This window comes from Crinia signifera, chromosome 19 (assembly GCF_055691185.1).
Source record: "Crinia signifera chromosome 19, ASM5569118v1, whole genome shotgun sequence".
NCBI classification, from domain to species: domain Eukaryota; kingdom Metazoa; phylum Chordata; class Amphibia; order Anura; family Myobatrachidae; genus Crinia; species Crinia signifera.
The window spans coordinates 66,657,006-66,801,184 of NC_139226.1; the positions used below are offsets into that span (position 1 = coordinate 66,657,006).

At 44.4% G+C, this 144,179-nt stretch overlaps 2 protein-coding genes across 3 annotated transcripts in view; both read right to left on the reverse strand.

Annotated features, from left to right (window-relative positions):
- The window catches only part of LOC146042633 (NXPE family member 4-like), a 142,663-nt gene extending 127,686 nt beyond the window's left edge, over positions 1-14,977 (reverse strand). Inside the window, exons 1-2 of the mRNA XM_083162717.1 lie at positions 14,868-14,977; positions 14,656-14,747 (exon numbers count right to left, since the gene is read on the reverse strand). Coding sequence (XP_083018843.1) covers positions 14,656-14,742 — 87 coding nt within the window. The 5' untranslated portion in view covers positions 14,743-14,747; positions 14,868-14,977. The remainder of the gene's footprint in view (positions 1-14,655; positions 14,748-14,867) is intronic.
- A 21,627-nt stretch (positions 14,978-36,604) lies between these two features.
- On the reverse strand, positions 36,605-111,658 carry LOC146042634 (NXPE family member 4-like). 2 transcript variants are annotated; one of them, XR_014463951.1, is made up of 5 exons: positions 111,031-111,658; positions 93,623-93,684; positions 55,395-55,613; positions 36,882-38,547; positions 36,605-36,792 (listed from the first exon to the last, which is right to left on the reverse strand). XR_014463951.1 is itself a non-coding variant. In XM_083162721.1 (4 exons), the coding sequence occupies exons 1-4, from the start codon at positions 111,648-111,650 to the stop codon at positions 38,009-38,011; spliced, it is 1,440 nt and encodes a 479-aa protein (XP_083018847.1). In that variant the 5' UTR covers positions 111,651-111,658; the 3' UTR covers positions 36,605-38,008. The 2 variants fall into 2 exon arrangements, 1 of the variants encoding a protein (XP_083018847.1); XM_083162721.1 differs by having other exon boundaries at positions 36,605-38,547.
- Between the last annotated feature and the right edge of the window lie 32,521 nt (positions 111,659-144,179).

The following is a 144,179-nucleotide window of genomic DNA, read 5'->3' on the forward strand; positions in this document are numbered from 1 at the left end:
CTACTGTACAAGCATAAGACAGATACTGTAGATACACATCACATGTTGGTATTTAAAAAAATAAAGCTACAACATAGTAAATAAATATATATATATATATATATATATATATATATATATATATATATATATATATATATATATATGGGATGCAGTTGAAATCCCGACGCCGGAATCCCGACCGCCGGAATACGGACACTTTCTCCCTCATTGACACCCATAGAGGGAGAATAAATTAGTGTGCCGAGAGTAGCGAGGCACCGGGCCCGCTGCGTGGTAAGCGTAGCGAGCCCACAAGGGGGGGGGGGGGGGGCGATCCATGTCCCCCCCTTGTCGGTATTTCGGTGGTGGGGATTTTGAATGCCGATATTCCGACCGCCGGGATTTCGTATATATATATATATACATATATATATATATATATACATACGATAAAGAGAGATAAAGTAAGGGTGTGAGGGAGAGACAGAGAGTGAGAGAGGGTGTGAGGGAGAGACAGGGAGAGAGGGTGTAGGAGAGGGGAGATGAAAGGGACAGGGGAGAGAAAAATATGAAAGCAGGGCGATAGAAACAGACAAAAGAGACGGGCGAGCGAAATAGAGATGGGGGGAGAAAAAGATGAAAGCTGAGAGGGGTAATGATAAATGGGGTTGAGAGAAAAGAGGGGAAAGGGGTGAGACAGAGGTGGAATGAGAGGCTGTGTGAGATAGATAGAGGGAGGGAAGGCAAGGATGGAGGGGGTTAGTTAGGGGAGAGAGGGTGGAGTGCAGGAGTTTATAATCCCCCTCCTCCACCCCCCAGTACAAGAGGGTGGCAGTGGAAAGTCTCACACTCACCAGCAGCTACTGGAGTCAGATCTCCTGGTCAGCGGCAACCCCGGAGTCTCAAGGGCTGCAACACTGCCAGGTTCTCCAGGGCAGCGGCAGCGCAGGGATCTCCAGTCTCAAGTGCGCAGCACAGGCAGTTGTGTGTCTTTTGCAGCGCCTGGTCTCCTACTCACACAACTGAGGGAATGGAGACACAAGACATTGTCACAGTCGCTGCCCCCGCTGAACCATTTAGCATAAAACATTTCTAAAAAAAGCTAATTAAAGAGGGTGCAAGGGATAGATAGCCTGCTGGTCTTTCAGGTTTTCAATGTCGCACCTGTCGGGTCCTGGTGGCCTTTGATACAGAATCGGTATTGACGGCCACCGGATCGAAGCATGTGTGCACCCCTTAGGAGTAAAGGAAATTATCAGAACCAGTTTGGAATAAATATAATGTAACCATTTGGAGAATAATGTAGTGCAGTTATCTACAGTTGGTTTATTAATACAGGTCAGTAAAGTGAATTTACAAACCACAAAAAATATGATCTCACTCTGTATTTAAATTTGTTTGCAAATCAATATTTCATTGCCTCGATTGCAAGGAGGAGAGGGAGAAAATTAAATGTGTCACATTAAGGTGTAGCATTCTGCACTATTGAGTCACCTCCTGCATTAACTTCAGTTTTACACATCGATCATAAAATACAGCTGGTTTTACAGGAACTTCATTTCTATCCTATATAATTAATGATGGTGATAATCATAAAAGTCTTTGTTAAACATTGTTGTACATTCCGTATATTTATGCTGAAACGACCCATTTTGTGTCATCTCTTCTGGGCAGACCTATTCCTTTCAAAGTAATTCTATGTTGTTCACCTAACATAGCTAGCACGCCTGGTGCATTTTATGGTTGAAATAAATAACCCATAGAAGATATTACCCAAAATGTCTGGACCAACCCTGCAGTATGCTTATTGTGCTCTCTACTTTAAGGCCAGTATTCAGTGCTCCCGATTCACCGTTTTTTTTTCGGCGAATCGGGCTGTTTTCACTCCTTGCAGTGAATCATTTTAACTGAAATGTGATTCACCCTATTCAATGTTCACTGTTCACCGAAAGCAAACAGTCAATGCCGGCCAGTTCTCCGTTTCATGCTCGCTGCAATTGGCTGGTGTATTTCAATGGGGGTTTTCACTGGGATTCGTCGAGAGTGTATTCAATGCTAGGAGGGCGAATTGCTTTCTCCCTGATTTTTGCAATGATTCACCGTTTTGCATTCAACATCTTTTTAAGGTGAACTGGAAAGTGATCTTTTAACATAAAGGTTTTTATTTTATTTTTTGGGGTGTCAAAAAATCTGAATTTTTTCTGTGAAGGGGCATACTATTTTTATTCATGTGCTTGCACATGAACATATATATATATATATTTTTTTTACACATTCGCCAGCAGGGGGCCGGGAGGCAGTAGGCGCTCATTAGATATTCATATATTCACTGCACACTGGTCCCGGCTTCTTATGAGCGGGACCAGTGAAGCGGCTCCCTACCCCGACCCCTGCCAGCTCTCGGGGGGGGGCAGCTTTCGTCATGGCTACAGAGGTACCATTCTACCCACCGCCAATTTCTATATCGATCCGCTGTATAATCATAATTCTGTCTTTACTGAACTGTAAAATATAGAAATTGGCGGTGAGTAGAATGGTACCTCTGTAGCCATGATTTTTTGATTATTAAGCATTGTAGGAGCTTTGAGTAGTGTAACACAGGTGATGTGAGGTTATTATCACTGAGGGTATAAGAATGGGACAGTGGTGGCAAGTATCCAGATGCTGTATGATGCAGGAAGTGTATGCAGAGCCATGACTAAGGGCCTCCATAGGTCCGAAACGTCGGCAGTGGCAGTGGCAAAGTAATCCTTTGTATTGCACCTTTATGTCTTGAAAAAGGAAGTAAACCTTCCGAAACGTTGACCCACAGCATCGTGTCGTGTCGATTATTTGCTGAGTCCGTGAGAGTGCCATAACCTGCCATGCTACATACCTGCTTCTCTGGCACCCCGGCATTTGTTCTGAGGATTTGACCGAGTGCCTGCACACTCCTGCTATATATATACATATATATATATATATATATATATATATATATATATATATATATATATATATATGATGCAGTTGAAATCCCGACGCCGGAATCCCGACACTTTCTCGCTCCGCGACACCCATAGAGGGAGAATAAATGAGTGTGCCGAGTGTAGCGAGGCACCGGGCCGGCAGCGCTGCAATCATAGCGAGCCCACAAGAAGGGGGGGGGGCGATCCATGTGCCCCCCTTGTCGGGATTTTGGGCGTCGGGATTCCGGCGTCGGGATTTTGAAAATATATATATATATGACAAAACTGATAGCCAGCAACATCACTTTCAAAATATCAAAAAATATTTATGGCATATTTTTAAAGTGCATAGTGACAAAAAGACAAAAAGAGGAGTCCAGCAATAAGCATATTCAGATTCTTAGCGGTAATAGACTTAGAATAAATAAACCCGGTCCTCCTCCAACAAAGATCATCTCACAACAGGTGTTTGGGTGCCAAACAGCACCTTAGTCATGTGCAAGAGACCCAGTAATCTGTGCAGATATTTATGTCAGAGGGGAAGACCACCGATTGGCCAAAAAACGTGGGCTAGACAAAAAGACGGCAAAGTCTGGAAACCGGAAGTACCGCTACACGTCGGTTTTTTTTATATATTTTTTATATTATCAAAGGATAATACCAAAGACAAGAACTAACTGCAAAAAAGTTTGGTTTTAATGTTTTTATGTATATGTCAATAAATGTATTTTACATGAAAGAAAAATCTTAGTGTGTACAAATTGGATAAATAACGATTGGGAAAAACAGAAATTAGTTAAACTCTAAATTTATGTAAGGGCGCCATATAACACTATTGTAGGGTGATTTGGCTTGTGGGGGTTCTACTAGTAGAGGACCAAGTGTTATAGGGGACTGAGAGTCAGCATTTAGTGCAATTCTAGAGATTTTGTGATATATATATATATATATATAGACATTGTAGGGGCTCTGAACACACTAAATTAACTGATAATAAATAGTGGAGATTTGGTTCATGAATTGATCAATGCATTTAAGCCTGCAGCCCCCGTCAAGGGACCCCACCTTTCTGCAGGTCCTAGCACTATCGCTCAATATGGCTACAATACACATAGCTATCACATCAATGTTTGAATCCAGGCATGCTATCTGGTCTAAAGCTCACAGCAGACTGTGCTTTTATAGGTGAGCAGTTACCAACACACCTGTCACTAATCATCTAGGGAACTGGTTAACATAAGCTATGCATTATGGGTTAAAACAGGGTGCATGAGAGAATGTGACCACAATAAGACTAATTAAAAAAATTAATCTAATAAACAATATATACACTAAACATCGGCACTCACCTAGTGCCGATGTTTAGTGTATATATTGTGATATATATATATATATAACCCCCAAACAAAGAACAATGCCATTTTAAGCTTTATGAAAGTACTGGACGTGCAAGTATCGGTGAGCCAACAATAGCTGGAGCCACATTGTAACAACTTGTCAAAGGAGGAGTGGGGGGCACTGCAAAATTTGAGCCGTTACCGACACATTGTGCTGAGGGCTGCAGATAAGGGGGAGGTATTGTTGTTATGGATGTCTAAAAATATAGTGCTGAAATCTATAGGCAGTTAGCGGATACTGATGTCTATGAGAGTTTAAGTAAAGTTCCTCCTGACATGTTTAAAATAGAGGTGGATGCGGTGCTGGACAGTGCTTATAACAGAGGAATGTTGGAAAGAGATACTAAATTGTACTTACCTGTTGATCTTCCCGGGGTTCCTCTGCTATACAGTCTCCCCAAGATCCCCTATTCGACAATATTTCAAAATATTGTGATTTTTTCCTACAGCCTTGTGTACAGGCTGGAGTGACATAATTGGGTTGTGTCCTTAAGTGGATCTTAAGGACACAACCCAATTATTATTGTTGTTACAAGAAATGGGTGAAGTGCCTGATGGCACCTGGTTGTGTAACTTGGATATCTCCAGTTTTTACGCAAATATTCCGCATATGGAGGGATTGTCAGCCATTAGGACACTACTATTGGATAATTCAGAATACACAGGACCAAATCTTGACTTTTTCATGAAACGGTTATACCTTGTCCTACATAGAAATTATTTATATTTTAATGGTCGCTACTACCTGCAAAAGGCAGGAGTAGTGATGGGATCCCATGTTGCTCCTACGTATGCAAATGCATTTACGGATGTCACTGAAAAATCCTTTTTCTTTACACGAGAGGTCAAGGAAAAGGTATATTTCTATAGGAGGTATATCGATGACTACATTCTCTTTTGGAGGGGCAGTTATAGTGAATTTGTTGAATTGATGGAGGAAATTAACAATAGAGAAAGCGCCATAAAGTTCACATACTCCTTGAGCCTAGAAACCGTGACATTAATGTAAATATTTCTGTGATGGAGAGGAAAATTAAAATGTCCATATTTGTGAAAGAAACAGACAGAAATACATTGCTTAGGGTGGATAGTTGCCATCCTAAAGCGACCATCCACAGTCTCCCTTACTCGCAACTTTTGCGGGTTAAGAGAATTACGAGTGATGAAACAGAGTTAATAGACAGCCTTGACACGATGGAAAGTAAATTTAGAGAAAGGGGCTATACAAAAAACTTCATACAAGAAGCCAGAACCAGAGTAGAAAATACCACCAGGGATTCTACCTTAAGATCTAAAACAGATAGTAGACAAAAGGAAGTAGTCAGGTGGGTGCAGAATTACAATGCAGCACATAATGCTATTGAACATTGAACTAGAGAGCTCTGGCCCATTATACAACAGGAAAGAAAACAAAAAAGCCTCAGAAATAGCAGAGTTATGCTGTGCTATAGGCAAGTAAAAATATCAGAGACTGGGTGGTCAAATCAGATGTTACGGAGCACATGCAGGTATCAATAGGGTTACAAAGTAAGAGAAATGGTTGTTTCTCGTGTTTGGGTTGTACGACCTGCAACCATATGATAATGGGCAGGTTTTTTACACACACACACACAGGTAAAAAATTTGAGTTCAGACACCCGCTTTCCTGCAGTAGTACCTTTGTAATTTACATGATTAAATGTCCATGTGGACTATGCTATGTAGAGAAACCTATAAGAACTGTCAAGGAGAGGATGGCACTGTATAGGATGGCAACACGGGCAGCTCTGAGTGGTAAAACATTAGAGCAATCGGCTGCCAGGCACTATGCAGAGGCCAAACACTCCATGGCAACATTTAAACACATGGTTATAGAAACAAAAAATTATTAAGGTTGGAATCAAAGTTGATACACTTGCTTGACACCGTTAGACCCAGGGGGTTAAATTAACAATTGAACCTAAATGTTAGCTTATGATAATGAGTATTATTAAGGTGCGTACACATGTACAGATTTTCTGTCTGATCTATCTGGTGGGAACAAAAACCTGGAAATGTATGGGAGCAACTGACAATCAAAAAAATTGTTCCCAAACACTTGAAAACAGACAGTAATCAGTCAGACAAATTGTTTAATCGTTCCGATATAACAAATTTATCAAAGCATTTATTTTTTTCTGTTTTCCTGCATTTGGGAGGAAATTTTGGATTGTCATATGCTCCCATACATTTCCAGGTTTTTGTTCCCACAAGATAGATCAGACAGAAAATCTGTACGTGTGTACGCACCTTCAGATGTACAGGACCAATGTAATAAGACTTTTGCCATGCCGAGATTTGTTTACTATTTTGTATCATATTTCGGTACTTGTTTCCTAGCACGGCGCCATTGCATCTCATACCATAAGTCATACAATGCGATGTTAGCCGATGTTATACAATTTTAAATTGTATAACATCGAATTGTATACCATTGTATGGTATATACAATGATATACGATTTTAAATTGTATAAGCACGCTAATGGGTGTTTTCAATGTTAAATGTGCCCCCTATAAGATAAATATTTGTATAAGCACCGTAATAGGTGCTTACAATGTTAAAAGCACCCCCACGCCACCCGTACTATGAAACGCCAACCCGAAGCGTGGCGAACGCAGCGAGCCCGCGAGGGGCGGTGGTACGCGTCCTCTGACCTTTTCATACCCCCACTATCCACGTCGGCGTGGATTTTATTTTATATAGTGTGGCGAGAGCAGCAAGCCACCAAGCCCGAAGCGCCGCGAGCGCAGCGAGCCTCGCGAAGTAATGTAAAGTAATGCGCATCCCCTCGCGGGTCTCGCTGCGCATATATATACATATATACATATACATATACACAGAGGGAAGGACCAGCACTCTCCACAATAAATCACTCAGGTGCTGCGTGCCTTTGCCAAAATACACACAACGCAAGAATCCTATCTTACAAGGATATGCACGTCACTGCAGCTGTCTTCAAAGCATGTGAAGTTTATTTAGCCTCGACGGACCGTTTTGGGGGACAACATAGATCTGACGTCAGCGGTTCCCACTCACCAACGCCATCACCATAGCAGCCCGGCCAGCGACCATAGTAACGGTGCGCAGGGAGGATGCCCGCGGCTCTCACAACGCTGTGCCCCTAGCAACCCGGCACAGGTTGCAGCACTGAGGCTGAGGGAGCAAAATTTACAAAAGTTAATGAAATGGATTGACTTTCATGTTGCTCTTCCCTGGACCCTTTCATTAACTTTTGTTTGTAGGCTTATGTTTCTGAACAGTACAGCCACCTTGGGATTAAATTAGTCTATAATTGTATTTATCTTTCAATATGTTTTCTATGTTGTTGGTGTAGTATATATTTATGTACATATCTTAATGGCTTTATGTGACTTATGTGATTGTCTGTGGGGGGTACCGGAAGGTGAGAGCTCTGGGGACCCCACATATGAAGCACATGTGAGTGTGTTGGGTCCAATGATGTAGCATCAGTATTGATGGGTGTGAGCCGTCGGTGTTGGGGCTGCTTGGTCGGGCGATTATACACTCTGTCTATTTAACATTGTTTTTATCTGTAATATGCCTGTATATGATGTGTACATTTCGCTCCCTCAGCCTTCCCTCTCGCCGCAGTGCTGCAACCTGTGCAGGGGAATGGCGTCGGCGTTGTGAAAGCCGCGGGCTTCCTCCCTGCGCACCATTACTATGGTCGTCTGGCTGGGCCAGGTTGCTATGGTGATGGCGTCGGTGAGTGGGAGCCACTGACGTCAGATCTATGCGCCAGATCCGGGAGGCGGGTAGCACGGAGGCGTGGGGCGGCTGAGAGTGGGCAGAATGGTGGCAAACTTTGTACTATTTCAATGGTGAGTGTCACACTATGGGTGAGATTTAATGGGATGAGAGATTCAGAGAGATTCAGAAAGTGAGAGATTTGGTGAGAAACTGCAAAACCAGTTTGATTTTGAAGTGTAAATGATTGCCGCTTAAAAAAAACTGGAGATTTCTCACCAAAATTCTCACTTTCTGAATATCTCATCCCATTAAATCTCACCCTATGTATGTGTATATATGTTTGTAAGTCTCTTGATAAAGGGGTTGTCCCCCCAAATGGCCCGTCGAGGCTAAATAAACTTCACATGCTCAGAAGAGAGCTGCAGTGACGTGCATATACTTGGAAGATAGGATTCTTGCATTTTGTGTATATATATATATATATATATATATATATATACACCCCCTGATGAAGTCCGTAGCTGTGACGAAACGCGTTGGGCGTGGTTACTGGTTCCCGACGTGGTGACGTCCTGGTCTGGTCCATGCTGTTATCTGTGGAAGCTCCCGGCTGGCTGCTGTGTACCTGCTGTGCTCCGCCTGCAACTGATCACTGCCTGCAGCTTATCATCGGCGCCTGGTCCGGCTATACCGCCTAGTCCACATGGCAAGTTATTCTTTTTAACCCCGTGTATGTCAGCATTTATTCAAGTAAAAATATATTGATTTATTGCTGATTGGTGCGCTTCATTTCTTTCTTTTTTACAAGCATCCCCCAATGGGATTCGTGGTTGTATCCTTTTAGTGGAGCTGCACACACTTATGGGACATTCGAACCTACCCTTATTTGAGAGACTTTTGGACTTTTGCGCTGGGCATCTCCTTTCCTATATATATATATATATATATATATATATATATATATATATATATATATATATATATATAAACACACAATTGTGGTATGGCGCCTAAATTGTGTTAGTTTAAAGTCCATAAATGGTGTTTATCCAAATTGACAATCAATGAAACTGCTGTTTTTCTCCAGATATTGTTTTATTGTTTCTTAGAAGTTCACAGGAAACAGGTAAAAAACTCCTGACGCGTTTCGTCTAGCAAGACTTCATCAGGGGAATACAATATACATCGTTCTGAGTGTGTGTTTATTAATTAACACGTAGAAAAAAGATTTTTTTAAGGTGCTTTGGTCACCTAAGTGCATGAGACCATTAAAAATAATTGAAGACTAATTGTCTTCCCCAGTGGTATAATATCCAACAGAATCCCAAGAGAAGGTGTGGTGAATTCTCCTTTGCAGCTGCCTTCCCCAGTTGAAGTAGGACACACCAGAGAGAGACGATAATCCCAGCCCAAGTGCAAAGGAGAATTCACCACACCTTCTCTTGGGATTCTGTTGGATATTATACCACTGGGGAAGACAATTAGTCTTCAATTATTTTTAATGGTCTCATGCACTTAGGTGACCAAAGCACCTTAAAAAAATCTTTTTTCTACGTGTTAATTAATAAACACACACTCAGAACGATGTATATTGTATTCCCCTGATGAAGTCTTGCTAGACGAAACGCGTCGGGAGTTCTTTACCTGTTTCCTGTGAACTTCTAAGAAACAATAAAACAATATCTGGAGAAAAACAGCAGTTTCATTGATTGTCAATTTGGATAAACACCATTTATGGACTTTAAACTAACACAATTTAGGCGCCATACCACAATTGTGTGTTTAGATTGTTGTATTTGTCCCCTAACCCTCTAGGGACACTGTGGTAAGGCTGCCAATAGTCTAATTCTTTCTGTATCTAGCGCGATTGGATTATTGGTCTGTATATATATATATATATATATATATATATATGTAGAAAAAAACCAGAGAGGGCACAAATGAGCTAGTATGAAAGTACAAATTTACTATAATAAAAAGCTCACATATATGTAAGTTAGAATATGCAGATATGCAATCGTATAAAAACCAGCAAGACAGAAGTCCACAGTCAGAGACTCAGCGGCACGGCGGGTCGACTACAGCGGATGGAATCGGAGGACCCGGCAGACGTCACAACGTCAGAGGATAATCAGAGTCAACCAAGGACCGCCCCAACGCGTTTCGTCAGCTTGTGACTTCATCAGGAGGCGTGTCATGCATCACAAATGGTAGAGCTTATATACCCGAATGGTGCACAGATCGTATAAATCATCACTGATTGCTTAAAGGTATATTACCGGCAAGTACATTAACGGAATAGATACAATAGCAAAATACAGACAAAAAAATACATTATGTAATACAAGAAATACAATAAAAGTACATTTACATCATAATATAACAATACATATATAATAAGAAAACACAGGAAAATACATAAAATATATCGGGCAGAATGAATGATATCAACACAGCATTGCACGACACGTACATCACAACAGGACTAAGCATGGACTAAGGGGTGTGCGCCCAACTACAAAGCCCAGCACATCCAAGGAGTGATATCAATGCCATTAGTGCAAAAAAGGTACTATGTCAATGCCCTCATTCATACCAGTAGGAGACATGGTATTCAGGGTAAAAATCCAATATGATTCTCTGCGGCTCAATTTAGTTAAAATGTCACCGCCCCTCTCATCGAGGGTGACATGCTCCAATGCTTTAAAAGAAAAGAAATCAAGATTAGAGTTACAACATAATGCAAAATGACGAGGGACACTGTGGAGGATGGATTTATTCCTAATACTCCTTGTGTGCTCCAATATTCTAATTTTCAGAGGACGTTTAGTCTTGCCGATGTAGCTTTTACCGCAATAAATGACACAAGTTGTTAAACAGGACATTCTGCTCTTTATGCTCCACGATTTAGAATTGTCACTATTAGCAAATTTATAATGATCCTTATCCACGTACTGACACATCTTAGACTTGTTGCAGGGAAAAAAACCATTACAAAGTTTTTAACCAACCATCCTTCTGTGTATCCTTTTTAATGCGGCTAGGAGCCAGAATGGATCTTAAAGATGATGCCTTTTTAAAGACAATTTGAGGCTTGGGGGGCAATAAGTCATGCAAAAAGGGATCAAGTAAAAGCACATCCCAATGTTTATTAAGAACTTCTCTAATACCTTTGCTTCTGGAATTATACTTAGTAACAAAAGGTATGAAATTGTCAGATCTAGCAGGACGATTTTTATATTGTAACAGCTCATTACGGTCACGGTCACGAGCTTTCTTCTGGCAATGTTCAATGTTTCTTAGATGGCAGACTGTTCATCAAATTTGTTCAAGCTAGGAGAAGAAGAATCTAGCAACAAATCTAAAAATTTGTTGCTAGATTCTTCTGAATGGTCCCCTACCAATAATACCATTGAAACGTCTACATATATTAAACAGGTCGATAGCAACAGCTATGTTCATTTTAATAGCTGTCATTTCGGTAAGTGGATCCATAATATCCCTTACTCCCAATTTGTGAGGGTTAGAAGGAATTGTGCTAGCTTGAACAAATTTGATGAACAGTCTGCCATCTATAATAAACGTTTTATTGATAAGAAATACCCCCTTCATTTACTCGAACATTGCCAGAAGAAAGCTCGTGACCGTGACCGTAATGAGCTGTTACAATATAAAAATCGTCCTGCTAGATCTGACAATTTTATACCTTTTGTTACTTAGTATAATTCCAGAAGCAAAGGTATTAGAGAAGTTCTTAATAAACATTGGGATGTGCTTTTACTTGATCCCTTTTTGCATGACTTATTGCCCCCCAAGCCTCAAATTGTCTTTAAAAAGGCATCATCTTTAAGATCCATTCTGGCTCCTAGCCGCATTAAAAAGGATACACCGAAGGATGGTTGGTTAAAAACCTGTAAGGGTTTTTTCCCTGCAACAAGTGTAAGATGTGTCAGTACGTGGATAAGGATCATTATAAATTTGCTAATAGTGACAATTCTAAATCGTGGAGCATAAAGAGCAGAATGTCCTGTTTAACAACTTGTGTCATTTATTGTCTTTCTTGCCGATGCGGTAAAAGCTACATCGGCAAGACTAAACGTCCTCTGAAAATTAGAATATTGGAGCACACAAGGAGTATTAGAAATAAATCTATCCTCCACAGTGTCCCTCGTCATTTTGCATTATGTTGTAACTCTAATCTTGATTTCTTTTCTTTTAAAGCATTGGAGCATGTCACCCTCGATGAGAGGGGCGGTGACATTTTAACTAAATTGAGCTGCAGAGAATCATATTGGATTTTTACCCTGAATACCATGTCTCCTACTGGTATGAATGAGGGCATTGACATAGTACCTTTTTTGCACTAATGGCATTGATATCACTCCTTGGATGTGCTGGGCTTTGTAGTTGGGCGCACATCCCTTAGTCCATGCTTAGTCCTGTTGTGATGTACGTGTCGTGCAATGCTGTGTTGATATCATTCATTCTGCCCGATATATTTTATGTATTTTCCTGTGTTTTCTTATTATATATGTATTGTTATATTATGATGTAAATGTACTTTTATTGTATTTCTTGTATTACATAGGGCGGTATTCAATGTGAATACCTGCGAGGTGCAGCGAATCCTTTTTTGGATTCGCTGCACATTCGCCACGTTCCAGAGCCGGCGGGCTCCGGTATTCAACGAGTCAGGGGCAGCGATCCCCTGACTGGCGAATATGAGCTCCTGCGGCGATTGCCGCAGGGAGCCTCAGGACGGTGCCAGGCAGAGAGATGGTAGTCTCTCTGCCTAGCCCAGACCTTTGTGGGGGGTTAGGTGTGCTCCCCGGGTGCCAGGCAGCACAGGCTGCCCCCCGGGGGTGCCAGCAGGCGAGCGTATATTCACTACACAGGATCGTAATGATCGTGCAGTGAATATATGAATATGTAATGAGCGGCTCCGCTCTGGCGCCACCTGCTGGCTGCTGTGTAAAAAAAAAAAAAAAAAAATATTATTTTTAAAATTAAATATATATTCATGTGCTTACAGCATATGAATAAAAATAGCATGCCCCTCCTCAGAATAAAATTCCTGATTTTTTGACACCAAATGTAAAAAACAAAACACTTTATTTTAAAAGTTCACATTCCACTTCACCATAAAAAGATAGCGATTGCTACTCGGTGAATCATGGCGAAAAAAACCTTCAAATGTATTCGCCATGTGGTCATTGAATAGGGTGATTCACCGTTTTTGTCAGAAATTCGCCAAACAGCACAAATTCGCCATAAAAACCTGGCGAATCAGGCTCATTGAATACCGCCCATAATGTATTTTCTTGTCTGTATTTTGCTATTGTATCTATTCCGTGAATGTACTTGCCGGTAATATACCTTTAAGCAATCAGCAATCGGGTCCTCCGATTCCATCCGCTGTAGTCGACCCGCCGTGCCGCTGAGTCTCTGACTGTGGACTACTGCCTTGCTGGTTTTTATACGATTGCATATCTGCATATTCTAACTTTCATGTATGTGAGCTTTTTATTATAGTAAATTTGTACTTTTATACTAGCTCATTTGTGCGCTCTCTGGTTTTTTTCTACATGTTTACCCCCTGTGGTGTTTTGTGAAACACCAAACGGAGCACAGCTGCACTGCATGTTGATCCTGATATACGGACGGATCCATTCCATTTCTGGACTCTCTAGCACTTTTATGGACCTTTTGTATGTATATATATATATATATATATATATACATATACACAAATATATATACACACACACACACACACACACACTATATACAGGGCCGGATTTGTGCCTAGGCCCGTGAGGCACCGGCCTCAGGGCGGCACCAATTAAGGGCGGCATGCAGGCTGACATTCTGTTAGATGGCAGAGAGGGTGGGCAGCGGCGAGTGACGAGCGCCGCTGCCCCAGACATGAATTATCATATGTCGGCGGCAGCGTCGCTCGTCACCTGCCACTGCCTACCCACTCTGCCATGCACATTACACCACCGCTTAGTGGCTGGGTCCGATGGTCCCCTGCGTGTCTGGAACACACAGTCTATTGGCTGCTGTGTATCCAGCAGCTGAGCTGAGCGGCGCGCAGATCCTCCTTGCGCTCAGTCAGTTACAGTGTGTGAGCCGGAGAGAGACTGATGGAGACACTGTGCTAATCACTGTACTAATAAGTGCCTCCCTCCCTCCGGATCCTCCGTACAGTGAGCAGTCCAGAGTGCTTAAAAAAATATTAAGGTGGGCTACAGTTTTTAATGAAATATATAAATAACAATGTATATACATATATAATTACTTTAAAATAGGGGGGGGGGCACAAAAATGTTGTGCCTAGGGGCGGCCTGACCCCTAAATTCGCCCCTGACTATATATATATATATATATATATATATATACACACACACACTATATATACACACACACACACAGGGTTGATAATAAATCAATACTTTACTGTTATGATATATATTTACAGAGTTGATAATAAATTAAAACTTGTTATCTTTTTCTCTTGATCTTCTCAACTTTCGTGTAATGTAAGCATTAATAGCCCTTACGCATCAGCTACAAAAAAATCAATAAAGTTTTACCTTTTTTAAGTTTCGATGAGTAATGAAGCTGAAGAGTAGACAAAAGGCTATGATCAAATAATATTTATATTTTAGTAGGAAGTTCATTTTGCCTGCAGGAAAGACAGAGATGAAATTACATTTTAGTATATCTGTATACTTTATCTGTCTAATAAATGAGTCTGTACAAAACAAATGAAATATGTATTGTAAAATATTTAAGTCAAACTCACCACATTGCTTTTTTCAGTCTTTGATACAGTTCACAACTGAACAAGAAGCAGTGCATTTGAGAAACCTGCTTAGTTTAGCAGACAGACTGGTTTTACTGGATGGAAAAAAAATGCACACTACTTAGCCAGTATTTCTAATGCTTCTAATTAGGTCACCTGATCCATAGCTGCCTACTCCTGCAGAATGCAGGAGACTCCCTGAAATAACAACAATCTCCCTCTCTCCCTCATTAGTCTAGAAATCTCCCTCATTTCACCTAGCCCACATTATATTTTTTGGGAAAAAAGGAACATTCCGCATGCTGATTGGCTGACATTCAGCCAATCAGTGTGCGGCGAGTTTTCAAACCCATCAGCGCTTCCCGCGCCGCCGCCTGGCTGCCGGATAGCGCGCATCACTGCAGGGACCCCGCCGCCAGATCACACAGCGCCGCAGGTACCCCCCGTAGGCACCGGGGCGCCCCACCCCCCCTCAGCTGGGACGCTCCGGTGCCTTGCACCGGCCCTGACACACCCACGCTTCTAGGTGCCACGTTCACAATCTCTTTTCACAATATCTCTTATATATGTAGACAGATCTGTCACTCATCCCCTGTGTATATAACGTTCCCGCCCAGCAGGATACACACAACCGCCTCCCCTAGGGAAAAGTCTTCTATGTGTATAACGTTCTACACACCCCACCCCCTTCACATTACCTCCCCCTGCCCAGCCATGGCTACAGTACACGCTCACCATCCACCATTACTCCACAGCCGCCAACCACCATTACTCCCGCACCCCCCCTTCTCTGCCAGCAAACCACCTCCCGCGACCTCCCCTCCCGCAATTCACGGCACCCCACCGCAACCCCCCTCCCCCGATTCACGGGACCCCCGTGACCCCCAATCCCGCGATTCGTGTGTGGCATTATGTGTAATGGCCATTACAGTGTAAATTTTTTGCAGCGCGCCTCTGGCGTGCACTTTCCCTGTTTCTGGTGTGTCTGGTGGGAATGATTAGTTCTGAAGCCCATATACATAAATAAGTCACCTATTTAGTTTGCATTAGTGCCCAGTAGGCAGTGATGGACACGCCCAGTAGGCTTTGATGGACATGCCCAGTAGGCGTGATGTACACGCCCCTCCAATGGTGCACCCCCTAATAAAATGGGCTGCGCACACGCCTATGCCCCCATCCAATCGCATGTGTTTTTGCGTGCGGTGCGATCGCATGCGATGCGATCACATTGCACCACCCGAGGGTAGAAAGCAGTGAATAAATTACATAGGAAAATCGATCGCATCGCATGCAAAAAAAAAACACACATGCGATGCAATGCAATTTTCTTATGCAGAATCGCCCACTAAGCAATTTGCTTAGTGGGCACCCTGCTAATACACAAGTACCAAATAATCAATCTAATTTTTTTGGACAATAAGGGTTACTGACTTAAATTCCTTAAAATCTTTTCAATAATTCTGTGTCTGCTACTGTGTGACTGTTAACTGGGACAGGGTACTACAAGACTCACCTCACCTGTGCTGCAAAATAATCAATCAAATTGTTTTTGGGACAATAAGGGTTACTGACATAGGTGTGCGCACATTGAGTGTTAAGGGTGCACATTCACCCCCTAATGCTGTGCCCCCACTACCACACTTATTGCTGCTAGTAATACCAGCAATACCTTTTACCAAAGACTATTGCTTTTTAGACCTGTATTCCATTAAAATAAGCGCCCATCAATCAATTATGTGTGTTTTGCATTATTAATTGTATAACACCATTGTCATATCACTACATACAGTACCTGTGTCATCCAGATATGATTTTGACTTTATTTGCATGTACTGTTATACAGAGTAATTAGAAGAGTAAAACTGAAACAGGCAGGAGATAATGGTGTGGCTGAGAGATGTTTTATATTGAAGTGAGTGCACGCCTGATTGGCGGTGTTAGAAAGACCGGATGGCGGTGTTAGACATGCCGAATAGGTGGTGCTAGGCACACCGCTTTGACAGTGCACCCCCTTGTAAAATGTGCTGTGCATGCCTATGGTTACTGACTTAAATTCCTTAATAATAACCCTTTTCAATTTTTCTGTGTCTGCTGCTGTGTGACTAAGGGCCTTATTCCAGTTCACGGTTAGGCCCTTTTTTCTGATTGAGTCAGACCGCTGCATATGCCTTCGGACAGCCGATGTTTGCGCATGTGCAGAGGCATTTCTGCGCATGTGTGAACGCCTCGCATGTCCGAACACGGTGTGAATTCCGTGCAGAAAATGATTGCTCGGACCCATCCGAGCAGGGGTAGGAGAGGGGCGTGAAGGGCTGTTTTGGCTCATTACCATCTGCGTACACCCCGCGTTTCATAGGCGTTCCCATGAAAATGCTGGGCATACGTATGGTAATGCGGCCGTGACGCACGTGTGGGGGGGCAGACAACTGACAAATCCGGATGTCAGCTGGCCGCCCATATCTCTGCTTTCATACGGAAAAATGTCCGAGTGGTCTGGAGCACTCTGTGCTGGCTGACCGCTCGGTCCATCATTCGAGGAGAATGGGGGAGGTTCCCACAGATGGAGGAGGTGTTCACATGAAACATCCACTCACGGTCCGTTCGCTTGGCGTCTTACCGCATTCGGACGGTGTGAGTGATCCGTGCAGTAGGCGGGGTTAAGAACACTTGGTTCCTGTCCGAAATATGCATCCAATCCGAATCAACTAGAATAAGGACCTTAGAGGCAAATTCCTTCTCAGATGGACAAAACCATGTGCACTAGAGAGGGACAGATGTAACAGTTGCATATAGAATTAGATTTGGGTGAGTTATTTTGTTTCTGTGCTTGGAAAATACTGACTGCTTTATTTTTACACTGCAATATAGATCTCACTTTGAAGTAAAACCCCACCCAAATCTAATTCTCTCTGCACAAGTAACATCTGCCCCACCTGCAGTGTACATGATGGTACAGGCCAGGGTAGTACAAGTCTCAACTCACCTGTGTACACACCCATAGGTGACGATTCTGTGGGTGCTCAAGGACCCGAGCACCCACGGAAATTGATGAGCACCCACGGGCCCGAGTCGTGCTACTGGGCCACCTTATTAATTTGCTAATTTGCAGCTGCAGCACCCACATCGCCGGCCCTGCTGCCTGGCAAACAGTATGCCGGGAAGAGTGTATTCCGTCTGCTCTTTAGTGACTTGGCGGCTATCGCATAAAATATGCTGCCCAGCACCATTAACAGAGCTGACAGAAGCATCTTCCCGGCATTCCGGTGCATGGGGGTACGTACGGTTATCATAGAGAAACAGCTGCAGGTCCACAAGTTATGTGTAAAAAGGGGAACTCTGTTGCCGTAATTTGAATATTGGAGACAACTGTGCTGTGTATTGGTATTATTTTGTGGCCACGCCCCTCCCTTTTGAAGCCACTCCCCTATATTTTTGGCTTTAGCACCCACCAGCAAAAACATAAATCGGCATCTATGTGCACACCACACATAGTTGCTGCAAAATAATAAATCATTCTTTTGTTTACAATAAGGGTTACTGACGTAAATAATAATCCTTTAAAAATTTTCTTTGTCTCTGCTGCTGTGTGGCTGTACTCCAGAAAGATAATGGAGAACCAAAATTGGATGCTTGAATAGTACAAGAACCACTTCCTCCAAGTGCTGAAGCTGCTGCCACTGGTCAAGACATAGAACATGATGACGAAATGCCATCAACATCTTCTGCCAATGCCGATGCCCAATGTCATCATCGAGGGCGTGTGAAATCCAAAAAGGCAAAGTAAAGCATGTTTAAGAAAAAAAATGTAAATCCTTGGAGGAGAAACGTAAGCTTGCTAATATGCCATTTACCACACAGAGTGGCAAGGAACAGCTAAGGGCCTGGCCTATGTTCTTGACTAGTGCTCCAGCTTCACACAATGATCACAGCACTCCTTCTCATCCCCCCCATCCCTCTAGAAATGTAAAGAGAGTTAAGCTGTCAAAAAAAAAGACAGAAAACAACTCAGCCTTCTAAAGACACAGTATCACAAAGCCCCAATGAGAGTCCAAGGGTGTTGGTTGTTGCGAAGCCTGACCTTCCCATCACTGTACAGGAAGAGATGGCTCCTTCCACTATTTTCTGCATGCCCTCTGCATATGCTGGAAGGGTCACCCACAGTCCAGTTCCTGATTTTGAAGTTGTCAATGTTGTACACCAGGAGAAGGAAATTGATGTAGCTGGCGCTGAGGAGGAAGTTGATGAGAAGGATGCTGCTGATGGTGATGTGGTTTTCTTAAATTAGGTCTGTGGGATGCAAAAGGCCATCACAATGCCTGGGCAGAAGACCAAAAAATCCACCTTTTTTGGTCTGTCTGGAATTTTTTTTATCCAGATCCGGACAACAACTGTCTTGCCATATGTAGCTTATGTAAAGCTGGAATAAGCAGGGGACGTTGGTCACCTAGGGACATCCTCGCTTATGTGTCACCTGAAGTAAGTCACTGTTTAGTTCAGAAACTGTGGCTAGGACCGTAAGCAGTCCAGGGACACCTAAATCCCTTTATCCAGTTGTATCCAAGCGCCCGAAAACCACACCAGGAATTCACTCCTCGTCAATTTCCTCTTCCATCCGGATCAGAGGTAGTCCTGCAGACCATGTCACAGTTATGACTGACTCCTCTTCCATCCAGAATTCCTCCAGAGGATCCTGCAGTGGTACATTTTCTACTGCTGCTGCTGCTGCTGCTGTTGCTGCTGCTGGGAGTCGGTCATCGTCCCAGAGGGGAAGTGGTAACACCGCTATGTTTTTCACTAAGCAATTGACTGTCCAAAAGTCATTTGCCATGGGGACAAAGTAAGACAGCAGTCATCCGATGGCAAGGCGTATAACTGCGGCTTTGACGGCTATGTTGGTGTTAGATGTGCGTCCGGTGTCCGCCATCAGTGGAGTGGGATTTAGACTGTTGATGGAGGTATTGTATCCCCGGTACCAAATCCAGTCTAGATTCCACTTCACTAGGCAGGAGATACCGAGGAGGTACAGAGACGTCCAAAAAAGTGTCCTCGGTGCCCTGAAAAATGCGGTTGTTCCCACTATTCACTTAACCACTGACATGTGGACAAGTGGTTCAGGGCAAACTAAGGACTATATGACTGTGACAGCCCACTGGGTAGACGCCTTCTGCAGCAACAGCAGCAGCATCTCCTGCACGTCCGCTCTTTTCAAGGCAGGCTTATCTGTGTATCACCGGTTTCAGTAAGAGGCACAGCGCCGAAAACCTCTTAGAGAAACTGAGGGAAACCATCTTGCAGTGGCTTACCCCACTTAGACTCTCCCAGGGATTTGTGGTGTCGGACATCGCCAGTAATATTGTGCGGGCATTACATATGGGAAATTTCCAGCATGTGCCATGTTTCGCCCACACTATAAATTTGGTGGTGCAGCATTTCCTAAAAAGTGACAGGAGCATGCAGGAGATGCTTGCAGTGGCCCGCAAAATTGCTGGACACTTTTGGCATTCTGCAACTGCCTGCCGAAGGCTGGAGTGGCAGCAAAAACTCCTCAACTTGCCCTGCCATCACCTCAAACAAGAGGTGGTGACGCGTTGGAACTCCACCCTCTATACGCTGCAGCGGATGGAGGAGCAGCAAAAGGCCACCCAAGCCTACTTGGTTACCTACGACATAGGCAGAGGAGTAGGGGTGCACCTGACTCAAGCGCAGTGGAGGCTGATTTCTGTGTTGTGCAAGATTCTCCAGCCATCGACGAGAAGTCAGCTCCGATACTGCCAGCTTGAGTCAGGTGATTCCCCTGATCAAGCTGTTGCTGAAGCAGCTGGAGAAAGTGAAGGAGGAGCTAAAGCATTGCGATTCTGCAAAGCATGTAGCTCTTGTGGATGAAGCCCTCCATATGCTTTGCCAGGATATAAGGGTGGTCAGTCTGTTAAAGTCAGAGGAATTCATTCTGGCCACCGTGATCGATCCTCGGTTTAAAGCTTATATTGTGTCTCTGTTTCCGGCAGACACAAGTCTACAAAAGGTGCAAAGACATGCTGGTCAGAAGATTGTCATCTGAAGCAGACCATGACCTGGCAAACCTGTGGTTGCGAGGAAACAGTTGCAATTTCCTACACAACCCGCTGGCGGAGATGCAGGGCAGGCAGGCGGGAGTTGGACATCTGTTCCGGACTAAAGGACCTGCCAACAATTTCTGACATGTCTACTGTCGCTGCATTGGATGCTGTCACCATTGAAAAAATGGTGGAGGATTACTTTGGTGACAGCATCCAAGAAGACATGTCAGACAGTCCAAACTTGTACTGGCAGGATAAAAAGGCAGGTTGTAGGCCCCTGTACAAACTGGCTCTATTTTACCTGAGTTGTCCCCCCTCCAGTGTGTACTCCGAAAGAGTTTTTAGTGCAGCAGGGAACCTGGTCAGTGATTGGCATAGGAGGTTGCTTCCGCAAAATGTGGAGAAGATAATGTTTATCAAAATTAATTATCAATTATTTAATGAAGACCAGAAATTGCCTCCGGAGACAACAGAGGGACCTGTGATTGTGTAGTCCAGCAGGAATAAATTGATAATCTGTGAGGATGAGGAAGTACACGCTAAAGGGGTGAGGAATCAGAGGATGAGGAGGACATCTTGCCTCTATAAAGCCAGTTTGTGCAGGGAGAGGTGACTTGCTTTTTTTTGTGGGGGCCCAAACAAAGCAATCATTTTAGTCACAGTCGTGTGGCAGACCCTGTCGCTGAAATGATTGGTTTGTTAAAGTGTGCATGTCCTATTTACTTAACATAAGGGTGGGTGGGAGGGCCCAAGGACAATTCCATATTGCACCTCTTTTTTGACCATTATGTGCTTTGTGGGGCCTAGTTCTTCAAACTGCCATCCTGTCTGCCGCTGCAGTGCCACTCCTAGATGAGCCACGTGTTTGTGCCGCACACATGTGTGGCTTAGTATAGATAGCCAGCTTCCTCTGTGCATTTGTTGGCCTAGCTTATCCACCCGGGTAAGAAACCCTTGGCCATTGAAAATGTGTATTGCTTCCTCTCACCTAACTTGCTTGAAAACAATTTCTTTTGGAAGCTCCAGCAGATCTCAGTGCGGCCCAAATCATCTGCTGCTCCTTGGCTATATGTATTTATATACAAGAATAGTTTTGTGGTGCTGCGCTCCGTTAATGAAAATTCTACAGGCTGTTTTAAAATAAATTGTTGTTCTTTATTTGTAAGTAATAGTAATGGGTGTACGGCAATAAACCTTTTCAATACAAACGCCTGACGCTAAGGACAGGAATATTATATTCCTTCAAGGTTTTTACAATTGCTCGTGGTGAATAAACATGCGACACATGCACTATGTACCTGGACCATGTGCGTTAGTTTACAAGGCAAGTATATGGTACATGACAAAAAAATGTAGATAAAGAACAAAACATAATGATACTGAACAAAGAAAAAATGAAAAAAAATGAAAATGCAGAAAAAATCAACACAAGCGTGTCGTCAGTTATCTGTCCAATAAATTGGACGGTGTGTACACAGTTGTCGCAATATTTTGCGATAATTGCAGTAAATTTAGGGTTCCTTGGTAAGAAAAAAATGTGTTTAAACTTAGTCTGTGCTTTAGAACAATATCAAGCGGCGTCCCGCTATTTGTACTCCTCCTGTCAGTTAGTTACCGGTTATTGCTGGTACCTGTAGGTTGGTGTTCGTGTTCGGTCGCGGTTTTTCTCGTCGGGAGGTGGCTTGGGATCACAGGGTCCTGGACTTGGGTGCTGCGCCCGTCTACTACGTGGCATTGGCAGGTCCGTGCGTTACACGGCTGACCGGGCTGTAGTAAGGCAGACGCTACTCCCTGTCTGAAGATGGAGCGGCTCACCGTTTCTGGATGGAGATCCTTCACGGTGACCGCTTGGTCTCCTGTACAAGACTCTGTATGACCAGCCTGGCTCCCCCTCCTCCAGATACTCACCACTGCCGGTACACTTGGTTTCCTTCAGTCTCGCTCAGGTCTCCGCTGCGTGGCGGTGTGTGCACCCACCGGCCGCTTCGACGTGGGATCCTTCCAGATGTTGCTAGCTTGGTTACTAGCAGGTATAGATTTGGTAGTAGTGTGTACCCTCCAACGCGTTTCGGCTTCTGCCTTCTTCTAGGGAGATTGAGTGTGGAATCAGTAGTGTTCTTTAAATGTCCCTCCATTTCTCTCATCATGTCCCTGGTTGGTTCAAATTTCTGGGTCTCTAATTGGTCTAGGTCCTGGAATGGTCCCTGATTGGTCTATGTCCTGCACATGTCCTTTGTTTACTTTCTGTCTTGATTCTACAGTAGTTACAAATAATGTTGATGTTTATATATAATTATACAATGTTTCCTATCTGTTGCTGAATCTGCTCCAGGGTTAAGTGCGTTATAAACTGTTTTAGTTTGTTTGATTCTTTATTGCGTTTATCAAAGAAATACCGTTATTCTTTGTTAGGACAGTAGTTTCTATATTTAATGTTTATAGGACATTATGTTGTCCTATGGTTATTTGTCTGGGTATGGTCGGTATTGGGCAAGTGGTAATTAGGGTACTAATTATTTCGATGATTTGAACGGGTGTTCATTTGTCCTTTCTAATAGTTTTTTTGGTTTATTTGTTGCTTATTTATTTGTTTATCTTGTGGTTTGGGTGTGATGATAGAAGTGGTTTTTAACAGCTATCTGTCCCTATTTCTTCCCAACTATGGCTTTCACTTCGTTATCTAAGTTGAGTCCCCGAGGTTTCAGTGTTTTTAATTCGTACATGTACCTGAGTTCAAGTTTGTTTATTTTCTGTGTGAAGTCTCCTCCCCTCCAGTTGCTTTTGACTTCTTCTATTCCGATAAACTTAAGTGTGCTTGGGTCGCCATTGTGGTGGTCATGGAAATGTTTTGATAGGTTATGTTCCTCGTTTTTTTTGTTGATGTTTCGGATGTGTTCATTAATTCTTATTTTTAGGGGTCTTGTTGTTCTTCCTACATATTGCTTATTGCATCCACATTCTAGCAGGTAGATCACTCCTTTACTGTTACAGGTGATTCTGTTTTTTATTTTATAAGTTTCTTGGGTCGATGTGGATTTAAATGTTTTTATTGGTTGGGTGGTCTTTTGTTTCTGGTTTTTGCAGCCTATGCATGTTCCACAATAGTAGAAGCCTGTATTGGATTCACTTTTATTGATAGTTAACTGGATTTGTTGCTTTGGGGGGATGTGGTTTTTTATCAATTTTTGTTTAATGTCAGGGGCTTTTCTGTAAATTATTCTAGGTTTTCCTGGGAGGATGTCTGCAAGTGTTTCATCTTGTAATAATAACGGCCAGTGTTTTTTTAGAATATATTGCAATTGTTTTGATTCCATCGAGTATTGGGTGATGAATAGTACCTCTTCGCTTATTTTGTTGTTTTTCTCTTTGTATCTCAGGAGGTCTTTTCTCTCTATTCTCTCTATTTCTTTGCATGCAGTTTCTAGCTCAGTGGGTTTGTAGTCTTTTTCTATGAACTGTGATATCATGTCAGTACTTTGTTTTATGTAGTCTGTATTTTTAGAGCAATTGCGTTTTAATCTGATAAACTGGCTTTTTGGAATGGATTTTAACCAGTTGGGATGATGCCAACTGGTAGATAGTATAAAACTATTGACATCAACTGATTTTTTGTATGTGTTTGTATGAATTGTGCCATCTTCAATGAAGATCCTGAGATTCAGGAATTCTACTTCTTGTTTACTGTATTTGTTTGTGAATATCAGGTTATTGTTGTTTTTGTTCAGGTATTCTAGGAAGTTTTGTAATGATTTCTTGTCCCCTCTCCAGATAAATAGTATGTCGTCTATGAAGCATTTCCAGAGCACGAGATTTGACCCTGGGCCCCCCCTCTGTCCATATGTACTTGTCCTCCCACCAACTCATGAACAGGTTAGTGTACCCAGGGGCAAATCTCGTGCCCATCGCGGTCCCTGTTGTCTGAATGTAGTACTGTTCCTCAAACCACACATAGTTGTGTTTCAGAATGAATGTGATACTGTCTATGATGAATTTGGTTTGCTCGGGTAAGATGTTGGAGTCTTTGTCTAGGTGATATTTTATGCTGTCTGTGCCTTGTTTGTGATCTATTATGCTGTACAGTGAGGTGACATCAGATGTGACTAACCAGAAATCATCTTCCCATGTTTGGTTTTGAAGGTGGTTGATTATGTGTGTCGTGTCTCGTATGTATGATTGTTGTTGTTGTTGTACATATGGTTGCAGGAATGTGTCAATGTAGTGTGAAAGATTTGATGTTAGAGAATTTATTCCGGATATAATTGGTCTGCCAGGTGGTTTGGTGGGGTTTTTGTGAACCTTGGGTAAGTAGTAAAATACTGGTATGACTGGGTTTTGGATCTGGATGAATTTGTGCTCTTGTGGGTTTATGATGCCTGTCTCGCTTCCTGTTCTCAGATGTTGTTCTAGTTCTGTTTTGAATTTGGATGTGGGGTCATGTTTGAGTTTCATGTATGTTTTGTCATCGTTTAGGATCCGATGTGCTTCCTCTAGGTAGTCTTGTCTATTGAGGATGACTATCCCCCCGCCCTTGTCTGCTGGCTTTACAATTAATTGTTTATTATTCTGTAGATCTCTCAATGCCCTCTCTTCTTTGTTTGTAATGTTGCTATTCGATTTCTTATGTGTGATGCCTTCAATGTCATGTTCCACCATTTTTATGAAGGCATCTATCTGTGGTCCCTTCAGATGACTGGGATAAAAATGGGATGCTGGTTTTAATTCCGTATGTTTGTATTTGGACAGTATTTATATACCCATCAACCAATGATGTAAAATCAGCTAAGATGGTACTAGGCCCAGACCAACAGTACTAGGCCCAGAGCCAAGCAGTGTAAGACTTCCAGAGCAAATTCTTTGAGCAAATGTGTAGACATTGGACAATCAAGCTTTATAGTGGGGTTATCATTTATTAAACTGCTTGTAAGTCAGCTTGTAAGTCTCGCCTAACTTGATGGAAAACATAACGTTGCTGAATTTGTTTTGGAAGCTCCGAGCAGATCTCAGTGTGGCCCAAATCATCCGCTGCTCCTTGGCTATATGTATTTAAATACTCATCAACCAATGATGTAAAATCAGCTAACATGTGCATGTCCTATTTCCGCAACATAAGAGTGAGTGAGAGGGCCTAAGGACAATTCCATGGTGCACAACCATTCATTAATCCCACTGCTGAGAGTCAATGATATGTAAGATAAGTCGAATCATCTTTAATTGCATACAACTGTTTGCACTCCCCTTCTTGCTTTGGCTATGTATTGCGAGTCGGTTGGTAATAATCACAGAGCTCAGCAATCCCACTGCTGAGAGTCAATGATAAGTAAGATTAGATAAGTTGACTTGCCTTTAATTGCATACAACTGTTTGCACTCCACTTCTTGCTTTGGTAATGTATTTCGATACAGTTGGTAATAATCACAGAGCTCAGCAATCCCACTGCTGAGAGTCAAATCCAGCTTCCTCGGTGCATTCATTGGCTTGTCTTTTCCACCTGGGTAAGAAACCTTGGCCATTGACAATGTATTTGTGTATTGTTTCCTCTCGCCTAACTTGCTGGAAAACAGAACGTAGCAAATGTGTAGACATTGGACAATCAAACCATATAGTGGGGTTATCGTTTATTAATCTTTGCTTCTAAGTCAGCTTGTAAGTCTCGCCTAACTTGCTGGAAAACACAAAGTTGCTGAATTTCTTTTGGAAGCTTGGAGCAGATCTCAGTGCTGCCCAAATCATCCACTGCTCCTTGGCTATATACAATAGCTAGTTCAAAAGATCTTCAAAAAAAGTACAATATTTATGTAAATATAATGAAAGACAATTACATCAGTACATGTCATGCCTTCAGCATAAGTTTCTGTTGTGTTCTATTGTTTCTCTGTTTTGCATAATCCACTCCTTCCTGTGGTCAGTACAGAGCTACTGTATGCTAGGTAGTTTGTCCCCCTTAGCTTTCTGTAGCTAGCTAGCAATGCATTCTGGGACAAAGATGATCATCAGGGGCCATATTAAGTTTCACATGTATGCAGACAGACACAGCTCACATGGTCCAGCCCGATACAGCATTCGATGGTGAGTTTATCACTCAAAACTATGTCACCCCTAACTCATTTAGGCAGTTATGTATGTTAGCAATACCAGTTACACTCTAGCATATACCTTTTACCCATAATGTCAGGTTGTATGCACAATGTTATGTGTACTGCATGTTTACCTTGCATTTTTCTATGTGCAGATTGTAATTGCATGTTTATGTTTTATTTACAGTTTTACCCAATTCACTTGTATATGCACCATTTAAATCTACATCGCATATATATACATGATCCCTTTACTGAATAACAAATACCGTTCTTCAGACATCGTATATCAAGATCGATTATTGAAAAGTAAAGGAGGGTTATGCTGTAGGTTTCGAATTTGCCAAGCTGCTTAGTGAGATGTATACATATCAACGCGGTTTGCTCCAAAGCGGAATGAGCTGGACCCGAATTTTCAACACTATCTTGTTCACACTATGCCTACAAGTGTAAATCTGCATTATTGACCTTCTAGCTCTTTTCGCTGAGGAGATATTGCATGGCATATGGTATACATATCAACGCAGTTTGCTCCAAAGCGGAATGAGCTGGACCCGAATTTTCAACGCTATCTTGTTCACACTATGCCTACAAGTGTAAATCTGCATTATTGACCTTCTAGCTCTATTCACTGGGGAGATATTGCAAGGCATATGGTATACATATCAACGCGGTTTGCTCCAAAGCGGAATGAGCTGGACCCGAATTTTCAACGCTATCTTGTTCACACTATGCCTACAAGTGTAAATCTGCATTATTGACCTTCTAGCTCTTTTTGCTGAGGAGATATTGCAAGGCATATGGTATACATATCAACGCGGTTTGCTCCAAAGCGGAATGAGCTGGACCCGAATTTTCAACGCTATCTTGTTCACACTATGCCTGCAAGTGTAAATCTGCATTATTGACCTTCTAGCTCTCTTCGCTACGGAGATATTGCAAGGCATATGGTATACATATCAACGCGGTTTGCTCCAAAGCGGAATGAGATGGACCCGAATTTTCAACGCTATCTTGTTCACACTATGCCTACAAGTGTAAATCTGCATTATTGGCATGCTAGCTCTTTTCGCTGAGGAGATATTGCAAGGCATATGGTATACATATTAACGCGGTTTGCTCCAAAGCGGAATGAGCTGGACCCGAGTTTTCAACACTATCTTGTTCACACTATGCCTACAAGTGTAAATCTGCATTATTGACCTTCTAGCTCTTTTCGCTGAGGAGATATTGCAAGGCATATGGTATACATATCAACGCGGTTTGCTCCAAAGCGGAATGAGCTGGACCCGAATTTTCAACGCTATCTTGTTCACACTATGCCTACAAGTGTAAATCTGCATTATTGACCTTCTAGCTTTTTTCGCTGAGGAGATATTGCAAGGCATATGGTATACATATGAACGCGGTTTGCTCCAAAGCGGAATGAGCTGGACCCGAATTTTCAACGCTATCTTATTCATACTAATTTTCATTTGTGTGCTGCCCTGGAGTACTCAGCCTGTGTCGGCATGTTGGGGGCCCACACCCCAGACCCATACCCAGTATTATGGACCCCCAGTGACAGATACCTTGACGTACGGCCTGGGGGCTTAGCCCTATATCTGCAGATATACGCAACCAAAATCTCTGTGTTATCTGATTATTATGTAGTTATGTTTCACTCAGTGTGCAATTGGGATACCAAATGTTTTTTCCTAGAGGGGTACATATAGGCAAGTTGGATAGGAAGGACTTCCTCTTTGAGTCTGGATTCCCACCCTCCAATCCCTTTCTCTGTGCTACCTGGCATACGGGCTTTTCACCAAATTTGATTGATAGCTTTAATTATAAATTGGCGAGAAGGAGCTCTCGACCAGCACTCAGGTGGGGTGTCAGGTGGTCTATGTGCGGTATTGCCCCCCTCCTTGCCAGGATGGCGGGCGAGTCCCGACTCAATGCGGTGGGGCGTTGGGCACTTCCTGGAAGTGTCCTCGTCAGGGATGTGAGTGGATTGGGGCGCTTTGGTCGCTGCCATGAGTAACATCCGCAGGGGGTGCTGGTCTTAGGTGCTTTTCTTTGCCACCCCTTAACAAATAGGGTTATACCATTTACAATAAATAAAAAGAGTGGGTAGAAAGATATTTATTCGCTGGGGGTGTGGCCACGGCGGTGCAGGAGTGAGGGTGTTGGTGGACTGAGCTCCCTGGTCTATGGTCATCCGTAATAATAGCCGCCTGCCCAGCTAGCCTTGGTCCGGCATTCTGACCTGCCTCAGCGGTGGAAAAACCTTCCTCACACTGCTGCCTGTAGTACCTGCTGCTCGTGCTGCTGACGTCACGGAGAAGTGCCGCGTCGACCGTGGTGCTCCGTTCTCACTTCTCCCCCTGGCTGAGGGAGACGCTGCGGGGAACACAATAGACCTGCGCTGGGTGTAGCGAGGCAGGAGCGCTCGTCGGCTGTCGCCGCTCCCTCCCCCCTCTCCTGGTTAAGGAAGACGCGGCATAGCCCTCAAGCACACTGTGGCGGTGCACACAGTAAAAACCTCGCTCCTTTCCTGTCAAGGGAGATTCTGACCGCAGGAGCGCTCTCCGGCTGTCGCCTCCCCCCTCTCCCCCACTTGGTTAACGGAGACGCGGTTGCCACCTCAGAGCACAGCGTGGCTGTATATATAGTAAAAGCCTGCCGTTTCTGCCTCTACTCCCCCACTGCAAAGGGAGATATGGACTGTAGTCCTGCGTGTTAACGCCTAACAAGGAGCTGCAGGAGAGCTCGCCATCCCCCTCTGCCCCCCTCCTGATTGTAAAACTGTCCTGCTCTCTGTGGGGAGTGAGGAGACACTCCAAGCCGGTATTAAGTGGGGCAATAAACACAGCAGACCACACGGCAGACAGTGAGAGGGTCTGTCCGTGTTAACCACCTCCCAGCCACCAGCAGCCGCCGACCCCCACTATATGGGCCAGAAAACGCCTCAGCAACCCCTCTTCACGTGTTGGATACTGAAGTGGTGACCAGATACTCCAGGGGTACTTACGGATCCCGCACCTACGGGGAGCGAAGTTCGGATACCCCCTGTCCTCCAGCCCCCCCCCGGTGCAACCGACTTGGCAGGACATCCATCCCCGCAGGATCGACCGCAGGGACAGGAAAAACCCACCACAGACGCTGAACGGTCCGGATAGTACCAAGCAGACTGGGAGACTACGACGAATCCAAGCAGAAAATCCGGTGAAGTACAATTTACTTATCATTATCCGCTCATATCCCTCATTGTGTGCCCTCTGAACATTGTACATTGCTAATGGTGAACTGTATAGAGTCAAATTCTCATTGCAAGGATCACTATTGTGTACCGCACAAATCTCCCTGTAATAACATTTAAGTTTTTCCTATTATACCTCTGTCCCTCCGTGAAATATGGGCAAAACCGGTACCACCTCGGCTGCGGCCCGCCTAGAGAGATATGCACGAGCACAAGGTGGGAATACTCTGCAAACCCCCACTACAACCCCACACTCGACTCCATCGAAAAGTAAAAGCCCGCCGCCTGCACCTGAAATAACACTCCAGCAAGTGCTAGAGGCAATAAATACCTCCGAACTTCGGCTGTCGGAGCAAATAAAGGGGGTACAAACAGAAATTTCTTCTATTAAGTCAGACCTTAAAATTACAACAGAAAGGATCAATGTAGCTGAGACTCGGATCTCAGCGCTCGAAGATGCGAGTAATCAATGGTCTACTGAGATGACCAAATTGTCTCAGCAAGTAACTGAAATAAAGGCTAAAATGCTCGATGTGCAAGGTCGACTAAGAAGAAATAACTTACGATTTGTGGGCATACCGGAAAAAGCGGAGGGATTAGACGCCATTAAGTTCATTCAGGAATGGATGTATGTAAAGTTCGGGCAGGATGCATTGTCTAAGCAGTTTGCAATTGAGCGGGCACACAGGGTGCCAGCCAGGCCGCCTCCACCAGGGGCTCCCCCAAGGACTTTAATAGTCAAAATCCTAAATTACCAGGACAGAGATACAATCCTGCGGCTTATACGTGCCAATGGGCAACTGGAATATAACGGGGTCCACATATCCGTATTCCCAGACTTTGCATTGGAGGTGCAGAAAGAAAGAGCGAAGTTTATCGAAATTAAAAAACGTCTGCGGGACAAAAATCTGAAGTATTCGATGGTATTCCCGTCTAAACTTCGGGTCATATATAACAGCGAGACTATTTTTTTCCAGACCCCGCATGAAGCCGCCAAGTGGCTCGATAATCATGTCCCCGGGCCACGGCAGCTGGCAGACGGCTAGGCATCAGCTTTACTGCAAGTATATTACCAGGGAGCTCCCCGCAAATTGGTGGCTTATTTCTTTTTTTTTAGCCCCCAGGCAATCGGGTCGAGCTACTTTCTAAAAAAAATTTTTTTTTTTTCCTATCTATTTGGGGGGGGGGGGGGGGGAGAGGGGATTAGGTATGCCTAGCACTGGGAGGTATACAGGGTGGGGGGAGGGTGGTTTTTTGTGGGATTGTGTACAGTACGTATGGTTAACGTGTATATTCAGTGTTACATTGCGCATGTCGACCTGTTGCTCTGCTCTAAAAATGTTGAGAAAGAGGTATGGCAGGGGTACATAACCAAATGACTAAGATTAAAGTAGTGACCTGGAACGTTCGAGGGTTAAACTGTAAAATCAAACGCTCCCTTGTTATGAATCAACTTAGGAGCATGGGACCAGATATAGTTGCCCTAACTGAAACCCACTTGGTGGGAGGGAAACTTATGGCCTTAAAAAAGCCATGGGTTGGTTATTCCTGCCATGCCTCTTTTACCTCCTCTGCTAGGGGAGTATCGTTACTGATAAGGAAAACGTTTCCATTTACCTGTAGGAGGATATGGGCCGACCCAGGGGGTTGCTATGTATTTTTGGACTGCTTAATTCATGACTCCCCATATATCATTTTGGCCATTTATATCCCACCCCCCTTCGCTTATAAAATCCTCTCAAAAGCTATTGAGTTTGCAGCCCATTCCCCCAACTCCCCCGCCATATGTATGGGTGACCTAAATAATACCATGGATCCCCAATTAGATCGGTGGAGAAGTGGAAACAGTGGAGTGGTGGGGAGTAACAGGGGACTGGCCAATTTCATCCAAAGCGTTGGATGGGCAGATCCATGGCGGATACAAAATCCTTCTACTCGCCAGTTCTCCTGTTTCTCAACATCATACGCCACTTTTTCCAGAATCGATTATATACTGGTATCCAGAAGTCTCACCCCCCAAGTCCTTAAGATTGAATACAGAGCGAGAGGTATCTCTGATCACTCTCCAGTGTTCATGGAACTTTCCCTAGACACTGACCGGGGGTGCGGCTTTTGGAGTTTCAACTCGAACTGGCTAAACAGTATTGACAATAGCACCAATTTGGAAGATCAATGGAAGGAATATTGGGAATTCAACCAAGGCTCTGCATCAGCTGCAATACAGTGGGATGCCTTTAAGGCATACCTGAGGGGTACATTACGGAAATGTATAGCGGAACTGAAAAGAAAAAGTAGGATGAAAATCCAGGAGAAGGAGGAACTCAGTCTAGTCAGGGAAGCAGAATACCTGACCAGTAATACCGATAGCACCTACCAGTCCTGGCAAATAGCCCAGAACACTTGGCTCGAGGCAGTGAAAGCAGAAAATGCTAAAATCATGTGCCAAAAAATTCAGGCGAAGTATCGCCATTCAGACAGGTCAGGTAAATATCTAGCTTTCCTGGCTCGTGCAGAACTTCCCTCTAAAACAATTAGTTCGATCAGAAATGAAAAGGGGGAAATGGTAAGCTCCACCGCACAAATCGGGGAGTTCCTGGAAAACATTGTCCTCCCAGCACTACACAGTGATGCTAAAAAAGAATTGGAATCCCCACTAAAGATCACAGAGGTTGTCAATGCGATTCGGGACTCACCGAGTGGGAAGGCTTCTGGCCTAGACGGGATCCCGACCGAAATATATAAGAAATATATTAACTCCCTTGCACCCTTACTTTTAGAAACATTTAATAATTGTTTTGTGGAGGGTACCGTCCCGGCATCATTCTCCGAGGCCAAAATTGTCGTGATCTTAAAGACGGGTAAACCAGCCTGTGACCCCGATTCATATAGGCCAATATCTTTGATCTCTGTGGAGGCCAAGATATTGGCAAAAATACTAGCGTATAGACTAAATCAACATATTCATACGTTAATCCATCAAAATCAATCGGGTTTCATGCCGGGTAAGGATACCTCTGCAAACATCCGTCATCTCTATACCCATTTACAGACCATTGGCAGGGAGTGCAGCAGCTCAACTGTTGTTTCACTCGATGCCATAAAGGCATTCGACGCGGTTGAGTGGCCATACCTTTGGGCGGTGCTCCGAGCGTTCGGGCTGGGTCCTAATTTTATTAAATGGGTACAGCTTCTATATACCAGCCCGAGGGCTCGGGTCTCCGTGAATGGTTGGACCTCGCCGGCTTTTGCTCTTGCCCGGGGGACGAGACAGGGGTGTCCGCTCTCCCCTGTCTTGTTCGCCCTGGCAATAGAACCTCTGGCCTGTTCGCTAAGGCAACATCCGGCAATTGTGGGCCTTCCGCTAGGCGGTAGTAACGACGTTGTCTCTCTTTATGCCGACGATCTTTTAATTTATTTACTGGACTACAGTAAGTCCCTTCCGGTGGTCCTGAGATTGATTGACAACTTCAGTGATTTTTCTGGATTCAGAATAAACAAGACAAAATCTATCATCTTTCCAGTTAACCCATCCCTAAAACCGCCCCCAATACCCACTCAGCCGTTGAAATGGGTTACAACTTTCAAGTACCTTGGCATAAATATATCTTTGGACCCTGGAGACTATGTTCAACTCAATATCCAACCTCTTTTGGTATGGCTAAGGGATAAAATCAAAGTCTGGACCAAACTCCCTTTGATAGTTACCGGTAGAATAAATCTCGTAAAAATGGTGGTACTCCCCAAATTTCTATATGCATTTACTCATGCACCCGTTTATCTCCTGAAACCCCTATTCCGTAAAATTAACAGCATGATAGCTGCATTCATTTGGAATGGAGCTCGGCATAAAATAAGCTTAAAAAACCTGATGAGGGATAATGGTGAAGGGGGACTGAGTTTGCCGGATATGAGGCGATATTATCTGGCTGCTCAGTTGGCACAGTTAAGACCGTGGATACTGCAAAGGGAGTACGGTTGGGAATACGCCAACAAATTAATCTCCTTTTCTAGTGCTAGAGTCAACCCATTACAAAAAATCTTACAGGGGAAACTTACTAGCGCAGACCCTCCACTAATGATACAGGCCATAAAAATTTGGCGTGAGGTTGACCAAATACTGGGTGTAGACTTCATGGATATAGATCTTTGAATTGTAGATCAACTCACTGACCTTGAAGCGTCCAATCTGCAGATTATAGAAGCCTGGCACCCCTATGAAGTGATCAAACTCCAACAGATCTATACGGCATCTGGCCTAAAATCATTCACTCAATTAAAAACAGAATTTAACCTGCCTCAAACGCACTTCTATCGCTATCTGCAGATGATAAGTGTTATACAGTCATATTTTGCCAATGACTCCCCGTCATTTGGGGAATCATTGACAAAAACAATATTAAAATCTAGTAACAAAAAAAAAATGGTTTCCAGGGTATATAAGATCTTGGGCAAGGAAGTGTCTAAAGACGGACTGAAATATCTTCGGGATAAATGGGTGCAAGACATCGGTGAATTGAGTGATGAGGAATGGCTATCAGCAATGAAATCTATAAACAAGGCCACTAGTTCTCTCCGGGTTCAGTTAACGCAATTATATATATTTCACAGATCGTACCTCTCAGTTAAAACATTAAGTAAATTTCCAGGCAGAACCGCCATAGCATGCCCCAGGTGTGGCGACACCTCTGGCACCTTCCTGCATTCATTGTGGGAGTGCCAGGGGGTCGCCAAATTCTGGGAAGAAGTTAAAAAGGTAATAGCAGATACCGGGTTAAATATCGAGATATTAACCATTAAGTGCTGCCTATTAGGCATTCTGGGCGACAACATGGGAGGTAACGAGAAAATCTATATTAATAACTTAGTTTCGCTGGCTAAAGTTGTAGTTGGGAGAAACTGGATGGCGAAAGCTCCACCGGAGCTGAATAACTGGGTAGTATTAGTAAATTACATCATTAGACAGGAACAATCTGTATACACAAACCGTAATTCAGTGACAAAACACAAATTAATATGGCACAAGTGGATTAACTCCACATATTATCAAATGTAATTTATATAGCTATGTCACAATGATAGACATAAATGACAGTAATGGGGGAGGGGGGATGGGAAGGAAATTATCACGATAAGTATTATATAGTAGATATCATTAGAAGTATCACGAGTTAATAACTAGAAAGGTATTGTACACGGTCGAACCTTGTTTGTTTGTCGTATTAAAAGCACATAATGGGAAGTATAAAGGGCATCACTATATGCAATGGAAAACATAGAGGCGACTTATCATAAACTATTCTCTTTACACTTTTTCTCGCCTCTTTTCTCTTACTAGTGTAAACTTTATAAGGTTACTCTATACACACGCACTTATTCTCACTAAACTGTAGAAACTACTGGTTGGTAAGGTAACACTATCCCGTCGGAACTAATACACCCTTTTCTTAAGTAAACTCAGATTACACATCCAGGAGTCACTACCCTGATCTTAACCCGGGGACAATATTAATCCCCGAATAGATTCAGCAACAACCAGCAATATTGATGGGTCCCCGTGACATCTAACCCTCAATTGGTTAACATCTAAAACAACTACACAGGTGGCAAAAAATATATGAATCTGTCCCAAAGTTCCCATGTAGGGACCAGGGTAGAACAAAGGTTAATAAGTATAATCAAGGGAGGATAGACCTGATACCGCTTGCCATACAGGACAAGCTGTTGGTTAACATGAGCCAGGGTAGCAGGAAGACGGCGCAATGAGTTAAAAAAAATTGTATTTTATCATTGTCTATGTAACAAAAATGCACTGAATTGTAACTATACGTATGAGATTGTATGTTGTAAGTCTTTTTCTAAGTGTCTTTATATGTATAAAGAAATAAAAATTTGAAGTTAAAAAAAAGAAAGATATTTATTCCATATACAAATGATGTGCAAAAAACAGGTAAAAAACACTTGACATAAAAATGATTAAAATAAATCCTTCCTTACCCAGCTGAAATGTTCCATTTCGGGTGTTTGGGAAACACCAAGAAGAGAAACCTAAGCAGCAAGGGATACTTAAGTTCATTCCCTTTTGCTATACTGTACATTTACAATAAATATTCCATGACCTTTAAACTTACACAGTTGGTGTCCGTGTCTTATTTATAGTATAAGGTGTTTCAGTATTTCTAGGCATAAGAGTTAAGTAAAGGTATAGGCCAAGCAGCATAATTCACTTGGTGCCTTAATTTGGATTATGAGCCGTCACAAAGCTGCTTAACTGCATCCATTAATAAAGAATCTTTATTAGCAGTCAAGTACACAATACAATTAATCAATGAAATAAAGAATAGCTGGAAAGCATGTAAAAACAGCTGCAGACATGATGGTGTGCTTGGTGATCATTTGTCATATAGGGATTTATGTAATAATAATAAGTGCAGTCATTTAAAATGGACAAAAAACATTAGTCTTTGCACTATGTTGCCAATGATGAACAGTATGGAATGTAACTTCCAGTCCAGGTGTAGAATTGCTGTGCAATTGCATCAATTTCAAATGGAACTCTATTAAATGAAAGAAAATTACAATAGTAGTATTTTGTGATATCTCACATACAGATGTAGGTCATCAGCATGTTAACCTCATTTCTTACATAGAATTCTGCAGGATGAAGCATATTTGTGTTCCATGCTGTGGTCATATCCCAACCGTTTATAAATCCAACATTAATATCTTTGAAGACTATTTCCATGATGAGGTAGTGAACAAATGCATGGAGATCACTCATTCCTTCATACTCACTGGCCAAGCAGAAGTGGATACCTAAGTATCTGTAAAGGGTGCCATTGTGGGCATGCCTTGCCAAGCTGCAACCTAAAAAAGGGGTGTCACACCCTTACAGCAAAAAGAGAAAAATGGGATGGTTGCGCTATGCAGTACTATTCAGTCATACATGGATTAAAACATGGATATTTATTGCGATAAAAATTATATATTCACAAGATAATATTAATGCACACTTTTTAAGCCTATGGCTTCAAGAATATCAATATTAAAAATTAATTAATAATAATGATGAATAATGAAAACAAGTAAAAATACAATATAAAGTGCAAGAAATGAGTGCTGCGGTATTCTGTATATAGGGGATGATAGTCCCAAAAAGGTCACCTCAATTCAGCTGTGTCCTGTCCTCTTTTGGGCCCAAAAGGAAATTGTTCCCTGGAGATGGGTGAACAGTGGAATGGGATGGATGTGCCACTGTATTGTCTCCGTAGTGATTTTATATCGGAGTCACCCCAAAGATTGTTGTGGATATGGGGTCCTGGTTCGGCAGTAATTACAAAGGTGGCGTTCCTCCACAAAGATGGTATTGCCCGTCCTAGGATCCCGCACTCCAGGGGGTGTTTGTGGTCCCAATGGGAAACCAAATTTTAGGAGCACTCCTGGTAGGCACAGGCTGAGGGTGATGTAAAGGAAGCTGGATGGGTGTACCAAATGGCCAATGAAATACAGAATAGCTGGAAGGCATGTAAATACAGCTGCAGACATGATGGTGTGCTTGGTGATCATTTCTCATATAGCGATTTATGTAATAATAATAAGTGCAGTCATTTAAAATGGACAAAAAACAATAGTCTTTGCACTATGTTGCAATGATGTATGTATGTATGTAATGTAACTTCCAGTCCAGGTGTAGAATTGCTGTGCAATTGCATCAATTTCAAATGGAATTGTATTAAATGAAAGAAAATTACAATAGTAGTATTTTGTGATATCTCACATACAGATGTAGGTCATCAGCATGTTGACCTCATTTCTTACATAGAATTCTGCAGGATGAAGCATATTTGTGTTCCATGCTGTGGTCATATCCCAACCGTTTATAAATCCAACATTAATATCTTTGAAGACTATTTCCATGATGAGGTAGTGAACAAATGCATGGAGATCACCCATTCCTTCATACTCACTGGCCATCTCACTTGTATTCTCAGTCTTAATGATAACCTTTGTTTCTGGGCTTCTGATAAATAGGCGTTCTATAGCACGACGAATATTGAGGAGTCTTCTGATGAAATGATGTACAGGGAATAATCTGAAATGAACTCCAATATTCAGTGCAATTACGGTGTGTTGGTTACCTCCAATTAAATCTATCTCACGTGGTATAGAATGTTCTTCGCTATGTGATACGAAATCCATGGAAATGAATGGCCTGCCATGTCTTTTCCAACGAACATATATATTCCTTTCAATGTCCACACCTAAATGCTTTTGTGCCCATCCCTTTTCATAGACATTAAGAAGTCTCAGGGCTGAAAACAAAAATAGAAATTAATAATGTACTGTAGCAGGCAAAGGTATTTATGAAATGTTAACATATACTGTAAATGAATTCAATATTTTACAAAAGTTTACCAATATTATAAATTCTATTGTGGAAATGCTCCTTTGCCCCATAGACCTTTCCAGTCACAACCCGTACTGATGGTAGCTGATTCCAACAGTTACCTGGAGGTGAGGATGTGCAGTAGTGGTATTGGTGGATGCTCCAATTCAGGGACCTCATTCAGGTCCAGGTGTAATGGATTCTCATCCCACCAAATACCAATTATTAATAGTTTGCACATGCGTGGAAGCAGTTTGGCATCATATTGTTAGTAATTGACAGTCTCTTTGTGTCTCTATTTATGAGTAAGTAACAAGACATTGGTTCCCCCAGCACACTGAATGGTATTAGTAACCAATCTTGAACACTACATGATAATAGAATTCAGAGATATTGGTTACATATACCTGCGCAGGTGTATGACATGCCCCCAAGCCGCGTCAAGGCTTCTCTGTACAGATGGAGCGGGTCTCGCTCTTGCAGGGGATGGCGGAAGATTCGCCAGCCGCCATCCCCCGCCAGCCGCCGTAAGGGGACGCGCACGCACGTGATGCGTGCGCGTTGCCTTACAACGGGGCTCCCCCTGGGTCCCCGCCGAGGTTCGTCTGGGATCCCCGCCACCTCGCCGCCCCCCCTAACCCAGTCCATCATCCTGAAGCGGAGATGGACAGGGTTCCCATCCCCCCGTCGATGGGAAACTGAGATGCGCGCGCGTCTCAGTCAGATGGGGTGCCTCTTCACCAGATTCTTGCACTGGTGCAGCGCCAGCAAAGAAGAGGCCAGCTCCATCTGTATATTGGGGGTCCCTAGCGCTTTATCTAGGTGCAGGGTGTGGCACCCTAAAAGCTATCGTATTTCACTGGCATGCCGCACTGGGCTTCCTAGCTTATGATAGTTTTTGGGGTGCCACAACCTGCACCTAGATATAGTGCTAGGGACCCCAATATACAGAGAAGCCTTGATGCGGCTTGGGGGCATGTCATACACCTGTGCAGGTATATGTAACCAATGTCTCTGAATTCTTTTATCATGTAGTGTTCAAGAATGGTTACTAATACTATTCAGTGTGCTGGGAGAACTGTGACACCCCAGAATTGGGAAGTGCCCCCTCCTTCCAACCTGGGGGTACTCCTTGGACAGCCCCTATGTCGCCCCATTGCCCCAACACAGAAAAGTTGCCAGGCAACCGACTTACTGGGTCTCCCGAAGTGCAGAGGAGAGAGCGAGCCTGGGATTGGTGGCGCCGAGCAGGTGCCCGCTGCATGACCTGCGACGACACCCTTTTGATGCAAACTCCCTTGTGATTGGGAGAGGGGACCAGAGCGCGAAAAGGGAGAGGTGGACTGACCTGAGAGGGAAGTGCAGACTCAGAGACGGAGCCCCGGCAGCGTGCAGAGCCGCGTCAGCTGGAAGCACCCGGCTCTGAGGAGGAGGAGAGCGGGCTGGAGCCAGTGTCTCGTCTCCAGCAGCGTGTGGTGCCAGGACAGGATGGAGCATGCACAGGGGAGAGAGGAGTGGGGCGGTGATTGACAGCTGCAGGGGAGAAGAGAAGCCGGCAATGTGATCCGGCAGCGTGGGAGACACCTGCAGAGACACCCTGCCACGCCAACCAGCAGCATCCCGGCACTAAAAGAGAAAGGGGGAGACACAGAAGGAGTGAGCAGCGCTGCGGGCAGCAGGGGACACAGTCGCCGGCCAGACCAGCGGGACCCCAACCAGAGAGATGCCAGCTCGCCTATTGGGATCCCTTACAGCTGCTGTCCTATTCCCCATCCACCCCGAGGTCCAGCAGACAAGTGCCCAGCAGAGGAAAGTCAGTGGACAGCAAGCGAGCGTGACCGGCAGGAGCTTGCAACTAGTAGAGAAGTACAGGTACATACACCTTGACCACCCTTTGGGACTGTCCACACCTGCCCTCTCACCCTCAGGAGCCCACATAACCACAATTGCCACCTGGGTTGCCCCACCGATCCATGCCCACAGGAGCCCCTGACCCGACACTCCTACCCTTCTTGTAGGGCCCAGAGACTGCCACTATAAATTACAGAGGTGCCACGCTTATCCTCACCTAAGTAAAGGAGAACAGCACCTTGCCACTCATTGAAAGTACAGGTCTGAGTGACTAACAGTCCCACATCGCCACCTTGTGGCCAAAATTGAGAACGTCACCGTAAGCTCTATAAAGGAAGTCCCTAAGTCCCCATTCTATACTTAGGACATTTACTCAACTTGGTTTAACGTTCTCCACTAAGGAAAACTGTCCTCTTCCGTTGTAAAATACTGCGCAATAGGGGAATAGAGGCCTCCAACGTATCCCATTACCAAAACCTGTGCACAGGTCTGCCTTAGAGGCAGTGGTTCAGGACATACACTGGGTACCCAGTCACGTGATATTAATGTGGGCTAATGTTAAAGTGATTTATACTGTATGTGATATTAATGATGCAATTGTGTGGAGTATTCCCGTTACAGTTCAGCGAGAGAAGTGTTAGTGTATTCCTCGGGTTGTCCGGCTGGTTCACATCAGAGCTTGAACTTTGATTTGCCAATGCGACTTAGTGCCTTTGCCGCTTGCACTTGTAATAGCCGCACTAATGTTGATCAGCCACGGCGAGAGGACTGCTTACTAAAACCCTAGAGTGGAACCTAAGCACCAGATTATAACGGTAAAGTTTACCTAATTCTTAGCAAGTGCCTGTTTGGAATACGTCCTTTATTTATGCGATACTGACGTTGTTTACAGTTATTGAATCTATATTGTTACACCATTGAAAGTGTTTCTGCCTGTGATAAGCCATTTGGCTACCTACCTCAGATTATTGGTACTTTTGTTAATAAACACCCTTGAAGTGTACCCTCAGCCTGGTTATTGCCTCATCCATATTAAGAAGAAAGAAGACGTCTGTCCAGCTCCGGCATCAAGGTAATAGAGCGGGTTACTGACCGAGCTTTCCGGTGCATCAAAGAACCAATGTCTTGTTACTTACTCAGTATTAACCCCTCCCTTGCATGCACCTGAATAGTATTACTGAACTAATTTGAGCATCTACCACTATCTGTATCTGTATCTGTATCTCTATTTATGAGGTCAGGACCTTTTTTTGTTGTATTGAGATTTCCTGGGCACTTACAAGGAACTGTGATGGCTGATTTGTGTGACCCCATGGGTGCTACAAGCCATCTGATGGTATTGCAGTGATCCAATGATCACTACTGCAGTAGGAGGCATTTGTAATAGACATCTCCTGCCCCAATTACATAGAGAGCTATGTGAGAGCTAGTGATATATGATAGCTACTCTGTCCACATCTGAATTAGCCCTCAGCTCTACCACAACAATGGTTGTCTCACAGACAGAGCAGCCATAAGAGGAGCATAGTTAGAACAGCAGGTAGAGCTTCTTGGGTTCTGCTAAAGCAGAAATAAGGTGGGAATCAGGTCTCTGTACAACAGGGAGGGTCCTATATCAAGGGAGTGGGCGTTGTTGCACACCATTATCCTGCACACACCTATATTTAATTAAATGTAAATTTCTGTATCATTATATTTGTAAGCTCCAACATTATCAATTCTTTTTTTTATTCTAGGCTATGGAAGATCCTGTTGGAGGCTTGCTGGAGATCTGTCTGTGCATTTTAAACATCCAACTCAATCAGAGTTCTGTCAGGTGTAAGCAGCGCTACTACTGTTAGCAACTGGTGTGGGCGTTATGTGTAAGCAGCGCTACTGCTGTTGGCAACTGATGTGGGCATTACGTGTATAGCAGTGCTACCACTGTCGGCAACTGGTAATCAGGTACCTTGCCAGTGCTTCAGGTTATTTCATGCAGTAAAGATCTCGGACGCTGTGCTCCCGGTTAACTCTTGCCAGTCCAGCTCCTGTTTCTGGTGTTCTGCTTGCAGCTCTGCATTTTCACTTGTCCCACGAGTTGCCATGGGGAGGCCCGACGTACACACAATGGGGTACTGACCTGGATCTGGCAGTGCTTCACCTGCCTGAGTCTTCAGCCTTAAATGTTGCAGTATCCTTTTCTTCAGCCTTAAAGCCGCAGTCATCATTTCTACAGTCTTCAAGCAGCAGTCGTCATTTCTACAGTCTTCAAGCTACCTTCCTTTATTCTTCAGTATTAAAGCTACAGTATTCAGCCACAGTCTTCAACCTTCAATCACAGTATTCTTCAGTTTAATTCTGATCACCATTCAGCAAACTCACAATATTTTTTAGTTTGTACTTCTCTCATAAATTACTGTACAAGTCTTCACAATTGTCAAGTGCCTAGGTTTATTCCAATTTACCATATATGATTAATCTCATATTGCATTCCTTGAATGAACTGTAGTATAAAGTTTTCATTAAATCTACTGTTTATTCAGTGTCCTCCATCTTCTTATAGCGATAATTCCTTTTGGGATACCTCATTAAACCATTTCAAGAGAAAGCATTATATACATCTGCCTAGTTTCCATCCCGGTCAAGCTACTGCTTCCACAGCTACACATCATCTGCTAGTTCCCCAAACCAAAGCATAGCATGACACCCATCACCTTACACCCTCTTACCTCCCCCTTCGTCCACTGTTACCTCACCCCCTCTCACCTGCCATCACCTAATCCCACTTGCCCGTCGTTACCTCACACTCTCTCACCCCTCCCGCCACTGTCACCTGCCCCCCATCACTACACCTGCTCTTGGCCCGTCATCTCATCACTAACCTCCCCCTTGTGAGCTCAACCCCTCTTGCTCGCCATCACTACACACCCTTCCACCCCTCCCCCTCACACCAATGTAACCTCATGCCTTGTCACCACACATCCCATTACCACACCTACTTTCGCCCCTGTCACCAAACCCACTATCGCCCGCCGTTATCTCAAACACTCTATTTTAGCTAATATCTTAAATTTTTTAAATCTTTAAACGGACAGCCAAATGTAAGATGCAAATGTTCCAAAATTGGTCTCTTTGAGCTGTTCAATAGTCTGAGTTACCTGTGTGTATTCTTTGTATTATTGATACAACAAAAAACAATAAAAAATTGTTATTTAAAAAAAAAAAAATTTAAATCTTTTATAAAATCATTCAGTTTGTATGCACAATATCTTTCATGATCAGCTCAAGCTAAATTGTTCACCAAAATCTTTTGTCTTTCATATCTTCTAGTGTGTATGGGCCTTATATCAATACAGACACAAATATTGAAAAATGGACTAAAAAAATGGAATTTTGGGGTGCGGGCCCCCTGGAATGGTACAGCCTGATTGTTTTCTGGCATCATACATATATACACATATATACATACAGTTGTGCTCATAAGTTTACATACCCTAGCAGAATTTGTGATTTTATGGCCATTTGTCAGCGAATATGAATAACTCACAAACTTTTATTTCACTCATGGTTAGTGTTGGAGTGAAGCCAATTATTGTCAAACAACTGTGTTTACTCTTTTTAAATCATAATGACAAGATAAACTATCCAATTCACCCCCATCAAAAGTTTACATTCCCTGGAGATTTTGGCCTGATAACAAGCACACAAGTTGACACAAACGGGTTTGAATGGCTACTAAAAGTAACCATCCTCACCTGTGATCTGTTTTCTTGTAAGCAGTGTGTGTGTGTATAAAAAGGTCAGTGAGTTTCTGGTCTCCTGAAAGACCCTTGTATCTTTCATCCAGTGCTGCATTGACGTTTCTGGATTGTGAGTCATGGAGAAAGCAAAAGAATTGTCAAAGGATCTGCGGGAAAAGGTAATTGAACTGTATAAAACAGGAAAGGGATATAAAAAGATATCCAAGCAATTGAGAATGCCAATCAGCAGTGTTAAAACTGTAATTAAGAAATGGAACATGAGGGATTCTGTGGAAACCAAATCAGTTAGATCGACAAAAATTTCAGCCACAACTGCCAGGAAAATTGTTCGGGATGCAAAGAAAAATCCACAAATAACTTCAGCTCAGATGCAAAATAAGGAGGCATTTGAAGAAAAATGGTTTGCATGGTCGAGTCGCCAGAAGAAAGCCATTACTATGCAAATGCCACAAAGCATCCCGTAAACAATACTCCAAACAGCACAGAGACAAGCCTCAAAACTTCTGGAACAACGTCATTTGGAGTGATGAGACCAAAATTGAACTTTTTGGCCAAAACCACAACTTTACATTTGGAGAGTTGTCAACAAGGCCTATGATGAAAGGTACACCATTCCTACTGTGAAACACATAGGTGGATCGCTGATGTTATGGGGATGTGTGAGCTACCAAGGCACTGGAAGCTCAAAATTGATGGCAAGATGAATGCAGCATGTTATCAGAAAATACTGGAGGAAAATTTGCACTAATCAGCCTGGAAGCTGCTCATGGGACGTACTTGGACGTTCCAAAATGACAATGATACAAAACACAAGGCCAAGTCGACCTGTCATTGGCTACAGCAGAATAAAGTGAAGGTTCTGGAGTGGCCATCTCAGTCTCCTGACCTCAATATCATTGAGCCACTCTGGGGAGATCTCAAATGTGCAGTTCATGCAAGACAGCCCAAGAATTTACAGGTACTGGAGGCTTTTTGTCAAGAAGAATGGGCAGCTTTACCATCTGAGAAAATAAAGAGCCTCATCCACAACTACCACAAAAGACTTCAAGCTGTCATTGATGTTAAAGGGGGAAATACATGGTATTAAGAACTGGGGTATGTAAACTTTTGATCAGGGTCATTTGGGTAGTTTCTGTTGTCATTATGATTTAAAAATAATAAACACAGTTTTTGACAATAAATGGCTTCCCCCAACCACTAACCATGAACGAAAGAAATGTGTGTGAGTTATCATTCATATTCTCACAAATGGACAAATACCCATAAAAGGACAATTTCTGCTAGGGTATGTAAACTTATGAGCACAACTATATAAGTCAATGCCCCCAGCTCCATCCCCACTATCCCCCTCACTGCCACCCTGCTTGACATATGCTGTACAGTACTGTATCAGCCCTTGTACCGACTCCAGCTCCCGGTCCCACAAATGCATTGCGCATGACACCACCGCACACATCCACGCAACTTCTGTACACGGCGGGAGCAGAGTATTTCAGCAGCGGTGCTGGTGGAAAGTGCTGTAGGTGAGGAGCAGGACTGGGAGCATGGTGGCTTTAAAAGCAGGACTGGGGGCAAGGTGGCTGTAAAAGCTGGACTGGGGGCATAGTGGCTGCAAAAAGCAGGACTGGGGGCATGGTGGCTATAAAAGCAGCACTGGGGGCCTGGTGGCTGTAAAATAAGCCCTACCCCAAAAATAAGCCCTATGGTGTTTTTTTGTTAAAAATATATATATATATAAAACATAATACAAAGGCCCTTATTCAGATCTGATCGCAGTACAAATTTGTTCTCAAAATGGGCAAAACCATGTGCACTGCAGGTGGGGCTGATGTAACATGTGCAGAGAGAGTTAGATTTGGGTGAGTTATTTTGTTTCTGTGCAGGGTAAATACTGGCTACATTATTTTTACACTGCAATTTAGATTTCAATTTCAACACACCCCACCCAAATCTAACTCTCTCTCTCTCTCTCTGCACATGTTACATCTGCCCCAACTGCAGTGCACATGGTTTTGCCCATTTTGAGAACAAATTTGAATAAGGGTCAATGTCCTGTTATGTAACACTTTTTAAATCCTACCTATAGTATGTGACACTCTCAGCACAAAGTTGCTGCTTCAAACCTACTGTATACAGTATACTGTAACACTTGTAATGCCTAAAACTCTCATTAGTGTGAAATCTTAACCGTGCTCTGGAGTTGAACATTAGTGTAGGTCTGAATCGGCCCCATAGATAACTCACTACTGTAGCACAGGTAACTAGTGTACGTAGATCACTCACTACTGCAGCACAGGTAACTAGTGCATGTAGATTACTCACTACTGCAACACTGGTAACTAGTGCACGAACAGTAGATCGCTCACTACTGCAGCACAGGTAACTTGTGCACGTTGATCGCTCACTACTGCAGCACAGGTAACTAGTGTACGTAGATCACTCACTACTGCAGCACAGGTAACTAGTGAATGTAGATTACTCACTACTGAAACACTGGTAACTAGTACACAAACAGTAGATTGCTCACTACTGCAGCACAGGTAACTTGTGCACGTTGATCGCTCACTACTGCAGCACAGGTAACTAGTGCACATACTGTAAATCACTCATTGCCTGCAGCACAGGTAACTAGTGCACGTACAGTAGATCACTTACTACTGCAGCACAGGTAACTAGTGCACATACTGTACATCACTCATTGCCTGCAGCACAGGTAACTAGTGCACGTACAGTAGATCGCTTACTACTGCAGCACAGATAACTTGTGCACGTAGATCGCTCACTACTGCAGCACAGGTAACTACAGTAGTGCACATACCTGTAGATCACTCACTACTGTCCCTCCTACCTACATACAGTATCTGACCTTATCTCTCTTTAAGGCCCCCATACCAGATTATAACGGTAAAGTTTACCTAATTCTTAGCAAGTGCCTGTTTGGAATACGTCCTTTATTTATGCGATACTGACGTTGTTTACAGTTATTGAATCTATATTGTTACACCATTGAAAGTGTTTCTGCCTGTGATAAGCCATTTGGCTACCTACCTCAGATTATTGGTACTTTTGTTAATAAACACCCTTGAAGTGTACCCTCAGCCTGGTTATTGCCTCATCCATATTAAGAAGAAAGAAGACGTCTGTCCAGCTCCGGCATCAAGGTAATAGAGCGGGTTACTGGCCGAGCTTTCCGGTGCATCAAAGAACCAATGTCTTGTTACTTACTCAGTATAAACCCCTCCCTTGCATGCACCTGAATAGTATTACTGAACTAATTTAAGCATCTACCACTATCTGTATCTGTATCTCTATTTATGAGGTCAGGACCTTTTTTGTTGTATTGAGATTTCCTGGGCACTTACAAGGAACTGTGGTGGCTGATTTGTGTGACCCCATGGGTGCTACAAGCCATCTGATGGTATTGCAGTGATCCAATGATCACTACTGCAGTAGGAGGCATTTGTAATAGACATCTCCTTCCCCAATTACATAGAGAGCTATGTGAGAGCTAGTGATATATGATAGCTACTCTGTCCACATCTGAATTAGCCCTCAGCTCTACCACAACAATGGTTGTCTCACAGACAGAGCAGCCATAAGAGGAGCATAGTTAGAACAGCAGGTAGAGCTTCTTGGGTTCTGCTAAAGCAGAAATAAGGTGGGAATCAGGTCTCTGTACAACAGGGAGGGTCCTATATCAAGGGAGTGGGCATTGTTGCACACCATTATCCTGCACACACCTATAATTAAATGTAAATTTCTGTATCATTATATTTGTAAGCTCCAACATTATCAATTCTTTTTTTTATTCTAGGCTATGGAAGATCCTGTTGGAGGCTTGCTGGAGATCTGTCTGTGCATTTTAAACATCCAACTCAATCAGAGTTCTGTCAGGTGTAAGCAGCGCTACTACTGTTAGCAACTGGTGTGGGCGTTATGTGTAAGCAGCGCTACTGCTGTTGGCAACTGATGTGGGCATTACGTGTATAGCAGTGCTACCACTGTCGGCAACTGGTAATCAGGTACCTTGCCAGTGCTTCAGGTTATTTTATGCAGTAAAGATCTCGGACGCTGTGCTCCCGGTTAACTCTTGCCAGTCCAGCTCCTGTTCCTGGTGTTCTGCTTGCAGCTCTGCATTCTCACTTGTCCCACGAGTTGCCATGGGGAGGCCCGACGTACACACAATGGGGTACTGACCTGGATCTGGCAGTGCTTCACCTGCCTGAGTCTTCAGCCTTAAATGTTGCAGTATCCTTTTCTTCAGCCTTAAAGCCGCAGTCATCATTTCTACAGTCTTCAAGCAGCAGTCGTCATTTCTACAGTCTTCAAGCTACCTTCCTTTATTCTTCAGTATTAAAGCTACAGTATTCAGCCACAGTCTTCAACCTTCAATCACAGTATTCTTCAGTTTAATTCTGATCACCATTCAGCAAACTCACAATATTTTTTAGTTTGTACTTCTCTCATAAATTACTGTACAAGTCTTCACAATTGTCAAGTGCCTAGGTTTATTCCAATTTACCATATATGATTAATCTCATATTGCATTCCTTGAATGAACTGTAGTATAAAGTTTTCATTAAATCTACTGTTTATTCAGTGTCCTCCATCTTCTTATAGCGATAATTCCTTTTGGGATACCTCATTAAACCATTTCAAGAGAAAGCATTATATACATCTGCCTAGTTTCCATCCCGGTCAAGCTACTGCTTCCACAGCTACACATCATCTGCCAGTTCCCCAAACCAAAGCATAGCATGACACCCATCACCTTACACCCTCTTACCTCCCCCTTCGTCCACTGTTACCTCACTCCCTCTCACCTGCCATCACCTAATCCCACTTGCCCGTCGTTACCTCACACTCTCTCACCCCTCCCGCCACTGTCACCTGCCCCCCATCACTACACCTGCTCTTGGCCCATCATCTCATCACTAACCTCCCCCTTGTGAGCTCACCCCCTCTTGCTCGCTATCACTAGACACCCTTCCACCCCTCCCCCTCACACCAATGTAACCTCATGCCTTGTCACCACACATCCCATCACCACACCTACTTTCGCCCCTGTCACCAAACCCACTATCACCCGCCGTTATCTCAAACACTCTATTTTAGCTAATATCTTAAATTTTTTTAAATCTTTAAACGGACAGCCAAATGTAAGATGCAAATGTTCCAAAATTGGTCTCTTTGAGCTGTTCAATAGTCTGAGTTACCTGTGTGTATTCTTTGTATTATTGATACAACAAAAAACGGTACTTGTTTCCTAGCACGGCCACACCGATTAAGATCGGGGTGGTCGTGCTGAAAAAAATCGGGTCGATCGCATCGCATGCGATTTGGTCGCATGCGATGCGATCGACGCGACCGACCGATTTTTGACCCGATTTTTTTCATTGAATCCAATGTAAATTGGGTACCTGGGACCCAATTTTACATTGTATTCAATGAAAAAAATTCCCAACCCCCCCAAATTGAAGCGCGTAAACAGCAGCCCACGATAGACGCATACCCGAAGCGTGGCGAGCGCAGCGAGCCCGCGAGGGGCGGCGGTACGCGTCCTCCGACCTTTTCATGCCCTACTATCCACTAGGGCGTGGAGTGAGAATAGAATAGTGTGGCGAGCGCAGCGAGCCACCGAGCCCGAAGCGTGGCGAGCGCAGCGAGCCCCGCGAGGGGACGCGGATACCTTCACAGGTAAACGCGTCCCTTCGCGGGCTTCACAGGTGTCCGCGTCGCCACGGACACCTGTGAAGCCCGCAAGGGGACGCGTATAACTGTGAAGGTATCCGCGTCCCCTCGCGGGGCTCGCTGCGCTCGCCACGCTTCGGGCTCGGTGGCTCGCTGCGCTCGCCACACTATTCTATTCTCACTCCACGCCCTAGTGGATAGTAGGGCATGAAAAGGTCGGAGGACGCGTACCGCCGCCCCTCGCGGGCTCGCTGCGCTCGCCACGCTTCGGGTTGGCGTCTATCGTGGGGCGACGACGGGGACATCTATAATGTGAAATGGGTCATATGGACCCATTTCACATTTTTTGACATTTTTACACCATTTCAATGTTAAAAAATTTTTTAACATTGAATCCTATGCAAAAATCGGGGGCATCGCGTCGCATCGCGTCGGGACCAATGTTAATGGTCCCGACCGACGTGATGCCCCCGATATTTTACCTTTCCCGACAAGATTTCAATGTTAAAATATTTTTTAACATTGAAGTCTATGGAAATATCGGGGGCATCGCGTCGGTCGCGTCGGGACCAATGTTAATGGTCCCGACCGACGCGATGCCCCCGATATTTTATCCTAGCCGTCAAAATGGACCTGATTTCAAAAGAAATTGGGTCCATCGTGGGTAATCGTGTCCCTTAATTAAGGGACACGATTACTCACGATTGTGGCCGTGCTAGGAAACAAGTACCCAAAAAACAATAAAAAATTGTTATTTAAAAAAAAAAATTTTTTAATCTTTTATAAAATCATTCAGTTTGTATGCACAATATCTTTTATGATCAGCTCAAGCTAAATTGTTCACCAAAATCTTTTGTCTTTCATATCTTCTAGTGTGTATGGGCCTTACATCAATACAGACACAAATATTGAAAAATGGACTAAAAAAATGGAATTTTGGGGTGCGGGCCCCCTGGAATGGTACAGCCTGATTGTTTTCTGGCATCATACATATATACACATATATACATACAGTTGTGCTCATAAGTTTACATACCCTAGCAGAATTTGTGATTTTATGGCCATTTGTCAGCGAATATGAATAACTCACAAACTTTTATTTCACTCATGGTTAGTGTTGGAGTGAAGCCAATTATTGTCAAACAACTGTGTTTACTCTTTTTAAATCATAATGACAAGGTAAACTATCCAATTCACCCCCATCAAAAGTTTACATTCCCTCGAGATTTTGGCCTGATAACAAGCACACAAGTTGACACAAACGGGTTTGAATGGCTACTAAAAGTAACCATCCTCACCTGTGATCTGTTTTCTTGTAATCAGTGTGTGTGTATAAAAAGGTCAGTGAGTTTCTGGTCTCCTGAAAGACCCTTGTATCTTTCATCCAGTGCTGCATTGACGTTTCTGGATTGTGAGTCATGGAGAAAGCAAAAGAATTGTCAAAGGATCTGCGGGAAAAGGTAATTGAACTGTATAAAACAGGAAAGGGATATAAAAAGATATCCAAGCAATTGAGAATGCCAATCAGCAGTGTTAAAACTCTAATTAAGAAATGGAACATGAGGGATTCTGTGGAAACCAAATCAGTTAGACCGACAAAAATTTCAGCCACAACTGCCAGGAAAATTGTTCGGGATGCAAAGAAAAATCCACAAATAACTTCAGCTCAGATGCAAAATAAGGAGGCATTTGAAGAAAAATGGTTTGCATGGTCGAGTCGCCAGAAGAAAGCCATTACTATGCAAATGCCACAAAGCATCCCGTATACAATACTCCAAACAGCACAGAGACAAGCCTCAAAACTTCTGGAACAACGTCATTTGGAGTGATGAGACCAAAATTGAACTTTTTGGCCAAAACCACAACTTTACATTTGGAGAGTTGTCAACAAGGCCTATGATGAAAGGTACACCATTCCTACTGTGAAACACATAGGTGGATCGCTGATGTTATGGGGATGTGTAAGCTACCAAGGCACTGGAAGCTCAAAATTGATGGCAAGATGAATGCAGCATGTTATCAGAAAATACTGGAGGAAAATTTGCACTAATCAGCCTGGAAGCTGCTCATGGGACGTACTTGGACGTTCCAAAATGACAATGATACAAAACACAAGGCCAAGTCGACCTGTCATTGGCTACAGCAGAATAAAGTGAAGGTTCTGGAGTGGCCATCTCAGTCTCCTGACCTCAATATCATTGAGCCACTCTGGGGAGATCTCAAATGTGCAGTTCATGCAAGACAGCCCAAGAATTTACAGGTACTGGAGGCTTTTTGTCAAGAAGAATGGGCAGCTTTACCATCTGAGAAAATAAAGAGCCTCATCCACAACTACCACAAAAGACTTCAAGCTGTCATTGATGTTAAAGGGGGAAATACATGGTATTAAGAACTGGGGTATGTAAACTTTTGATCAGGGTCATTTGGGTAGTTTCTGTTGTCATTATGATTTAAAAATAATAAACACAGTTTTTGACAATAAATGGCTTCCCCCAACCACTAACCATGAACGAAAGAAATGTGTGTGAGTTATCATTCATATTCTCACAAATGGACAAATGCCCATAAAAGGACAATTTCTGCTAGGGTATGTAAACTTATGAGCACAACTATATAAGTCAATGCCCCCAGCTCCATCCCCACTATCCCCCTCACTGCCACCCTGCTTGACATATGCTGTACAGTACTGTATCAGCCCTTGTACCGACTCCAGCTCCCGGTCCCACAAATGCATTGCGCATGACACCACCGCACACATCCACGTGACTTCTGTACACGGCGGGAGCAGAGTATTTCAGCAGCGGCGCTGGTGGAAAGTGCTGTAGGTGAGGAGCAGGACTGGGAGCATGGTGGCTTTAAAAGCAGGACTGGGGGCAAGGTGGCTGTAAAAGCTGGACTGGGGGCATAGTGGCTGCAAAAAGCAGGACTGGGGGCATGGTGGCTATAAAAGCAGCACTGGGGGCCTGGTGGCTGTAAAATAAGCCCTACCCCAAAAATAAGCCCTATGGTGTTTTTTGTTGAAAATATATATATATATATATATATATATATATATATATATATATATATATATATATATATATATATATATATATAACATGATGAATAGTTAAAGGCCAGCATAACACAATAAAATAGCAGAAGATAGCAAAAAAGCAAAAAGCTGTATTTAATCATAAAGGTGGTCACACCAGCATATCAAAAATAGTCCATATACATATTATTAAGTCCAGACAGCAGCATGGCAAATGTGGCATGGTGGTCCACCTAGAGGGTCATCGGGCATCAGTGACCCTCTAGGTGGACCACCATGCCACATTTGCCATGCTGCTGTTTGGACTTGGTAATATGTATATGGACTATTTTTGATATGCTGGTGTGTCCACCTTTATGATTAAATACAGCTTTTTGCTTTTTTGCTATCTTCTGCTATTTTATTGTGTTATGCTGGCCTTTAACTATTCATCATACCACATTTATGTGGCTTCAGCATTTCCCCAGATGATGTAAAAGAAGTGTGCTAACTGCCATTGGGACACGATATATATAAAACATAATACAAAGGCCCTTATTTAGATCTGATCGCAGTACAAATTTGTTCTCAAAATGGGCAAAACCATGTGCACTGCAGGTGGGGCTGATGTAACATGTGCAGAGAGAGTTAGATTTGGGTGAGTTATTTTGTTTCTGTGCAGGGTAAATACTGGCTGCATTATTTTTACACTGCAATTTAGATTTCAATTTCAACACACCCCACCCAAATCTAACTCTCTCTCTCTCTGCACATGTTACATCTGCCCCAACTGCAGTGCACATGGTTTTGCCCATTTTGAGAACAAATTTGAATAAGGGTCAATGTCCTGTTATGTAACACTTTTTAAATCCTACCTATAGTATGTGACACTCTCAGCACAAAGTTGCTGCTTCAAACCTACTGTATACAGTATACTGTAACACTTGTAATGCCTAAAACTCTCATTAGTGTGAAATCTTGGCCGTGCTCTGGAGTTGAACATTAGTGTAGGTCTGAATCGGCCCCATAGATAACTCACTACTGTAGCACAGGTAACTAGTGTACGTAGATCACTCACTACTGCAGCACAGGTAACTAGTGCATGTAGATTACTCACTACTGCAACACTGGTAACTAGTGCACGAACAGTAGATCGCTCACTACTGCAGCACAGGTAACTTGTGCACGTTGATCGCTCACTACTGCAGCACAGGTAACTAGTGTACGTAGATCACTCACTACTGCAGCACAGGTAACTAGTGAATGTAGATTACTCACTACTGAAACACTGGTAACTAGTACACGAACAGTAGATTGCTCACTACTGCAGCATAGGTAACTTGTGCACGTTGATCGCTCACTACTGCAGCACAGGTAACTAGTGCACATACTGTAAATCACTCATTGCCTGCAGCACAGGTAACTAGTGCACGTACAGTAGATCGCTTACTACTGCAGCACAGGTAACTTGTGCACGTTGATCGCTCACTACTGCAGCACAGGTAACTAGTGCACATACTGTAAATCACTTATTGCCTGCAGCACAGGTAACTAGTGCACGTACAGTAGATCGCTTACTACTGCAGCACAGGTAACTAGTGCATGTAGATCGCTCACTACTGCAGCACAGGTAACTAGTGCACATACTGTACATCACTCATTGCCTGCAGCACAGGTAACTAGTGCACGTACAGTAGATCGCTTACTACTGCAGCACAGATAACTTGTGCACGTAGATCGCTCACTACTGCAGCACAGGTAACTACAGTAGTGCACATACCTGTAGATCACTCACTACTGTCCCTCCTACCTACATACAGTATCTGACCTTATCTCTCTTTAAGGCCCCCATACACTAGCAATATTTGGGGCAATATCACCCTATCCAGACGGATCGGGCCGAGAAATCAGCCCAAATCGGATGTGTTTGACACCCCCTCCGACGCAATGCGCCATCCCGTGAACATTGGGTCAGATCCTATAGATTAGGGGTAGCCACCTCCAGTCCACGAGAGCTACCAACAGTTCATATTTTCCAGCTCATCTCGCAGGTACACAGGTGAACTCATTACAAACTAACACATTTTAAAAGATCCACAGGTGGAGCTAATTACTTCACTTGTGATTCTGTGAGGAGACATGGAAAACTATGGTTAATCGTTGGTAGCTCTCGAGGACTGGAGTTGACTATCCCTGTTATAGATTGATCCTGCTGATAGAACTGTCTTTATGTACTTGTGCTAAATTGCCATGTACTTTGTTATTTAACTGTTTCATTTTTTGCTGATTTATGTATTGGCACTGTGGAACCCTTGTGGTACCATATAAAGAAACAAAAAACAATAAAAATAATAATAATAATAATAATACAGGATAAAATAATTGTTTAATGTTTTATTTAAAATTAATGTTAATATTCCATCCATAGAAAAAATAAACATGTTCATCTATACTTTACTGATGGCTTTTAATACTTACTTTTCACTTTGTTTTCAAAATAGGTCATCCATTGAAGCATTGTTGAATCCCCAAACAAGTAAAAGAATTTTCCTTTCATGCATGTGTTTAGTTCTTCCATACTATGATACGTCTTCATGTTGCATCGTTTTGGATACCAGATGTCGTTCATGACATATCCGCTAGGATATTCTAACTTCATTCCAATTTTGCATTTTTCTTTTGTCTCTGAACTTGAATCTTTTTAAAAAGAAATATAATTGTTACTAATAAAATGTATTAACAATAAGAGCACAACAATGCAAATTTCACATAACTCAAATGACAAAAAAAGATTAAGAGGCAGTTTTGGAGAGAGAGAAATTAGAGAGAAAAAATATCCAGCAATAACCTCCTGTCATTTTTCAAGCACAGCATGTAAAATAATAACTAGCAGCTGCTTGGTTTTGTTACAATTCCAGAGATTAAATTCCAATAAAACAGAAAAAGGAATACAATTTAACAGGTGCTTGAGGTCTTGATATCAGGATTCCTCCTGTATGGTGGATCATATAAATAAAGAAAATGGCATATGATGGTGAAGTACGTATTTTACACAGACTTCATTTAATATCCTCATGAAACATATACACAATATTCAGTATACACAAAAATTAAGAACAATTAAAAATTTTTAAAAATAGCAAGCACATGAATGTATAATGCCACAAAGAATCCTCAATTGAGCAGAGACTGGCAATTACCGGATGGAAAGGAACTGATAGTCAAGCAGTTCCAAATGGCCTTAGAAGCAGACTCCACAGCTGGCAGTTCTGCTGGACTTGCTATTTTTAAAACATTTTTTATTTTTTTTAAAATACTTTTTATTGAAAGATTTTTTTCCTCAATAACAACAACACACATTTCCAATCATATTTAATTTCCAAAAATATATACGTTATACATAATATTTATACAGGGCATATGTTGTACCTCGTTATCGAATAAGAAGACACATTTCTGGGATTAATGTTAATAATCTAGTAGAAGAGTTAACTATAATCCTTTTAAAGTGCCCATTGGGCTGAGTTCTATTGATATGATCCGAAATACATTGAAATATTATGCAACAAATATTAATCAGTACTCATGCGATATACTTTTATCCTATAACATTTTTAAATAGAAGAGCGGTTAAATAAGATGAAGGAAGTGATACATAATGTAAAGACAAAGACTAAACACTAGATGAGACAGAGTACAAGAGGAGGGCCTTAGGTGAGGGTGAGGGTCAGTAGATAGGATTGGAATGCGTAGTGATTTATATTTTCCTTTAAGTAGGAACAGGAGCAATTCCTTTTCTAACATTTTCCTTAATTCTAAGTAAAGAAAGCAGGCATCTAGATACATATAATTTAGTGTTGCATACTGTACTACCAGGAAGGGAGGAAGGTAAAGGAAGGAGAAGATAAAGGGAAATGAAGAGATGCTCTTCGATTGACCGAAAGTATATTCCAATTAGTAATAAACATTGGTGTACATACTCTATTCAACTCATACATTGGTTCAGTTGTTCCAATGGGATGCAGTTAAAATCCCGGCGGTCGGGATCCCGGTGTTCAGAATCCCGACTCCGGAATCCCGACTGCCAAAATCCCGACACTTTCTCCCTCCGTGGGTGTCCACAACACCCGTGGAGGGAGAATAAATTAGCGTGCCGAGCGTAGCAAGGCACAGGGCCCACTGCGTGGCGAGCGCAGCTAACCTGCAAGGGGGGGGGGATCCACATCCCCCCCTTGTCGGGATTTCGGCGGACGGGATTCCGGCGTCGGGATTTTGAACGCCGGGATCCCGACCGCCGGGATTTCATACTGAATCCGTTCCAATATCTATCAGCCCAGTAATAGTTATCCCTGAATCTCTCATATTCATACAGTAGTCGTAATACAGAAAAGCAGAAAAACAGAAAATACAGCAAAGTTTGTTAAGAGGCATTTCCTTAATTCCTGACAAACATTGAAAGAATATGCACTTTTGTGGTATTGTCCAAGGTTTCTATAAATAGGTGCGTTTTTTTAAGGAACTTTTGGGTTCCATTGAAGAATCCGTGATAGCATATTTCCTATCAAAATATAGGATTTGTGTTTTTGTTGCAGTGTCTTCAATTGAGAAGCGTTTTTTTGAGTCCAATGGATCAAGATGCATTCCCTAGCGACAGTTAGTATGATTATCAGTAATGAGAGGGCATTCCCTCTGATTTTGTCCATTGGCCATAGACGGAACGACAGGCCCATAAGCTCCATTGGATCCATAGTGAGTCTAATATGAAACACATCGAAAAGGAAATTCAAAACCTTCCACTAGAATCTCCTAATTTCATAGCATGACCACATACAATGTGCAAAGTCTGCCATTGCATACCCACATTTAAGGCATTTCCCAGATTCCTCTTGGACCATATATTCACACCTATTGGGCGCAATATATGCCCTGTGTACAGTGCGTAAATATACCTTCTGCAAATATACTGATTTAAGTGCTTTTAATGATATAATGTGTAACCCTATAATATCATCCAGTTGTGTCACGTGAGGAATATCTTGTATCCATTTATCTAGTAGTAGATTCCATTGTGTTGTACCCACGCATTTGTGTCTCATAATAAACAGGTCAATTGAAAAAAGATTTGGTGACACCTCTTAGCGCTAACTGTGTGGTTAAATGAAGTTATACATAAGTCTCATGGTACAGCATCCAGATTCTCAACCGGTTCACTTAGTACCTATAAAGACACAAATGATATACCCTTTCTCCCCCCGTGGCAGGTGGGTAGCAGTCCAGCAATTCAGTCTTTTAGTATGCGCCTCACTTTATGCATTTCGGACAGGTATGTCCTTCTTCAGACTGCTACCCACCTGCCTGGACCTTTTGGGAGACGGAGGTTACCGGTGCCCGGAGTCCCCTGACTTTAACATCAAGGAGCCAAGGACGGATGGGAGAAGTTCTCTTGCAGCAGCATTGCCTTTGGAAATTGTGATTTTGATTTTATGCTTTTTAAATCATCTTTATTGTGAGTTCCCTGTACTTAATAAATTCTTTTGTTATACGCGGATACTACACTAAGATCGCTTATTGATATACCCTGACTCACAAATCTCCCAATCACGGGGGAGAAAGGGTATATAATTTGTGTCTTTATAGGTACTAAGTGAACCGGTTGAGAATCTGGATGCTGTACCATGAGAGTTATGTATAACTTCATTTAACCACACAGTTAGCGCTAAGTGGTGTCACCAAATCTTTTTTCACTTGTCACGTTTGTTTTGGAGTGTCTGTATTGACAGGACACTTGGTGTGCACCATAAGCTGCAAAAACTGTAATATTGATCTGCGCTAGTCTCTGTATATTATCCATCTTTGTCTCATAATAAACAGGTATAAATATTTTATTTTGTATTGTTTATTCACTAAGAATTCAAGAAGAAAATCTATGGAGGTTACTTGTGATATATATAAGAGTTGTGTGCCAGTTTAATATGGCCTTGATGGATGTAAGGAAATGCCTCACTTGAAAATATAAGAATAAATGCGTGTGGGGTAGATCACATGTTTAGCAAGATATGAGAAGGGATATATGTGTCCTCCTGGATCAAAAACCTTATTGGAGAGATCTAAGCCTCTGTCTCTCCACAGATTATATAATGGATTAGATATGGAGGGTGTAAGTAAGGGATTCCCCCATAGGTGAATATATTGTGACATGTATGGATTTCTATTGCAGCTTTTATTAATTACCATCCACATGGCATAAGAACAATATATTAGATTTGATGTTTACTGGGATAACAGAGATTTTCGATTGAATCAATGCTCCAGGGGCATAAGGGTGGAAAACGGCTCTGTCTAGGACATGATCAGTGTAAGAAGATTTATTTAAAATCCATTCGGAGATATATCTGAAAAAGATGGCTAAATTATAACTTTTAAGGTCTGGGAGTCAATTATGTATGGGTGGGTTGCTCCTTGTTGGAGCTGGGGGCATGCCTGCACACTGAGAATTATCTTGTTTATATGATCCGAAGATCCATTCCCCACATTTATTAAATCAGTTGGTGGGGGTGCAGATCCCAAACAGTAACAAGTTTACGTATTTATAGAAAAGAGAAAGAACTGGTGTTTAGGGACCGCACTTTAATCAATACACATAAAATTTTACTTTTAATTATTATTTTCTAAAAAATCCCTTTATAGAATATGATAAAAGGCCGCAGTGAATTTATAGGGGTTAAAATCATACATACAAACACATACACATATACACACAGATGGTGTTTAAGTGAACAAAGTAGAAGGAAAAGTGATCCTTAAAAACAACCTTTATAATTGAAAATGTCAATATTTAATCCAGCACTGTCTCAATGTAAATGAGAAAAATCCAGAAAGGTGTCAATAACTACTATGGTTCATTGAAATATACCTTTGGCTCCTTTTTCACACAAATGTTATTCAGAAAAATCACTTTTTGATGTTTTGAGGTTATGGGGTGTTTTGTGTAACTTTACTGCCCTCTACTGACCAAAGTGAGATTTCTTAGGCACTTTTATTTTTAAGAGCCAAAAATTGGTGTATGAATATCCCCTTTAAATATTCCTTCCACACAGCTGTGTTCTATCTGTCCTAGATTGGGTGGTCCTCTGGGACTGGGAGTCCAAATCCTCCTTCTGATCTCGGAGTTTGGAGCTTTGCTTTGGCAATTCTGGGGCGTTTACATTGCCAAATAAATTTTTGAAATATAGCTTCGAGCCTAGTAATATCAGATTGGGTAAGTGCTATAGGTAGCATTTGCATGGCGTAGAAAATTTTTGGGAAGATTATTCAGTTGATAATTGCTAGGCGGCCTAATAATGATAGGGGTAGATCTTTCCACGCTATCAATTTAGTTGAGATGGCTTGTATGATCTGGGAGAAATATAAAGCATATAATCTAGACAAATCAGCACTAATCTGAATCCCAAGATACTTAAAATGAGATTTGGTCAAGGTAAAAGGGATCTGCAGATGCTCCAAAATTGATGGACTTGCTCCTCCAAATAATAATATTTTGGATTTAGATAGGTTCACCTTATATCCAGAGATCCCTCCAAACAAGATGCAATAACGCAGGGATAGAGTGGGACGGTTTGGAAAGGAAAATTAGAGTATCATCTGCAAATAACGCAATTTTAAATTATTCTGTATTTATTTTTATGCTGTGGATAAGAGGTGATGTTCTGATTGCGACTGCCATTGGTTCAATCGTAATCGCAAAAAGCAAGGGCGATAATGGGCATCCTTGTCTGGTGCCTCTCCCAAGTGGAAAATACTGGGATAGGTGCCATTGCAAATTATAGCAGATCAAGGGTTAATATATATTAGAGATGTGCGGGCTCGGATTTCAGAGATCCGAGCCCCCACGGAAGTCATCATTCCGAGCCCGATTCCGAGCAGCGATCGGAGATTCCCGCCTGACTCGGTCCGTCCGCGTGATTAGAACGTCATCTCCCGGCGTCGGATTTCGCGAGGCTTTATAAGCGGCTGCCGCGCCCGCCATCTTCACTCCAGTCAAGTAGTGGGTTGGGAGAGGGTGTGTTGATGCTGCTGCTGGGGCTTAAACTTGAGGTTGACCTTGAGCTTTTGCAATCGCTGGTGTTGTCTCTCAGTGCTGCTGTGTAGTCTAACTGTGTACTTGTAGTACTACTGTCTCCTCTGTGCGGTCTACCTCTGGTGTGCTGCTGTGCTGTAATTAATTATTTTATTTGCTGGGGCTATCTCCCTCAGTGCTGCTGTGTACTCTGTTCTCCTCTGCTTAGGAGAACAGTCTAACTGTGTACTTGTAGTACTACTGTCTCCTCTGTGCGGTCTACCTCTGGTGTGCTGTGCTGTAATTAATTATATTTATATATATATATTTATTAGGAGAACAGTCTAACTGTGTACCTGCCTGTAGTACTACTGTCTCCTCTGTGCTGGGGCCTACCTCTGGTGCTGTGCTGTGCCATTTATTATATATTAATAATTAATTAATTATATTAAATCATATATATAGTCCACTGGTGCTGCCTGCACTGAATCTGCCAGTATTATTTAGTTACTCAGTCCACTGTTGCCACTGACAGTGCTACTGCCTACCTAGTGTACCTACCTAGTACATACTAGGCTGCTACAGGTAAATCTAATTTAATTCAAAAATAATACTTGTGCTGTGTGGGACTGTAAAAAATAATTACATGCTGCTGGTGCACTGACGTGTGCCACTGCCAAGCAGTACCTAATAATTAATTATTATAAATTCTGCTGGTGCACAATAGTAGTATTGCTGACGTATCTATCTACCTGTCTTGTGCCTAGTAGTACTGTCTTATCTACCTGTCTGGTGCCTAGTACTGCCATATCTCCCGCCTGGTCTGGGGCTCACTGCCTAATACTGGCGTACCTGTGTGGTCTGGGGCTCACTGCCTAATAAATACTGCCGTATATCTACCTGTGTGGTCTGGGGCTCACTGCCTAATAAATACTGCCGTATATCTACCTTTGTGGTCTGGGACTCACTGCCTAATACTGCCGTACCTGTCTGGTCTGTGGCTCACTGCCTAATACTGCCGTATCTACCGTCTGGTCTGGGGCTCACTGCCTAATAAATAAAATACTGCCGTATATCTACCTGTGTGGTCTGGGGCTCACTGCCTAATACTGCTGTATCTATTGTCTGGTCTGGGGCTCACTGCCTAATAAATAGTGACGTATATCTTATCTACCTGTGTGGTCTGGGGCTCACTGCCTAATAAATAAAATACTGCCGTATATATCTACCTTTGTGGTCTGGGGCTCACTGCCTAATACTGCCGTACCTGTGTGGTCTGGGGCTCACTGCCTAATAAATACTGCCGTATATCTACCTTTGTGGTCTGGGGCTCTCTGCCTAATACTGCCGTACCTGTCTGGTCTGGGGCTCTCTGCCTAATACTGGCATACTTGTGTGGTCTGGGGCTCACTGCCTTATAAATACTGCCATATATCTACCTTTGTGGTCTGGGGCTCACTGCCTAATACTGCCGTACCTGTGTGGTCTGGGGCTCACTGCCTAATACTGATGTATCTGTATAACTGCCTGCTGGTGCATACCCACTGACATATATTAATTGCACTCCAGTGGGGCTGTTCTGTGACATAACTCCGCTGCAGTGCCACTCTTACATGAGCCACGTGTTTGTGCCGCACACGTGTGGCTTAGCATAGTTATCCAGCTACCTCGGTGCAACCTTTTGCCCTAAAAACAATATTGTAAGGTGTGAGCTGTTCAGAATAGACTGGGAATGAGTGGAAATGAATGTTATTGAGGTTAATATAGCGTAGGAGCAAAAAAAAACACCCAAATTCTGTGATTTTAGCAGTTTTTATGCTTTTTTAACAAAAAAATCAGAACCCAAAACCCAAAAAATCCAAACACAAAACACTTAGGAGGTGTTTTGCCAAAACCCATTAGAACCCAAAACCTCAAGGTAATCAGAACCCAAAACCCAAAAAGTGGCCCGTGCACATCTCTAATTATATATATAGTATTATCTAGATAAATTCAATTTGTGTAAGGGTTTGAAATATGTGGGGCCAGAGCACTAAATCGAATGCCTTCTCAGCATCAATTGTAAGTACCATATGTGGAGAGCCACTAGGTTCTGAGAAGGCGTTTGAGTGCTGAATGGCTGCCAATACTCTTCGAACGTTTGTGACTGAATGACGTCTCGTTATAAATCCTGTTTGATCTCTATGGATTACTGTCGGTAGAATCGGTTTCAATCTCTCTGCTAAAATCTTTGTGAATAATTTATAATCTGTATTTAGCAGAGAGATTGGTCGATAGGATCCAGCTAGTTTCAAATTCCTACCTGCCTTAGGGAGTACTCTTATTATAGCATCCGAAAAGTATTGAGGAAGAGTGTCATGTTCAATAATATAATTAAAGCAAGCTGTTAAAGGTTGGGTAATATGTGGTTCCATTAATTTGTAGAATTCATTGGAGTAGCCATCTGGGCATGGGGCCTTGGCTAATTTTAACTTTTTAATTGCCCACGACACCAACTCAGTAGTTATCGGTGCAACTAGAGATGTCTTGAATTGATTTAAAATTTGTGGTAATGGTAATGAGTGCCAAAAAGATGCACTGATTTGTGGAGAGTGTATTGAATTGGACGGATTGACATCTGTTGGCTCATCCGGAGGGGTCAAAGGAGGCGTGTACAATTGTATGTAATAATCTCTTAGAACCTCTGCTATTTGTTCATTCTCTCTGAGCAATGTATGTATCACAGTTTTCTGTCTAGATCCCTGTAAAAGATTAGTAAGCATTGAGCCCACCTTATTTCCGAACTTATAGAATATCGAGTTAACGTTAAAAATATAGTTATCTTCTTGCAATTTTAGATATTCGTCAAATAATAATTTAGCTGTCTGGTAAGTAGTCTGGTTTATTGGGTAGGGTGTACTTTAAAGGCCTGAAACACCTCCGATAAGTTTTTTGGAGGTCTAAATACCTGGACTTTTGCTGTTCTTTAAGTCTAGATACATGTGCTATCATCTCTCCTCTAATCACAGCCTTGGATTATGATCCATAGCATCCAAATTGTCAGCACAATAATTATGCCATGTGGATTCCATTTTATCTTGTAAGCCCTGTGTTTGGGTTAGATGAGAGGGAAATCTCCAATTATGTTTTGTAATCTGTGAATTTGGTATTTAAATAAGAATAGAGACTAGACCGTGATCAGAAAGCGTTGGAGGTTGAATATCCGCAGCTTTAATATTGGGAAATAGACATTCAGATACTAATATGTAGTCTATTCTAGACCATGTGTGGTGTTAAAGAAAGACACGTGAATTATTTTTCAGTTGGGTTCAAGGAACGCCATACATCTATTAAGTTCAATAATCTAGCAACATAGGGGACACCTATTTTTGGTAATGACGTAGGGTGTTTCAAGGGGGGGGGGTCTATCCATAAATTGAGATGATAATAAATTAAAATAACCACATAATATTAGTGTAGCAGGGTCTAGAGGGTGTAGTTTGGCCAATAGTTCTATGAAGAAAGTTTTCTTATATACAAATTACAAATAGAGTATTTGTTGTCATTCAAAGAAATATCAGTAATTATATACCTCCCTTTGGGGTCTAAAATTGTTGATCTGACCTTAACTCCTAAGGAGCGCTTGGCCAGAGTGGCTACTCCACAAGACTTTGAGTTTAAAGATGCAGATCCCAAATAGTTCCCAACCAAGCATTTGTAACTTTTTCACTTCATCAGCCAAGAGGTGTGTTTCCTGTAAGCATATTATATCTATGTTCTATTTGTTAAGGTATATGAACAGCTTGCGCCTCTTGGCCGGTGTATGAATGCCCCTTACATTCAATGAGCCCAAAGTAATTGGCATTTTACCTTAAGTGAGGATTATATATAGCATTCCAAGAGGATAGGGAGGTAGGGAGACACAAATAAGAACATGCACAATAACAAAGACAATAAAGATTTGCAGCTACATAAAAATTAAACTTAAACTTAAACTCAGACTTCCGCAACTGAGTGTGGAACAGACCGCATTGAGGAGGGATAAACAGATAACTTAAAGGCAGTGAGGGGGCATGGCTTGGCTGAGCATGTGAGAGGCTGCGTTCTCACAGAGCTCCTCACCTATCCTGATATAAATCCTTAACCCTGAACCATCTACCTATCTAGACACCCCATATCTCCCTCACCACATCCCTGGAGCCTACTGCCACAGTTTGGGGAGAAGCTTGTGCTGTGACTGCCCGCCACAGAGAGACCCGGCCCTCTTGCCTGCAGACGCCGGACGCCGCCATCTTGGGAGACGGAGTGATCATAATCCGTGCCTCCTGTTCCTCCTACCTCCTCCTGCATTTGGACCTGACGGGCTGCATCGCCCCTCTGCCGCCCGTCCTGCTCCCCGGCTGAGTGACAGAGCTCCGGCGCACGGCTCTGACGCGAGCCCGCGGCCTCGTCCCCCCGCTCGGCGCTAGTAGCCTGGAGCGGTTGGCTGGACGTGGGGACTCGGCGCCCACCACCCCTACAGTCATCGGAGGGCAGCGGTCCCCCCAGGAGGTCGCACGGTGGGTGAGTCGGACCGGTTCGGCGGCTGCCGCCGGTCGGGGGTGGGGCGGAGGTGCTCGGCGCCATCTTTGACAACCTGTGTCGCCTGGCCCTGGCTTCTCACACCATACTCTGCTATCCTGCCCTGTGATCCCTCTCCCCTAATACATCCAGCGCTTGGGGTGGGCTCTCATAGCTCACCCACTCTGCCCTCTATACCTGCAGGACTCATTACTGTCACACTGCTGCTTAAAGCCAGATATAGGGTCTGTGCTTTCTGATATTGCCTATGGGGCTCTTTCACTACAAGTGATAAACACCTGAAGGATTAACCCCTTCTGCTGTGACTCTGTGCTCTTTGATATTGCTCCTGAGACTCTCACACTGGCTTCAGCTGATACCTGAAAGGTTAACCCTTGCTACATTGACTCTGGGCTCTCTGATATTGCTTTTGCTGCTCTGCCACTAACTGCACCCGTCACCTGAGAGCCTGATACCCCGTACAGTCACTCCTGGGCTCCCTGCTACTGCCTGTTATTGCCCCCTTGACTCTGCTCCCTTAACACTTCAATACTACAACCTCTGACGTTCAAATATACACTCCACTGGACACTTGGCGGGGCACCCTGCTCTACCTTTCACCATTAACCATGGGGATAACCGGTGCTGCGTCCACCGCCACTAGGCTGGAGAAATATGCCCGTGGCTCCCAACCCCCCTCCTCAGCGCACTCCTCACAGCACTCTAACCCCCCGCCGTCCCCTCGGGAGGGAGAGGACCTCCCCCCTGCTGAAAATCCCATCCAGTCCACACAGCAGATCCTTTTGGCCATTTCATCATCCGAGCAGAGGGTCATGGCCAGGTTCAATCTGACATATCCCTCATACGCCACGACATGCAAAAAGTAAGAGAGCGGGTGGGGGAAGCTGAACACCGGATATATGACCTGGAAGATACAACCAACCCCCTAAAAACAGCGGTGGCTGATCTCACCACACAAATGGCAGCTGTCAAGTCAAAACTGTCGGATATGGAGGGACGGCTACATCGCAACAATGTGCGATTTGTTGGTCTCCCGGAAAGGGCAGAGGGCTCCTCCCCCGAGAGATTCCTTGAGAGATGGCTCCTGGAGCTGTTCTCCCCAGAGGACTTCAGCAAACAATTCACCTTGAAGAGAGCCCACCGCTTGCCCACAGGGGCCCCGCCACCAGGCGCTCCTCCGCGTACATTCATCGCCCGCTTTCTACATTACAAAGACAGAGATGCAGTTCTTCGTCTCGCTCTTGAACGAGGTCCGCTTAAAGTCGACAACCAGGTGGTGGCAGCATACCCAGATTTTGCAGCCGACATTCAGAAGACCAGGGCCCAGTTTCTGCAGGTTAAGCGGAAGCTACGTGACCGTCAAGTCCAATACTCTATGCTCTTCCCCGCACGCCTTCGGGTGGTGGCGGACGGCAATACACACTTCTTCAACTCCCCTCAAGAAGCTGAGCAGTGGCTGGATCGCAGACCACGGTGACTGAACTGCTAATCCCTCCATGAGCATAATGGTTCTACCCTATTATAAGTGGGGCATTTGATTCTTCTGTTTTGAGCCGCTAATACCTATTTTTTTTTACCTAGGCTCCAGATAGCATTATCCTTCACTTAACATAAGTTTCTGTATGGTTCAGGATTTCCTTAATCTAAAGTAGCTCGATGCATGGAAATAGTTTCTTCTATAGGCGACCACTGGTCTCTATACCCCTTAGTTTACACAGTTAATCTACTGGTTAGGTAAATTTAGTTTTAGCTGTTAACTGGGATCCAAAGTATATCTAATGTTTGGTAGGTATGCCGGGTGGGACGGGAGTTTGGGTTTTTTCCTTTGTTTTCCTTTTCTTGATGATTTATTATGTTTTTTTTTATTTTCAATTGCAATGCTGTCCAAATGGGTACTGTACTTTATATCTGAACGATTTGTCTGCACTGATTACTGTGACTAGGATTGGTGGATAGAGTTGGGGCTTCTCACTTGCCAACTGCTGCTTGGGTGATGCTGGGACGGACAGGGCCTCCTTTCTGCCTATACCTTTGTCTCTACCCATGCTGTTTAGCCCTCTTGAGGCCTTCCCTCTCTCCTCCTTCCGCGGTGGCGATTTCCCCTCCCTTCTTCTCCCCCGTGCCCTCTTTAAGTTATGTCTCCTCCAATTAGTGTGACGGGGCTCCGCATACTCGGCTGGAATGTGAGGAGTCTGAACGACCGCGTTAAACACTCCCTCGTCCTCTCCGAAATAAAGAAACGTGGAGTGGACGTGGCCTGTCTCACAGAGACCCATCTGATGGGCACCAAGACTATGTCTCTCAAAAAGCCCTGGGTGGGACACATGTTCCACTCCACTTTCTCCAATAATGCCCGCGGGGTAACAATATTCTTAAAAAAAAAAAACATTAATTTCCACCTCACCCACCACCAAATTGACCAGTATGGACGATATGTTTTCCTTAGAGCTACAGTTAACCATATTACTATGAATATACTTGCTATATACATACCTCCCCCTACAATAACGACATCCTTAAGAAAGCTGTGACGTTTCTCTCCTCTTTCCCATCGGCCCCTGTTGTCTGCATTGGGGACTTAAATAATATTCTGGATAGGTCCCTGGACAGGCGGTCGGGTGTGTGTGATCCCGCCTCTCCCCCCTCTCCCTCCCCTACCCCATTCTCCGAACTAATAAATTAACTCGACCTGGTTGATGCCTGGAGACATAGACATCCGAACCAGAGGCAGTTCTCCTGCTACACGGTGGGCCATCAGTCTTTCTCTAGAATAGACCTTGTACTGGTCTCCCCAGACTTGTTGCTCAAAACTCTGTCGGTGGAGTACCTCCAGAGAGGGATATCGGACCATTCTCCCCTAGCTATCACGCTTGATCTGATGCCCGCTAGAGGCGCCAGTACCTGGAAGCTTAATCCCTTCTGGCTCACTTTACTGGCAGACAGTGATGTGCTCCTGAAGGAGTGGTCTGATTTCCACGTGGACAATACTTCGTGTCCTAGCCCAGTTACTAAACACGAGACATTTAAGACTGTTATCCGTGGCTCCCTCCTAAAGAGAATTGCCAAAATTAAGAGTGCTGGTAGGGAAGAGGAGGTTATGCTGGAGAGTGAGTGTTCACGTTGCGAGAACACATACTTGAATTCTGGCCTCCCTGGGGACAGAATGGCGTGGGATGTGGCCTGTAAACTTTGGACCGACCATCTGTTTGATAAGTCCAAACGCAAACTCCTTTTCTTAGCGCATGCCAGATATTCCCAATCAGATGTGGGGGGTAGCTACATGGCCTATCTGGCCTGTGACGAGAGATCTTCCAGCTCCATTCAAGAGATACGTGACCCCCTAGGTGTGGAACACTTCACCACGCCGGAAATAGCACAAACCTTTCTATCCTTTTAATCATCGCTATACTCGTCCCGGGCGACATATACCCCTTACCAACTAGAGCAATACCTCTCGGGAGTCAACATACCCCCCCTGTCTCAACAGTCTGTTGCCCTTCTTGAAGCAGATATAACATCCTCTGAGATAGAGTCTGCAATTGCCTCTTTCCCCAACAAAAAAGCCCCTGGTAGTGATGGTATACCGATAGAGGTGTACAAAAAGTACAAAGACTATTTTGTGCCCTATCTTCTCCAACTATACACCGATCTAAAAAGGGGGGGCGCTCTTCCACCGTCCATGGCAGAAGCTAATTTTGTAGTGATCCCCAAACCTGGGAAGGATCCTTCCCTCCCAGATTATTACCGCCCCATATCACTCAACGCGGTGGTCACCTCGGTTATCCACGAGGACCAATCTGGCTTTATGCCGGGCCGCTCCACCACTCGAAACCTTAGGAGACTCTTTTGTCACTTGCAGGGGAGGACTGGGGCGGGGTCGGGGGCAGTGGTGGTGTCTTTGGACGCCACCTAGGCCTTTGACTCTGTTGAGTGGGACTATTTGTGGGCGGTTATACGGCGCTTTGCCTTTGGCCCCAACTTTATTGACTGGGTCCGCCTGTTGTACTCCTCACCTGTGGCCCGCATTTCTGTCAATGGGTTTGTGACCTCTGCATTTCCACTCAGTAGGGGTACTAGACAGGGCTGCCCGCTCTCACCTGCCCTTTTTGCCCTTGCCATTGAACCCCTGGCCATCATGCTACGTGACTCCCCAATCATCCTAGGTATTCCTTTGGGTGGACAGGAAGATGTTGTTGCCCTATATGCCGACGACACTCTTTTATTTCTTAACGATGCTGAGGCATCCTTGGAGGGGATGCTACAGATAGTGGAATCCTTTGGGACATTCTCGGGTTTGCTCATTAATTGGGGGAAATACAGTATTCTCCCCCTCTCGGGTAAGATCCCAGACGGACTCCCGTTCACCTCCCCGCTTCAATGGGTCCTTAAATGTAAATACTTGGGAGTCTGGATCACCCCTAAAATATCTGAATTCGAACCCCTTAACATCGACGCAGTCACTAAGGAATATTAAAATAAAATACACCAATGGAAGAAACTCCCCCTAATTGTTATGGGCCGAATCAACCTTATTAAAATGTCCATACTCCCCAAGTACCTATACCTGCTCCAACATGCCCCGATCTATATACCTAAACGTGTATTCATGGCTATTAATACCCTCCTCTCTTCCTTCATCTGGGCGAATAGACCACCTAGGATTGCACTTAAGACACTTATAAAGCCTAGAGTGGATGGTGGTCTGGGACTCCCGGACTTCTGAGTCTACTACTTGGCGGCCCAGTTGATGCACCTGTCAGACTGGATATTGGGTAGAGCAGGTCCTACTTTTGAGAGCTCCTATGCCGAGTGTGTGGGGTCCCATCTCTCCCCCCTTCAGTTTCTTCTCTCTTCACCCTTCACCCCCACCCTTTCTCCTCTCTTTAGACAGGCGCTACTAGTATGGCGGCAGACTCACAAAATTTGCAGCTGGGTTGGGGTGGATGGGGATACCCCCCTGTGGCACAATAAGGAATACCCTGAATTTAAGCAGCTTTCCTATGACGGTTTCTGGTTAAAGGCCGGCCTTATATCTGTCTCCCAACTATTTCCTGGGGGAACGTTAAAAACATTTCCGCAACTCTCTGAGGAATTTCAAATAGCCAATAGATCCTTTTACCGCTACTTACAGCTTAGACACGCAACCCAAACTCAGTTTAAAGACTCCCCCCCCCCTCTACTTCTGACTCCCCAATCAAAACCCTACTTCAAAATCTGGCCACCACGAAACAAGTTTCCACCATATATAAATGTATTGTTAACCGAATAGATACCAATAGCCTCGACTCCCTTAAATCCAAATGGGAGCTCAATATTGGGCCAAGATCCTTGACTCGGTCAGATATGCCACTCCCTGCCTGAAATACCAGCAAATTTCATTGTATGTGCTGCACAGAGCCTATCGCTCTCCAGCGTCCATGCTCCGAGCAGGTCTTAGATCTGACGACGCCTGACCCAGATGTGACTCGCCCGGCGCAGACTTCTGGCATATGCAATGGTCCTGCCCACTGTGCAGGCCTTCTGGGAGGCGGTATGGGCTGACATAACTACTACTGAACCGTCTCTCCCCCTCATGAACCCCAGATGTTGTATGTTTGCTCTTGGTCTTGAGGAATCCTACTCGCCTCCAATATACAAATATGTCCTCTGTCTGACCGCCCTGGCGAAGGTCCTGATTGCCAGGAGATGGTTTGATGTCTCGCAACCAAGTATATACAGCTGGAGAGCCCTTGTCAACGAGGTCACTGGCCACGAAAGATTCACCTACAGATCAAGGGGCTCACTCGCCCCCTATATAGCTAAGTGGAGTAGATGGACCTCCTCTAGATTTGCCCTGTCCGCAGATCCCCAGCAGAATTTGTCTGAGCGTTAATACCCATTAGTGTTCTCACTGCTCACTTATCCTCCCCCCAGTATGGTCTGGACGAGGCCACTTCATGCCTCACCTGTTTAGCGGAAATAATAACATGTTAAACGTGCTATGCCCATCTTTTCTTTCTCTTCTTTGCATTGCAATCTCTTGTAGTTGTTTTTTTTTTTCCTTTTTTTTTTTTCTTCTCTTTGTAATTGTTCGGGGGGTGGGGGGATGGTACCCTATCCTACGGATACCGGGCTAAGTTTATAAGCATAGGCGAATCTAGGGGGTGGTCCGGGGGTGCACAGGACCACCCATTAGCCCATGTTGTAGCTGAGGACCAGGGCTTTCCAACGAGCCCAGCCCCGTGTCTCTAGCCCACTGGGAACCGGAGATACGGCCAGGCAAAGCTGGAACGTTTTCCCTATAGGATAACATGGGACCAGTGTTCCCTCTAAGCTGTGCGCACGTGCGCGCGCACACACCTTGAGGAGATGCGCACAGACATTACAACTGAGCGCACAAAGCAGAAGTGGTCCCTTTTTGCAGTTGTGGACTCAATTAATGTGTGTTTCACCCATTAACTACATTGTGTGCTGTGTTTTGAATGTTTAAATGTTTAATATCATTTTGAAGTAAAGTTAACACAAATGCTGAATGTCATTTTCCAGTTATATATAAGTGACGCACAAAAATTTTAATTTCATTCCAAAGTTGCACAGCCAAAATCTTTAGCCGCACACAGCCTTCGTAAAATTAGAGGGAACATTGCATGGGACACGCTAATTCCGACCCCCACCCAGTTCAACGGCTACCTGTTCCCCCTTCGGCATCACTGAAGCTCGAGGTTGATCTCAGTTGAACCCAAATCGCTGGGCCTTCAATCTGATACCAGGCTGGATTCATATGGGTTAATTGGTTCCAGGGATATTGAGGTTAAACCGTTTTTTTTTCATTTCTTAAATGTAATTTCATGGCTGTTTATGTTTTTTGAGGGCAGATTTCTCTGGAACCAAACAGCCCAGTTTCACGGGACCAAAATCATTCGAAGCCAACTCAAAAGTTCTTCAATATGATACTGCTCTCATGTAAATGGGTCAGTTGGTTCCGAAGATATAGCTGGTTGGTTAAAGGGGAGTAAGGAGAGGGGAGTGGTTGTCTCTCCTCCTCGCACCAGAAAATGCAGGGACTAGGCTGGTGTATAAGGGGTCAGCGTGGGAATGTCCCTGCATAATCCTGGGACCATATTCCCGGGTAAATCCCTGCACTTTCTGTTTCGGTATTATTTCAAACAGCCGTGACCTGCAGTGCTCTGAATACAGCCGGGCAGCCCCCTGCTCTCTGCCCAACTGTCAATGACTGTCACCCCTGCAGCTTCACGCATAACAACAGCGCGCACAATATTTAAAATGTCCTCTCGGCTAGAGGGGACACCAGGAGGAGAGTGGGAGCGTGCTCTTCGCTGCGCTCTGCTCCTCTCCCCATAGAAGCAGCTGCACCGCTCTCCATCTCTCCCTGCTGCAGCAGTGAAGGCTCATATAAAAATTTACAGTAAGTGGCACTTTTGGGGGAATTGCTTAAGGGACGCTACAAGTGGCATTATGTGGGGGCATTACCCATAATGTGTGGCTTAGGGCCTTATTCTGGTTGGAGCGGCCAAACGTGCGTACGTTCGCTATTAACGTATGCTAGCCGCACGCGGCCGTTGGGGTAAAGTCCACCCACAACTCAGCCGCATACGTACGGGCATAAACAACGTAGAAGGGGAGTGGCGTACAAATGAGCGTACGCCAACGTACACGGACGGGCCAGCCCTTACACTCCGACAACTGGCGTACAACTGAGCGTACGCCGCCGTTTACGGACGTCTCTCGTCCGTCTTCCCACCGCCTTCTTGCGGAGATCTGAGCGTACGCCAGCTTGCACGGACGGGTCCCTATTGTTTTCAATAGAAAAGTCAGCTTATGTCACCGCTCGTGAGAGTGAGCGTACGTCCGTGTACGCTGACATACCCTTCATATATATGGACCTGCAAATCTTGCCTTTCAACTATAATTATGAAAATTAATTAATTGATTGAATTAATTAATGTGCAAAATAGTGGTAATGGGCTTAAAACATTGCTGAAACATCCTTTGTAGGTGTTAGATGTGGTTTATGTTATTGTATCCTAAATACAAAACCTATGTTTGTATTAGAGTGAACACGTTGACACATGTCGACTTGTGTAGATTGAGTGTGCTACTGTGTAAAGTCTATGAAAGCACGTAGTGAATGTGTCTAACTGTTTAGCAAATACCTACCTTAGCATATATAAGCAGGTCTTAAAAAGATTCTTACCTTAAATTAAACAAACAAACCTTTACATGTAGAGAAGTATAGAAAGATAAGCTTCCAATGTGTTTGAGTGCTGTGTGTGGCTTGCAGGTAGTGAAATCATGGTTTGGACTTAATAGACTGCAGCATTGCTTATTACATTCAGGTGTATGTGTTTGAGTAGGAATCAGCGTTAATTAGCAAACTCAGGCGCACGCTGGCATGCGGTATCTGTAGGGGTGGTTTGAGATGGCGGTTGGCGGCCGCCTGTTTTGTGTCCGAAATGAACGGTGCCTTAGTCGATCGTGCGGTAGTAGCACCGCTCATTTTTGGTGCACACCCCCGTGTACGCCCATATTTACGCCCATTTTCCCTCATTATTTCGGCCGCTCCCCTCTTCACGCCCCTATGCCGCCCCCAATACCCGTACACTCGCGTACAGGTTTTTTCGCACGTAGAGACACGTCCGTAAGCGTTGGTGAGTGGTCGCGCCTGCGCATTAGCGAATGTACGCATGCGCAGATCATAAAAAAACCCGGGACGTACGCGTACGGCCCGGCCGCTCCAACCAGAATAAGGCCCTTAATGTGTAAGGGGCATTACGGTGTGCAGCATCATGTGTAAGCGGCATTATGTGTGCAGCATCATGTGTAAGGGACATTATGTGTGCAGCATCATGCGTAATGGGTACTATTGTGCACGGCATCATGTGTAATGGGTACTATGGTGTGCGTCATCATGTATAATGGGTACTATGGTGTGCGGCATCATGTGTAATGGGTACTATGGTGTGCGGCATCATGTGTACTATAGTGCCATCAAGCAAGAACCCCCTAGCAATGAGCACGTAGGTAAGCAGCACTTATGCGGTAAATATGTAATGGGCATTACGGTTTGTTATATAGTATGTAATGGGCATCATGATGTGTGGCACAATGTGTAATGGGCATTATGGTGTGTGGCTTTATGTGTAATGGGTATTACGGAGTTTGCTAAAATGTGTAATGGGCATTACTGTTTATGGTCTAAAGTGTAATACCACACCCCTTTTTGTGATGCCACGCCTCCTTCTCATGAGGCCACGCCCATTTTTGGCGCGCGGCTGCGCCGCGCAAAGGTCCCCCTGCTGTTATATCTAGATCTGGGACCACCCATTACCATAATTCTAGATTCGCCTATGTTTATAAGGGAAAAAATCTAACATGTAACCGATCCATATGCATATGCTGTACGGCTACTAAGCCCACTCAAGCAGGTGATCCCACTGAACAAGAACAAACTCTGACATGGACACCACTGGAAGGCTAACGCTTGTTTATTGTTAATAGATATTTCTGTCTTTTTAACATGCTTCATATGTACTCGATCGTCTATTTGTCAAATGTACAGTTGTGCACTGATTTATTACTGTTAATAAAAATTACTCAATTTAAAAAACAAAAACTTAAAGGCGGCGAGCTCCTAGTAACAGTAAATAACATCATATATGTCGACTACTTTTGCAGAGATCAGATTAGTTAAAACCAAGTGATCCATTCTGGATGTTTGTGACCAGTAAACATCATGGGCAAATGTAATAGGGTGCGATTTTTAGACATGTGCGATTTTTGGTCAAAAACGGCCGAAATCGCACATTTTCCGAAAATCGCACATTTAATAGGTTGAAAATCGCGGTAAAAATCGCACTTTTTACCGCGAAATCGCACTTTTGAAAGTGGCAATTTTTAGTCACATTTCAAATCGCATCCAGATGTTTTCCCATTATAAAGTATACAACTCGTAAATGTAATAGGGTGCGATTTTTGGTAAATGTTACCAAAAATCGCAAAAAAAATAGACCAGGTTCTGACAGGCGAATTTGACCATTACTTACATTAAAGGTCTTTCCTGATTGGCCGCTAGGCGGCTAGGCGGCTCCTGATTGGCCAGAATTCATTCTGAGCCCAGACGCCGAAGACGAAGGATCTCTCCGGCTCTGAAAGCCGGGGAGCGTCGCGGGAGATGCCGGCAGCTGCTGGAAGTCGTCAGCAGCTGCCAGAAGACCTGGATGTCGACAGATGAAGAAAGAATACCATCCATGGAGGACCTGGGTGAGTTGGATTTCCTTCCACAGGTCCAACATGGATTATCCTCGGACAGGATGCCGACCTCGGAGCCGTCGACACGGAGACGCCGACACGGAGCCGCCGACACGGAGCCGCCGACACCGGAGCCAGCGACCTACCAACGGGATCAAGATAGGTAAGTATCAGTATGTGTGTAATGTGTGTATTAAACTTTTATTTAAAATGGGTGTCAGTGTGTTTTATTTAACTATTTTTTTTACTGTGGCACTACAAGACCCAGCGGGCCCTTTAATGCCCAGCAGGCTGGGACTTGTGGTTCTCCAAGTCCCAGCTTGCTGGGGAGGCTTGCTGGCACTTGTAGTGCCACAGTAAAAAACAATCGTTTGTTCTATTTTTTACACCGCTATCAGCTCGATGCCCACCGCCCAGGGGCATCGAGGACAGCACCAGGCTTCAGCCTGGTCAGGTAAGTCCTGGAGGGGGGGACCCCTTTATTGGGGGGGTCCCCACTCCCCCAGGGCCCCTGGCCAGGCTGACTGGTCGGTAGGGTTAATGCTTTGGCCGGGGGGACTTGCATAAAAAGTCTCCACCCGGCTGTGGCATTACCCTGCTGGCTGGTTTTGCCTGGGGCTGGTTCTTAAAATACAGGGGACCCCTAGTCATTTTGTCCCCCGTATTTTGGGAACCAGCCCCAGAGCAGGAGCCTGGGGCTGGTTGTTAAAAATCAGGGAACCCCTATTTGTCAGGTTCCCTGATTTTTAATTACCGGCTCCAGGCTCTGTCAGCCTGGTGCTGGTTTCGGCTGTGGGGGGGACCCCACGCCGTTTTTTTTTTTATTTATTTAATTTTTCTATTTTTTCACACTGAAGCCTGCACGGATCTGACTGATCCGTGCAGGCTAAAACGCAAATAGAACAGGAAAATGGTGTTCTATTTTCCTGTCGTATTTGCGTGGGTGTTTTACACCACTAAGCAGCCGTATTATCAGTACGGCTGCTTAGTAAATCAGAAACCACCATTCTTTTGAATGGTGATTTCTGTCGTATCCTATCGATGGTGTAGACATTCGTATTTGTAAATACAAATACGAATGTTCCATCTTTAGGACTATGAATTGTTGTATTTTTGGGATTGTAAATCCCGAAAATACAAATTCGGAAAAAAAAAGGTGTATTTCTCCCTACGAATACACCTTTTTTCTACGAATCCATTTTGGTAAATGTCCCCCGATTTATCTTTCTCTTCCTTTTCTTTGATGACCATACAATAGTTACCTTATTCATGTTATATCATGTTATATAACACAGTAGTACCCCTTATTTATGTTCCACAACACAGTAGTACCCCATACTTATTATGCACATTTCACCATACAGTATACCCATTATATACAGATGAAGCTTCTCTCATTCAATCCTGGTGCCCTCCAGAACATCCCCCTGACGAGCACCGGCAGAGAGGGACTCCATTAAACTGGGATGTGCACATGCATCCCAGTATCTCTGCGGCTGGGCAGTGGGACCCTGCCGTCTCTGCTTCAGGGAGATGGGCAGGGTTAGGGCAGAGTCGGGACGGTGATGGGGATCGACAGTGTCAGCAGGGGGAGGCGGCAGACGTCAGGGGACAGCTCCATTGCCACGGGACATGAAAGCGTCTTGTGCATGCGCGCACACTGGTGGGAGCTGGCGATAGTTTCACCAGCCACTGCAATGATGATGCTACATGACAGTAGATCCCATTTTACAGTAGTACCTCTGTACATTTTATACAACAGTAGTACCCCTTATACATGTTACATAACAGTAGATTCCTTTATACGGTCCCCTTAGACAGTAGAGTCCATTATTCAATTATACCACACAGTACCATTTATACACACTATGCCACATAATTGTACAACCTATTCTCTTTAAGCAACACAGTAGTGTCCCTTATACAAGTTATGCCACATAACCCCCTATTCACATTACACCACACAGTAGTAAGTCTTACTGTAAATACATAATGCAGCAAACTAGCTCCCCCCCCCATACTATATTTAAGAGTGGACTGGACCTTATGCCTAGCCACTCACCAGGGACTCTGGCTATTGTCTAACTACCTTAGAACACATTATGAGACCTGGGCCTAATGCCGAGGGTTAGGTGGTAGGCAGTGGGATGTGGGCAGTAAGCTGATTGTGGAGGGAAGAGGGGGCAGGGTGACAGACACTGGGAAGGTGGGGACAAGGGATGGTTGGTTAGATGAGGGCACTGAGCTGAGCACAGGGGGTGGTTGGTTATATGGGGGTGCGCTGGGATGGGGATGTTTGATTAGATCATGGAGGGCACTAAGCTGAGGACAGGGGATGGGTGGTTAGACACTGGGCTTGGGATGGTTCTTCAGATGGGGGGTGCACTGGGCTGGAGTTGAAGATATGAGTGCACTGGGCTGGGGACAGTGTATGGTAGCACTGGCCTGGGGATTGCTTCCCTGGCTTGCACAATCCAGCTCCTCAGCTACAGCTGCTGCTGCTTGAAGGTCCTACATGATAGGTGCTGGTGTGGGGGAGGGGGGAGCCACCAAGTCATTCCCCCCACTGGGTCTGAGAATCAGCGCTGGAGCCTGCTGGGACCAGTGCCAGGGGAGGGGTGAACCTCCAAGTCCCCTCCGCTGGGTCTCACAATCAGTACTGGAGGTGAAGCCAGCAAGACGAACGGAGGAGCCACCAAGGCCAGTTCCCTAGCACCGTCCCACCACCCAGGGTTTTGCGATCAGCCACATCGTGGAGGGGCATATCACCAAGGCCAGTTCTTTTTGCTGGTTTCCACATTCAGCTCTGGAGCTGATGTACAGGTGACGGCACACACGCGTGGGGGGGGGGATCCTCAGCTCACATATGCGTGAGCTGTAGGAAAAGGGAGGTGATATAATAGTACCCGAAGCATGGCGAACGAAGCACCTATATAGTGTCCATGTCGACTTAAGTTTGTGTTTTGTGTTTGGGTCTGTATCTCCAGTCTTGTTTTGGATCTGTTCCAAAACACAACCCTTTCCGCGTATCGTGTTTTGGATCTGGATTTTTTTTTCTTTAATAGAAACTGCTAAAATCGCTGATTTTTTTTTTTGCTTCAAAGCTATTATTAATCTCAATATCATTAATTTCCACGCATTTCCAGTCTATCCTGAACACCTCACACCACAAAATGCTGTTTTTAGGCCAAAAGGTTGCACCAAGGTAGCTGGATGACTATGCTAAGCGACACAAGTGGATGGCCCAAACACGTGGCCCATCTAGAAGTAGCACTGCAGCGATAGACAGAATTGCAGTTTGAAAAACTGAGCCAAAAAATGCTCTAAACAGCACATAATTCAAAGAAAATAGGTGCAAGATGGAATTGTCCTTGGGTCCTCTCGCCCACCCTTATGTTGTAACAGGACATGCACAGTTTAACAAACCGATCATTTCAGTGACAGGGTATGCCACAACTGTGTCTGAAATAATTGGTTCATTTGGACCACAAACAAAAAAAAAGTGCAAGATGATATTTTCCTACATAAACAGGACATGCAGGGGGAAATTTACTAAGATGTGTACTCTGTTTCACATGTGGCGTGAAATACAATAGGAAGCTTCAGCTTCTTATCACTAATATTTATCAACACTATAGTTTTTCACGGGTGTGCCACTCTGGGCTTTGTAGCGTATGCTAGTTTTTTTGGGTGCCGCACCCTGCTCCTAGATATAGCGCTAGGGACCCCAATATACAGAGAACCCCTTCCCTGTCAGTGCCCAGGACTCCATACCCCCTCCCTCACCTGGTGCTCCGGGACACAGCATAAAAAGATGTTACAGCAAGATGATACACCTCACAAGGTCAAGTAGATGTACATTTACCCAGGGCTCAAAGAAGGCCGAAAAGCTGGCCTACTTTACCCAGTCAAGCTACGAATATACAAGGGGACTTCCTTTAAAGATTTTACAAGTCCATCTGATGCCACAGCTTACTTGAAGGAACTCTCCCAATCCAAGCCTGACGGTATTGCTGATGTTCCCCCATGATGCGAAGTAGGATCTGGGAAGTTACCCCCTGTGGATCCGCAAGCACAGATGTTTGCCTCAAAAAGTGTCCCCGCAACCATCTGTTATATCTTTCAGTGCTTATAGCACCACCTAGAACCTATTGATGCTGACTATTTTTCATTTTGTTTTTGGTTCTATTGCCTAGGCCTTCAGCGTTATATTGGGGGTTATTCTGGTTGGTGCGGCCAAACGTGCGTACGTTCCATATCAGCGTACGCTCTCCATACGCGACCGTTGAGCTAAAGTCCACCCACAAAACAGCCACATACGTACGGGCACAAACACCGACAAAGGGGAGTGACGTACAATTGAGCGTACGCCAACGTACACGGACGGATCACCCCTTAGACTCCGACAACTGGCGTACAACAGAGCGTACGCCACCGTTTACGGACGTCTCTCGTCCGTCTTCTCATCGACTTCTTGCGGCTATCTGAGCGTACGCCACCGTGCACGGACGAGTCTCTATTGTTTTCAATGGAAAACTCAGCGTATGTCACCGCTCGTGAGAGTGAGAGTACGTCAGTGCACGCTGGCATACCCTTCACATATATGGACCTGCAAATCTTGCCTTTCAACTATAATTAAGACAATTAATTAATTATTCTAATTGTTATTTAATAATTGTTTTCTATTAACTCAATTGTCTCTAATAAAACAACATTTTAACCCTCATTACATGTATATTTGTTATGTTCTAATGTGGCATTTTAATCACTATCTATGTGTCCCCACATTGCTTTTACTTTAAAAAAAAAAATTATGTTGGTGTTTGTGTGTATGTACTAAATTATGTCCATAATTATTTTGTCCAAAATGTGTAACATGTATACCTACCCTGATGTTATGTGTGATGTTTTAATCTAACAACATTAAACATTCATGCATTTTCACTATGTGTTATTTAACTCAAAAACACACACATTCACACATCAATCGTTACCCCTCACTTCAAATTACAAATATAACTTACATTACACATCTGTATGTACCTACCTGTCACAATTATACTTTGCCTCCCTGCCTATTCAGCTCGGGAATTGGCTAGACCTAACGCAGAGGGATTTTGGCTTTTGCGGCACTCGACACGTCGGTCGCGGTCCTCTGGTTAGGTTTCCCTTAATGAGCTGGAGGCCGGGAGTAGGTAATATGGAGAGGCGGTTGTCTAGCCGGGTCGGAATCTATGCGTCAGTTAGGAGCCCAGGGGAGAGGCAAAGAAGGTCCAAAACAAGCCGGGTCATACACGGGAGACACTGTTTGCGGTACACTGGGATGAGACAGAGGGATGGTCGGAAGCAAGCTGAGGTCACAAATGGAGTACAAGGGGTCAAGCGGGAGAATCGTCAGGAACAAGCCGGGTCAAAACAGTAGTAATGGAGATAAGGTACAAGGCACAGTAACGCTGGAGTAGGTGTGAGCCTATACTCTGGCAGGGATTGCCTGCCAGAGACTTCCTTTATACTGTGGACTGAGCAGTTCAATTTCCTGCCTGTCCCATTAAACATTAGAACGTGCGGTGCGCGCGCCCCTAGTGAGCGCGCGCCCGTGTACCCGGAAGCCGCAGACACGCTGCCGGGACCTCTGCAGAGGGAGACGCCAGCCGCCCGTTACTCCGCCGCCCACCGCCCGCCTCAGACCGGCGTCGCCCGGCCTGCTCAGACCGCTGCCCGAGCCACTGCCTGAGATGCCCAGGCTGCTGCCCGCAGAAGCCACGTCCCCGGACCCGGTAAGAGACTCCCGCGGTCCGGGAGACTGTGACATTACCCCCCACCCTAGGGGTGGGCACCGAACACCCTATGAAAGGCTTGTTGGGATACTTTCGATGGAACTTGTGGAGTAATTGTGGAGCGTGAATTTCAGATGCCTTAACCCAGCAACGCTCTTCAGGACCGAATCCTTTCCAGTCAATGAGGAATTGAACGTGACCCCTAGAAACTCTTGAATCCAGAATCTGACTTATTTCGTATTCCTCATGACCTCCTACCAGGAGGGGTGTACAAGAACGTCTGAGGGAAGAGAACCTATTGATAACAAGCGGTTTTAGAAGTGACACATAAAAGACGTTGGGAATTCTAAGGGATCTAGGAAGTTTGAGTCTCACTGCCAATGGATTAACTATTTGAAGAACATGAAAGGGACCGATGAATCTTTGAGCTAATTTCATGGATGGGACTTTGAGCCTCAAGTGTCTTGTAGAGAGCCATACTCTATCTCCAGGTTTAAATTGAGGAGCTTCTTTCCTTTTATAATTGGCGAAGCGCCTATAACGATCAGAGGATTTACTAAGGTTTCTTCTCACCTCAGACCAGATACTCAGAAACTTCTTGACCGTATGTTGAACGGCTGGCAGAGCAGTAGAAGACTTGGAAAAAATTTCAGGAAGATTAGGATGAAATCCGTTTTGAACGAAGAATGGGGAATGCCCCATGGACTCATGGTACAGATTGTTGTGGGTAAATTCTGCCCAGGGGAGCAGGGACGCCCAATCATCCTGATTGGCTGACACGTAAATCCTTAAAAACTTCGAGGTCCTGGTTAACCCTTTCGGTTTGCCCATTGCTCTGGGGGTGGTAAGCCGAAGAGAAGTTGAGTTTGATGTTAAAGGAAGAGCATAGGGCTCGCCAAAACTTGGAAGTGAATTGGACTCCTCTATCTGACACAATACTTTGAGGAAACCCATGCAACCTAAAGATATTTTTGATAAAGCTTTCAGCAAGATTAGAAGCAGATGGAAGACCCTTGAGGGGAATGAAATGGGCTGCCTTAGAAAAACGATCCACCACCACCCAGATAGTATTAAAACCCTGGCTAACCGGAAGCTCGGTGATGAAATCCATCGAAATGTCAACCCAGGGGTGACTTGGAACTGGAAGAGGCTGAAGCAATCCAACTGGAGCTTGTGGTATAGACTTGTGTTGAGCACATGTATCGCAAGCAGCTATGAAGTTCTTAACGTCTGTTTTAACTGATGGCCATCAGTAGCTACGACAAATGATCTCTGTAGTCTTCTTAATACCAGCGTGTCCGGTGAAGTAAGAGGAGTGGAACCAATGTAGAATTTTAGTTCGAGATTTTAATGGCACAAACATCTTCCATACAGGAACTTTAATCTTCTTGGAGGATGCATTAAAACAAGACGACTTTAAGATGGGCTTCTGGTCATTTAACTCCTCTGAAGCAGCTGGCCCAAAGACTCGCGACAGTGCATCTGCTTTAATGTTTTTGTCTCCTGGACGATAAGTTAACACTAGATTGAACCGGTCAAAAAATAAGGACCATCTAGCCTGTCTGTAATTTAGGCAATGGGCCGTCTTGAGGTACATCAGGTTTCTGTGGTCAGTATAGACTGTTACTGGAAAACTCGCGCCCTCTAATATATGACGCCATTCTTGTAAGGCCAATTTGATGGCTAACAGCTCTTTGTCTCCTACTGCGTAATTTCTCTCTGCAGGTTGAAATTTCTTGGAGAAGAACCCACAGGCATACCATTTGTTAGCCTCATCTTTTTGGGAAAGAACTGCCCCCACCCCTACTGAAGATGCGTCCACTTCCACAAAGAAGGGTTTGTCAGGATCGGGCCGCCTTAGGATGGGTGCAGACACAAAGAGTTGCTTGAGTAATGAAAAGGCTTGCTTAGCCTCCGAGGGCCACTCCTTAATATTTTCTCCTTTGCGAGTAAGCTTGGTTATTGGAGCTACCACAGAAGAGTAATTCTTTATAAACTGTCTGTAGAAGTTGCAGAAACCCAAAAAGCGTTGAATAGATTTCAACCCTACTGGTTGCGGCCAGTCAGAGATTGCAGACAATTTCTTTGGATCCATCCGTGACTCTGAACCAGTAACAATGAACCCCAAGAAGGGCATCTCCTGTTGTTCAAATGAGCATTTTTCTAATTTGCAGTACAACCGGTGCTTACGGAGGCGAGCTAAAACTTCTTGAACATGCTGCTGATGTGCATGAAGGTTCCCTGAAAAAATTAAGATGTCATCCAGGTAGACAATTACAAATTTGTTCAACAAATCTTGAAAAATGTGGTTCATATATCTCTGAAAAACTGCCGGGGCGTTGCTCAAGCCGAACGGCATCACTAAGTACTCAAAGTGTCCAGATTGCGTGTTGAAGGCTGTCTTCCACTCATCTCCTGATCTAATTCGGATCAAATTATATGCCCCGCGGAGATCCAACTTCGTGAAAACCCGTGCCCCTTTGATTTTGTCAAAGAGTTCAGAGATGAGAGGAAGGGGAAAACGATCTTTCACAGTGATGGCATTGAGACCCCTATAGTCAATGCAAGGCCTGAGGCCCCCGTCTTTCTTTTTGACGAAAAACAGGCCCGCACCCGCTGGAGACTTGGATTCCCTGATAAAACCTCGCTCCAAATTATCTTTAATATACTCTGATACTGCCTGAGACTCCGCCATGGACAACGGAAACACTCGGCCACGAGGAGGACATTTCCCAGGAACCAAATCGATGGCACAGTCCCAAATCCTATGGGCTGGCAGCTTCTCTGCTTCTTTCTTGCTGAAAACGTCCGCAAAGGCTTGATAAACGATTGGGAGTTTGCCCCCGGACCCCAGTTTGGAGGAAGATACAGTACAGGAATGTCGTTTGATCCGTTCAAGGCATCGCCCCTGACACTCCTGCCCCCATGCCAATACTTGAGGACGCTTCCAGTCCAGCACAGGTGAATGTAACTGTAGCCATGGCAACCCCAAAATAATGGGATTCTCTGCTGCGGGAAGCACGAAGAAGGAGATGGACTCTTGATGAGGGATCCCCACTTTCATCTGCACCATTGAAGTATTAGAACGAATGCTTGAAAAGGGTAACCTATTGCCATCTACCCCTATAATGTGTAAGGGGTTCGTCAGTTCATGACAAGGGAGCCCCAAGCGTTTCGCTGTTCCTGCGGTGATGAAATTACCATCCGCGCCGGAGTCTAGAAAGGCTTTGAGGATCAATGAGGAATTCCCATAACTTAAGGTTACATCGATAGTGAATCCGATTGCGGACACTCGAGAAGAGGTATAAGATAACGTGCCTAACCTGACCCCCTTACAATCAGTTAGGCCTTGTCGTTTCCCGGACACTTGGGACAAGCAGAGAGGAGAGGACCTGACTCCCCGCAATACAGGCACAACCGATTTTTAAACCTTCGCTCTCTTTCTGCGAAAGGAAGGCGAGCTTTCCCAATCTGCATGGGTTCCTCCAATTGCTGACTTGCCACGGAAGCTGATGCCGACGGTGGGCTAGTTGCTGGAGGAATAAATCGGGGTGCCAACTTGAAACTGTACTTCCGGGATTGTTCCCTCTCCTTATCCCTCTCTTGGTAACGGAGGTCCACCCGTGTACATAAGGAAATGAGGTCGTCCAAAGAAGTCGACAGCTCTCGACCTGCCAACTCATCTTTAATCTTCTCAGATAGCCCCTGTGTGAAGGTGGCCATCAGAGCCTCCTCGTTCCACCCTAACTCGGATGCGAGGGTCCTGAACTGAACCGTGTATTGTCCCACAGTCTGGGTTCCTTGTCTCAGCCGGAGAATGGCCGAAGCGGCGGACGTCACCCGACCCGGCTCATCAAACACCTTCTTCAAACACCTTGATCCTTCTCCCAGAGTGGAGAGGCCCAGGACAGAGCTTGACCCGTGAGTAGCGAAATCATGTAGGCTACCTTCGCCCTATCTGACCGGAAGGATGCCGCCTGTATTTCAAATTGGCACTGATTTAGAAATCCCGACACTCCTTTGGATTCCCATCGAATTTAGCGGGGTTCGGAATGCGAAGCGAAGGTGCACTTGCTGCGGCCACCGGAGGGAGTGGTGCCGGAGGCGGTGAAATCCGGGGGGCTTCAATACGTTGCATCAAGGTCTGCAGGCATTGCATGATCTGTGCCTGATCCTGTTCCTGCTTGTTCACCCTGGTTAGCAGATGCTCCAGAAGCTCCTTTGGAGACGGACCGGCCGCTGGATCCATATTTATGGGCCAGAGTATTCTGTCACAATCATACTTTGCCTCCCTGCCTATTCAGCTCGGGAATTGGCTAGACCTAATGCAGAGGTGCGGAGTCTAACCGTGCCGAGGGTTTTCTGCCAGTGACCCCTCCAATTGGGATTTGGGCTTTTGCGGCACTCGACACGTCAGTCGCGGTCCTCTGGTTAGGTTTCCCTTTATGAGCTGGAGGCCGGGAGTAGGTAATATGGAGAGGCGGTCGTCTAGCCGGGTCGGAATCTATGCGTCAGTTAGGAGCCCAGGGGAGAGGCAAAGAAGGTCCAAAACAAGCCGGGTCATACACGGGAGACACTGTTTGCGGTACACTGGGATGAGACAGAGGGATGGTCGGAAGCAAGCTGAGGTCATACACGGAAAGGTCACAAATGGAGTACAAGGGGTCAAGCGGGAGAATCGTCAGGAACAAGCCGGGTCAAAACAGTAGCAATGGAGATAAGGTACAAGGCACAGTAACGCTGGAGTAGGTGTGAGCCTATACTCTGGCAGGGATTGCCTGCCAGAGACTTCCTTTATACTGTGGACTGAGCAGTTCAATTTCCTGCCTGTCCCTTTAAACATTAGAACGTGCGGCTCGCGCGCCCCTAGTGAGCGCGCGCCCGTGTACCCGGAAGCCGCAGACACGCTGCCGGGACCTCTGCAGAGGGAGATGCCAGCCGCCCGTTACTCCGCCGCCCACCGCCTGCCTCAGACCGGCATCGCCCGGCCTGCTCAGACCGCTGCCCGAGCCACTGCCAAGACGCCCAGCCTGCTGCCTGCAGAAGCCACGTCCCCGGACCCGGTAAGAGACTCCCGCGGTCCGGGAGACTGTGACACTACCCTTACAAGCCCTCTAACATATTTATTATTAAAAACACAGGCAACTTCTAACTGAACATAAACTTTTATTAATAACAAATATAATAAGGGTGGGGATGAAAATAAATTAAATGAGGGCCTCCAAATGTAAAAAAAGAATATTTAAATAAAATAGGGTTAGGAATATCTCCCGCAAAATGTTGTCCACCTCCTCCTGGTGCTGTTCAGTGTCTGTAGTGAAGGGATAAAAAAAAAAATAATAATATATAACATACACAAATGTTTGTTGTATTTGTACATAATAAGAAGTTGTGAGTTAAGTGTGAAGGCCACATACATTTTTCAACTACATTGAAGATGGGTATGCTGTAAACACGGTCCTAAATAGTATTCTGTTGACACACACATACTGTACATATTACATAACATTAAATAAATTACTCCTTCTTGGATGAATGTATGCTGTATCCCAATTGGTAGTTTTGTTTTGGGGGACTCACCTCTAACCTCACAATTAGGCTGTGCTATTTAAGGGTTATGACATTGTTGCGGCTTAAGCACTCCTTACTATTTTAAATTTAGGACATTGCTGTACAAATTATAGGCACAAAACAATCTATAAATTAATGTTGCACATCATGCTGTGAAGTGGAGTTACACAACACCTGGACCCACATAACTACAACACCACTAATGTCGGATATGTCATTGGATGTACTGTTATGTCAATTATTCAAGGGGTGAGGCATGGCCACACTCAAAAAAAACACCAAGGGGACCCTTGTTCCTGGAGAAGGACAGGCCACACCTCATGGTCGCCCTGCAGTGATATGTTGCAACTAATGTTGATGTTGGATACACATATGTGGTTGTTGTGATTGTTTATGTGTAGAAATGTGTTTATGTGTAGAAATGTGTAGGTAAACATTAGCCACATTATTTACTTACGGCTAGTTGAGCCATCCTGCTCGCCGCTGGTTGGGGGGGTCAGGAGCACGGGGGATGGATTTGGACTTGGGATAGAGGTAGTGGGTTGGAGTGGGGATTGGAGAGGTTTGGGGGTGGGTGGTGGGGAGGTGTAGGGGGTTGGAAATGGGGTGGGTAGGGGTGTGGGTGGGGGTAGGGGTGTGGGTGGGGGTAGGGGAGTGGCTGGTGAAAGGGGAGGTTGAAATGGGGTTGGCACCCGCAGGCCCCAATGTCTCCTCCTCCTCCTCCTCCTCTTCCTGGTGTTGGCCTTCCTCCTCTGGGCCTTCCTCCTCTGGGGCTGGCTCCTCCCGGGCTGCCTCCTCCCGGGCTGCCTCCTCTGGGGCTGGCTCCTCCCGGGCTGCCTCCTCCCGGGCTGCCTCCTCCCGGGCTGCCGCCTCTGGGGCTGGCTCCTCCCTGGCTGCCTCCTCCTGGGCTGCCAGGCGTGCCCTTGCGCGTGCTGAAATGTTCATGTTGATGGCATAGAAATCGAAGTTTGGGTTTCATAAAATTGGGGGATAGAAAAATTCACATTAGTCATGCTCATAACCTTACAAATTATAATTTCTGTTATATTTAATACATTTATCATGCTAACTAATTGATATGCTACACCCAAAAACAGAGGGACTACATATACCCCCCATATACAACCCATATACCCCCCATATACCCCCCATATACACCCCATATACCCCCCATATACCCCCCATATACACCCCATATACACCCCATATACCCCCCATATACAACCCATATCCCCCCCATATACACCCCATATACACCCCATATACACCCACATACTCATGCACATATTTATAAAAACTACAGAAATCATTGCTAACAAACGCAGACATATTTGTAAATATATACTTACATCGGCCAATATGGCGGCGAATTGTGCTTAGCAGCACTGGCTGCCGCCGCAGGTCAGACCAGCGCCGCTCCACCTGGCCAAGGCTTCTGCAGACGCCGGTCCGGGCGTAGATTAAGCGTCGGGCAGCGTTATACGCCCGCCACTTGTCATCATTACTGACATATGGGCCCCTGGGCCCCAGGCGCCGGTCCATCACTTGCACCAAGGCCTGCAGCTCCTCAATAGCAAAGGGTGCAGCCCTTGTCACAGACATATTGGCAATGGCGCAGTTATTAATTGCAGGTACATATATAAGTTTTGGTGGTTGCTGATTGGACGAAAAGGTAGTTTTTGTATTGTTAACTTTATTAATCCATCTTACATTAACAATATGTATGCGAATAAAGACTTTCGCGGAGCATTCTGATATGCCCACCATAACATACATTATGCTTTCAATGTAGAGTGACGTACTGTATGTACAGTGTGCGAAAAATTATACACGCAACCATCTACTAATACATACGCTGATAACAACGCACATACAACATGTTGGTGTATGACAAATTCATCCTCATAACAAATGTAAGGAAAGCATTATAACGTTGTTATGTTTTTAAATGTGATTCAGAAAGCATACACGAACTCCAACAGATACCACCTGAAAACACTCATCATTGGAATGTCAGGTGCACACATTTAACCATGTAGCACACAATGGTCAACAACCTGTGTATGTGCATGTACAGGTGAATGCTCAGGTGCGTTGAGACCTGCGTAATTTCCGCGGTAATTATCAGCGGAAATTATCTGTGTAATTTAGCTGCTACATTGCGGTGAAAAGTATACGCCCCTTGTTCAAGGCGGGAGTTTAGCATATAAATATCAAGTCAGATGCAGGCCATAATTGCTGCAAACATGTCTAACTCAGATGATTCCGCAGCAGAGGACGCCCTACAGAGAGCTACAGCAGAATCCCTGCTTGAAGCTTTGACCAAGAGGGAACAGGAGCGGAGAAGGAGGGCCCAAGAGAGGAGTAGGCTGCAAGACCAAGCGGGCCCCTCACTAAAAGGCCCTGTTCAAACTCCACCAGCTCCACAAGGGCCAAGCAACCAGCCAGAACAAGAGGTTGCTTCTCTCCAAACAGGTGTGACCCAGCAGGTGCATGGTGAGAGAACTGGGGCCACCAAAAAATGAGCTGCAACATCTAGGGCGAGGACTGAGCAGGATACCACCACCAAAAAGAGAAACCCTGCATTTCTAGAGGCAGAATTGAGAATTTTAGTGCACAGGGCACGAGAATGGATCGAATTGGCTACCAGGAAGCCGAGTGCCAGTGCAAAGAGAAACCTTTGGGAGAAGATCACAGAGGAAGTGAAACAGGTGTCAACAGTGGTCAGAGATTGGCTATCAATGAAGAAAAGGCAAGTGTGTTTCTCCCCCTGATAATGTCATGTGTGTACATATGTTACATGTATGTTTTGAGAATAATAGAAAGGTGTGTTTGTAGATAGTGCTACACTTCAATGTCACATGTGAACACAACCATGTCTAATAACCCACATTTATATATAAAACATGCACCATTGGTGTGATGTGAGGTTATGGGCACAGTTCTGCTCATGTGAAGTATGTGATGTGACAACAGAAAGTGTGTTGTTGAAAAAGAGTTGTTGTAACATGTTCCATATGATGCTACTGAAACAAGAATGTCCAAACTGTGCACATGTAGCTGGTGAGAAACTACACATCCCAGTATGCCTTCCCATAGTTAAATTACTCCATAATAACAACAACACTGTCAAGCTATGGTGGAATGTGTAGTTTCACACCAGGTGGAGGTGCATAATTTGGCCATGGATGATGTCATTTCTGCATAGTGATCTATGTATGTGCATTTAGTTGCCTAATGAATGAGATGAGACACTGAAATGCCTCATAATGGAGACATTAATGTGTGTGTGGGAAACATATGCCTAAAAAACATAAGATCACCCACACTAGGAAATGTAACGTAGTCATGATGTTCACTAGCACAGTGGTGCACATATCTCATGGTGATATTTGTATTTTTGAACTTGTAGGTGGTCAGACTTCAAAACTACACTGAAGAGGAAGATGACTGACCGGTACAACCACAGCATGTCCACCGGGAGGGGGCCTATGCCAGATAATTTGGAATATACCCCCCTGGAGCAGGACGCCTTGGATGTCATTGATGTGGCCGAGGTCAGGGGGATATCCAATATGGATAGTGAGCTCCCGGTGGAGGTCTTTGATGCTGCTTTTGATGGTAAGTCACAGTAATGCATTGTATTTGGTAAGATAGTTTTTTGTGTGTATGTGATGGTGACATTGTTTTCAATTATTATCCTAGAAGAAGCAGAAACAGAGGATGAACCGGCAGCATCTTCCTCTGTAGAGCCACAGGTGGAGCAAGTGGTCCAGCCTCCGCCAACACGACTCCCCCAGCCACAGTCCACATGGGATGCCAGGTGGATGGTGATGCTGGATAGGATCGAGCAGCAAGGGGTGGAGGCTGCGGTCCATCATCAGCAGGTTGGGGATTTTCTGGCCGATTGGAAGGACACATACAGGCAGCAGTGTGAGGCCTTCAACCGCCAGAATGACATTCTGGCGGCTGGCATGCAAAGCATTGCCCAACAACTCAGCCGCCAGAATGACATTCTGGCGGAGCTGCTCACCAGCGCCAGGTCCCTAAGGGACAATCCCCCATCTGCTGGGCCACCCCAAGCTCCTCCCCAACCTTCCACCTCTGCTGACCCTCCTGTGTCCACTAGGGCAAGACGGCGCCAGCCATCAGAGCCAAAGGCCCCTGTCCCCAAGGCCCCATCTAAAAAGGGGAAAAAAGGGCCAAAATAATGACACCTGGTTCACTTCCTCTGTGGTTGGACCCCAAATGTTTAAATTGCACTGGACATCCACTTCCTGAGTTGGCCATCTATCCATTTTCGTGCCATGGGCAGTAAAGTTCTTATTTTGACCTCTAGAAATGCAGGATAAATTTTTGGTGGTGTGTATCATGCTTAGTATTCACCCTGGTTGTTGCAGTTCGTATTCTGGTGTCCACATTTCTTTCACCATTGCATTTGCAGGGTAACACATGTTTGGAGATATGCAACCTCTTGTTCTGGCTGATAGTTATTTTTGTCTATATTTTATATTTTATTTTTATTTATGACATTAAAGTGTCAAATAAGCTGTGATGCAGAACAGCAAATAAATTTATTTTCACAATTACCACACAATTGTTGTATGTGTAATTTCTTGTGTCAAACAAATAATACATTTATGTGTACTTACTGACCAGGGTATTTTTGTGCATTTCTTGAAGTGTGGTAGAAGTTTCCCATGTGTAACCCTCTCCATGGCCATTCACATGTTCATATCCAACTTTTACCAGCTAATTAGTTTGTGTCAGCACATGTGCAGAGCAACTTAATAGGTGAGAAAGCAGTTTGTGTGCAGGTGAGGTAGCTCCTACATTAGTAGGTAAAAGCAGGTCCAGAACAATGATTTCCTCATGGAGTGGGTGAAGTAGACAAACAAGGGTCAAAAGGGACATTTGTGCAGGAATGCATATGTGTCCTCCCTAAAAAAACAGTCATGTCTTGGTGCAGGTATGTTAAAGATGTGTGAATCGGCCAAACATGATAAAATTGCTTGTGAACAAACATGTTTAAATATTTAAATATATATGAGTTTACAGTGTCATAAGCAGATGTAGGAATCCTTTGTTAGAGAGATGTGATTGCAATAATGTGATTGGTGGCATCTTACATCCAGAGTGTAGTAAAATCCAATTAATAGCAGATCAGAAAGTGGTACCGTTCTGTATTTTGGGTACTATACAAAGATTGTGTGCAAAATAGTGGCCATGGGCTTAAAACATTGCTGAAACATCCTTTGTAGCTGTTAGATGTGGTTTATGTATTTGTATCATAAATACAAAACATATGTTTGTATTAGAGTGAACACGTTGACACATGTCGACTTGTGTAGATTGAGTGTGCTACTGTGTAAAGTATATGAAAACATGTAGTGAATGTGTATAAATGTTTAACAAATACCTACCTTAGCATATATAAGCAGGTCTTAAAAAGATTCTTACCTTAAATTAAACAAACCTTTAAATGTAGAGAAGTATAGAAAGATAAGCTTCCAATGTGTTTGAGTGCTGTGTGTGGCTTGCAGGTAGTGAAATAATGGTTTGGACTTAATAGACTGCAGCATTGCTTATTACATTCAGGTGTATGTGTTTGAGTAGTAATCAGCGTTAATTAGCAGACCCAGGCGTCCACTGTCATGCGGTTTCTGTAGGGGTGGTCTGAAGTGGCGGTGGCGGCCGCCTGTTTTGTGTCAGAAAATATATCAGGCAAGCTTCTTTCTAACTTACTGAAAGGTACTAGCAAACAAGCGGTGGTCCAACCCCTGAAATCTCCCCAGGGCACCCTCACAAAAAAACAATAAGGAAATTGCACACATAATGCAATTGTTTTACAAGGATCTATACTCCTCATCCAAGGGGAAAAAAAGATGCTTACTGCGCTTAGCTGCTCAATATGATTAGATATAGGCCAGATGTATCAAGCTTCAAAAAGTGATAAAATGGAGAGTGATAAACAGCCATCCAATCAGCTCCTACATGTCATGTTACCTGTCATGTTACCGGCTGGGTTTGAAAAAGGACAGGTAGGAGTTGATTGGCTGGCTGTTTATCACTCTCCATTTATCACTTTTTGAAGCTTGATACATCTGGCCCTTAATGTAATAAATCTAAAGCTGTCTGGAAATGATTTATTTTTGTGCAGATTTACACAGCTAATAAAAAAAAACTATTTTCATACAACAATAAAATTTTAGATCTAAATTCATTGTATATATTTATGGATTAGTGTGGATGTTAGCATTACTGCCTTACAGCACTGATGTCATGGGTTAAATTCCCACCATAGCCTATATGGAGTTTGTATATCCCCCCTGTACATGCATGGGTTCCCTCTGGGTACTCTGCTTTCCTCCCATTTCCCAATATAAACTAGAATGTTAAATGGTTCCCAACAAAATGTAACCATAGAGCCAACTAGATTGGACAAGTACTGTAGGTCATATCCGCCGTCAAAATTTATGTAATAATGTACTTACTGTTACAGAGAAATACATTGAGTGCATCAAAGTTGTTTGGAATCTCAAGCAAGACATTTGACCTTGAAATTAAAGAATAACATATAATTATATTTAATTTATCAATAAATTATAAAACAAAATCACAATTAAAATGTAAATCTGAACTATTTCTCCACCTACTATGCCAGAGTAGAGTAGGAAATTTATGGACCTCTACAAGGATGACGGTTATATATTTTGTTAGTTAGCATGGTAGAAAAGGAGTACAACATGATTGATGCAACAAAATGAAACTTTAAACTGTATATGTATTTAATGTATTCAAAATACACATAATATTAAATCAGGTAATTCTTTGTTTCCTCCATCTTAGTATACCTCTATTTTTCTAACTTTCAATCAACACTGTCGGGTAAAAATTAAAAGAGGTGATGTTGCCCATTGCAACCAATCAAACTCTGTCTTTAATTTCTCAATTGCATCCTAGATAATGATGAACAGATTCTGATTGGTTGATATCGACAACATCACATCTTTTCATTTAAAAAAAAGGTTTAGAAATTTTACCCTGGTATCTCTTTCGGTACTTGTGGAGTATCACGGCTCCCATCGTATGGCATCGTATGCCATATGTAGTGGCATATGATGGCATGCAATGCGATACGATTTTTACAGATTTTTGCTCAAAAATCGTATGCCATCGCATCCCCATCGTATGGCATCGTATGCCATATGTAGTGACATACGATGGCATACGATGGCATACGATGCGATACGATTTTTAACCGATTTTTGAGCATTTTTGCTCAAAAATCGTATGCGATTGCATCGGATGCCATACGATGGCATCCGATGCGATGCGATGCGATGGCACCCGATTTTGCACTGAAATGCATCAGAATGCATTGAAATGTGTATTAAACTAGTGAAATGCCCCCAAATGTCATTTTTCATAGTGCACCACCCCCACTATCAACGTCAACCCGAAGCGTGGCGAGCGCCGCAAGCCTGCGAGGGGCGGCGGTACGCTTCCTACGACCTTTTCATACCCCCACTATCCACGTCGGCGTGGAGTTGAGAATAGAATAGTGTGGCGAGCGCAGCGAGCCACCAAGCCCGAAGCGTGGCGAGCGCAGCGCGCCCCGCGAGGGGACGCGGATACCTGTGAAGCCCGCGAGGGGACGCGTATAGCTGTGAAGGTATCCGCGTATGCTCGCCACGCTTCGGGCTCGGTGGCTCGCTGCGCTCGCCACACTATTCTATTCTCAACTCCACGCCGACGTGGATAGTGGGGGTATGAAAAGGTCGTAGGACGCGTACCGCCACGCTTCGGGTTGACGTTGATAGTGGGGGTGGTGCACTATGAAAAATGGCATTTGGGGGCATTTCACAAGTTTAATACACATTTCAATGCATTCTGATGCATTTCAGTGCAAAATCGGGTGAGATCACATCGCATCGCATGCGATTTGATCGCATGCGATGCAATGCGATTTTTAGCATACAATCAGGATACGATGAAGGTTGTGGGAGCCGTGATACTCCACAAGTACCTCTCTTTCAATAAGTTTTACTCAGACACTGGGTTGAATTTTAAGGTAGACATAGAATGATAAGTAAACTACTAAAAACAATCCCAGTGTAACTTACAACAAACTTATTGTTTAGCTGAGAATTCCAATTTCTGGCTCAGTCTCAGGATGGACTTTACCAATCTTGATACAGTAGATCATTTATATCACTGTACACCTAAATAATGTACATTAAACAAGTTACTTAATCTTTTTGTATACATCAGATACTAGATTCTACTCTCAATGTTATCATTGATTTATTGGTTGTATGTTTGGATGTGTGTTATCTATCTCAGAGGACATTTGTCATCCCTTTTGTTTACTGCAAAATTGAAAACTGTAGTTTTAAGAATTGAAACACTGTATGTTCTCATATATTTGTCTATTGTATGCTTATTTTCGGTTTTGCTAATTGCCTTGCACTTGTATGTCAAAATGCTGCACTCTAGGTTCATGTTAGTTAAGGTCTATGCACCAAAAGCAGACTTCCAGACTTTCTTTAACATCTTACTACTGTATATTGCTGCAGCAGAGGAAGAATTATCTTTTGATCCTCAAATTCAGTGGTGGGCAACAGGCGGCTCATGACTGGCCCGCCACTCAAACCTGTAGCACAGTGACAAGCGGCCCGACAGCTTAGTCGCTTGTCATTGTGCGCTATCTGTGCTGCCGCTGAGGACTCGGAGAGCAGGGATATCCCCCCCCCTCCCTGTGACCTGCTTCGGGCTCCGCCCCGACTGGCGTGCGCGCACTTTATGTGCCGGGGAGAGATGTTGCAGGGTGCCGGGCAAACATGAGGTGGGAAAGGTGAGTACTGCGCGCTGCAGTGCCACCCCCCTCCCTGCTGCTCCGGATTGTTGGACCGCTGGCCGGGAACTCAAAGCACTGCGGTGGCTGCAATGTTATCATCATGCAGGGTATGTATGTATATTGATGGGGAGGGGGGGGGGGTGGACATACCCAGCATTATAATAACATTACAGCCACTGTTGTGAGCCTCCGGCCAGCTTTCAAAGATGACAGACCGAGCTCCTACGCAGGGGCAGAGAGAGAGAGCGGGGGCACAGGCAGCTGAACACTGTCTGAATGTAGACGGAGCTGCAGTGCATCGCACCACACCACACAGCCTCGGAGTGTTCAGGGACAACTACCGCAATTTATAGGTCAGTGTGTCTCCGGGGTCCTGGCTGGGAGGGGATGTGGGGGCTTTAGCTATTCATTGGACTGCATTAATTTTATTAAAGGAAAGAAGTCTGTGTGTGGTGGGCTATTTATATGTGTGTGTGTGTGTGGTGTGCAGTATGTGTGATATACTATGTATGTATGTATGTATGTATGTATGTATGTATGTATGTATGTATGTATGTATGTATTACTGGTGAGCTGTGTGTTGTGTTCTATGTGTATGTGTGCAATATGCCCCCCCCCCCCATGCAGGGTTTATTTTTTTTTTTTTTTTATTAAGAATGTTTTATTAAGGTTTTTATTATTAGTAGTAGTAGTAGTAGTATGTATAGAGAACCACTGCTATAGATGATACAATGAAACATATAGCCCAGGCAAAAGCTTCATATTGACCTTAAATGATTAAATTTGTATATTAACCTTCACTCCATTGGGACTCAGAAAAGGTCAGGTAGGACCCCAATTTTCAGAAGTGAAGGGTCCCAGGGACCCACTTTTTTGGCGGGTTTTCGCGATCACTGCCCTCTGAACCAGGCCTCCTCCGCGGCAGTAGCACAGAGAGGGTATATGGTGTGGTACACTACACTCAAGGACACCCCCCTTTTCCTGAGTGCGGCCCTCGACCATTTACTGGAAGTGTTAAGTGGCCCCCCAACTGAAATTATTGCCCACCCCTGCTCAAATTGATCAAGTTCGCCTGCCCCCCTAGACCACTCTCCTCCATGTGGGAGGTTCTTCCATTACTATTAACTAGGAAACATCTATCAGATTCTTGGCATTTTCTGGACACTACTGAGCAGTCCTACTCACATCTTTCTGCAGTTCCCAGTTCTTTGTCACACATCTACTATCTACAGAGCCGGCCCTAGGCATAGGCAAACTAGGCAAATGCCTAGGGGCATCCAAGGCTCTGCCCCAACAAAGGGCACTGGCAGAAGCATATAGGGCTTGTTTAGTTGTAAGCTGGTCCAATCACAGTGCCTCTCTTCCATGTGTTTAGCAGTACCTGCTCCTGGGCTCCTGCAGCACGATAGCTGTGCAATAAAGTAAGGGCAGAGGAGCAGCTGAGGTAAGGGCGGGACAATGCAGCCTCCTCCAATCTGCTGCCAGGATGTACATGCCAGGCTCCAGCGCCAGCCAATGGGAGTGTAGAGAGGAATGGGCTGGGTATGTTTGTGTGAGTGCGCTGCGCACTGCGGCTTGGCACAGAGAGATCCTCCTCAGTGTGTACAGTATGGTTCCTGGGGGGGGACACTCACTCTGCCCATTGGGGAGGCTGCTGAGCACTGGAACCCCGGGCACATGTGGGGAGATGTTCCTGCAGTTGCCACGGTAAACGTGCCTATACACATTACAATTATTGTATCCAATATTGGATACAATATCGCATCTCATCGCATCTCGGTTTTGCAATAAGATGAGATGAGATCTAGTACAAAAAGTATGTGCAGCACATAAGCTGTCCATAAACGCTGCGATCCCGGCGTGCGTTCCGGGCTTAAATAGCATCCATCACATCGCATTGCATGCCTTGTGCGTGCAATGAGATGTGATGTGATGTGATGAAAAGCAAGTACAAAAAGTGCGATGAGGTGCTGCGGGAGCGCTCACCTCAAAGCACACATCGCACCACCGGGAATCGCAGCGTGTATGGGCGGCAATACTTTTTGTACTAGATCTCATCTCATCTTATCGCAAAACCGAGATGCAATGTGGTGCTATATTGTATTCAATATTGGATACAATAATTGTAACGTGTATGGGCACCTTAAGTGTTGCGGCTGATGAGATACTATTACTTGCATTAGTGCAAGCTCCCTGACCTAGCTAGTGAGGGGGAGACTGCTTGAGCAACCCTGGGGGCAGGGCCTTTAATACTTGGGGGAGGCATTATAGTTCTTCTCCATTAGATCACCATGTTCCATGGCCCGTGCATATAGGGGAGCTTCTATCCCTCCCAGTGGCACCCACCCCTCCAGCTGATGTATGTCACTGAGCTAGCTCCAGCCCCAGGTAGCCTGCATTACCCCCTTGTCACGACCCCTTGTGTGCTGGCTGCGGGGCACCCCGGGCAGCCCCTGCCCATCTTGCCCCTATACCTCTCCGATCACTTTAATTTAAAAAGCCGAACACATTATAGCCCTCGCCAGATCCCCTCCGCTGGCGAGAGCTGTGGGAGAGGTGCTCCATCTGACATGGATGCGCTAGCATCTCCGCTTGGCGGTGGGTGGCGGAATCCCTGCCCGTCTCCACTTCAGGGGATGGGCATGGTAAGGCGGGGGGCAGTGCGGGGAGGGGGGGAGGTGATGAGAGCTCTGCAGTCTCGTGTACGTGTGCCCCCTTCTGGTGGATGGCAGGGGTTGGCGGCTGGCGATTCTATCTCTGAATAAGAGGCACCACATCTGTACATGCCATCGTGATCTCTTATCACACTAACATTATCACGCTAACATTTTCTACAGACCCTTGTTGTGATAACTTATGGCGATTCTCTGCGCATCTGGCCTCTTTCGCTGATTTTCAATCCTTTCTTAAGTCCAAGTGCTCGGAATTTGTCAATGACAATATCGTTCACTGGGACAATCCTAAACTTCTGTGTGGTACCTAAAAGGTTGTGTGGCCACAATATTAGTTCTGTGGCTAGGCAGAAGTGCGAGGTGTTTACTACTTGGCACAGCGACATGCTTCTGTTACCCAAAGTTTTTCCTGCCACCCAGGCTATCGTTCTACAGTATACTTCCCTCCTTAAATCAACAACAACAGAGACTTTTGTTAGATGAAACCCATCTACCTAAGGTAACTCAAAGTCAATGTGACAGCCTGGCTTTGGAAATCACTATTAAGACATTTCCTGCCAAATTCTCCAAGATAATGTATTCCCATTGCTTCTAAATCTCTTTCAGAACATCCACCATAATTCCCTTCCCCGTCATTCTTTTAATTATTCCCATAAGATTCTCCTACCTAAGCCAGAGAGGAACCCATTTCTTCTTGGTTTACAATGCATCATCACAATGTTGAGCATGGACTTTAAAATCCTTGATAAAATTATGGGCACTCACTTGCAGCAACTTTTACCTACTCTTCTAACTGAATATGAATTGGGATTTGTAGCAGGTAGGCATCCAGTTAAAAGCATATGTACAGTACTGCTTGGGTGCTATAATGGCTTCAACAAAAGATCCCTATGCTCAGAACATGCTTCTTAGCCAAGATGAGCAAAGGCAGCTGCGAGCGATGTGAAGTGGAGGAGAAAAAATTTGATGCTAACGATAAAATGCTTTCTCCTCTGTGCGTGCGCTAGAGTCAATGGATGTGTTCACGTCTGATCACAGCCCTGCAAAGGGATTTGGCGGATGAAGGGGGGGGGGGGGCATTCACCAGAGTGGCGTTAAAATAATGTCTAAACCAGCGACGGCCCTCCAGCTGTTTTTTAACTACATGCCCTTCAACATTTTAGCAAGGCCAAATAGCAAAACTGTAGTAAGGCATGCTGGGATGTGTAGTTCAACAACAGCTGGAGGGCCGAAGGCTCCCCATCCCTGCTCTAAACCAGGGCCGGATAAAAGCAGGGGCAAAAGGTGGTCAGTACCCCTGGGCCCCCCTCTAGCTAGGGACCCCCTGTGGTTAGCATGTATTTTAAAAATTATATATATATATATATATATATATATATATATATATATTATTTTTTTAGCTAAAAGTTTTGTGCATGGAAGGGGGGTAGTGCTGAAGCTTCACCTGTCTGCCAATGTGACAATTATTATTATTATTATAATTTTATTTATAAGGCGCCACAAGTGTTTTGCAGCGCCGTACAAAGGAACAATGGGCCTTATTTTGGTTCATTCTTTCTGACAAAATCCTTCTTAGATGGACAAAACCATGTGCACTGCAGGGGGGGGCAGATGTAACATGTGCAGAGAGAATTAGATTTGGGTGAGTAATTTTGTTTCTGTGCAGGGAAAATACTGACTGCTTTATTTTTACACTGCAATATAGATCTCACTTTGAAGTTAAACCCCACCCAAATCTAATTCTCTCTGCACAAGTAACACCTGCCCCACCTGCAGTGCACATGGTTTTGTCCATCTAAGAAGGATTTTGTCAGAAAGAATGAACCAAAATAAGGCCCAATATAGGGAGACAAAGCTTGGCTTAACATTGAATAAATAACAAAAATACAGGTACTTGTTTCCTAGCACGGCCACACCGATTTCCATTGGGGTGGTCGTGTCGGAAAAATCGTGTCGGTCACATTGCATGCTACCAAATCGCATGCGATGCGACCGACGCGATTTTTTAATTGAATGAAATGTGAATAGGGTCCCTGGGACCCGATTTTACATTACATTCAATGTAAAATATGCCCTACACCCCCAATTTTACACCCTCAACGCCACCCCACAATTGACGTGAACCCGAAGCGTGGCGAGCGCAGCGAGCCCGCGAGGGGCAGCGGTGCGCGTCCTCCGACCTTTTCATTCCCCTACTATCCACGTCGGCGTGGAGTTGAGAATATAAAGCCCGAAGCGTGGCGAGTGCAGCGAGCCCCGGGAGGGGACGCGTATTACTTCACAGGTATACGCGTCCCCTCGCGGGGCTCGCTGCGCTCGCCACGTTAAGGGCTCGGTGGCTCGCTGCGCTTTCCACACTTTATATTCTCAACTCCACGCCAACATGGATAGTAGGGGAATGAAAAGGTTAATGCATATATGCATTATGCATATATGTATATGCATATATGCATATAGCTATATGCATTAAAAAGTTGTTCGTGTTTACGTGAATGGTGTGCCGCATCCTTCATCCAAGTTTTTATATATAGGTTGAAGATAGCGGCACTCACTTGGCTTCCACAAATAAATTCACAACCAGTCAGGTCAAAGTTTTTATATATATATATATATATATATATATATATATATATATATATATATATATATATATATATATACTGCCTTTACTCTGTGTTTTGACAGCGTAATATTCTTCCATGCAGTTTGCAGCCTGTAATGACAATTGCAAGGGCCCCCCCTGTCTAAAGTGCCCCGGGCCCCCCGGAGGCTTAATCTGGCACTGCTCTAAACACATGCCTAGCGAACAGGTCTAATTTGGCTCCATTGTGTCAACATTCCAGTATTCAGCCATGTAACAACTTAACTTACAAGACCATGAGGTAGTGAATGTTGTAAAAACTGATAGGAAAAAGACTATCTGCCCCAACTGAGGTTGTAATGTCTCATGAAAAGCCAGAAGGAAGCATGTTCTTGTCAACACTACTCTGCTTTAAGGTGATGTGGAGCAGTGTTAATTTTGTCGATGAAAATTCAGACAAACTTTGTCGATGAAGGTTTTTTCTGTGACTAAGATGTGACGATAACGGAAGTAGGAATTTTTTAATAATGAAAATGTTGAGTAACTGTACGTCCATGTTGTCATTACTAAAATTAAATAGCGGAAATTCTGTATAATTTTCGTCAGGACACCACATTATTGAAGTGATTAGTTTTTTAAATCCTTTAAATTAACAATACTGCATTTTATACAGTTTTATCCATCCTCTCTGGCCCAGATTTACTTACTTGTGCTGCGGCTGCGCAACAACTCTTTGTCATGTGAATCACTCAGTCAGTTTATGTAGCTAGCTAATTAGTTAACTTTAGCTATATGGCTATATATTGTAATATGCATCCTTACAGCCTCATTTTATTTTGCATCTACTTTTGGAAAAGACATATTAAAAAAAGAAAAGTCGCTGACTGACAGGAGGCCTCACATGTGCTTTGGCATAATGGGATTCTACCCTGTAAGGTCTATTGGCACCCTGTAAGGTCTATTGGCACCCCTGGGCAGAGGAGCCACATGCACCAATCGAATGCACGGCTGCAAATTTGCACAGCGGGTGATTATTGATACACTGCGCATGGGTATGGCCCATTGTACACATGCATAAGGCATCCTGCAGTGTAAGTGTGATGAGTTGTAGCCAATGTAAAAGTCATTTTATGGTTAGCCTGTTGTACATATTCGTATTGCTGTGAATGTAAGTGCAGTCATACACATCCATCTGCAAAGCAGGCACATTGATTTGCAAGGCAGGATTTGGCTGTAGCAGGGCCATAGCTTAAATGAATGCTGAACACTGAAAATGTGCTGCCTTGTGATCAGGTCTGAATCAGGCCCAAAGTGCATTGGCTGTGTGACTTGGAAAACCTGAACTATTAGAGGTACTTGAGGACCAAGGTTGGGAACCACTGACAGAGGTCAAAAGAGGCCAATTTTTTATTACGTTTATTTACAGATGGAGCACGTCTCATGCTTGCGGGTCCTGGTGATTCAATTGCCAATTGCCAGGACCCACCATCAGACGGAAGGGGACACGCATGCATCAGACACTTGCGTGCCTCATCCTGTCTGAGCCCACCATCGCTTCCCCGCCACTCCCCTTTTGGTGCACACAGCCACTTGCACCCCCCTAACCCTGCCCGTCTCCCTGAACCGGAGATGGGCAGGGATTCCGCTACCCACCACCGAGTGATGAGGACGCACATGTGGGTGAGGCGCATCCCTGTCAGATGGAGCGCCTCTCAGCCAGCTCTTGCCAGTGTTATCACGTCTGCCTGGACACGGGGTGGAAAACTGGAGACAGGAGTCAGGCGTGAGCCCGTAGCCGGGAACGCCGGTCAGGACGGCCACAGCGAACCCTACTCTGACTCTGTTGAGTCCCCCGGGCAGATGACAAACCCCTGCAGGAACTAGACTTCACCTGTGGCCGCCGCGTTCGAAGGAGCCGGTTATGCCAGCTCCAACCCCGATGCAGCCAGGTCTTAGGATAAGACAAGGGGAGAGCAATCGTCAGGGGGTAGCTCAAAAGGATGGACTAGCTACTGGGCCTGGCTGGGAAAGCACCCCTGACTACTGGCACCTGGCCAAAGACGGGAATGCGACCCAGTCACAGACACAAGAGACAGATGGGGAGTCACCAAACAAAGGGGAACAACAGACACGAATCCCCATAGCAAAACCAGGACGGAACCAGGGGGACCTACCTAGAACGGAACTAAAATGGCAGGGAATGGAAAAATAAATGTAACTGACTGGTAACCACCAGCGAAGGAGGCAGGTAAAGCCCACGGTGGGGCTGAGACCGGAACTCCCAAATGAACTGACAGGCTGGTCAGCCAAACAAACTGAAGAATAATGGCGAACTGCCAAAATGCAAAAAGACAAGAAAATAACCAGGCTCCAAAGGAGCACTTACGTGACGCAAGGCTGGGGGGCAGAACGGGGCAGATCCAGGCACCAAAAAAGCTGAACCAGGGCAGCTGGAACGAGTGACCAGGAGCAAAATCCCAGACCGGCAGGAGCTTCAGAAGAAACTATAACCGGCGCCATGTTGTAGGTGTCCACCCCTTAAGAGGGATGGGGCCGCCAATCCATGGCCGCCGTCAGCACCAGCCCCCAGCCTAAATTAATATCAGGTGGCCGAGCGCACAGTACTAGTCCCTCGGCGTCCCCTGTTGCCAGGCAACCGCTGAGCAGCTGCAGGGGAACGCCGAGGACTGGATGGCGCGCTCCCCCGCCGGGCGGAAGTGACGTCCAGCCGCCGGGTGGAAGTGCTATGCGGATGCTTGGCGGTGCTGGGCGGATGCGTCCTGTGCACCCTCCGTGCACCGTCCCCCTGTCGCCGGGCGTCTGCCGCCCTGACAGTACCCCCCCCCCCCTTGAGGAGGGGTCAACGAACCCCTACCACCAGGTTTATCCGGAAATTCCCTAAAGAAAATTCTCTTGAGGTGGGGAGCATGCAGATCCTTATCAAGAACCCAGGATCTCTCCTCCGGGCCGAACCCCCTCCAATGTACCAAGAATTGCAGAGAGCCTCTGGAACACTTGGAGTCTAATATTCTCTCTACACGGAACTCCTGTTGTCCCCGAATAACCATTGGGGAAGACCCAGCGTTAATCCTCCGAGGAAATCATCGTGAGAAGAACACTGGCTTGAGAAGAGAGGCATGAAAGGTGTTAGCAATCTTGAGGGATTTGGGTAGCAAGAGATGAAAGGCCACCGGATTAACCCTCCTGATAATCCGAAAGGGACCAATGAATCTAGGCCCTAAGGTTGCCAAAGGTTGGTGAAGCTTAATATTGCGGGTGGATAACCACACCCAATCCCCCACTTTAAACTGACAGGGCCGTCTGGATCTGTCCGCGAACATCTTTTCTTTCGCGGCCGCCTCCCTGAGAGCCTCATGGGTTCTTCTCCAAATGACCTTAAGGCAAGTAACAGAATGGGAAGGGGACGTGGGAGTTTCTGGTCCAAAAGAATTGGCCCTAGGATGAAATCAATACACAGCGAAAAAAGGCGAAGTCTTAGCGGCAGAATGATAGGCGTTATTATACGCAAACTCCGCAAATGGAAGAAAGTTAACCCAATCATTCTGCAATTTGGACACAAAACACCAAAGGTATTGCTTGAGTGACTGATTCAGTCGCTCGGTTTGTCCATTGGCCTGCGGATGAAAGGCAGAGGTCAAACTGGTCTTGATTTTGAGGGATGAACAAAACAGTCTCCAAAACTGTGCCACAAACTGTGGACCTCGATCAGACACAATATCGGTGGGTAGTCCGTGGAGTCTAAAAATGTGCTGTAAAAATAGCCCAACTAACTCCTTGGCGGAGGGCAACTGTTTGAGAGCTACGAAATGTGCCATTTTGGAAAATCGATCCACGACGACCCAGATGACTTGACACTGGGAAGAAACAGGTAGAGCCACTATGAAATCCATAGCCAAGTGTGACCATGGCCTAGACGGAATGGATAGGGGTACCAGTTCTCCTAAGGGCCGTGATCGAGGAACTTTGTGTTGAGCACAAACTGGACAAGACAGCACAAACTCTGTAGTGTCCTTGGCCATACCTGGCCACCAGACGACGCGGGAAAGGAAATCCAAGGTCTTGGTAATCCCTGGATGACCTGCAATCTTTGACTCATGTAGTTCAGAGAGAACTCTACGACGTAAGGGCTTGGGGACAAACAACCGACCAGAGGGAGTTTGGACGGGGGCCTGACTCTGAGCCTGACGAATCAGACTCTCCAAGGTCTGACTGACCCCTGCATGAATACAGGATGCTGGCAAAATGGAGACCTTGTTGGTCCTGTTCTCGTGTTGAGGCAGAAAACATCGCGAAAGGGCATCTGCTCTGATGTTCTTTGAACCTGGCCTGTACGAGATTATAAAGTTAAACCGCATAAAGAACAGGGCCCAGCGAGCTTGCCGAGCATTAAGCCTCTTTGCAGTTTCAATATATTGTAAGTTCTTATGGTCAGTAAGAACTAAAATCTGGTGGACCGCCCCTTCCAAACAGTGACGACACTCGTCAAAGGCCCATTTAATGGCAAGTAATTCCCTGTTCCCAACGTCGTAGTTAGTTTCTGCTAGGGAAAATTTCCTGGACATGTATGCGCAGGGATGAAGTTGCAGTGACTCAGGATCTCTCTGGGATAAGACTGCTCCGGCCCCTACCTCGGAGGCATCTACCTCCACTATGAAGGGGAGATCCGGATCTGGATGTCTCAAGACTGGGGCTGAGATGAAGGCCTGTTTTAGAGCCTGAAAGGCCTGCTCCACTTGGGGAGACCATTTGGATGGATCGACCCCTTTCTTGGTTAGCACAACCAAAGGCGCTACTATGGAGGAAAAAGAATGGATAAAGCGCCTGTAATAGTTGGCAAATCCAAGGAATCGTTGGACTGCCTTCAAATTGGTGGGTCGCTACCAATCCACTACAGCCTGTAGTTTCTTGGGATCCATCCGGAATCCCTCAGAGGAAATGATGTAGCCCAGGAAAGACACTTGAGACACCTCAAACTCGCATTTCTCAAGTTTTGAAAACAACTGGTTCTCTCTTAATTTCTGCAGAACTTGTCTCACTTGATCTCTATGCGAGTTCACATCCCGGGAAAAAATCAAAGTATACGACCACGAATCGACCCAAGAAATCACGGAGGACGTCATTAATAAGATCTTGAAAGACGGCTGGGGCGTTGGAAAGACCGAAAGGCATTACAAGGTACTCGTAATGCCCAGATTGAGTACTAAAAGCAGTCTTCCACTCATCACCTTCCTTAATTCGGATAAGATTATATGCACCTCTGAGATCAATTTTAGTAAAAATGGTGGCTGATCTTAATTGATCAAAAATTACCGAAATCAAAGGAAGAGGATACGTATTTTTAACCGTGATTTTGTTAAGGGCACGAAAATCAATACAAGGCCTGAGAGAGCCATCTTTTTTTTCCACAAAAAAGAAGCCGGCACTAAGGGGTGATTTTGAGGGTCGGATGAAGCCCTTCTTAAAGCTTTCCTGGACGTATTCCTCCATAGCCTTGGTTTCAGGGATAGATAAAGCGTACAACCAACCTCCCTTTAGGCAGAGGAGCATTGGGAATTAACTTGATGGAACAATCATAGGAACGATGTGGGGGTAGATTGTCTGCTTTTCCCTTCGAGAACACATCAGAAAAATCTATATAAGGAGACGGAATCTCGGAAAGAGACATTGCAGCTTGAACCAACGGGATGTGGAAACATTGTTCAGAGCAATACGGACTCCAACGAGCAATCTCTCCAGTACTCCAATCTATGACTGGGTTGTGTTTTACTAGCCAAGGATGACCCAACACAATGGGTACCCCCGGGCAAGAAGTCAATAAGAATGTAATTTCTTCTGAATGACACAACCCTACGGTAAGCCGCACTAAAGGAGTTTGAAAAGAAATATCCCCGTTGGACAGCACATTCCCGTCTAAACCCCGTAGGGTGATAAAACCATTGAGTCTGAGAAAAGGAATACCAAGACTACGAGCTAAAGAAATATCTAGAAAATTTCCTGCAGCGCCACTATCGATAAAGGCGGTACCAGAAAAATTATTTTCTTGGAAAGAGATACAACAAGGAGCTAATAAAGAATCGTGAGAGGAAAAAAGCTGAAGGCCTAAGTGAACCCTCTCAGCATTCACTTGGCCTGGGCTTTTACTGGTCTAACGGGACAATTGCGGAGAAGATGTCCTTTGCCTCCACAATATAAGCAAAGTCCGGCACTGAACCGGCGGGCTCTTTCTTCAGAGGAAATGCGAGTCGCTCCTATTTGCATAGGTTCTTCGCTGTCCTCGGGGACCAAGGGAACAAACGGAAGTGGACGTACTTGTGCCCCTCGCTCAGACCTTCGTTCACGGAGGCGGCGGTCAATACGAATGGCCAACTCCAGAAGTTTATCCAGAGAGGTGGGTACCGGGTACTGGATGAGGCTATCTTTAATGGCATCAGAAAGCCCACAACGGAATTGACTCCGTAAAGCAGAGTCTTTCCAGCCGCAGTCATTAGACCAACGGCGGAATTCCGTACAGTAAGCCTCCGCTGGGTCCCTTCCCTGTTTAAGGCCCCGGAGATGGGTTTCCGCAGATGCTTCCCTGTCAGGATCATCGTAGAGAAGGCCTAGGGACGTAAAGAAACTCTCTACAGTTGCCAAGACTGGACTGTCGGCCGGGAGACCAAAAGCCCAGGTCGGAGGATCCCCTTGCAGGAGTGACATAACTAAGCCCACTCGCTGAGATTCGGAGCCAGAAGACCGAGGTCTGAGTCGGAAATACAACTTACAATTCTCACGGAAGTTGAAAAAGGCCCTACGATCCCCTGCAAAACGATCAGGCAAATTAACTTTTGGTTCCTGCACCCCTGGATCTGGAGATCGAAGTCTCTGCTCTTGAGAAGTAACTTTCAAAGATAACTCTTGCACCATCTAAGTCAAACCCTGGACCTGATCTGAAAATGTCTGAGGAGTGGGATTCATCTCCAACTCGGACTGACTGGTTGCTATATAAAAGTAAATTTATATAATCTGTATGGCCGGTTATAATGTTATGACGTCCGCCTGGACACGGGGTGGAAAACTGGAGACAGGAGTCAGGCGTGAGCCCGTAGCCGGGACTGCCGGTCAGGACGGCCACAGCGAACCCTACTCTGACTCTGTTGAGTCCCCCGGGCAGATGACAAACCCCTGCAGGAACTAGACTTCACCTGTGGCCGCCGCATTCGAAGGAGCCGGTTATGCCAGCTCCAACCCCGATGCAGCCAGGTCTTAGGATAAGACAAGGGGAGAGCAATCGTCAGGGGGTAGCTCAAAAGGATGGACTAGCTACTGGGCCTGGCTGGGAAAGCACCCCTGACTACCGGCACCTGGCCAAAGACGGGAATGCGACCCAGTCACAGACACAAGAGACAGATGGGGAGTCACCAAACAAAGGGGAACAACAGACACGAATCCCCAAAGCAAAACCAGGACGGAACCAGGGGGACCTACCTAGAACGGAACTTAAATGGCAGGGAATGGAAAAATAAATGTAACTGACTGGTAACCACCTGCAAAGGAGGCAGGTAAAGCCCACGGCGGGGCCGAGACCGGAACTCCCAAATGAACTGACAGGCTGGTCAGCCAAACAAAGTGAAGAATAATGGCGAACTGCCAAAATGCAAAAAGACAAGAAAATAACCAGGCTCCAAAGGAGCACTTACGTGACCCAAGGCTAGGGGGCAGAACGGGGCAGATCCAGGCACCAGAGAAGCTGAACCAGGGCAGCTGGAACGAGTGACCAGGAGCAAAATCCCAGACCGGCAGGAGCTTCAGAAGAAACTATAACCGGCGCCATGTTGTAGGTGTCCTCCCTTAAAAGGGATGGGGCCGCCAATCCATGGCCGCCGTCAGCACCAGCCCCCAGCCTAAATTAATATCAGGTGGCGGAGCGCACAGTACTAGTCCCTCGGCGTCCCCTGTTGCCAGGCAACCGCTGAGCGGCTGCAGGGGAACGCCGAGGACTGGATGACGCGCTCCCCCGCCGGGCGGAAGTGACGTCCAGCCGCCGGGCGGAAGTGCTATGTGGATACTCGGCGGTGCTGGGCGGATGCGTCCTGTGCACCCTCCATGCACCGTCCCCCTGCCGCCGGGCGTCTGCCGCCCTGACAGCCATTGGAAGAGATCTGGCGAGCGCTGGTGCTGAATGAGAGGCGCTCCTTCTGTATGACTAAATTCAACACAAACATCAGAACAAAGTTGGTTCCATCCACACACATTCACAGTGATATATACAAGAGGCTGTACCCATTATTGGACAGGACGGTGTTACTGTATGTTGTAATACATATTACTGTTTAAAATAAATAAGTCAATTAATTATTTTCACAAATTCCCTTGGGACTTAAAATGGTTAATCTAGGGCTTCACAATTTTTTTTTAAAATCTAGGAGCCAGAATAAAAGTGTAGGAGCCAGACCTACATGCTCGTTGCTATAGGTTTCTTGCTCAATGCCAAGGGTTGCAAGCTCTTTGCCAGGGGATGCATGCTTTTTGCCATGGGGGATTACCTCCCCTCTACTTCCCTCCCTCCCCACCATTACTATGTGTGGTAACAGCAACAGCCGGGCAGAGCGGGGGACAACCCACCGGCTGCCTTGGTATAAGAGCAGGTACTCTTCTGTGGCGATTTCAAAACTTGAGGTGGCTCGTGAGCCAGTAGGACCTCACGGTCTGACAGGCAAACTGAAGCTACCACTGCCGCTCCTTATTAGCTGCTGAACCGCAAGCTACAATTGGCCCACGAGCCACCGCTCTCCCCAACTGTTGTGGTTACAGCAAGCGCATCACTCTGTCCGGCCACAAGCAGGATGTGCATCATCCCTCCCTGAAAAATTGGGTTGCCAGGAAGCAGAATCTGGTCGCCATGGCGACCTGGCCCCCATGATTTGTCAAGCCCTGAGTTAATATATGAGGCATTAATATAATGTTATTCAGCACATATGATAATTGAATCTTAGTGAGTAAACAAATATGTTTTTTTTTTTTTTATTAATTATGTAGATAAATAATGCACAACTCCCATTAAGGCCCCTCCCCCTGTGCTGCCGAATCCCATCTGTGCCATGCAAGGGGATGAGTATGAGAACACCTCACCTCGCATGCATCCGAAGGGGAGAGAAATCATTCAATGGTCCCTGACTTATTTCCGTCAGTGTGACTTCAGCCGCATTCCACCAGCAAGGATCAACCAGCCTGTGTTTTTATGGGGACACCAATAAAACGCTGGGCATTCCACTGCAGCAGCCCGGCCCTCCCTCCCCACAGCGAATGGCCTGGTGAGTGTGTAACTCACCAAGGGCAGATGCACTAAGCTTCAAAAGTGATAAAATAGAGAGTGATAAACAGCCAATCAATCAGCTCCTGCCTGATATTTTTCAAACACAGTAAATGACATGGCAGGTAGCAGCTGATTGGCTGGCTGTTTAGCGCTGTCCATTTTATCACTTTTGAAGCTTAGTGTATCCAGCCCCAAAGCCGTTCTCTGCCAGGGTTTGCACATGTGTAGAAATGCACAAACCCTGACCATCGGGGCTGGGGCCATTTTCAGATTGCACCAAGTGATCCAGCATCGGCCCCTAAATTAGCACTGTGAGCTGAATAAACTAAACCAATATTATTATAGTTTATGTAATTCAAATGTAATGTACTATCTGAAAAATGTGATATTCCTTTCATCATTTCTAAACACTGGAAATCTCTTGTAAACTTTACAGTATATTGAAATATATTGAAAATCATAGAACTGTAACATACCTCACAAGAAGACTGTTTTCCAGTGTGGACAATTGTGAATTATAAGTTTTCCAGCTTTTATATTCTGTGTATTTATCACAACTATAATTCTGAGGTTTCACGCAAAAAAAATATTCTTCATCTCTCTCATCTTTGTACTCGCACAGTTCTTTCTCCTTAAGGTGAAAACCGCATTTGGTCTCTACTTGTTTTCCTGGACTTGTAAATTTTCCCAAGTAGCCTACATTGCCGTACCAGCTGTTTCTTGACCTCCAGAGAGCTGCAACCGCTTCACTTGGGTGCATGAGAAAGACTGTCACCACAACTTTACCCTCCCAAAATAAAGTAAAATAAATGTAATATGTCCCATTGTTACAGTCTTCAATCCTGCCAGATGCTCCTGCTCTAATATCAGAGTTCGAAATTCTTGCTCTTAAATAGTCTCCTCCGTAGGTTTTCCTCTTGCCTGAATAATCATATGCATCAACCTGTATGGTCAGTAGATCACCAACACAATAGCGTTCAGCTGAGTTTTTAAGGAGGACTTTGCTATGCTTAGCACTTGTTGTGTTGTCCTTATGGGAAAAAGTCACTTTAGGCATCCTCTGATCTACTTGATTGAATATTTCATTTATCCTCATTTGCGTTATTGAAGTTTTCTCATTAGAACCCTTGGAAACTGCGATGTTGCTCTCTTTTGCCATAATCTGAAAAAAAAAATACATATATAGATATCATCTATATATATGTCTAGTGTACGTGAGTCTCTAAAACACTGCCATATGCTGGCAGAGAGTGAAACTACATCTCTTTCTCACAAATGCACAAACACAGAAGGTAGCAGACTAGCTTTCAAAGCTTTTGCTTTGAACTGGCTTACTAGGAGGTGGAGAGAGAGATCGTCAGGCTATTCAAATCCAGAAAGACGGCACTCACCACCATAGGCGAATCTAGAATTATGGTAATGGTTGGTCCCAGATCTAGACATAAGAGCAGGGGGACCTTTGCGCGGCATAGTCTCATGGGAAGGAGGCGTGGCATCACAAAAAGGGGTGCGGTATTACACTTTAGACCATACACAGTAAGGCCCATTACACATTTTAGCAAACTCCGTAATACCCATTACACATAAAGCCACACGCCGTAATGCCAATTACACATAAGGCCACACACCATAATGCCCATTACACATTGTGCCACACATCATGATGCCCATTACATACTATAGAACAAACCGTAATGCCCATTACATATTTGCCACATAAGTGCTGCTTACCTACGTGCTCATTGCTAGGGGGTTCTTGCTTGATGGCACCATAGTACCCATTACACATGATGCCGCACACCATAGTACCCATTACACATGATGCCGCACACCATAGTACCCATTACATACAGAGGCGTAGGGAGGGCGGAGCCACCGGAGCTTATGCTCCGGGCGCCGATTGGTGGAATGGCGCCGCCGGCTCGCCCACCCCCCGCCTCCGCAAATCATCCATGGTATGATATAATACACTAACGTAACGGCGGCAGCGTGTGCCGGCGCCTGCCCTCTGCCCTGCTGCTGCTCGGTCCCGGTCCGGCTTCCGGCCAGCGCAGCAGCACTCCAGACTCCTCCCCTGGAGGAGAAGGATTTCTGCTGCCGCCCTGTCAGTGGCGTAAGTCAGCTTACCGCTAGGCTGGCTGCTGACTCCTCATGCTGTTAGCCGCGTGGTTGGAGCTGCTGCCATTCGGGCATTGGCTGTCTCCTCTCCAGTCACTGCCGCTGGTAGGTACCACACTGCTGTCACTCCTGTCACTGGCGCCGGTGCTACAGTGCTTCTGGCAGGCACTGCATTGTTAACAGTCAGGGCAGATCATGTCACTGCCACCTGCTGCTGCTTGGTGGGGTCTTGTCACTGCCGACAGGGCTGGAAGACTCCACGCTGCTGCCGGCCTGGGGAGGCTGTCACTGTGGCCGGTGCTAAAGTGTCGTCGGCATGAACCGCGCTGCTGCTGCTCGGGTTACAGCGTCTTATATAGCTCAGCAGATTCCGTTACAGCGTCTTATACAGCGCAGCAGATTCCGTTACAGCGTCTTATATAGCGCAGCAGATTCCGTTACAGCGTCTTATATAGCGCAGCAGATTCCGTTACAGCGTCTTATACAGCGCAGCAGATTCCGTTACAGCGTCTTATACAGCGCAGCAGATTCCGTTACAGCATCTTATATAGCGCAGCAGATTCCGTTACAGCGTCTTATATGGCGCAGCAGATTCCGTTACAGCGTCTTATATAGTGCAGCAGATTCCGTTACAGCGTCTTATACAGCGCAGCAGATTCCGTTACAGTGTCTTATATAGCGCAGCAGATTCCGTTACAGCGTCTTAAATAGCGCAGCAGATTCCGTTACAGCGTCTTATATAGCGCAGCAGATTCCGTTAGTGTCATATAGCGCAGCAGATTCAGTTACAGCGTCTTATATAGCGCAGCAGATTCCATTACAGCGTCTTATATAGCGCAGCAGATTCCGTTACAGCGTCTTATATAGCGCAGCAGATTCCGTTACAGTGTCATATAGCGCAGCAAATTCAGTTACAGTGTCTTATATAGCGCAGCAGATTCTGTTACAGCGTCTTATATAGCGCAGCAGATTCCGTTGCAGCATCTTATATAGCGCAGCAGATTCCATTACAGCGTCTTATATAGCGCAGCAGATTCCGTTACAGTGTCTTATATAGCGCAGCAGATTCTGTTATAGCGTCTTATATAGCGCAGCAGATTCCGTTACAGCGTCTTATATAGCGCAGTGTGTTATATAGCGCAGCGGATTCCGTTACAGTGTCTTATACAGCGCAGCAGATTCCGTTACAGTGTGTTATATAGCGCAGCAGATTCCGTTACAGTGTCTTATATAGTGCAGCAGATTCCGTTACTGCGTCTTATGTAGCGCAGCAGATTACGTTACAGTGTCTTATATTGTGCAGTGTGTTATATAGCGCAGCAGATTCCGTTACAGTGTCTTATATAGTGCAGTAGATTCCGTTACAGCGTCTTATATAGCGCAGCAGATTCCGTTACAGTGTCATATAGCGCAGCAAATTCAGTTACAGTGTCTTATATAGCGCAGCAGATTCCGTTACAGTGTCTTATATAGCGCAGCAGATTCTGTTACAGCGTCTTATATAGCGCAGCAGATTCCGTTACAGTGTCTTATATAGCGCAGTGTGTTATATAGCGCAGCGGATTCCGTTACAGTGTCTTATACAGCGCAGCAGATTCCGTTACAGTGTGTTATATAACGCAGCAGATTCCGTTACAGTGTCTTATATAGCGCAGCAGATTCCGTTACAGTGTCTTATATAGCGCAGCAGATTCCGTTACTGCGTCTTATGTAGCGCAGCAGATTACGTTACAGTGTCTTATATAGTGCAGTGTGTTAAATAGCGCAGCGGATTCCGTTACAGTGTCTTATATAGTGCAGTAGATTCCGTTACAGTGCTTTCCTATAGATTGTAAGCTTGCAGCAGGGACCTCCTACCTCCAAGTCTGTCTGTTGTTACCCAGTTTGTTTTATCACTGTCTACTATTGTAAAGCGCAACGGAATCTGCTGCGCTATATAAGAAACTGTAAATAAATAAATAATAAATAAATATAGCGCAGTAGATTCCGTTACAGTGTTTTATATAGCGCAGCAGATTCCGTTACAGTGTCTTATATAGTGCAGTAGATTCCGTTACAGTGTCTTATATAGTGCAGTAGATTCCGTTACAGTGTCTTATATAGCGCATCAGATTATGTTACAGTGTCTTATATAGTGCAGTAGATTGCTTTACAGTGTCTTACATAGCGCAGCAGATTCCGTTACAGCGTCTTATATAGTGCAGCAGATTCCGGGACAGTGTCTTATATATTTCAAATGTAACATGCCAACACATGTGAGCCATGGGGGGGCACGCGAAATATGCCCTTGCTCCGGGCATCATGGCACCTAGCTACACCGCTCATTACACATGATGCCGCGCACCATAGTACCCATTACACATGATGCTGCACACATAATGCCCCTTACACATGATGCTGCACACATAATGCCCCTTACACATGATGATGCACACCGTAATGCCCCTTACACATAATGCTGCACACCGTAATGCCCCTTACACATGATGCTGCACACCATAATGCCCCTTACACATTAAGCCACACATTATGCCTAATGCCCCCACATACCGCCACTTGTAGCGTCCCTTAAGCAATGCCCCCAAAAGTGCCACTTACTATAAATTTTTATATGAGCCTTGGCTGCTGCTGCAGGGAGAGATGGAGAGCGGTGCAGCTGCTTCTATCGGGAGAGGAGCAGTGCGCAGCACAGAGCATGCTCCCACTCCCCTCCTGGTGTCCCCTCTAGCCGATGGACATTTGAAATATTGTGCGCGACGTCGGGGGAGTACGCCAGGCGCCGGCACCACATGATTAAAGGGGGGCGGGCTGAGGTGAAAGCAGGGAGAAGAATTGGAGTGAAAGCTGCAGGGGTGACAGTCATTGACAGCTGGGCAGAAAGCAGGGGGCTGCCCGGCTATATTCAGAGCACTGCAGGTCATGGCTGCTTGAAATAATACCCCTTTCACAACAGAAAATGCAGGGATTTACCTGGGAATATGGTCCCAGGATCATGCAGGGACATTCCCAGGCTGATCCCTTATACACCAGCCTAGTCCCTGCATTTTCTGATGTGAGGGGGAGAGACAACCACTCCCCTCTCCCTACCCCCCTTTAACCAACCAGCTATATCTTCAGAACCAACTGACCCATTTACATGAGACCAGTATCATATTGAAGAACTTTTGAGTTGGCTTCGAATGATTTTGGTCCCGTGAAACTGGGCTGTTTGGTTCCAGAGAAATCTGCCCCCACGGGGTTAGAGACACGGGGCTGGGCTCGTTGGAAAGCCCCATCCCTCAACTACAAAATGGGCTAATGGGTGGTCCTGTGCACCCCCGGACCACCCCCTAGATTTGCCTATGCTCACCACATAGTCTCAAGAAAGCAGTTTTAATACATCACCAATTTAAGAGGATTGTCAACGTTTCGGACCAGCAGGTCCTTTGTCAAGACATACAGCTTACAACTGTGCAGCAAGGTGAAAAGCATCCAAGTGAACTATGCCTTGGGCAGCCTCCTAAATAGTCTATTAAGATATAATTGATAAACAGGTATACGGCTAATAACGATAGCCCTCACACTACAGTACACATATGAATATTTCACATAACTCACAAATTACCTGCAGTACTTGCAGAGAAATCCCCATAACAGTAGGCAGTAGCGCACGCCACGCTTATCAGGCAGCTTGCATCACTGATGACCGGACCCAGTACAGCCGTGAGTTCCACTGGCCATAAGTAGTATGGCCACAAGTTCCACAGTGCCAAAGATTAGGCTCCTGGAACGCAAGCCCATCACCTGTCAGTGACACATATCAGCACCTGCAGACCTCTACAAATATAACATAAATCTGAAACGATTCGCATCTACCTATAGTATATACATTAGGGCAGAGTGAAAAAGTTGAAATTGAGATATTCAAAATCGGCTAGTGTGGAAAAGTTGTGACTTGACCTGAATAAGAAACGTGCAAAAGCATTTTGATCTGAGTCAACATCTTTTGTTCTGTCAAGAGACCTAAAGTTTCACTTTTTAGATGAAAATTATGAAGCTTATGAAAAAGCTCAGATCTAGTTAAAATTATGTCATAATGTCTTAGAGTGGTTCATTAAACAGAGTATGGGTTTTTCCTAGTGCAAAGTGACTGACTTTGGCGGGAGAAAAAATCCCTGATAACTGACCCATTTTCATGGTCACAATTGTGAATATTGTGTGTTTTCTCCTGAACGTGTTTTTTTTCTTTTTTGGAGAGGATGCTCTGTAATTGAAGTGACCAAGAAAAAACTTGAGGCAAAAAATCAGGGTAAATCCCATTTTTTTGCCCTTCATAGAATAATGCACACCTGTGTCTTCTAATGTCCAACAAACTATTTACTGAATGCTACAGTAAGTTCAGTAAACATTGCATTACACTCTGTTCTTTAGGTGCAGAATTTTAAACACTTATGTTTATTGTCTTTACTTGTGGGAGCTTATTTTAAACATGAATTGGTTTGAAAAACAGTTTTGCAACCCTATGCTGGGAACATGATTGGGCTGCATTACAGCATATAATTATGCAAAAGATAAGCTAATATATTAACAGTTAAATACATTACGCTGTAATAAACACATACTGTATATACTCGATTATAAGCCGAGTTTTTCAGCAAATTTTTTGTGCTGAAAAATCCCACCTCGGCTTATACTCAAGTGAGGGTTACATTGCAGGGACACAGGAGGAAGGGAGGACGCAGCTGCCACTGCCGGAAGTGCAGGGCCAGGATGTGTGACAGGGACGTGTAAAACAGCACGCCCACTATTAAGAACAGGCCGCACACAGCCCAGACCAGCAGCGTCCGTCCGTGGGAGCCCCCGTCTGCCTTCCGCCTACCTCCCGCAGCACGTCAGTCGGGGTGACAAAGATGGCGGAGCATCTTCTCACTGGCCTTTTCTTCCTGGGGCCCAGACTGCCTGCGCACAACGTCCTGACATGGCCGCCGGCGGGTGTCTCCTGTGCCAGGTGGGTGCTGCCGGACTCTGTTCCCCTAGTGCTGCTGATCCCTATGTCAGGGAGATGGAGGGGACCGACCCACCTACTGTCATCAGCTGGGCTCTGCTCCCTGCCCTGTGCCCCAGGGGTCTACTGTGGTGCTACTCCCTCACTGTGTATCCCCCTCTACTTCTAGGTGTTGTTTGTCTGCCTCTAGTCCTGGTGCTGGGTACCCCCTCTAGTCCCTCAAGGTGTAAGGTGTCCTCTTCTCTGTCCCTGATACTGGACCCTCAGTGGGTACTGGTTCTCTAACCCTGGTGGTGAGCAGTGGGTGCTGGTCCTCTGTCCCTGGTACTGGATGTGCTATCACACATGCCTGGATACCTTCTTCCTCCCCCCCCCAAATAGGGGTTCCCCGATTTTTAACAACCAGCCCAAGGCTCCAGGTCCCCAATAAAGGGGTCCCCCCCTCCAGGACGTACCTGACCAGGCTGAAGCCTGGTGCTGTCCCCGGTGGCCCTGTGCGGTGGCCACTGGGCTGATCTTGGTGTAAAAAATAGAACAATAATTTATTGTTTTAAACTGTGGAACTATGAGTCCCAGCAAGCCTCCCCTGCAAGCTGGGACTTGGTGAACCACAAGTCCCAGCCTGCGGGGCATTAAAGGGCCCGCTGGGTCTTGTAGTTCCACAGTAAAAAAAATAGTTAAATAAATACACACTGACACCTGAAAAATAAAAGATTAATACATACATTACACACACTGATAATTACCTATCTTGATCCCGTAGGTAGGTCCCAGAGTCTTGATCCGGTGCCTTGTCCTGGTTCCGGATCATGTCGTCTTTCTTCACCATGTCGATCGTCAGGTCCGGGTCCGAAGAAATCCATGGTGGTCCTGTGGAAGGAAATCCAACTCACCCAGGTCCTCCATGGAAGTTCTTCTGGCTTGGTCCGACATTGTCCAGGCCTTCTTCCATCTTCTTCCATCTTCTGGCTTCTTATTCACGCTGCCGGCAACTTCAGCAAAGCTCCCCGACTGTCAGAGCCGCAGAGATGTTTCCTCCTCTGCGTCTGGACTAAGAATGAATTCTGGCCAATCAGGAGCCGACTTTCCGGGCTCCTGATTGGCCGCTAGGCGGCTCCCGATTGGCCAGAATTCATTCTTAGTCCAGACACCGAGGAGGAAGGATCTCTGCGGCTCTGACAGTCGGGGAGCTTTGCTGGAGTCGCCGGCAGCGTGAATAAGAAGCCAGAAGATGGAAGAAGATGGAAGAATGCCTGGACAACGTCGGACCAAGCCAGAAGAACTTCCATGGAGGACCTGGGTGAGTTGGATTTCCTTCCACAGGTCCACCATGGATTTCTTCGGACCCGGACCTGACGCCGACATGAAGATCGACATGGTGAAGAAAGACGACATGATCCGGAACCAGGACAAGGCACCGGATCAAGACTCTGGGACCTACCTACGGGATCAAGATAGGTAATTATCAGTGTGTGTGTAATGTATGTATTAAATTTTTATTTTTCAGGTGTCAGTGTGTATTTATTTAACTATTTTTTTTTACTGTGGAACTACAAGACCCAGCGGGCCCTTTAATGCCCCGCAGGCTGGGACTTGTGGTTCACCAAGTCCCAGCTTGCAGGGGAGGCTTGCTGGGACTCATAGTTCCACAGTTTAAAACAATAGTTTATTGTTCTATTTTTTACACCAAGATCAGCCCAGTGGCCACCGCACAGGGCCACCGGGGACAGCACCAGGCTTCAGCCTGGTCAGGTAAGTCCCAGCTTGCAGGGGAGGCTTGCTGGGACTCATAGTTCCACAGTTTAAAACAATAGTTTATTGGGTACTTATGTACTAACTGGGCTGCCGATTTTGAAATCGGGTCCATCGCATTGCATCCGACCATATCGCATGCGATGCGATGCGATGGACCCGATTTTGCCATAGGATTCAATGTTAAAATGGACTGAGTCCATTTTAACATGGAATTCAATGGGAAAAGGGGTCCTTTTCATACCCCTACTATCCAAGTGGGCATGGAGTTGGATATAAACCTGTGGCGAGCGTAGCGAGCCACCGAGCCCGAAGCGTGGCGAGCGTAGTGAGCCCAGCGAGGGGACACAGAATACCGTTCGCTCGCCACGCTTCGGGCTCGGTGGACTCAGTCCATATGGTCATATGCGATGCGATGCGATATCTCATCGCATCGCATCTGATTGTATGCCTTAAGTTAAGGCATACAATCAAAAAATCGGCAGCCCAGATAATACATAATTACCGTTTATTGTTCTATTTTTTACACCAAGATCAGCCCGGTGGCCACCGAGGACAGTACCAGGCATCACTTGTATAAAAAGTCTCCCCCCGGCTGTGGCATTACCCTGCTGGCTGGTTTGGCCTGGGGCTGGTTCTTAAAATACCCCTAGTCATTTTGTCCCCCGTATTTTGGGAACCAGCCCCGGACCTGGAGCCTGGGGCTGGTTGTTAAAAATTGGGGAACCCCTATTTGTCGGGTTCCCTGATTTTTAATTACCGGCCCCGGCTCTTTCAGCCTGGTGCTGGTTACAGCTGTGGGGGGACCCCACGTTGTTTTTTTTTTATTTTTTTGTTTTTTTACACTAAAGCCTGCACGGATCGTGCAGGTTTAAAGCAAATACGACAGGGAAAGCAAGGTGTATTTTCCTGTCGTATTTTCGTGCCTGTTTTACACTAATTAGCAGCCGTATTATCAATACGGCTGCTTAGTACATCAGGAACCACTATTCTTTTGAATGGTGATTCCTGTCGTATCCTATCGATGGTGTAGACATTCGTATTTGTAAATACAAAAAGAACCACATTTGGGACTACCTGCGGTAAATATATATACCTTATTTGAAAAGATTCTCCCCCTCTCCGGAAACAGGCGACATACATAGGAATGGACCCTATTCTCAGGCATTCAATCTTTGTAGGTGCTGGTGCATTTGTTTTATGAATCAGCTTATTTTTAAATTGTTTGTGCACTTTATACAATAAATGTGTTATTGTTTTTACTTGATATAGCGCTACTATTTTTTTGTAAATAGAAGATTATGCTTGAAAAATATTGTGAATGGCGAAATGGTGTTTTAATGGGAGATACTGAGATGACATCATAACCATTCTTCATTAAACCTTATAATTATTGATTTCTCAGGAACACTTTAAATGATAAATACTAAAAATTTAAATTTGCTATTAAACTTTCTTAGAAGCTTTTTGAAAAGTTTTGAGCGTCATAAATAGAAAGAGAAATGAAATGACACATGTACATTTTGGACAGCATACTTAATCATTGGTAGAAAGAGAATTTAAATCAATAATTTATACCTGTAGCTATGCAATTTTAATGAAAATGGAAATAAAAATGTTCTATTTGATATGAATTTCATATCGGTTAAGATTGAAATAGATCACTAAAACATGTAAGACATTCTATTCTCACTTATAACATTTTCTAATGAAGATCCTTAATATATAAAAAGAACTCTTGAACTGTCCTACAGTATATTCTTTTTCTAGAATTTTGAACGAATGAATCAAATTAGAATGTAGAAATACATTTGAGAAGACATTCTATTCTCTCTTTTATCATTTTCTGATGAAGAACTTTAATATCTAAACAGAATTCTTGAATTGTCCTATAATATTTTTCTGGAAATGTGAACGAATGAATTGAATTAGAAACATTTGAGAAAACAAAGATACAGAATTTTGAACATTGAAAAACCAATTAAATAACTAGATTATTTAGACCTCCACCATCGCTGAAGTTCTATTTAAACTAGGTGCTGATTCCTCACATCCACCCTGTCTTGGCAAAGACCTTTTGGGCAATGGGTGTAGAGGGTGACCTTGGAAATGATTTTCCTGATGAGGATCACGAAGTGGAGGCTCTGGAGTAATTTTCAGTTCCTCAAGAATTTTCTGGCCTTAATCCACATTCTTCGCTGTTAAAGTGACATTATCCTTCTGGACTTGTAATTTGTAAAGGGTCTACTCTATTTAGGGTTTCGACCATTGTAGGTCTATCTTTTCTTTAATATAGTTTGTAATTTTTGTATTTTTTTAACTTCCTAACTCTTTTTCCCTAACTCCATCCCCAGAACCCTTCAGCCAACCCAGCTGGTGCTTCTTATTGAAGAGCGAAATTTAAATAAACGCTCAAAAATGGGACTAAAAATACTTTTTATAAATGTAAATGGACTAAATTCGCCCAAACAACATAGTTTAGTTTTAAGTGCATGTAGAAGAGAAAGGGCAGACATAGCACTGCTGCAAGAGACGCATCTCACGGAGGACCATGCACAATTAAATGGAAAATATTTCCCACAAATGTATTTTGCATCACCCTCATGTAAAAAAAGAGGTGTAGCAATTTTATTTGCTAAAAATGTACCTTTCATTCTTGAGAAAAAGTTTGAGGATCCTGCGGGTAGATTTCTAATAGTAATAGGCTCTATAGGGTGGGAGAAAATCACCATAATTAATTAATAAATTAATTAATCTTTATGCCCCTAATGCCAACCAGAAAGTATTTTTCGCAAAATAATTTAAAATAATAGGAAAAGTTTCACAAGGTCATCTCTTGATTGGAGGCGACTTTAACTCCATCTTAGAACCTATCATTGATAAAAAAAAGCAGCTCATCCACTAAAACATTCTTCCGAAACAATACACCTTTCCGAATACCTAAATACAAGTCTGGCCAAGCTATCTGTTTTAGATACATGGGGGGAAATTTACTAATATGAAAAACCTAGTTTTTCGTATTAGTATTTTCCCTACGACTGCATACGACTGTTTCAGTCGTATGCAAAGTCGTGTTCCGGAGGGGGATTTACAAAGCAGTCATATACGACTGCTTTGTAACCCTCCGATGTCGTAGGAATTCGTATTAGCAGCCGTATATACGGCTGCTAATACGAATTATTTGTAGGCAGTCTGCACGGATCAGTCAGATCCGTGCAGGCTGCAAGGTGTAAAAAAAATTAAATAAAAAAAAAAAAAAACGGCGTGGGGTCCCCCCCACAGCCGAAACCAGCACCAGGCTGACAGAGCCTGGAGCCGGTAATTAAAAATCAGGGAACCCGACAAATAGGGGTTCCCTGATTTTTAACAACCAGCCCCAGGCTCCTGCTCTGGGGCTGGTTCCCAAAATACGGGGGACAAAATGACTAGGGGTCCCCCGTATTTTAAGAACCAGCCCCAGGCAAAACCAGCCAGCAGGGTAATGCCACAGCCGGGGGAGACTTTTTATGCAAGTCCCCCCGGCCAAGACCTTTCCTGATTGGCCGCTAGGCGGCTCCTGATTGGCCAGAATTCATTCTGAGCCCTGACGCCGAAGAGGAAGGATCTCTCCGGCTCTGAAAGCCGGAGAGCGTCGCGGGAGATGCCGGCAGCTGCTGGAAGTCCTGGATGTCGACAGATGAAGAAAGAAGACCATCCATGGAGGACCTGGGTGAGTTGGATTTCCTTCCACAGGTCCAACATGGATTATCCTCGGACAGGACGCCGACCTCGGAGCCGCCGACACGGAGCCGCCGACACCGGAGCCAGCGACCTACCAACGGGATCAAGATAGGTAAGTATCAGTATGTGTGTAATGTGTGTATTAAACTTTTATTTAAAATGGGTGTCAGTGTGTTTTATTTAACTATTTTTTTTACTGTGGCACTACAAGACCCAGCGGGCCCTTTAATGCCCAGCAGGCTGGGACTTGTGGTTCTCCAAGTCCCAGCTTGCTGGGGAGGCTTGCTGGCACTTGTAGTGCCACAGTAAAAAACAATCGTTTGTTCTATTTTTTACACCGCTATCAGCTCGATGCCCACCGCCCAGGGGCATCGAGGACAGCACCAGGCTTCAGCCTGGTCAGGTAAGTCCTGGAGGGGGGGGACCCCTTTATTGGGGGGGTCCCCACTCCCCCAGGGCCCCTGGCCAGGCTGACTGGTCGGTAGGGTTAATGCTTTGGCCGGGGGGACTTGCATAAAAAGTCTCCCCCCGGCTGTGGCATTACCCTGCTGGCTGGTTTTGCCTGGGGCTGGTTCTTAAAATACGGGGGACCCCTAGTCATTTTGTCCCCCGTATTTTGGGAACCAGCCCCAGAGCAGGAGCCTGGGGCTGGTTGTTAAAAATCAGGGAACCCCTATTTGTCGGGTTCCCTGATTTTTAATTACCGGCTCCAGGCTCTGTCAGCCTGGTGCTGGTTTCGGCTGTGGGGGGGACCCCACGCCGTTTTTTTTTTTATTTATTAAATTTTTCTATTTTTTTACACTGAAGCCTTCACGGATCTGACTGATCCGTGCAGGCTAAAACGCAAATAGAACAGGAAAATGGTGTTCTATTTTCCTGTCGTATTTGCGTGGGTGTTTTACACCACTAAGCAGCCGTATTATCAGTATGGCTGCTTAGTAAATCAGAAACCACCATTCTTTTGAATGGTGATTTCTGTCGTATCCTATCGATGGTGTAGACATTCGTATTTGTAAATACAAATACGAATGTCCCATCTTTAGGACTACGAATAGTTGTATTTTTGGGATTGTAAATCCGGAAAATACAAATTCGTAAAAAAAAGGTGTATTTCTCCCTACGAATACACCTTTTTTCTACGAATCCATTTTGGTAAATGTCCCCCATGGTGTCTTAAAAATCTGATGGTTAGAGATTATACACATTATTCTGGCCCACATCAATTATATTCAAGAATATATATGATTCTGGTCTCAATATCAATTGCCTCGTTGGTTACAGCAGCGGGTATTACCCCTTTTTCATGGACTGATCATGCAGGCCCCTATATCCTTATAGATTCTCTGACTTGTCAACAAAATTCAAGATCATGGCGTTTGGATGATAACTTACTTTTAGATCTATCTTTGTTAGAGGATATAAAAGCTGCAATTGAAGAATTTTTGAAAGATATGTTAAAAGGGATAATCTGGGAGGCACATAAAACCACATTAAGTGACTCATTGATCAGTAAAACAGCTTTCAGATGAAAACAGGCTCAGAAAGAAATCTTATATTTTGAATTAACATAAAAAAACATCCTAGGCCGGATTTACTGTTAGAAATTAATACCTTAAAAGGTAAACTTAATACAATTCTATCCCATAGATCTGCGAATATACTTAAAAGCCTTCAACAAAAATTATATGATAAAGCAGATAAGTCAGACTCAATTTTAGCAAATAAGCTTAAACAGAAGAAAATGTCTGGTTTGATCGCTAGAATCAAAAAACTTGACTCAAATGACATTATTTATGACCCACAACAAATAATACAAGAATTTCATTCTTATTATGAGAAACGATATAATCAGAATGGAAATTCCTCTGTACCAGGTAACTCAAATAACCTGTCTCTCGCAGATTTTCTTTACAATGGGTTACTTCCTTCATTAAATAGGGAAAAAAAATTGGAGCTAAAAGCAGATATCACAGAAGAAGAAATTCATGCTGTCATCAAAGGCCTAAAAATTTCCTCTGCTCCAGGACCAGATGGGTTTACAGCTCAATATTATAAAAAATGTGCTTCTGTTCTAACACCCTTCCTGAAAACATTTTTTAATGACTTATTGAGTGATGGTTCTTTTGATGCTCTGACCACATTGGCCAATATAGTAGTAATTCCGAAACCTGAAAAGGACCCACTTTTGGTAACCAATTATAGACCAATATCGTTACTGAATGTAGATATTAAAATTTATGCGAAAATCTTGGCACATAGATTGGGTTCTTTACTTCCTGATCTAATCCATCCGGATCAGGTAGGGTTTATAAGTGTTCAAGATGGGGTTGGGGGGTATGGGAAGAACCTCTGCACAAGATGCACCTATCGATGGTAAACTTTTTATGATATGTAAGTTTTAGAATCCACAATAAACAAAAGATGTATATATTGATATATTTTCGAATGTATCACTCTTGTGGAGGTGTAGAAAGTGTACAATTTTTAAAGGGAAAGAAAAAAGTACTCTCCTTTGTTTGGGGGCACGCTTGTCAGAAAAAAATAAATTTTGGTTATGATTGTAAGTTATAAAACGTAACTTTTAATTGGTAATTCTAAAAAAGGCTATAATATGAACAAAAGACACAGACAAACTACACATAACATAAATAGTGGTAAGGAACCACTTATCGGACTCAATAGGGTTTATAAGTGGACGGCAGGCATTTGATAACACAAGACGCATCATTGATTTAATCCACAAAATTAATAAGCAAAAGACGCTAGCTTTGGTGCTGTCTTGATGCTGAAAAAGCCTTTGATCGCGTACAGTGGCCTTTCATGTTTAAGACTTACAGTCGATAGGTTTGACTGATCGCTTTCTAAAAGGAATTTAGTCACTTTATGATAAACCAAAAGCAACTGTATTGGCCAATGGGGTTAGGTCTACCCAATTTTTAATCTCAAATGGTACCCGCCAGGGATGTCCCCTTTCTCCATTAATTTTTGCCCTATCAATAGAACCTCTGGCAGCACGTATAAGAGCAAACCCAAATATAAAAGGAATAAAAATTGGGAGTTCAGAGTACAAAATTTCTCTGTATGCAGATGATGTTATGTTAACAATTTCTGACCCAATTCAGTCTCTTCCTCATTTGTTCAAAGAAATTGAAGATTTTGGTGTGATATCTGGATATAAAATTAATAAACAAAAAACAGAAATATTAGATTTTTATATTTCACAAAAAGATAAGGATATTTTGGCACTTTTGGATTTTAAATGGCACAAACAACACATTTCTTACTTAGGTATCTCCATTACCAAAAATTATTGGAAACTTTATGATGCAACTATCCCAAATTAATTGCCAAACTACAAAAAGATCTTAGTAACTGGGGTGGGTATCATATTTCATGGATAGGACAGGTTAAATGCAATTAAAATGAATATTCTTCCTCGTTTACTTTATTTTTTTTCAAACCTTACAGGTCAGGGTCCCGACATGTGTTGTTAAGCTTTTGCAGCGTAACATTTTGAACTTTATCTGGTCTATGAAAAAACCAAGAGTAAATCATTTAAGAATTCAGAGGCGTACGTCGGAGGGTGGTCCTAAATCATACTACCTTGCTGCGAAATTGTCGCAATGTATCTTTTGGAACAGACCAAATATAGAAAGAGTTTGGGTTGAAATTTAATCTAATGTTCTTAAAATGCATTCTATTTCTTCATTGTTATGGTTGCCAAGAAAGACTCGACCCAATTTTTTTTTAAATCATCCAATTATTTATTTTAATCTAGATATTTAGGATATGTGTAATAGGCAATACAATATTGCTCCTTTGCCTAGTCCATTGATACCATTGTTTGACAATCTCAGCTTTCATCCAGGATATAAGACAAAATCTTATGATTTTTGCTGCAAAAGAGGAATTAGATTTTTAAATGATATTTGTCAGACTACTATCTTTCCAACATTTGCGGATATTCAAACGTTACATTCAATTCCTCATAAAAAAATTTACCAGTATCTTTAATTCAGACATTTCCACTTATCGGCAAAACCACAAATCACTGCTAGAAACTTGACACCAATTGAAAATATATTATATACATATACAATTTATTAAAGTCTGGAGTCCATGGACTTCATATTTCAATGTCCCTCCAGCTTTTCATTAAATAGGCAGCATCAAAATTCTAATATCGCCAAAGAAGAATTATTTCACATAATTATGAAAAATTCAAGCACCAGCTGGGTTGGTTTCCTTTCCTTTTTCTTTCTCTTTTCTTTTCTTCTAATTTTTTTTTTGAATTGAGTAATTTTTTTATTTTTTCACAAAGCAAACATAAACTACAACTTAAATTATTTTTGGAAAGAAGAGAAAGTATGTCTCTGTGTGGTGCACAGGTTACTAAGAAAGTAAAATGTAACTTTTATTTGGATATGTTTAAAAGAATGTAGCGAAATATAGACAGACAGTGACACATAAAGACACACACAGTGTAGGTCTAAAAAGGATAGAAATCCTTGCTCAGTGTGATCCAACTCAATATCCTCCTAGATGTTGGTTAGATTCTATGTATTAGTAATAATGGTTTATTGTACAGTTTTCCACAGTGGAATTTTGTGCGTTTAAGTCGCCTATTACTGATCTGCTGGTAACAAAATAATCTGGGTTTATGTTCCCCTGTGATGTTACTGATCAGATTACTTCACTTCACAAATAGGGTAGGCAATATGGTGCCCCGCGGGTCACCCCTCAAGCGATGCGTGTCTGGTGAGATCTGCCACCTCTGCACCAGCACTGCGCGCCGCAAATGAGAGGGAGAGCCGCGTCAATGAGGACGTGTACCCTGCAGAGGAGCTCCGGCGTGTTAGAGTCAGCTTCGTCAGGACTCTGGCTCCAATGCGAAGCGTACGCTGACCTAGACACTCAGTGTGCTCTCCTCCTCTCCCCTATCCCTATTACATGTATTTTGATCTGTATTAGCTTAAAATCGTTTAGTCAGAGCGGTATGCCAGTTCTCACTGGACCGCTCAGTCAGAGGCGCTACTTGCGTGACGTCCGCAGCGCTCAGATCTGACTCCTAACAGACGGAGATCTCCGGCGCTGACTCTAACACGCCGGAGCTCCTCTGCAGGGTACACGTCCTCATTGACGCGGCTCTCCCTCTCATTTGCGGCGCGCAGTGCTGGTGCAGAGGTGGCAGATCTCACCAGACACGCACCGCTTGAGGGGTGACCCGCGGGGCACCATATTGCTTACCCTATTTGTGAAGTGAAGTAATCTGATCAGTAACATCACAGGGGAACATAAACCCAGATTATTTTGTTACCAGCAGACCAGTAGTAGGCGACTTAAACGCACAAAATTCCACTGTGGAAAACTGTACAATAAACCATTATTACTAATACATAGAATCTAACCAACATCTAGGAGGATATTGAGTTGGATCACACTGAGTAAGGATTTCTATCCTTTTTAAACCTACACTGTGTGTGTCTTTATGTGTCACTGTCTGTCTATATTTCGCTACATTCTTTTAAACATATACAAATAAAAGTTACATTTTACTTTCTTAGTAACCTGTGCACCACACAGAGACATAAATTTCTCTTCTTTCCAAAAATTGTCAAACCTGTGTCCAGTGGTAGCACACCCTCCCTACTCACGGTTAACCAACCGATGTACAAATACACTGAGGGTAAATGAGAACAATACTGCTTTGATAAAACCTGTGCGACTGATTGCCCCACGTTCCGATTTCCCCAAAACTCATATAACTTAAATTAGAAGAATATAAATAAATAAATAACTATATAAATAAAATAAATAAAAATAAAAAAATGTATGATATATGAGACTATCACATGATAATCATTATATGATTACATTAACAATATCTTATTTATGTGAATACTATTTATCTTCTTTTATAATTACTTTAAGCTAAAAGGTCATATTCATATATAAAATTTAGAACACCGCAAACATCAATTATCCTGAGAAACCATAAAAGGCCACTGTTAGCAATATAGAATATACAGGATTAAAGAATGATCTGTGAATCATTCTGCATATAACCAAAGGAAAAAAAATAATGAAATAAACAAAACAAAAACACAGTCTTACTTAATTAATGGATTGTTGTGGGGATGCATATTTTGAAGAAAGCCATCGATACCAAATACGATTAAATTTGGATTCAGCCTTACGAGTAATATATAAATATCTCTCATGCTGCACTGTAGCATTAACCAAGGAAGTCCAGGCCTTAAAGTCAGGTCCCGAGGAAGCCATCCAGAGTCTGGCTAGACAGACTTTAGCCAACGTACATAGATTAATTGCATTTTGCCTAGTATGTTTATCTAGGACATCATCACCAGACACCCCAAGGCAGCAAAACCTAGGTGTTAGATTACTTTGGGGAATTCCAGTAACAGTCATGGCTTGTTTCACCTGGTCCCAAAATGGTTTCACCATCGGGCAGTCCCACAATAAATGCCAAAAGGTTCCTGAGCTACCCTGACACTTAGGACATACATCTGAAGCCCTCCCACCAAATTTTACCATTCTAGCTGGAGTCAGATAGGTTCTATGCAAAATGAACAATTGAATTTGCTGAAATCTAACCAAAGCAGTAGATTCCCAAGGACAAGAAAGTGCTTCACTCCATTCGTCCCCAGACAACCCACCCACTTTCATTTTCCATTTCTGCTGTAAATTTGGTAAGTCAGTGGTGTGATGATATGTTAGAAGAAAGGAGTATATGTTTGAGAGAGAATGTTTTGAGCCTAATTTTAAAAGGAATGTTTTGAGTAGAGAGTGTCTCATAACTGGTGGACCCTGAGGGAATTGTAAGGACAAGGCCTGGCGAAGCTGTAGGTATCTAAAGAAATACGTAGATGGAATTCCAAAATCACTAAACAACTGAGTGAAAGATTTTAAAACTCCGTCATGATATAACTGACCCATAGATATCACTCCTCTATCACCCCACACCACTATCTAGTCTGTCATAATAATAGAAAGATATGTGCAGTGTTTTTGATACTTGGAAACAGGAGAGGACAAAAATAAATAAAATAAAATAAATTAAAAAATAAAAATAAATGAAAATAAATAAATAATAATGCACTAATGACCTTCCATCCCCCACCCTGTATACCCTACCCAACATAGGCATACTTGGATCCCCAATAAACCAAACATCACCCCCAAAAAATAACAAACTACAGGGACAAAGGGCCTTATTCTGATCGGAGCGGCCAAACGTGCGTACGTTCGCTATTAACGTACGCTATCCGCACGCGGCCGTTGGGGTTAAGTCCACCCACAACTCTGCCGCATACGTACGGGCATAAACAACGTAGAAGGGGAGTGGCGTACTAATGAGCGTACGCCAACGTACACGGACGGGCCAGCCCTTACACTCCGACAACTGGCGTACAACTGAGCGTACGCCGCCGTTTACGGACGTCTCTCGTCCGTCTTCCCACCGCCTTCTTGCGGAGATCTGAGCGTACGCCAGCTTGCACGGACGGGTCCCTATTGTTTTCAATAGAAAAGTCAGCTTATGTCACCGCTCGTGAGAGTGAGCGTACGTCCGTGTACGCTGACATACCCTTCATATATATGGACCTGCAAATGTTGCCTTTCAAATATAATTATGAAAATTAATTAATTGATTGAATTAATTAATGTGCAAAATAGTGGCCATGGGATTAAAACATTGCTGAAACATCCTTTGTAGGTGTTAGATGTGGTTTATGTTATTGTATCATAAATACAAAACCTATGTTTGTATTAGAGTGAACACGTCGACACATGTCGACTTGTGTCGATTGAGTGTGCTACTGTGTAAAGTCTATGAAAGCACGTAGTGAATGTGTATAACTGTTTAACAAATACCTACCTTAGCATATATAAGCAGGTCTTACAAAGATTCTTACCTTAAATTAAACAAACCTTTAAATGTAGAGAAGTATAGAAAGATAAGCTTCCAATGTGTTAGAGTGATGTGTGTGGCTTGCAGGTAGTGAAATCATGGTTTGGACTTAATAGACTGCAGCATTGATTATTACATTCAGGTGTATGTGTTTGGTAGTAATCCGCGTAAATTAGCTAACCCAGGCGCACGCTGGCATGCGGTATCTGTAGGGGTGGTTTGAGATGGCGGTTGGCGGCCGCCTGTTTTGTGTCCGAAATGAACGGTGCTTTAGTCGATCGTGCGGTAGTAGCACCGCTCATTTTTGGTGCACACCCCCGTGTACGCCCATATTTACGCCCATTTTCCCTCATTATTTCGGCCGCTCCCCTCATCACGCCCCTATGCCGCCCCCAATGCCCGTACACTCGCGTACAGGTTTTTTCGCACATAGAGACCCGTCCGTAAGCGTTGTGGAGTGTTCGCGCCTGCGCATTAGCGAATGTACGCATGCGCAGATCATTAAAAACCCCGGGACGTGCGCGTACGGCCCGGCCGCTCCAACCAGAATAAGGCCCAATAAACCTTAAGAACCACCAAAGCATTGGAGCTCTCCGGCATGTTACTACAGCATATGAGAATTATTAACAGTAAAATACCGTAAATAGTGCTTAACCAACTCAGTTATAGATATATTTCTCTATTAGTCTAACAATTTAAATTATCTTAGTTATCTATTACAGCATATAATAGTATTAAAGTAACATTTAATAATAAAGCAATTTAAAGTCAGTCAGGTGCCAATTGTCGGTGGCCAGGAGCAATATGATCCCCATCCTTCACCACACGCAATTTAGCGGGGAACAGCATTGCATATAAGATATTGAGGTCACGAAGTCTGCGCTTAATTGGAAGAAACTTGGCCCAATCCTTCTGGACCTCCATTGCAAAGTCTGGAAAAACAGAAATCTTTACTCCATCTTTCTCTAATGGGCGTTTGGTACGAGCCAGTCTCAGTATCTCATCACGATCTTTATAATGGAGAAATCTAGCAATGAACGTGCGGGGAGGCGCACCAGGAGGCAGGGGTCTTGAAGGAATACGGTGTGCTAGCTCCACCGCAAACTGAGTGAAGAAGCAATTCCTGCCATATGCACTGACTAGCCAGGATTCTAAAAAAAGATTCTGGTGAGGAACCCTCCACTTTCTCTGGTAATCCCACGCAGTGGTGTAGCTAGGTGCCACGGTGCCCAGAGCAAAGGTATGTTCTGCGCCCCCCCCCCCATTTGTAATAAGCAGGGCTCTTGCACAGCTAAAAGGGGGTGCAGCCTAACATTATACCACACACCGTAATGCACATTGCACATTGTAACGGGGCGAACGTTGTAATCCCCATTACCCATAACGCCACATGCTGTAATGCCCATTACACATAAGGTGCAAGGTTTCTTAATAAAATTCAGCCTGCTGCACCCTTCACCCCGTCCTACACACACACACACACACAATAGTGGGTAGATGCAGTGTAGGATGGAGAAGCACAGCGTGGCAGGGAGAGGAATTGTGAGAGGGAAGAAGGGGATACTGGGCTAGGGGAGTTGGTGAGATGGTGGGGAACGCTAGGCTGGAATGGAGGGCACTGAGGGAATAGGGGACTCTAGGCAGGATGGGAGGGGGGTATTACTGTAACAGGAAAGTTGGTGGTTTCTAGTTGCGGGGGCGGTGAAATGGGTGTAGTGGGCTGGTTGGTTTGGAAAGACAGGGAGACACTGGCCTCTAGTTTTTCAGGTCCAGGGCTCCACTAATAATAAGAGCACCACACAGGTGGGTGTTGGGGGTGGGTTAATTTGCACCCATGGGGGGAGGGGGGATAGGAAGAGGGTCACTCACCACTTGTAGCACCCCTCTGTCACCTCCAATGTAAAGTTGATCTGGGTCCCCCAGGTGAAAGGCAGCAGGACTTTGGGGATGTTGAGTTTGGAAGAGAAGGAGACATGCAGCCCCCCACCCAGGAGGACACCCAGCACCCACACAGCCAGGTGCCCCATGTCTGCCAGCAGTGCTCTTGGGGTCTTCTTAGTCCTACAAGTACCAGCACTTGTTTTTGTAGTGGTGACCCTGTGACTGCCCAGGCTACAGCACCCTGCACCTCAGTGACCAGCTGTCTGATGCATGTCTCGTTCACCGGCGGGGAATGTCACAACGTTTGCGCGGAGCCATTTTCCGCAAGTCACAGATCATGGTGAGCAGGAGGCAGGCTGCTTGTTATCAGCTCCCGCCGGCCGCCATGTGTTTCATGTGCAGCAGCAGCGTCCCCTCCTCCACCCACACACACACCGCTATCCGACTCAGAGGAAGCGCCATAAAGAGAGGGAGGAGGTGGGTGCTGCTGTACACAGGCACACACGTAGCGCACTGTGATAATGTGCTGCTGCCACCGAGCCCGGCTACAGCCTGTGTCAGCACTACATGGCAGCACAATGTATTGCTGTCTGGCACCGTTTGACAGGACAGGTCAGAGGGGACCAGGAGTGCAGCACTACAGATCGGTAACACAGATCAGATCTGCGGTGAGGGGTGAGCTCTTTCATGGCGCCATGCGAGGTGACGTCGCCCGGAGCTTGAGCTCTGCCGACTCATCGTAGCTACGCCTCTGATCCCACGAACCTGACATTATTACGTCGTAATCTCCCCTCCATATCCAAAATCTTAATCTGCATGGCAGACATCTGCTGATTTAGGGTAGAAACTTTTTCCTGCACATGACCACGGGAATCCTCAAGGGTAGAAATATGATTTTCCGCCTCACTCATCCGCTCACAGACAGACTGCAGATCATGCCAGAGCAGGCATAGATCACACTGTACCCGCTCAATTTTATCTGAGAGACGTTTCTCACTAGAAGTAACTGCCTCCAGGATACTTTGCAAAGTAACATCCTGAGTGGCTGCAGTGGCATTTCCCTATGAGGCATCTATTAAGGGATGCGACTCCTCATTTTGCTAAACTTGTGATGAATTAGTATCAACAGAGCGAGTTTGCCGGTCTAATTTTGCAACATTGTTTGTATGATTTGTTTTACCCATTACAATGTATTACAAATATTAGACTATACCTGCAATTTGATGAGAGACCAGTAGATGGAGCTCCAGTACTGAATAAGCTGATATTTTTTATAAATTAAAAGAGAAGGTAACTTATGTTTATATATCTTCTTCCTTATAATGTAAGTGCAAACCAAGTTGTATGTTTAAACGTTAGTTGATGATTACTTTTGGGTAATGCACCTTGCTCATAATACAAGTGGGCAGTGGCGGATTCAGGGGGGGGGCACCCGGGCACGTGCCCCCCCTGTCATTCTCTAGCCCCCCGGGAACCGGAGATATCGCCTGGCAAAGCTGTAACGTTTTTTTTCAAATGTGGTTGATCTCATTCAATTCCAAATCGCTGGGCCTTCAATATGATACCAGGCTGGTCCATATCGGTCAATCGGTTCCAGAGATATTGCATGTAAACCGATTTTTTTTTTAAATGTAATTTCATGGCTGTTCATGTTGTTTGAGGGCAGATTACTCTGGAACCAAACGTTCCAGATTCACTGGACCAAAATCATTCAAAGCCTACTCAAAAGTTCTTAAATATGATACTTGTCTCATGTAAATGGGTCAGTTGGTTCCGAAGATATAGCCGGTTGAATGAGATAACTGGTTAAAGGGGGGGAGGGGTGATTTTCTCTCCCCCTCACACCAGAAAATGCAGGGACTAGGCTGGTGTTAAAGGGGCCAACCTGGGAATGCCTTTTCTGGTGTGGGTATTATTCCAAATAGCCAGGACCTGTAGTGCTCTGAATACAGCCAGGCTCTGCCACTGTCAGTGGCTATCACTTCTGCCTGGTGGCTGTCCACCATATACCACGAGCATGTATTCCCCCTTGGCAATGAGCATGTAATCCCACATGGCAACGAGCATGGAACTTCTGGCAATGAGCATGGAACCCTTGGCAATGAGCATGTAGATAAGCAGCACTTATGTAGCATCATTTTTAATAGGCATTATGGTGTTTGGCATAATACATAATGGACATAATGGCATGTAACTTAACGTGTAATGGACATTATGGTGTAAATGTTTAATGCGCGCCTTTGGTGGACAATGTCACTGTTTATGAAGCGTATTGTGAATTTTGGCTTAATCTGTGTGGCATTATGTGAATTCTGCATCAATCCATATGGCATTATGTGAATTTTGGCTCAATCCATGTGGCATTATGTGAATTTTGTCTCAATCCGTGTGGCATTATGTGAATTTTGGCTCAATCCGTATGGCATTTTCTGAATTTTGTCTCAATTTGTGTGGCATTATGTGAATTTTGACACAATCCATGTGGCATTATGTGAATTTTGGCTCAATCCATGTGGCATTATGTGAATTTTGGCTCATTCCATTTGGCATCATGTGTAAGGGGCAAGTATAATGGGGTCTATTTTTTTGTTGCAGAATGTGTAGAGGTTGTATATGGTGTTGTACACTACACTCAAGGACACTACTGTTGAGTGGCCACACCCCCTATTCCGGAGTGTGCCTTTGGCGCGCGCACAATTACATCCTTCACTTTTGTCGCCATGGTGGGCCTGCGTACTTTAAATGCCAGGGCCTATTTTTAATCCCATTCCCACCCTCTGTCTGCCACTCTCTTAGCATGTACACTGGCACCACTAACATCACCCCTCCCCCACCTAAACCCTCTTTTATCATGGTGCCCCCCCTGTCATTTTATCCTGGATCCGCCCCTACAAGTGGGTTTACACGAGAAGAGAATATCTTGAGTTATAATATAGCACTATAAATTGCCAGAGAGCATACAGGGCTACGTCCTACTCCATTGCCGCCGTGGCCACGCCCCTTTTCTTCTAAATTTGAATTAAATAACTCAATGAGTTGTCTGTCTGAATTGAATGAGAGCTATATGAACTTAAATATTAAGCTTTTATATTTTGGAAAGCACTGGATGTATTTACATGTAATATTTTTCAAAGTGTTCTAAAATTTCATTATGGAATGTAAACTTATATGAAAATTGTAAGGCTAATCAATATGTATTCAAAGACATCTCATTAATAAAATTTATACGATGTAGAATTATGGCTTGAAAGTTGCTGTGTAATTTTTGCATAGCATATGGGTGTGGTATGACTTGTCGACAGTGACCTTGTTGACATTCAGTATATCTTCATGGATATGTCAACATGATGAACTGTCAACAAACCATCCCTGGTTCAATAGTGGTCTCCTACCATTTCTCATTGGCAGTTACTAGGTCGACAAGCATTGGTTCGACACCACTAGGTCGTCATGGGTTTAGGTCGACATAGGTTAAGGTCGACATGTGTCTAGTTCGACATGGGTCTAGGTTGACAGGTCATTAGGTTGACACAAGCATTAGGTTGACATGGGGTTTTTCACTGCTTTTTGAGCCGACATGTGCCGACAGGCGGTATTTTATGCCCTACCATCCACTACGGTGTGGTGGGAGAATAAAACAGTGTGCCTGAAGCATTTGACTGTGTTGACATTCGGGTAAAAAAACAGTGAAAAACCCCATGTCGACCTTTTGACTGTTGACCTTGCCCATGTCGACCTTGACCTTGCTGCCTGCCCACACCCCTTGGCAACTGGCAGAGTGTAATGTATGTACGGAATGGTGAACAATGACTATGACAAAGAAGATGCTAAAGATGCAGTGCAGCGCACTGATGAAGTTCATAAGTGCTATGAGCCAATAAACACACTGAGGGCAAAGTACGTTACTTGGGGTTGCTTGGGAATACTGATGACTTGGAATGATTAGAACATGGGTGACCAGAACAATGGTTATAACATCGATGACTGGAACAATGGTTGGAAGAACGATGACTGAAACGATGGTTGGAACATCGATGATAGGAACAATGGTTAGAACATTAATGACTGGATCGATGGTTAGAACATCGATGACCGGATTGAAGGTTAGAAAATTGATGTCATTATCGATGGTTAGAACATCAATGACTGGATTGATGGTTAGAACATTGATGTATGGATCAATGGTTAGAAGATCAATGACTGGATTGATGGTTAGAACATCGAAGACTGGAGCGATGGATAGAACATCGTCAGGAATGATGGCTGGAACATCCAATGCGGAAAAATGCTCAGTACATCAACAATAATGATGGCTGGAACATCAAATGCAGAACAATGGTTAGAACATCAACAAGAACGATGGCTGGAACATCGAATGTGGAATGATGGTTTAACCACCAAGAGCTAGGCACGGAACTGCTGAGGTAAGTATCCTTTTTCCTACTTACTGTAGCATTTAGTAAAGAGTTGGACATTAGAAGACACAGAGGTGCACTATTCTATTAAGGGCAAACAAAAGGGATTTACCCTGATTTTTTGCCACAAGTTATTTTCTTGGTCACTTCAAATACAGAGCATTATCCCTCTCCTGGTTTGCCAGTCTGCAGTGCTGTTCTGATCCAAGTAGCGGTGGTTTGCCATCCTGTCGGGGAATGTCTAGTTGTCATTCTGACTACATAAAGTGTACTGTACATGGACAAATCAGTACATAGAACAAAGGAGCTGGTGCATGTTAATTGATGCCTAAATTCAATCCTGCTGCCATTATTTGGATGGCACATCGATAGCATCCGCCTCTATCTTTGGAATTGACTGTGCCCATAGTCAGGGCCGTTTCTAGAGGTGGATAAGCTGTGCAGCAGCCGGGGGCACTGCACAGCTTGTCCGCCTCTGTTAAACAGCCGGGGCGCCTGGCAGCTCCCCCCAATGCCACCACCTCCCTTCCTCCCCCCATCCGCCACAGGTACAGCTGATTTCCCAGGGGAGGGGAACGCATTGCGCGTCTCTCCTTCCCCTCGCTAACTGGGCTGTCTGCCAATCAGAGCTCGTGGGCTGGCAGCCAATCAGGGGCCAGCCCGCGAGGTATGAATGGCTGACGGCTCAGGTACACAGTGAAGGGAAAGGAGAGACGCTTTCCCCTCTCCTCCCCAAGGAAGCAGCAGCAGAGGCGATGGCAGCGGGGGAGACCCAGAGACAGTGAGTTGTGCTGCTTCTGGCACTTTGGGGGCATATGTGTGGCACTGTGGGGCATATTTGGCACTGTGGGGGCATATGAGTGGCACTGTGGGGGCATATGTGTGGCACTGTGGGGGCATATGTGTGGCACTGTGGGGGCATAGCTGTCACTGTGGGGGCATATATGTGTGGCACTGTGGGGGCATATCTGGCACTGTGGGGCATATATGTGTGGCACTGTGGGCATAGCTGTCACTGTGAGGGCATTTATGTGTGGCGCTGTGGGGGCATATCTGGCACTGTGGGGGCATATATGTGTTGCACTGGGGGCATAGCTGTCACTGTGGGGGCATATATGTGTGGCACTGTGGGGGCATATCTGGCACTGTGGGGGCATATTAGTAAGCCGGCATCAGTTGTGTGGCAGCTGCACGTGGGGCATAATATGTAATGGGCATTACAGTGTGGGGAGTATTGTGAAATTGCCATCACAGTGTGAGGTGTAATGGGCATCACAGTGTGGGGTCTAATGGGCATCACAGCATGTGTGGCGTAATGTGTAATTGTCATCACAGTGTGCGGCGTAATATGTAATTGTCATCACAGTGTGCAGCGTAATGTGTAATTGGCATCACGGATAAACAGTGTATAATGATTTCAGTAGCCTGTCATTGTTTGGCCTTGATCTGTGAGGCGTACTAGGTCACTGTTTGACCTAGTACGGTAGTAGGTCATGCAGGATACAAAAGTGTGTTGTAAGGTAATTGTTTTCCTGCTAGACCACGCCCTTATATTAAGCCACACCCCTTTCTAAATTAAGCCACACTCCCTATTTCGGCGCGCGCAATTTATTCAATACCATGTTATGTATTTGGGGGGGGGGGTTATTTATTTGCCTTGGGAGCTAAATTGTCTAGAAACGGCCCTGCCCATAGTCAATGGTGGATACATAATTGGTCTCATGAGTAACTGCTGTATGTTGGGTCTGCATCAGTAGGAGATCATTGGTGGCCATACCCTCTGTAGCTTCAATGCAGGATCACTGGAAATAAGTGGCCAATATTTTTTTTAACTTTTTGGGTGGTATAAACTGTATGATTGTAGATTTCAACTCGTACGAGCTGGGGAGTTTCCTGATTTTTAACCCTCTGCTCAGGGGGCTGTGCATTGCTTTAGATAAGCATTGCTTGATTATTGTCGGTGAGTACCCTCATGATCAAAAGCAATCTTCCATCTCCGCAATCTGTTGTTCAGCATTGCATATGCATGCTCCTCCCCTTGGCTTCATAGTCAATTTCCTTATCTACTGTACATGTCATAAACAAATTAGCACATTATAACATTATCTGCTCTTCAATGACTCCTATAGCTTTCCTACTTTGTTATGTCAAATCTACCACAAAAGGAATTTCTCTCATCATTGTTCACATATATATAAAAACATGAATATTATTAGGTAACCAACATTCTACATACTTGGTCTGGGCTGTAGATTATTCCACCTTCTGTCCTAGATCAGGGTTGCCGACCCTCCCGGAATTACCGGGAGTCTCCCGAAAATTGGGTCCCCCTCCCGGCCCCCTGGAAGGGTGGGCAACCCTCCCGGAATCAGGGGGGATCACGACATTTAAATGCCGCAATCCGTGGGTCTCAGAGGAGGGGACGGAGCTAAAATGACACACTTGTGTCATTTTAGCCCCGCCCCCTCCATGGAGATCAGTGATTTAGTCTATTTCCCGTAATGTTGGCCGGGCTTAATCACGTCACAGTCAAGCCCCGCCCCCCGAACGGGTAATGAAAGTCTCCTCTCCGGGCTTCTCCCGGAGAGGAGCATTTGAAAGTCGGCAACCCTGTCCTAGATTAATTTGATATTGTCATAGGTAACCAACATTCTACATACTTGGTCTGGGCTGCAGATTATTCCACCTCAGGTGCTGGATGTATTTAAAGGCTTTGGTAATTGATCATTCTGCACACTGCTTTAGATATCAGAAATGTGTTATTGAAAAACTTAATTTTGCAAGTTAAAAAGCAAATCTCTGTTGCCTATGTGAAGGGAGGAATATCTTATAACTCTTAATGACAAATGCTATCTTGGAATGCATGGGTGTATATGTAACCCACTTTTATTACTATTCATTGTAATAGGGGGGTTGGGATTGGATGGGAAGAGTCCAATTAATGAGTGCAGATGCATTTAAAGATCGCTATATAGGCTGTGGGCCGTATACCCTTAGAAACACCAAAGCAGACAGCAACACCCCAGGCAGGGAACATGGAAGTTATTATCCAAATTGCATACACCAATCCTGCATTAGGCTTGCTCAAGGGTTTCTTTTGTCTGTGACTTGTCTGTTACTGTACTACCAACACTGTATTATGTGCATTGTTTTTAATGTCTGTAAAGCATCTTGAGTCCTGTGGGATAAAAGTGCTCTATATAAATGAAACATACTTACTAAACTTTCTTACTTTTGTTCTTATTAATTTTTCCTTGTTTTCTTTTGTGATTCTTTAAGGTGCCCATACATGGTGCATTTTGCCGGTGCAATGCGATGCACACTCCAGCAAAAAGTATGTGCTGCACATACTTTTTGAACTCACTTTGGATCGCATCGCACGCAATTCGCATGCGATGTAGTCAAGAACGCAATTATTTTAATGTGTATTTTAGGGTTATACTTTTAAGTATAAGGTCTCGCCTGGGGAACTTTTAAACTTACTGTACCATAATTGTGTGTATTATTCTGTTGCAACAGGCTGCCTTCCAAGTGTATCCTGCTTATATTTGAATTTTGTTACAAATTTTCCTGAGTTGTAATCTCTCTTCCTGGGCTTCTTGCCAATACTAACTTGTAATCTACATCTATTTTACGGTGTTTCCATTTTTGGCAAGTTACCCATAAGTTACCAAGAGCCCATAAATTCAGCTCCGAAGATTAATGTCAAATAAAACACCTTTTCCTGTTCGAGTTTGCAGAAGCATGCATGGATAAGTCAGATCTGTGCAATGCTTTTGTATGTTATAGAAAAAGAAAGATTTAAAAATAAATAAATAAATCAGAGCTGGTTCTAAAAATAAGGGGGGGGGGGGGAAAGGGGATTGGCTAAGCTTCCTCTATAAATAAAGAATAAGCACAGGGCTTTTGGCCCGATACTGATTCCAAAAATATAGGGGTACAAAAGATTTAGGAGTTCCCGTATTTTTAAAACCAGCACAGTAATGTAATGCCACAGTTTGGAAATTTTTGCACTTTTTCTGAATTACTGGAATTTCTTTAGCTGAATAGGAAATACCATCATATCATGGGAAATACTCTACTCTCCCAATATGATTTTTATGTGAGTTATAATAAATGTTACTTTCTAACTATATTCAATTTTATGGAGCCTTATTTCAAAATCTAAAGAGTGCACCATACAAGTCTCTTGCATTTAGAAGAAACCGTAGACCTCCTCTTGAAATGACTGAGCTACCACAGTAGTAGTGAATTAAGGTGGTGCTGCACAAGCGCTGGCCCCAGCCTTTATGGGGCTGCTTCGGGAGCAGTTCCGTAGTATGGTATACGGCCCGGGTCTGGCACATGCACACTATCGTCAGTGGTACTGCTCAGAACCCATTTTTTTAGGGGCTGCCATGCAGTTGCGTATAGAGAGGCATCCCAGAGGGAAGAAACACCTCCCAATGGCCTTGGTTACTTGCAGGACAGACTTCAGACCTCCAATAAGAAGTCACTTCCAGTCACAGTGAATCCAGTGCAGTCTCACAGACTGCTTCTGGCTTCACACAGTGGCGTATTTTACCTGGGGGGGCTGCAGCCCTCTAGCCCATAGGTAAAAACCACTGCTCAGTCTACAAGAGGCACCTCATGCCTTTGAACCAACAAAAACTTGACTGATGAAATATTGATTAATCAGTTTATACAGGGGTCCTACCTTGAGCTCATGAAGGTGCATTTAAGTCTGCTTCAGCTTCAGCTTCCAATCAGGTATTTTTTGTACTTAAAAAAAGCTGCCATAATAAGGAACAGTGGCGTATCTATATTGGGTTCAGTGTGCATGGTTTACATGGGCCCCTGAGTCCCAGGGTAGCCCACACCAGGATTGATATGGAATGCCGGCGGTCAAAATCCCGATCGCCAAAATCCCGTCAAGGGGGGACGTGGATCGCTGCGCTCGCCACGCAGCGAGCCCGGTGCCTCGCTACGCTCGGCACATTAATTTATTCTCCCTCTATAAGGTGTCATGGACACCCATAGAGGGACAAAGTGCCGGGATTTCGGCGGTCGGGATTTCGGCGGTCGGGATTTCGGCACCGCATACACTGCACATATTTTTGTAATAACTTACCCTCAGGAGTGTAGTGGCATAAGAGTAGAAAAATGGTGCAGCAGGCATTTTAACAGTGATTAGTGCTCAGACTCCAAAATGATGCCATCCTGCCAGCAGCAGCAGTGCTGTTAAAATCACCAGAAAAATGACCACCGCACAATTTTTCTGGAGATTCAATCATGCGCAGTAGGATCTGAGGTCTCTAGTGCGCAGTGCTTCCATCACTGTGCCTGGAAGAGAGGAGAGGACCTGACAGGAGGAGTCTGCACGTAGGAACATTAGCCCCTGGTAGGTAAAGCAGCATGAAATTACCTGTCACGAGAGGTTGGGCTACAAAGAAAATAAATACACTCCAAAGACCGCAAAGCAGGAAATCATGGATCTCCACACACCAGGCAAATCTGCTGTACAGGTGCTCAGGCCCCGGGTACCAATCAATTAAGTGTTATAGGAATGCAAGTGGCTGGACTGAGATAACCGAAATGTCAAATTTCACAGCTTTGCGGGTCAATCAGAATGACCGCCTCTGTTAAAAAAAAAAACTGTCTAAAAAAGACTCTTAATGGTTTTCTCTCCTCTAACTGAAAATATGGACAATAACCTTTCAGAATTGGGGCAGCACAAATGGCGTAATGGTTAGCATTACTCATAGAACTGAGGTCATGGGTTCGGTTCCCACCATGGCTCTAACTATGTGGAGTTTGTTTAGTCTCCCCTTGCTTGCGTGGGTTTACTCCGGGTACTCCAGTTTCCTCCTACAATCCAAAAATATACTGGTAGGCTAATTGGCTCTGAACAAATGAACCCTAGAATGTCTGTGTGCGCGTGTACATGTGGTAGGGAATATAGATTGTAAGCTCCACTGGGGCAGGGACTGATGTGAATGTTCAAATATTCTCTGTAAAGCACTGCGGAATATGTGTACACTATATAAGAAACTGTTAGTAAACAAATAAATGATTGGTCACCAGCACTGATCATAAATGCCTCAAGAAAATGACACCATATAGAGACACATAAAAAGGACTGTTGAGACCATTCATAGCTTATCAAATGGACTTTAGACTATTTTACCTCATTGGTGTTAATTCACAATTAGCTATTACAACTAAGATGTCAGTGCATTTCATTACAGCTTACATTTTAGCCCATTACTTAAGATGGTGGTGCATTGCACTGCTAAAGTTGCATGCATATTTTGTAATTATATATTTGTTTTGGTTGTCTTAAAGATCCTAGATCTATTTTATGTTCTTGTTAATCATCACCAAACAGGAAGTGATGTCATAGATTGAAGCCATGTATTGCATCCATCTTTAATGAATCATTGGGTATAAATATAGATCCCTGACATTATGAGTGAGATTTAATAGGATAACATTTTTAGTAAGCTTTATTGCATCCATAGCCCATTCATACAGACACTTACCTACTTTGATATCCAAGGTAGGTATCCTACAGTACGTCCACTGGTCCTGATAAAAATCTATATGGGGTAAATGTGGAAGGAATCCATACTCATGTGGGTCCACTGGCATAGATCGCATCCTCTTCTTTCCAAGTAGGCATCCAGGGGACTTGGCAAAACAAAAAAAAGCTGAACGTGTTTGTGTTTCATTTCACTATTTGTATTTGTCACGCTAGTGGTACCTTGTGGAACAGACAGGACGTCACGATCTGGAGGAGACTGTAGAACAGAATGTTTAATATAAGTCGTCGATGCAGGATTCCAG

Coding starts and splice junctions, on each gene's coding strand:
- LOC146042634 (XM_083162721.1), bottom strand. CDS start 111,650: ATGAGGATAAATGAAATATTCAATCAAGTAGATCAGAGGATGCCTAAA. Junction 93,685..111,030: donor GAAAACAGTCTTCTTGTGAG/GTATGTTACAGT, acceptor TTTAATTTCAAG/GTCAAATGTCTTGCTTGAGA. Junction 55,614..93,622: donor CAATGTATTTCTCTGTAACA/GTAAGTACATTA, acceptor CTTTTTAAAAAG/ATTCAAGTTCAGAGACAAAA.